General features: G+C 35.8%; 3 protein-coding genes across 10 annotated transcripts; 1 reads left to right on the top strand and 2 right to left on the bottom strand.

Moving 5' to 3' along the window:
* Positions 1 to 1,033: 1,033 nt before the first annotated feature.
* Positions 1,034 to 92,878, bottom strand: TNFSF13B (TNF superfamily member 13b). 2 transcript variants are annotated; one of them, XM_005586224.5, is made up of 8 exons: positions 92,620 to 92,878; positions 62,287 to 62,363; positions 37,925 to 52,860; positions 37,735 to 37,819; positions 22,417 to 22,473; positions 5,981 to 6,093; positions 5,742 to 5,892; positions 1,034 to 2,675 (listed from the first exon to the last, which is right to left on the bottom strand). In XM_005586224.5, exons 3-8 carry the CDS (start codon positions 38,261 to 38,263, stop codon positions 2,563 to 2,565), a joined length of 858 nt encoding a protein of 285 aa, XP_005586281.2. In that variant the 5' UTR covers positions 38,264 to 52,860; positions 62,287 to 62,363; positions 92,620 to 92,878; the 3' UTR covers positions 1,034 to 2,562. The 2 variants fall into 2 exon arrangements, with proteins under 2 accessions (XP_005586281.2, XP_045233351.2); XM_045377416.3 differs by lacking the exon at positions 22,417 to 22,473.
* On the bottom strand, positions 79,231 to 92,878 carry ABHD13 (abhydrolase domain containing 13). Its single transcript, XM_005586223.5, has 2 exons — positions 92,620 to 92,878; positions 79,231 to 82,016 (listed from the first exon to the last, which is right to left on the bottom strand). The coding sequence occupies exon 2, from the start codon at positions 81,994 to 81,996 to the stop codon at positions 80,983 to 80,985; it is 1,014 nt and encodes a 337-aa protein (XP_005586280.1). The 5' UTR covers positions 81,997 to 82,016; positions 92,620 to 92,878; the 3' UTR covers positions 79,231 to 80,982.
* Positions 92,879 to 92,930: 52 nt separating this feature from the next.
* LIG4 (DNA ligase 4) lies at positions 92,931 to 103,798 on the top strand. 7 transcript variants are annotated; one of them, XM_045377413.3, is made up of 3 exons: positions 92,931 to 93,068; positions 96,628 to 96,700; positions 99,945 to 103,798. In XM_045377413.3, the coding sequence occupies exon 3, from the start codon at positions 99,973 to 99,975 to the stop codon at positions 102,706 to 102,708; it is 2,736 nt and encodes a 911-aa protein (XP_045233348.2). In that variant the 5' UTR covers positions 92,931 to 93,068; positions 96,628 to 96,700; positions 99,945 to 99,972; the 3' UTR covers positions 102,709 to 103,798. The 7 variants fall into 7 exon arrangements, with proteins under 7 accessions (XP_045233348.2, XP_015294993.3, XP_045233347.2 ...); XM_015439507.4 differs by having other exon boundaries at positions 92,931 to 93,114; XM_045377412.3 differs by having other exon boundaries at positions 92,931 to 93,118.
* Positions 103,799 to 115,750: the final 11,952 nt, after the last annotated feature.

Below are 115,750 nucleotides of genomic sequence, written 5' to 3'. Positions count from 1 at the left end.
GTAAAGTGATTAGCTCAATGCTAAAGAATTTCCTCCCTTCTCTCATATCTATAATCCCACCTGTTGTCTTCCTTTCATCACCATCATCAAACCTCAAATGGTGAGGATTATGAATTCTACATTGCACCTTTGATATGGTTTAGCTGTATCCTCACCCGAATCTCATCTTGAATTGTAGCTCCCATAATTCCCATGTGTTGTGGGAGGGACTGGGTGGGAGATAATTGAATCATGGTGGCAGTTTCCCCAATACTGTCCTTGTGTTAGTGAATAAGTGTCATGAGATCTGATGGTTTTATAAGGGGTTTCCTCCTCCACTTGGCTCTGATTCACTCTTTGCCTGCCACCATGTAAGATGTGCCTTTTGCCTTCCACCATAATTGTGAGGCCTCCCCAGCTATGTGGATCTGTGAATCCATTAAACCGTTTTTCTTTATAAATTACCCAATCTTGAGTATGTCTTTATCAGCAGTGTGAAAACAGACTAATACAACCTTCTAATTACAGCAGAGCGGGGGTTGGGCCCAATATGTGATAAGAGGTTGCTGCCAATGAGATTGCCCTCAGTGATGCCTTTTGTGATCCCTACAAGATGCTTGTCCTGGTTGAATTTTACCACCTCATAGTCAGTTCCTCAGGAGAAGAATGCTTGGCCTGGTATTAGCTTTTCTCAGTTATACATCTACGTAATATTATAAGTATATATATTAATACTCAATATTATACCAATAATATATACTTAATATTGTACTAAAAATCCCACAAAATATACTGTACTGTTGGATAAATTCAACTCTAAAGGTAATAATATAACTGATGTCTCCTTCTAAATAGTTTAAAATGAAGTAGTTAGACAGATGCAGATGTGAACAGATCCTTTTTCAGATATGGAAAATATTCACATTTCCAAACTATCGTATCCTAACACAAATTAATTTATCATGTTTCACCTGATTTTAAAAATAACATTTAATTATACAGTGAGAATGCAAAAGGTGGGTGTTGCTAGACAAACTCAGTCAATGAGGCAAAAGGCAATGAAGGTTTTTATTTGTTAATCCATATTAGCAGCAACACCAGAAAAATCATTAACCACCCCTCCTAGCATTGAAACTCTGACTCCACTTATCGCTTCTTCTTTTTAAATTACAATGTAAAACAAAATGAACTGCAAAATATATTTTATTTGAACTTACTGAAGTTGAAATCATAGGAACCAGATATCTAAACAAAGTTTAAACTTAAAGTTTAGATTTTAAACATAAAATGTAAATGGTTTTCTTTGTTTTGAAAAGTATATCCTTGAAAAGTATTTTGATATAGATGGGAACATTTTCATAGACTGGCATCTACTTTTCCACCTACTGTTTAATGAAGTAAACTGTTGAATGATGTAAACTGTTAAATGAAGTAAACAGTTAAAACTAATGACATAAAAGACAAGCAAAGCAAAGGAAACATGTTATAAAATATAAGTATTACAGCATTCTTAAGTATGGTACTTTATAAAATGAAAACCGGGATGATGTCTTCTGAGATATCAACATATTTATAAGGAGTACATGGTACGTGACATACTTCAGGATGCCAAGAATTTTAATTAAAACTCAACCTCTATAAAGTGAATATAAAACTAATAAGAGGAATATTTTTAAAGGTTGGGATGTGTAAACTATAATAGCAGCAGTTTGAAACAGAAGAGGAAGAAATAAAGAGAAATTACATTACATTAGTATAAATGTATTCAGTAACTTCTGTTGGAGATTATGTTGTTATATATGAACAATTATAGTTATTTTTCAATCAATGCTTTACATGCATAAATTGAAATTACCTGATATTAAATGTTTCTGAAATTCATTATAGGAAATACACATGAGCATAAACAGATGAGGATATTCTCTCTCTCCCGTGAAAAAATGTGTGGGTAATATATTACATCATAGATAGAAATCGCATACTTGAAATAACCATAAAATACTTAAATAGTACATGGATACTATTTTCAGCCAAGTTGTTTCATATTTAAATTTAAACTTTTAGTTATTTCATGTAACTACTGCAAGATTTCTAAAATTTTTATTTTTTACTTTTTGTAATGTTGACCAAAAAGGAGGGAGTGCATTTAACATAAAAATAGAAAATGAATCCTGAGATTTCTCATAAATGTCTTAATGTCCTAGAGATGTGGGCACTGGTTCCATAGTAAATTATGGATGCCACATTTTACAAAATCCTTACTGCCCCTTTGAATTGTGTCCTTCCTCCAAGATAAGAAGCTATGACTCAATTGTTCAGCATGGAATTATAGTGAAAAGCCTTTCTAGTTCTATCTTTCCCTAAATGGGCTCTGGTTTCTTGTAATTCACATGACACTCTTTGGCTGTGGCTGTCTGTTAAATTTCCTGTTTTGGACTAGTTTCAGCAAACCAAAACAAATAGCTCACAGAAAAGCCAACGGTAACTACTTTTTTTTTTTTTTGTGGTATATCCAGTTAGATTCTTTCTTCTTAGAGGTACAGAGAAAGGGAAGAAAATAGTTACAGACATGGTATAAGTAGGTCACAGCAGTTTCAATGCACCAAAAAATGTGACATCTCCATCCAGTGATATTTGTGCATTTTCTCGTGGTATTGCAAGTTGAAGTTCATCTCCTTCTTCCAGTTTTGCAATGCCTAGGAAAAAATGATTTACAAGAACTATAAGTGGTTATACAACAGAAAAGAAAAAAACCTAAATAAAACTATTTTGTTCTGTAAAAAAAAATGTTAACATAGGCATCCACACTTCAGAATATACCAGTTGGCTTCTAAACCATTGCAATTATCTTAGCCTAAAAAAATTTAGAAGAAATAAGCAAAAGGAGTTACAACAGATATGTATGAATTTATCACCTACTCTTTAAAAAATGGAGTTCCCCAAAAGAAGCCCAATATATAACTTTTTAAAAAATTAGGTAAATCATGGCACATCCCTTGATAGAATATTAAATGATTAGTGATGATTTTTATTTAATTTTGTTGACAAGGAAAGTTTTTATAATAATGTTAAATAAAAACATGAAAAATTACACACACATATATATACTAGATATTCCTAATTATATTTTAAACATACATATGAAAAGCATAAATATTAAAAAGTGAAGAAAACACCATTTCTTAAGATACCACATTTATTAATATAGTTTTTCTTGAGAGTTCAGACTATGGGTTTAAGCATTATCTGGATTATTTTTCACAACCTCTTATATTTTGTTTTATTATATAACCACATTTGTCTTCATAATCAAAAACAACAATGAAATTAACTCTTCAAAAATGACCAATAAATCTGTGTGCGACTAATTTACAAGGACAAATGCATCTGTGAATTGGTAATACAAAATACATTCAGGGACTACACTCAATGTATCAAAAGAAAAATGTGAAGGAGAAGAAAGAGGAGGAATAAGGGGAAGAAAAAGAAATGAAGAAATGAACAAACAATAAAACTGTCAGCTGAATTGTCAATAATTGTGGCTTACTATTTTTAGAAAAGTTGCATTGTTTCATTAGCATAGTGAAAATGTACCTACATAAACACATGTATGTTCACGTCTATTCTAACCTAAAGCCCAAAGCATGCAGATTTGCTCAGGCAGCAGCCAGGGGGAGTTTATTTATTGAACATTTACTATGTACCAGGTACCCTTCTGGAAAAACCTACAGTAGTGATCAAGGATGACAAAATTTCTGTCCCCCCTGGGTATGCTTTTTTGTAATGGGCAAAGACAGACTACAAACAAAATAAAGTTTTTTAGGACTTATTACAGGTTATGTGTACACTTTCTAGAATTGACAAAACATTTGTGGACTACCTTAAGCAGTAAGAATAAAATGATTGAGATGTATTTGTTGAGCAGACTTGTCATTATCATAGAGATTGGAAATGAGCTATCATTTTGACAAAGATCATAGCTCACAAAGCATTAAGTAATATTAACTCTAAAGATTAGGTGGGTGTGAACAACTATAGAGTCTATTTAACATTTTAACACTAAGTTATTGGCTATTTCAATTCTTCCAGATTACAGCAATCAGGTATAATTTTTCTAATAAACATTTTATTAACACAATAAGTAATAAGATTCAGCTTTATGTATGTAAGTGGTTCTTTGATATTATGTTGGGTTTCTTAAGTTGGCCATTCACATCTTTTCAGGTTACTATGGAAACATTTTATGTACTTACACTCTAATGTGTAGTTTTAAATGGCTTTAAATAAATTTGCCCTAAAACAGATTAAAATTGCAAGCCTGAAACTTCCTAGGGGACAGGACTCATATACAACAGTAAGCTACTAGTAATGAAAAATATTTTTAAAGTCAGGTGAATTATTCTTAAAGTAAGACACCTTAAGAAATCTAGCAGACTCCTCTAATAGCAAGAAAGTGTAAGAGGAACAGATGATTAGAAAAATGTTTTAAAGAGTTATTTATAAAATTGTTAGTATTAATGAATATAAATAAATAACAGATTGGAGTAGTCTCACCATTTATAAATATTTTGCAACTCCAAACTACTAGTCAGCACTGGGTGAAGGGAAATATCTCTTTATGAAAATTAGGGAATTTTAATTTTATAAACTTCCTCATCTCCCCACCAATGCTATCTGTGGCTGCAGATCCAGAATGACATCATTTTCATTATTAGAAACTATTTGCCTTAGTTTCTAACTGCCTTATTGGGCATTTGTTTGTAAATGCCTTTGAAATACAGTATTTCAAAATGCATAGCCAGTCTCCGTTCCTGCGTGTCACACAGTCATTCATAGTAAACATCTGGAACTGAAGCCATTCCTCAGGGTTCTGGATTTTTACAAAATCAACAGAGAAAATAAATGTCTTTAAGGTAAATATTTTTCTTTAAAACCAGCCTGGATTAATTTTAAATCACCCTTGAAAAATAAAATGAAGGAAATGTTAGCAATTACAGCTGAAACAGACCTGAGGTTTACAAGATCTGCCCTGCTCTCTGCCTCTCACTGCACCTGGGTGCAAAGGTAGGTTTGCTTCTACACTTTCACATTCCTAAGTCACCTGTCTGGTGTCCACTGACACAAGATGTCACCTGTGTGAGAAAGAAGCCATTGTACAACTTTCCCTTACCCTCAAACCCGGCCGGGGCATTTCTTCCACAGCATGCAAGAAGAGGTTTGGTTGCTCCCAGTGTGGAATCAGACTGGCTGGTTTAAACTGAGTCTAAAAATTAGTAGCTGTGTAACCTGGGACAAGTTACGTTACCTCTCTGTGTCTAGATCCTCACTCTCTTAAATGGGAAGATTAAATAAGCATGCATATATAAAATGCAGAAAAGAGTGCCTGGCCAGTGGTAATCACTCTATCATTGTCAGATATTATTATTGTTGTTATTAAGGGTTGAAGAAAATATATTTGAATTTTTCTCAGTGTAGAAGTTACTATGTAGAAGTACTATGTACAATGCAGAAGTTGCTATGAAGTTACTACCCTTTCTAAATGTATATAAAGATGGTAAAGTTATTAGTAATAATTCCATCTTTCTCAATTAAAACAGACTAGCTTATCATTCAAGATTTAAAAAACACAATATATTGAGGAATGCCTTTCTGTCTATTCATATTTTAGGGCACCATCCTTTCATTTTCGCATTTTGCAGCTCAGATTTTTCATCAAACTCTCTTCATTTCACAGTTAGCAGGGTGTGAGAACTATTATTTACCAGCTGAATAGCAGGAATTATTGGGTAGTGTTTCAGGCATATTTTGAATACATCGAAACAAAGTCACCAGACTCAATTCATCCCCAAAGACATGGACTTTTTTCCTCTGAATTAGATGTCCCATGGCATAGGTCTTATCAGTGTATAAAACCTGAGAAACAAACCAAAAAACTTTGTCAGAAATGAACACAAAATGGGAGGCTTCAGACAGTAACATCAGAATTAGGGTTTGAACCTACCTGACCATATATAAAAAAGTAACCAGTTTCTTTGACCAATATTTTATTCTCTTTTTCTTCTAGGGCACTTCCCCTTTTAAAGCTGAGAAGCCATGGAACAAATGTGTAAGATCCTGCAATGAAGAGAATCATTTATAAGGAAAGAAACCAAGAAAGGCAGTTTTCACCTCCACCTCCATTTAGTTGTTAAGCTACCTCTGAAACTTAGAAGATAATTCCATCCTAAAAAAAAAAACAAAAAACAGAAGAAGAAGAAGAAGACAAGTCACATTACTGCATTGGATTCTTTGCCATCACTTATATATTAACCTGGGTTAATATATCAGATACAAGAACCCAAGAGCTAACCCTTTATATGAATGTCTGGGTTTTCCCTTTATTGGTCTATATTTCGGCTATTTCATAATAAAGGCTGGTCTGGATAAGAGAGTTTGAAGCAAAAAGTGGACAAAATTTCTCTGAATAACACACTAGTAGAGATTTTCCTTTGATTCTCAGAGAGGAAAGAGTATGTGAAGAGTTTGGCAAAAGGTTTCCGGAGGAAGAAATCTCTCCATTCCTTGGCCCAAATGTGGCAACAAAAGGGAGCCTATGGGAGAAAGAAGAAAGTGACTAAGACACAACCTTTACTAAGAACAGTCAAGGAACTTTGTAACAATGATCTATGATATTTGAGTTTCAATGGCTTCTGCTCAGTTCACTGATAATTCTCCTCTATTACCCATCAAAAATCACTTGGGGAGTGACAAGGAGGCTGCTGTGCTCAAGGGTGAGATGAAAGGGACAGAGGGAAGACAGTAGCCATCAGCGAATAGGCACATGGGGGACTACATTGCTGAGCCAGAATCTGTAAGTGCGTTCGGACATCAAAACCCATTAAGAGAGCAGAGACACTCCTTTCCTGTGAATTCATACTTTACATTCCCTGGATTTCTCATGGGTGTGTCATGTGACTATCTGAGTAAAGGGTGAGCCCTAAGGCTAGAGGTTGGGAAATTTGGGGAGTGTAAATTAAGTGATGTAAAATGAATAAAATGAAGATTAGATGGACTGTAATATAAGGATAAAATAGTAAAACAGAGCTGTGGAAGTTAGTCTAGAATCATACTTTAAATGTCCCTGTATAATTGGTAATGGTGGACCATACCTGTGTCCAAATTTCATCCTGATCATAGCAAAAATGAAAACAAAATTGATAATAAAATTCAGAGTCCACAACAGACAATAGGCTAGAAGCCAAAGAAGATAACAATTTTTCTAGAATTGAGATTAAAGAGCATTTTTTTCCTGTGGGTTTTCATGAGGGGCACAGGATGATGTGGTAGTTAACAACGTGCTCACATTCCGTACATACAACTGCCAAGTGTACGTGCCTTCTTCACATAGTGTTTCCAAGGCAAACCAAGTATATTTAAACTTTTTCCAAATAAAATTTTTTTGATCTTATGTTTTAATTGACAGATAAAATTGTACATATTTGTCATGTACAACATGATGTCTTGAAATATGTAGGCATTGTGCAATGACTGAGTCAAGCAAATTAAAATATATGTTACCTCGTATAGTTGGCATTTTTGTGGTGAGAACACAAGATCTACTCATTTAGCATTTTTCAAGAATACATTTCGTTAACTGTAGTCACCATGTTGTACAGGAGATCTCTTGAACGTATTCCTCCAGTCTAACTGGAATTTTGTAACCTTGACCAACATCTTTTCACCCCCACCCCCACCACCCAGCCACTAGTCAACACCATTCTACCCTCTACTTCTTTGAAGCTGACTTTTTTTAGATTCCACATATACATCAGATCATGTAGTATTTGTCTTTCTGTGCTTATTTCACTTGTTCTAATGTCCTCCAAGTTCATCCATGTTACTGAAAACAACAAGGTTTCCTTCTTTTTATGCTGAATAGTATTCCACTGTGCATATATCGCACATTTTCCTCATCCGTTCATCTGCAGATGGATACTTAGGTTGATTTAGTATCTTGGCTATTGTGAATAATTCTGCAATAAACATTGAAGTACAGATATCTCATCTATGGTCACATCACTCTGAATGTACTGTATCTTGTCTGACCTCAGGAGCTAAGCAGGGTGGGGCATGGTTAGTCCTTGGATGAGAGATATCTCTTTGACACACTGATTTCATTTTCTTTGGATATATACTTGGTAGTGGGATTGATGGATCGTATAGTATTTCACTTTTAATTTTTAAAGAAACTTTTATACTATTTTCCATAATGGCTATACTAATTTATATTCCCAGTCCAAATAAGATTCTTGAGGGAAGAATGTAAAATCAGAACCACATATTTCTGATTGTTTCTAAGGAGTAAGAATCCTAGGTGACAACAAAACAAACTACATTGTAAATTCAAGTTGAAATAAATAACATTTCCTTAGTCAGACCTTTGAGTTCCTATTACCACAGACAGAGGGAGGAAAGATGTCAGGGAGAGTGGGGAGGAAGGATGGAGGATCTATGAGTGGATCAAGAAACTTCCCAGGTCTTCTTCAGCACATGCTCTTGTCGACCTGCGCTTCTTGCTCACTCCCAGGAGCCACGTCCATCACTGTTTCTCACCAAGGGTGAATGTGCCCTGATATGGGCAGGTCTCATCACCCTAATTGGCTTTTCCCAAAGAAGGGAACATTCTCCTTAAAAGAAAAGCCCTCTTGTATAGTAATAGTTAACACAAGATCACCTCAATGACAAATTACAAATGCAAAATCATCATCGCCTCTTTTATGATATAATTTCAGTGAAAAGATTATCATAAAATAGTTTTTAACTTTGTTTAAATGACATAATGTCTGCCAAGCACTTTTTGGAGTGCTGAAAAATGAGGAAGAGTTAATACAGTTACTGTCGATATTGTAAAACACAAACTGATGACTTCACCAAGGCAGTTGCTTTCATAGCTTAATGATATTCATTTGATGCTTGGAGTGAGAGAGATGTTAAAAAACTAATACACTTGATAGATACTAAATTTTCTGAGCTAAAGGGCCCTTTGTGTTTGGTTCCGTCATTTTCCCAGGGCTTAACATCATGACTGACCCACTGTAGACATGCAGCAAATATTTATTAATTAATTCAAATTTAAACATAATATAATTCAAAATAGCAATGTACTGTAAAAATTAATCACAAGTATTCAATTGTTTTTTTAAAGCATTTTACTACCAAGTTACTGAAATTCTTGTAATGAAATGCCTTCCATCATAGAGCTAGTATATTCTCTTAAATTGAAGTAAAATACAAATTTCTAAAACCACTTGTTTACATCTGGCTAGAGATATTTGTTTACTAAAATTTTCATAATAATTTAGATTGATTTCTTAGATTTTTTTACATTCAACTAATATCTATATAATTAAAGACCCACTTCTTAGTAAATGTCACTGGTGTATTGTCAGCATAGAAAATAAAACAAGTACATAGTAGGTCTCTATTCTTAATGTCTCTTAATATTTTATTTAGGCATTTTATCATCTCTTCTGGCAATAATCTTATTAAAGTGATAGAGAACATGTTTACTTATTTTTATTTTTAGTTATTGTCTTTATTCCTCCCACATCCACACACACACATATGCACAACCACATACTTACCTGGGCTCTCTGCAAACAGGAGATAAAGACTAAGGTTAACCGCAGACAGCCTAGTGAAGGGTTGAAGAAATACCCCGGTTCAGAGGCTGTTTGTAAACACCAAGAGAGATTTTTATTTTTGTTTTTCGACTTCTAATGTTTAACAAAATCTCTGTCAGGATGAGGATTAGCAATAAAATAATCTCTATCAGGCCAAGAAAACAGATAATAGAAGAAAGACTCCTGTGTCCACACAGGACAAGGAATAGAGTCTAGGCGAAAAAAAAAAAAAAAAAGTACTTTGGAAAAATTACTAAACAAGAGAACAACTGCAGTCCACATCAATTAACAACAGAAAACCCTGAGGATGGGAGTAATTTTGAGTTCCAGATTTGCTACATTGTAACATCCAAACTGTCCAATTTTCAAGAAGAAACTTCAAAGCATACAAAGAAAGAAAATTATTAACTACTCAGTGGACCAAAAGAATAAAGTCATTATTACAAGATTAATACTCAATAGGGAATCACTTTTCTACCAGTGATCTAACACTTTTCTACCAGTAATAAACAAGTGGAATTTGAAATTAAAAATATAATGGCATTTAGATGATTACCTCAAAAAATGAAATACTTAGGAATAATCCAACAAAATATGTAAAAGATTTAAATAACTAAATAAATGGAGAGATACTCCATGTTCATAAATAGGAAGACTTAATATTGTCAAGGTGTCATCAGTTCTTCCTGTAGATTCAATGCAATGGTGGTTTTTGTTTTGTTTTGTTTTGTTTTGTTTTTTTTTTTCTGAGTCTTGCTCTGTCACCCAGGCTGGAGACAGGGGCACGATCTTGGTTTACTGCACCTTCCGCCTCCTGGGTTCAAGTGATTCTCCTGCCTCAGCCTCCGGAGTAGCTGAGACTACAGGCATGCACCACCATGCCCGGCTGGCTAATTTTTGTATTTTTAGTAGAGAGGAGGTTTCACCACATTGGCCAGGCTGGTCTCAAACTCCTGACCTCATGATCCCGCCTTGGCCTCCCAAAGTGCTGGGATTACAGGCATGAGCCACTGTGTCCGGGCGACTCAATGCAATCTTAATCAAAATCAAAGCAAGTTGAATATCAACAAACTGAGTCTAAAGAATATATGGAGAAGCAAAAGATAGAAATGCCAACATAATATTAAAAGATAAGAACAAAGTGGGAGAACTAACACTACTCTACTTCAAGACTTACTATAAACCTACAGTAATCAAGACAATGTGGTATTATTGAAAGAAGAGAAAAACAGATGATCGAAACAATATAAAGAGCCTAAAACTAGACTCACATATAATCAACAGATCATTGACAAAGGGCAAAGGCAATATGATAAAGAGAAGATAGTTTTTTTTTTTTTTTAAAATAGCACCAGCACAACTGAATATCCACATGTTAAAAATAAATAAATAAATTGAAACACACACATTGATTTTAATAAGATTTGGAATCTTTTTGCCTTTACCCCCCTTGAAGTTTACTGAACTTTTTAGATGTGTAAATTTATGACTTTCTTCAACATTGGAAAGAGTTTGGCCATTATTTCTCCAAATATTCTTTTTTCAAATTTTATCTCTCTTCTCCTTCTGTGACTCTCATAATGCTTATGTTTAATGTATCCTGGGGGGTCTCTTATAACCTGTTCACTTTTCTTTATTCTTTTTTAACTTCATTTTTAGAGCCATTTTAAATTCACAGAAAAACTGAGAGGAAGGTACAGTGATATCTCATAGACCTCACACTCCCTACAAATGTATATCCTCCTCCATTATCAAAATCCCCCACCAGAGTGGTACATTTGTTACAGTTGATAAACCTACACTGATATATCATGGAGGAAACTTAAATTTCTATTACTAAAAAAAAAAAAAAGAAGTGAAAATAAAAATGTTACATACTGTGCAATTCCAACTACATGGCACTCTGGAAAAGTTAAAACTATAGAGACATTTTAAAAATGCCACTTCCAGGGGATAAACAGCAGAAAAGGAAAGGTAGTTGGAGTGAAGCACAAAGAATTTTCAGGACAGTGAAAATACTCTAATACTACAATGGTGAATACATACCATTATACATTTGTGCTAATCTATAGAAAGTACAACACTAAGGTGAACCCTAATGTAAACCCTGGACTCTGGATGATAATGATATATTAGTGTAGGTTTATCAGTTGTAACAAATGTATCACTGTGGTGGGGGATTTGATAATGGGGGAGGATATGCACCAGTAGGGAATATGAGGTTGATGAGATATCTCTCTACCTTCCTCTCAATTTTTCTGTGAATCTAAAATGGCTCTAAAGATAAAGTTAAAATAGAAAAGAATAAAGAAAGGTGAACAGATTATAAGAGACCCCCAGGATACATTAAGCAGATGAATATATGCATTACGAGAGTTACAGAAGAAGAGAGAGAAAATACGAAAAAGGAATATTTGCAGAAATAATGGCCAAACTCTTTCCAATGTTGAAGAAAGTCATAAATGTACACATCTAAAAAAATTCAGTGAACTCCAAGAAGGGTAAACACAAAAGATTCCTACCAAGACTTATTAAAATCAAGCAATTAAAAGATAATGACAAGGAGGAGATCTTGAAAGCAGAGAGGCAATTCATCAAATATAAAATATGCTCAATAAGATTAAAAGCTGATTTGTCATCAAAAACCATGGAGGCCAGAAGGCAGGGGAATTACATATTTAAAGTACTGAATGAAAAACACTGTCTACCCTGTATTCCATATGTGGGAAAATATCCTTAAAATGTGAAGAAAAATTAAGTTATTCTCAAATAAAGAAAAACTGAGGGAGTTCATTGGTAGCAGACTTACCCTGTGAGAAACGCTAAAGTAGATAGAAATTTAAAAAAAACAAACAAACAAAAAAACCAAAACAAAACACTAAGTGAGAACTGAAAGATATATGAAGAAATAAAGAATAGAAGTAAAGGTACATACGTAGGTAAATATAAAAGCCATTGTAAGTGTATTTTTAGTTTTTAACTTCTCTTTTGTTTCCTATACTATTTAAAAGACAAATACATAAAATAATAATTATTAATTTATGTTAAGGGCTTACAGTGTTTAAGGGTATATTTTGTGACAATAACAACATAAGAGAGAAGCTAAGTTGTTATCAATTCAAACCACAGTGTTATAAATTTAGGATGTTTATTGTAATCACCAGAATAACAACCATGATAATAACTTCTTAAGATGCACAAAAAGAAATTAAGAGAAAAACAAAATGGTGTACTTATAAAGGTATATTAAAAACAAAATAAAGAAGAAATAAAGGAATTGAGGAACAAAACTTACAAAAAAACAAACAGCAACATAGTAGTTCTTTCCTTATCAGTAATCACTTTAAATATAAATGAACTGAATTTAAATTTGGCAATTAAAATACAGAGATTGGCAAAAAAAAATTTTAAAAGCCCAAACTCATGATCTAATTATATTCTGCCTACTAGAGACTCACTTCAGATTCAAAAACACCAACAGGTTTTTGTGTTTCAAGGTTTCAAGATCAAAGGATGACAAATATGCCTCCTTGCCAATAGCAGCCAAAGGGAACAGGATGGCTAATACTGATATCAGAATAAATACATGTTAAGTCAAAAATTTTTATGAGACAAAGAGAGTATTAAATATTGATAATAGAGTTAATTTATCAAGAATACCTAATAATTATAAACATCACTCAACAGAACCTCAAGATATAAGCAGATATTGGCTGAACTGAAAGGAGAAATAGACATTTCTACAGTAACAGCTGAAGATTTCAGTGTCTCACCTGAAGTAATAGCTAGACCATCTAGGGAAGAGATCAATAAGGCAACAGTGAACTTCAACAACATTGTAAACTAACTGAACCTAACAGACATATAGAAAACACTCCACCCAAAATCAGCAGAATACATATTCTCAAGTGCACATGAACATTCACCAAGATAGACCATGTTGTGCAACAGAATAATTCTCATTAGATTTTAAAATATTTAAATTCTACAAATTTAAATTTTAAAATATTTAAATTCTACAAAAGCATATCTTTTATTTTAAAAAGATATGCTTTTCATCCTTTGACCTTGAAACCTGTTTATGTTTTTCCGTCTGAAATGAATCTCTGGTAAGCATTCATTCTAGCTACCTTCAATAACATAAGGAAAATTGGAAAACTCACAAATAAGTGAAAATTGAACAAATTCTTAAACAACAAATTGATCTATGAATAAATCCTAGAAGAAAATAGAAAATACTTTGAGATGATTGAAAATAAAAACACAACATAGCAATATTCATAGGAAGCAGTGAAAGTAGCACTCAGAAAGAAACGTACAACTGTAAATGCCTATGTCAAAAAATATCTCAACTCAATATTCTAAGTTCAGCTTAAGGAAACAGAAATAGAAGAGGAAACTAAACCCAAAATTGACAGAATGAAGAAAATAATAAAGATCAGATAATATAATAAAGAAGGTAATAATAAAGAAAGTAGATGGAATAAACAATGGAAAAAGGGTTGGGTGCGGTGGCTCACACCTGTAATCCCAGCACTTTGAGAGGCCAAGGCGGGTGAATTATTTGAGGTAAGGAGTTGGAGACTAGCCTGACCAACATGGTGAAACCCTGTCTCTACTATAAATACAAAAAAAAAAAAATTAGCTAGGTGTGGTGGCACATGCCTGTAGTCCCAGCTACTTGGGAGTCTGAGGCAGGAGAATCACTTGAACCTGGGAGGCGAAAGTTGCAGTGAGCCGAGATCGCACCATTGCACTCCAACCTGGGTGATAGATACTCCATCTCAAAAAAAAAAAAAAAAAAAAAGAACAGGAAAAGACTGGAAACAGTAACACTGAACATTGGTTTTTTGAAAAATATGAACAAAGATGACAATCATATAGCTACATTGACCAATAAAAAAGACTCCAATTAATAAAATCACTAAAGAAACGGAGGCATTGTTAATGGCCTATTAGAAATAAAATGTTTATACCTTTTTATTATTTATAATAATTGTACTCCAACAAATTAGATAATGTAGATGAAAGGGACAAATTCCTGGAAACACACAAACTACCAAAATTGACTCAAAAAATAAATTTAAAAATCTAAACAGACCTATAACCAGTATAGAGTTTAAATTAATCCAAGTCTTCCCTCAAAATTCATAACTAGATGACTTTATTGGTGAATTTTACTAGACATTTAAAGAAAAATTAACATCAATCTTCTCAAACTCTTCCACAAAACAATAAAAGAGAAGGGAACAATTCCTAACTTGTTCTGTACATCTAGAATTACACTGATACCAATGCCAGACAAAGACACCACAAAAAACTACAGGCCACAATCAATCATGAATATAAATGTAATAATCCTCAAGACTACCCTAACATCAGAAACAAGACTATGCCTGCATTTACCACTGCTATTCAACATATACCGGAAATTTAAAAAAAATCCAAATGCAAGGAGAGTAGTAAAACGATCTCTATTTGCAAATATCATAATCCTATATGTAGAAAATTTTCAGCCAGGTGTGGTGGCTCACGCCTGTAATATCAACACTTACTGGTATTACTTATTGGTAACACTTATTGGGAGGCTGAGGCAGGCAGATCTCTTGAGGTCAGAAGTTTGAGATCTGCCTAGCCAACATGGTGAAACCCTGTTTCTACTGAAAATACAAAAATTAGCCAGGTGTGGTGGCGCGCCCCTGTAATCCCAGCTACTTGGGAGGCTGAGGTACAAGAATCACTTGAACCCTGGAGGCAGAGGTTGCTGTGAGCCCAGATCATGCCATTGCACTCCAGCCTAAGCAATGGAGCGAAACTCCATGTTAAAAAAAAAAAAAAAAAATCCATGAATTTACAAAAAAATCTACTAAAACTAATCAATGATTTCAGTTAAGTTGCAGGGTACAAGATCAACACTCAAAAATCTGTTGTGTTTCAATAACCAGGAATGAATAATCTAAAAATGAAATTTTAAAAAAGAATCCTATTTAGAGTAGCATCTGTTATGGACTGAATATTTCTGTCACCCAAAATTGATATGTTGAAATTTTAACTTCCAATGTGATGGTATTAGGGGATGGTGCCTTTGGGAAATAATCAGGTCATGGTGGCACAGTCTTTATGATGGGTTAGTGTACTTACACGAAAAGACATAAGAACTTGCTTTTGTCTCTGTTCTCAGCCATGTGAAAACACAATGAAAAGACCACCATTCACAAACCAAATCTGTTGGCACCTTAATCTTGAATTCTCCAGCCTCCAGAAGTGTGAGAAATACATTACTATTGTTTAAGCCACTCAGTCTACTGGAATTTGTTATAGCAAACTGAACTGACTAAACAGCATTCAAAAGAACGTAACACCTAAGAGTAAATTTACCCAAGGACATAAAACACTTTAACACTAAACACTACAAAAGATTGCTATAAGAAATGATAGGACATATAAATAAAAGAGAAGATATCTTGTGTTCATGGATTGATAGATTTAGTTTTGTTAAGATGGCAGTAATACCCAATATTATGTACAGATTCAGTCTAATCCATATACAAATTTCAGTGACCTTTTATTTTCCAAAATGAAAAAGCCAGCCTTACAATTCATTTGTTATTGCAAAAGAGTATCAAATAGCCAAAACAATCTTAAAAATAAATAACAAAATTGAAAGATTCACTATTCTAAATTTCAAAGTTTACTATAACTTTAACAGTAATCCAAATAATATGGTGGTCCAGCATAAGGCAAAGCATATAAACAAACAAAATAAAATTGAGAGTACAGAAATAAACCCATGCATCTATGTCCAACTGATTTTTAACAAGTGTGCCAAGACCATTCAATGTGGAAGAAATCATCTTCTTCAACAAATGATGTTGGGACAACTAGATATCCTCATGCTAAAAGATGATTTTGGACCTCTGCTTCACACCATATACAAAAATGAATTAAAACAGATCAATTGCCTAAAGATAAGACATAAAGCTACAAGACTCTTAGAAGAAAACATATGGGTGAATCATGATGTTGAATTTGGCATGAGTTCTTCAATGATGACACTAAAATCACAAGAAACAAAAAAAAGATAAGTTTTACTTCATTTATCTAATGCACAATACTCTTGTGCCTCAAATGACATTCTTGAGAAAGTAAAAGACAATCCACAAAATAGGAGACAATACTTGCAAATCAGATACTTGATAAGGGTCTTGTATCCATAATATATAAGGAAGTTTTACAACTCAACAACAAAAAGACAAACAACTCAATTAAAAAATGAACAATGTACTTGGATAGATATTTTTCCAAAGAAGATATACAAAAACCGAAAAGTACATGAAAAGATGCTCAACATCATCGGTCATAAGGAAAATGCAAATAAATACCAAAATGAGATATGGCTTCACACCCACTAGGAAGGCAATAATAATAAAAACATTGAAAATAAGATGTGTTGGTGAGGATGTGGAAAAATTAGAACACTTGTACATTGCTGGGGGGAATGCAAAATTGTGCAGCACTGTAGAGAACAGGCTGACATTTTCTCAGCAATTCTACTCATCGATGTATACTCCAAATAATTGAAAAGAGGCACTCAGGAAGTACTTTATGCAAATGTTCACAGGATCACTACTCACAATAGCCAAAAGGGGGTAACAAACCAAATGCCCATTCATAAAATTATGCCTTACATGTAATAGAAAAATATACATTCATACAGAGGAATGAAGTATGAATACATGTTAGAATGTGGGTGAACCTCAAAACATTATGCTAAGTGAAAGAAGTCAGGAATTAAAAGTCACGTGTTGTATGATTGCATTTATATAAACCATCTGAAATAGGTGAATCCACAGAGACGGAAAGCAGATTGCTGGTTACAGGGGCGTGGGGAGACAGCGAAATGGTGATTGACTGCTTAATGGATACATGATTTTCTCTGGGGCTGAAGAAAATATTTTGGAACCAGAGAGAGTTGATGGTTGTAAAATATTGTGAATACTACATAAGAATGAATTGTGCATTTAATTTTATGGTATATGAATTTAATTTCAATAAAAAAGATATAACTGAAAAGGTAGATACCCCGATCATTTAGCATTTAGAAGTCTACACTAACAGAAAAAGCAAAGCAAATAGCCTACGTAGTAAGCAACCTCTTCAAAACTATAAAATAGAAACTCTTTTGTTAACGTGAAAAACAATACACGGTATAGCACAATATCATGAACGAAAGCCAAATACATTTCTGAAATAAGTAAACCTAAATTGATTTATATCACCCAATAAATGAAAATTATTTTAAGATGAGATAAGAAAACAAAGAGCAACTCTGTTTTGCATACATGGGAAACACAGAAAAATTATTTCAGAGAAGTTAAAAGTAAAATTTTGGGCAAAGTCATGCTAGGGAAATGCAATCCAAAAATAAAAAGAAAACATTTTAACCTTAATATTGAAAAGACATATCATGGAATTCAAGGTTTTTATACACAAAAAGAACCAGCTGGAAAATATAAAGAAAGAAAATGTTTCTATTTATCATAGCATTTGAAAAGGTAGAATACCTTGTAATGATATTAATAAGAAATACACAAGAACTTCTTGAAGAAAATTTCAAAACATATTAAAAGAAACAAAAGGAGACTAAACAAATATAAATATATATCATGTTCTTGGATTGGATTTGATTTGTACATCATGAGAGTATTTTTCTTAATTTATAAATATGAAATCCAAAAAAAGAAAAAAAAAAAACCAGCAGGCATTTTTCTTTTTCCTTTTAACTAGGTAAATTACCTAGCTGATTTTATAGTTCCTATATTTAATTTAAAAAACGGAAAAATTCTAGAAGTGAAAAGAAAAAAATGAGCGAATTAAATTTACCAGAAAATAAAACAAAGCCTTAGGAACCAAAATGCCATTTTATTGGGGTGCATAAACAGACATTCAGTCAACATGATATAACAGAAAAGTATTTTAAAAGTGAAAAAAACATAGACTAAACACGGGAATTTAATAAAAGTTAAAGTTAATATCTTCAAGCAGTATGGAAAAGATGGACGATTAAAAAATCTTGTGATGCCCTCACGGGGGAAAATTAAGTTGGTTGCATACCTCACATCTTATACTAGGATAAATTGCAAATAGATACATTATTTAAAGGTAGAAAATAACTATAAAGGTTTCAGAAGGAACGTGAGATCTTTCCTTAACACGTTTAAATGTAAAAGGCCTTTCTAATCACAACCCCAAATCCAGAATCATTTAAAAGAACGGATAAATTTGACAGAAAAAATCTTTATGCAGAATTAAGACAAATGACAGCATGGGAGGAAATGCTTGCAATTTGTAATATAAAGAATTAATCTGCTTGAGATATAAGGAGCTCACAGAAATCAAATTAAAAATGACCAAAGTCCAATGAAAAAAATGGAAAAAAAAATGAACAGATGGCTCACAAAAAATAAAAATAGAAATGAAAAATTGGAAGAATGTAAAGACAGAAATACAAATGGTTCTTAAAACATATAAAATAATGGCTTAAAGAAAGCTAAGAGATGCTATTTTTCACCTGATGTTCTTTTGCTGCCAGCGATACAATCACATTTTATAATCCCTATAGGACCACTTAGCAATAACTGTCAAAATTCAAAGTCTGTCCCACACATAGGCTGACATATGAGAAGTTACGGATGCACACAATTATTTTTTGCAGCACCTGCATTGCAAAAGATGGACACCAAGAAGTCTATTGGTAGGAGAATGATTAAATACATTAAATTCATACAATGGAATACTATGCATTTTTTTTAATATGAGCAACTCTGTACACAGGCAACAAAATATCTGCAATATACATTGTTAAGTAAAGAATGCAGGTTATAATCTCATTTTCAAATCATACGTATTGCAAATATGGTTTTTAAGTGTTTACTATAGGAAAGGAGGAAAGCAGAACTACATTTGCATTTGTTTGTGTTAACATAGAGAGAGTCTGAAGTCTACATAGGAAACTAAAAGTGAGGTGAGTGTGGGCAGGAACAGATGGGAAAAAGAGCAATCCACACTCTTTGTGCTTTTTTATTTTTTGCAACATGTGAATGCATTACCTATTCAAAATTTAGATTAAAATTCAAAAAAACAAATGAACAGAAAAGACATGAGACTACATTCTGATAAACCCCTCTTGTCTTCTTCTGTTTTGTGAAGTTTACCTCTGCCCTCACTGTCTGGACAAAAGTATGGGGGAGAGCAAGCATAGGAACTCAAAATAACAGATGGACGTAGCCCTGCTCCTTTGAACTTCCATATCCCCGGAATACATAACATGATTTCATCTCACGACCTGATGTTATGTATAATACAATAGGATAATATATAGAATATGCTAATAATATTATAATATATAATATGCTAATAATAATACATTGTTTCCCCAGAAGATAATAATATATTAATTTTATGATACATAATTATTATAATACATTATATATTATATAATGTATAATTATATATTATATGCTAATAATACTAATAATATATTATTATCTATTCCCAGAAGACTTCTTATTTTACTGTGCAAGTAAAATGCTTCATTGAGTACAACCTTTTTTAACAAAATGCAACCTGCCTCTATCTCCCTGCTAAATGTCCATGCACACTAACATTTATATACTGGTCAAGGGTTTGCTGACATCAGAAGGGCAACCTCTTCATCCTAAAGGTTGGAGCACTGCAAGCAAGCATCCCAGGTAAGCATCCCAGTTCAGCACCCCTGGATCTGTGGGAAGAGGTCACCACTCCAGGAAGACCACAGCATACTGTCCAATTCACAAGCACATTGGAGTATAGCAGCTGCATCATTTGGTGCAATTTATAGCATTTTGGGGGGTAGGGGAAAATGTGTAAAGTAAACCTTTTCCAAGGAACTTTTTAAAACTGTAACTTTGGCCCTTAAGATCTCCTGGCTTTCTTTTCCTTCTTAGGAAACAGTGTGCTGCTTATTAAAAGTTGCAAACATGATTTGGGAAAATGTTGAGCAATAAATAATAGATTTACAAGTAGTTTAGTACTTGTGTTGTATCTAGGACAATTAAAGTCACACAGAAAAAAACACAGATGAAAAGAGCATGCCTGGGAATCATTACCAGGGCCAACTCACATTCATTATCTGTGCTTGTTTTGTTTTGCCCATTCCTCATTGCCTAGCTTAACCTCCAGATACTCCTGAACTTGTAGTTGGTTCACAACACAAAACTTCCTCCTGCCCCTGCCTGCTTTGCTGCCCTCCACAGCATTTCATCTCATCTATATTTTACTTGTTCATTTGAGGGCTGTTGGGTCTTTTGTTTGTTTTCTCCTCATCAAGAGGTAAGCTCTTTCAAAGTAGAAAACCACATATATGGACTTGCGATGGTTTGGCTTAGACTTTTCAACTTTACAAAGGTATGAAAGCCACATACATTCAGGAGAAATCATACTTCAGTCCGGTATTCAAAACATAATATGAGTTACTCAATACTTTCCTATAAAATGGGCTTCGTGTGAGACGATTTTGTCCAATTGCAGGCAAATGTAAGTGTTCTGAGCATGTTTATGATAGGCGAGACTAAGCTATGATATTTGGTAAGTTAGATGTCCTAACTGCTTTTTTCAATGTACGTTATTTTCAGCTTAGGGTGGGTTTATCAGGACATAACTCCATCGTAAGCCGAGGAGCATTTGTACATATTTTAATCACTGATACCCCCAGTGAACATAAAGTAATTAGAAATTGTATGTTCTTAATCAATAAATGTAAAATAAATGAATCAACGAATGTGTGAGTGAACAAATGGTTCTTTTTTAGAACATTTTTGTTCTTTAGTTATCTTACATAAACAAACGTTACTATAGAGCAGCAATTTCCATTTCTTTTCGGAGAGAGGTCGATACATCATAAAGTGGCATAGTCACAAAAATTTGTGAAAACTGGATGAAACAAAGTTAAACAAACATTTTTTTATTAAAGTAGGACTACTTAGATTCAATAACTTGCTAATGTGCCTTGTGACCCAAAGAAAAATATATAAGATGCTATGTTTCCAAATTTATTTGACACTGAAACTCTTATTTCAAGGACCATTTCTCTGCATTAATATTCTGGGTGATACATATTGGGAAATGACATTAAAAGTTGTTTCTTTGTGAACCTGGATTCAGGCCACTATTACAGAAAACACTTGTCTAAAATTAAAACTAAAAAAAGCTTCAAATAACTGAAAAATGTAAAACATTCTATCTCTGTGAGAAAATGGTAAATTATCAAGCAATAATTTGACACTGGAAATTTATTTTAAAAATACAGTTTTTTAATAATCTGTTCAGTTTTATTTTCCTCTTTCTATGATTTTTACAACTGAATATAACAGGAGAATTTGTGTTTGTGAAGATGTTCTTGACTCATTCTAAAAGACAAAATGCTGTCTAATAAAAATTAAATTTGATTTAGTATTGATTTTTATTTTATTGTAATGTTAATTATTTAACATTTCTAAGTATTAGTGCCTCTAAGGTCATTCTCCTTATTAGATCATTACTTAAGCCTTAATTATTATTTATTCCCAAGTCATTTTGAATAAATGTAAGTTTATTATTTTTTATTTGGTTATAAGAAGTTTTGAGAGGGATGATTGACTTTAGATGCAATTCAAATATAGTCTTTAGACTTGAAACTTACAAATATTTGGAGTGGACTGAATTCTAAGTAGAAAAAGTACTGGGGATATTTTATTACCTTTTTGTATAGTTGGTGTTTCACTGTCTGCAATCAGTTGCAAGCAGTCTTGAATGACTAAAAAGCAAAAATTTATCATTTTAGTTACTTGAGTAGAAATAATAAAGAAATGAACTGAGAACACAAAGCTACAAACCCATTCTTCCAGAAACACTAAATCAATTACACTTTTTACATTGATTGCATAATATTATTCTTAAAGTTACTTTATGATATTTGCCCATTGATTTATATATATATATTTATATATATCATATATCTATGAAATTCATGACATTTCAGAAAAGCTCTATGTGCTGTTAAAATATAATAGGTATATCACCTGTACAGTTTAACCTAATTTGCTTTGAAAAGTGGCTGAAGAGAAAGCAAGTTTAATCATTTGTTTAGCACATCTACCAAATACATGAAACAGTTAACCTTATAAGATCATTCTAGTCTTTTGCTTTAAAAAATCTAACATGAAATCGTGACTTATTACCACAGAAAATACTATTTCTGACACTTCTGAAAGTTAAAAAATGCTAATATTTATTGAACAGATTTAAGTGCAGACAGTGTACCAAGACTTAGTATATATCACTTCCATTTATCCTCACAGGAATCCTAAAAATTAGAGATTGGAAACTAAGGCTTGGAAAGTGTAAACAGCTTGTTCAGGAACTCAGAGACAGAAAGTGATGGGACCAGAATTTAAACCCCACCTGTTTCACTCTGGATCCAAAGTCAAGCTTTTGGTAAAATATACTGGACCAAAGAGAAAAAGAGAGATAGAACATCTTTTACAAATAAAATGCAAGACTTCCATGAGACTGCATATAATCAGTAAAGCTTCCTGAAAACATCAATTAACATCATATATTACATATTGAGTATTTCAGTCAATATTTAAGAAACTAACATTGCGTTAAATAAGGAGAAATGCCTTTAGGCAAAAGCAAATTAAGGACACCTGCTGGAAGGTGTAGGGAAGATACAATAAAGTAGTAAACATCTGTGAAAAATATGAAACATAAATCTAAGCTTGCATGTTTTAGATTAAGAAAATATTAGTTTAGTTTTTTATCTAGCAAATATTTTACTCAGAGTTAAAATAATACTTTATGAAGATGATTCTCAATGCATACAGCCTCCGGAGTAGCTGGGACTACAGGCGCCCGCCACCACACCCGGCTAGTTTTTTGTATTTTTAGTGGAGACGGGGTTTCACCATGTTAGCCAGGATGGTCTCCATCTCCTGACTTGGTGATTCGCCCGCCTCGGCCTCCCAAAGTGCTGGGATTACAGGCGTGAGCCACCGCGCCCAGCCATGACTTCCTATGTCAAGTCATCCTTTCCCTGTTTCCCAAAAGCTTCAGTAGGAGATGGCTATGGTCTGAATGTCTGTGTTGCCCCCAGATTCCTATGTTTAAACCTAACTGCTGAGGTGATGGTATTAGGAAGTAAAGCTTTGGGTAGGTGATTATGCCTTGAGGGCAGAGCACTCATGAATGGAATTAGTATCCTTATAAAAGAGATCCCAGAGAGCCAGCTTGCCCTTTTTTCCCACATGAGAACCCAGTGAGGAGGCATCATCTACAAGCCCAGGAAGCAAGTCCTCATCAGATACCAAAATCTTCAGCCATCTTGGTCTTGGACTTCCGGCCCCCTGAACTAGAAGAAATAAATCTCTACTGTTTATAAGCCACCCAGTCTATGGTAGTTTGTTACAACAGCCTTGAATGAACTAAAGCAGATTTAGATACTCTGTGTAGCCAGAGAGAAGTTTACCTAATAAGTAATGCCTTGACACTATGAAAATGTCTCCATTTTAGTCTCCACAGCCCAGTTAAAACTTGGCCACAACCTACACGTTGAAAAACAGTGTTCTATTCTCTCATGTAGTAGCAGAAATCTAACATTTAGCAGAAAATGTGCTTTAAAGAGAAAAGTTTATTTCAAGAACTGTTCTTCAGAAGAGAAAATAAGATATAAAATTGACGTTTCAATAATGAGGTGTAAATTACAGCCACTGAAGTTGTGTAAGTATGCTCTGATGTTTGCACAATGATAAACTTGCCTAGGGTTGCAGAATGTATACAGAATGAACAATTGTCCTTGTTCCAGAGAAAGTTACTTGGCTTTTTTTCCAAGACAACTCGCTTTAGGAAATTTGATAGCTATTATCAAATTTCAACTGTTTCAGCTATTATCAACTTATCTCCTATTCAGTCTTTTAAGACTTTCTTTCTCATTCAACATAGATCTGGTCTTAGGCTGGAAATTAGCACTCAGCTAAAGATTTGTCTCACAAAGAAAGGAGCAAAAAAGGCGATATTATTTTTAATGTCTTCCAGTAGCATAGATATCTAACCACAAGAGTTTTGAAAACGCATAGTCTAACATAAGAAACACAATTTGATAACAATTGTCATATTAATTGATTATTGTTTGGTTCTCAAATGCCTTTTACACATCTCTCCCTCTACTGCAATTGAAAGGAATTACACAAGAGGTTAAGAATAGATTTTTTATGTTTGTTATTTTTTTTTTTCTTTGAACTAAGCAAGGCAATAATATACATTAAAACCTTTCTGAGCCTATGGAGATACATTTCTGAATATACGTTTCTGGGGATTATGATGTAATAATGTATAAAATACGTAATCTTATAAAATACCATTTTACAGCATAAGAAAATTTACTCATCATAATAAACTTCACATAAAATATTTCTAAAAACAAAATATTGTAATGACAAAAATGTTTACAAAATAAAATTGCGAAAATAAGAACTTTAAGGACAAAAATAATTTGCTATTGATCAATATTTGACACAATAAAATTCAATACTTCACAATTAGAGTGTAATTTAAATATTATCCATATGGGAAACATTTTTACAGTTTGAAAGGCCACCTTTTGAAGCATAATGTCTAAATACCATTTAATCAGAAAAAGTGATTTGAAAGTTTAGATAATTGTTACTATCTGTTATACTATTTTCTGTACTGGAATGAATCCATTAAAACTTGAAACTGGTTTATTATACATTATTTCAACAGAGCTAAATCTAATATGAACTACCATAAATAATGCAATTATTGCAGATTGTGTGTGGCTCCCATGAAAAACAGAAAAACATTACACACACAGCATTCCCATTACGTTTATCCCATCCGTACCACCTGCACCCACGGATTCTTCATAGTGCTTCTCATTCATCTCATTCAAGAAGCCTCCTCCAGCTTTCAGTCTGGATGAGATGTGCGTCCTGTGTCTTCCTTTACCTCTTTGTGGTTTTTTTTTTCCTGTCATCTTATTTATTACACCATACATCATTAAAGAAGGAGGATCTTGGATGGCAATGCCTCACTTTCATTTCTGCATAACTTATCATTTGGTAGATATAAGTTATGATGAATGTAGCAGTTTAATTTTTCTTGAACTAGCTTCGAATAATCAGTGGCAGAAAAATGTTAACTAGAGAAAACCACTAAAGATCTCAATATTGATCTAATATTTGACGTAGACTTATGAAGAAAATGGGGAAAGCATGATATTAAAGTAACACTTTCACTGAAATGAAAATACATGAATTTAGAGGATGAAATGAAAATACATGAATTAGTTTATAAGGTGTTATTTGACCATCGATAAGCAGTGTGCTTTGGTTGCTTACTTTAAAAAGTAATAAAATTTGAGAACTTTGAATTTTGAGAGAACTAGATTGAGAAGTATATATTGGCCTACTAGAAATCCTTGTAAGAATTCTCAGTCTTGGGAGGGGTCTGCCTGACAGACCTTGTGCTTGAGGAAAATCATGTTCGTGTGTGTGTGAAGTGAGCTCCTGTGAAGGGAGGGTGACAGCAAAGGTCTCAGTGATTGACAGGGAAAAGACATAGGGTGAGGATGGTTTGCCCTCAAATGCAGTTATGCAAATGCAGCATCTAAGATACATTGTGAAGAAAAATTGAAGTCATGACCAATAGTCATGTGTGTTTGAAGGAGAATTAAACATTTATAATAAAAATAAGTTTTTAATTTTGGAGAATTCAGAAAGATAATAGCACTATAGTGCTCCAGAGAAAGTAAGAAAGGGGTGCTGGGTATTTTTTGGAAGGGGGTGTGGGAAAGGAGTTGATAGAATAGAAATAACCACAGCTGATGGAGTAATGATAGATATTTCAAATGATAACTTTCTTTTCTTTTTTTCTTTTCCTTTTTCTTTTTTTTTTTTTTTGAGACAGGGTTCTGCCCTTGTTGCCCAGGCTGGAGTGCAATGGCACAATCTTGGCTCACTGCAAACTCCGCCTCCCAGGTTGACATGATTCTCCCGTCTCAGTCTTCTGAGTAGCTGGGATTACAGGCTTGCGCCACCACACCTGGATAATTTTGTATTTTTGGTGGAGACAGAGTTTCTCTGTGTTGGTCGGGCTGGTCTTGAACTCCTGACCTCAGGTGATCCACCCGCCTCAGCCTCCTGAAGTGCTGGGGTTACAGGTGTGAGCTACCACACCCGGCTTCAAATGATAATTTTCTATAACGTGTGTGTGTGTGTGTGTGTGTGTGTGTTTGTATAGACAGAATCTTAAGCACTAATTGATCATTGTCATGTATCCACTCATATTTTAACTATGTTTTATGCTTAAAGCAATAAAGGAGATGTAAAATTGCAGGCCTTTTGCATTGCCTCATAGGCACTAAGAGTAAAAAAAAAAAAAAGCATTATCATCACTTAATGTTGCTTCAGTTTACTATTTATCTAATATTTTAATTTTAAATTGATAATGTTATATCATCATCTGTGTTTCTCCACGACTTCACTGAATTATGTTAGAATATTTCAATTTATTAATAATATATTCTCAGAATGCACTGAATATCAGGATCTTGCCAGTGAAGAACAGTAGCTTCATGATATCACATGTAAACAACCTGATGTCAAGTAAGATAAAGCCAAAAATATAAACACAGATGAACACCTGTATAAAGTTACTAATGAATTGCACAATCAGCAATTAAGTCTTCACCTTCCCCTTGGACATTTCCATTTGGATGCCTTAGTGATGCTTCAAATTCAACGTCTCAAATATAATGCTTTACCTTTCTCATGCATACTTATTTTCTCTCTGAGTGGATATATAACTATACTCTGAGTTGTCCAAGTTACCAACTTTATAAACATGCCTGATTTCTCCCTTCTCAGTCTTGGAGTTCAACTAATAATGAAGTTTGAATGGTTTAAATTTTTAACTTTTGTTCAATTTAGATTCCATCTCTTATCCACTTCATTTTAACAAATTTACTGAGGACTTAATCTACATCAGGTGTTGTGCTGAGAATAGAAAAAAAAAAAAGCGGATGCCATCCCTGCCCCCAGGGAGTTTACAATCCAGTGGAAGAAATGGGTATTACTCATCATCACACGGACAGAATTAAAGTTTCAACTTTAATTCCTGGTGCCCGGGCCGGGCATTTGATCCAATCAGGAAGGCTTCTCTGGGAGGTGACACTTCAACTAAAACCAGAAAAAAAGAGGAGCAATAGGAGCATCACGGACAAAATTAACAGTTCATAAATCTATGCAGAGGGTGATGTTAGGAGGGACACAGAGAGAGAAGGAGGAAGATGAGGAGCATAGCAGCCCAAATTCGGATCCCTACCTCACCATTCCTGACAACTCCATTAGCCTACCAAGTTGTGGCTCTCTTTTCCACAATTCCTAGTCCATCATTTGCATTTCCTCCTGAATTATCTTTCTAAGTGCAAATTTGTTCTTCTCATTCGAATGCTTACAATTCACTCACTGCATCTCCCTGGAATACAAATCAGTTCCTCCATGCCCTGGCCCAGTCAACATTCAGTCTCATGCATGTCACCCACCCACACCCAGTTGTACTTAAACACACCTCAGAATGACAGGTCATCTTCCGTGCTTCCACGACTGTATGTCTGCTGTTCCCTCCTACTAAATATACTTTACCTTCTATCCAGTGGAACTCCATTCATCCTTCAGTACTCAAATCAAATACAAACTTTTTCTACAATCCTTTAAGCTACATATTTGATCCCACTATACTTTACATATCATCTATTGAAATACATGTTACTATACACACGATCGTTTCTGTAACTGTTTCTCTCCCTAGACTGTGAATCACTTGATATTAAGGACAATCATTCACAAATTTTCAGTGTCTGATTTACAGCAGACTTTAAAAAAAAATCCGTGGAATAATATACGAAACAATATTTACATGAAAAATAGTACTCAATTTTTCCAAACAATTCTTAAAAACCAGTCACTAAATCCAGCTTTATAAAACATGTTAAATCAAATTAAGTCAATGCTTGAGGGAAAAGGGGTTCCATAAAACAAAACAATTTCCATGAATTGTGGACCCTCTCATAATAGACTTTGAACCCTCAGTTATGTAGCAAACACTTTCCGAAGAGAAAATCTTAGTAATACATTTTTGAATCTCTATCCACAGAAGTGTAGCACTCTATAATATTTTTAAAGTAAGTGGTTGTGCACCATTTTCCTAAAATGTCTTAATTTGTAATTTCCAGAGGCTTCAGTGGGGCAGACAGAAGAGAAAAAGGCCTGAAAGTGAGACTTCATAGCTGCTGTCAGGAGCTGTCACAGCACAGTTATTCCCCTTTCTCTTACCCTTCCCTGTGTCAAACAGCCTGATGAGGAGGAGGTGGAAGAGGAAGAGAAGGGGAGGAGGAGGAGGAAGAGGAGGGGAGGAGGAGGAACGGGAAGAGGAGAGGAGGAGAGAAGGAGGACAAAGAGAAAGGGAGGAGGAGGAAGGGGAAGAGGAGGAAGAGAAGGGGAGGAGGAGGAAGAGAAGGGGAGGAGGAGGAAAAGGAGAAGGAAGAGAAGGGGAGGAGGAAGAAGAGAAGGGGAGGAGGAGGAAGAAAAGGGGAGGAGGAGGAGGAAGAGAGGGGAGGAGGAAGGGGAGGAGGAGGAAGGGAAGGGGAGGAGGAAGAGAACGGGAGGAGGAGGAAGAGGAGAAGGAAGAGAAAGGTAGGAGGAAGAGAAGGGGAGGAGGAGGGAGAGGAGGGGAGGAAAACAGAGAGGAGGTAGAGGAGGAAGAAGAGAAGGGGAGGAGGAGGAGGAAAAGAAGGGGAGGAGGAGGAAAAGAAGGGGAGGAGGAGGAAGAAGAGGAAGAGAGGAGCAGAGGTGGAGGAGAGGAGAGGAGCAGAGGTGGAGGAGAGGAGTGGGGAGGAAGAAAGCTCGAATTTGCAAAAACCTCTTAAACAGATCAGCACTTGCAAAAATTTACAAATTTAGAAGAGGAAAGGGATAATATAAAGATGTTTGCATGCCTACTAAATTTAGTATGCCTACTAAAACAAGACCTTTTCTTGAATTATTTCTGTTTCCTATTTCTATCTTGTCCTCATAACCTCAGATATTCTGTCCTCTTACCCAAGTTTGCTCCATCTTCAAACCCACTTCAGCTCTCTTGACCACAGTCTAGATAATCTCGCAGTTTGTGATCTCTACCACTAACAGCATTCTCTGATTCCTCAACTTGATGTCTCTCTCACTAGCAATAATAGTAATACCCTGGAGCTTGTCAGACCCAATACTTTTTCTCAAATCTGGTGTCACATTTGAAAATTAAGCATGTACAGCTCTTAACATTGAAAAAAATCAGAATTTACAGTCAATAGATAATGAATTCAAATCTTACCTCTCCAATCAATTAGTGACACTTAATTTTGAAGCATTTTAAATCTGTATAGTGACGTCAGAGACATGTGAACCAGAGCAACTCCATCTTGAATAGGAGCTGGGTAAAATAACTGAGACCTAGTGGGCTGCATTGCCAGATGGTTGAGGCATTCTAAGTCACAGAATGAGATAGGAGGTCAGCACAAAATACAGGTCATAAAGACGTTGCTGACAAAACAGATTGCAGTAAAGAAGCCAGTCAAAACCCACCAAAACCAAGATGGTGAGGAGTGACCTCTGGTGGTTCTCACTGCCACACTCCCACCAGCGTCATGATTGTTTACAGATGCCATGGCAACGTCAGGAAGTTACCCTATATGGTCTAAAAAGGGGAGGCATGAATAATCCACCCCTTGTTTAGCATATCATCAAGAAATAGCCATAAAAATGGGCAACTAGCAGCCCTCGGGGCTGCTCTGTCTATGGAGTAGGCATTCTTTTAGTCCTTTACTTTCCTAATAAACTTGCTTTCACTCTGTGGATTTGCCCTGAATTCTTTCTTGCATGAGATCCAAGAACCCTCTCTGGGAGTCCGGATCGGGACTCCTTTCCTGTAACATTTCTCTGGTAACCACAGAAGGGACCATAGTACAGAAACCCTCGACCCAAAGATTAACTTTGGGTAAGTTTTGGGTCCTGTAACAATGGGAATAGCAATATCCATTTCATACTGTTGCAAAAATAGACTGAAGTCATAATTTAGATGTGTTTTATGAATTGTAAGTAACATCTATTTTATTGTTCTTTTAAATTTTGCATCAATTTGGCTTAACTTCTCCAACTATTAATTAGCTTGCTGAGAGAGGCAATTTATTTTCTGGGTTGCAGTTTTCTCATCTAAAACGAAAACAATAATGCCCAGCTAACAGAGTTGTTCAGAAGTTAAATGATATACATTCCCAGAGCCCAACACAGTGTTTGCACCTGAAACATGCTTAATAATTGTTACATTGCTCTCCTCTTCTCTGTATATTATGGAGTGCCTACCTCAGATATTTGCAGAAACAGTGGGTGACAAATCTATTCGAAGAGAAACCTTCTCTTTCTCTAACTCTTCAGAAACGTTAGTGTCTTTTAAAAAAATATATCGCCACGACAAAAATGCAGCTGCTCAATGCAGTTCTTTTAAGTAGGAGTTGATCTATAAAAAGAATAAGCATTAAAACTAACATTTTCCATTCACATGGAAGTATTGATAAAAACAACACAGGCATAAACATTTTGAATTTATTTAGAAAATCACCTACCCATGTCTGCAATGTTAAAAAAAAATAAGTCAAAAGTATAAAGAATTATTGAGCTTTCAAGAAGAGACAGAAGGGCTTAATTAACCTGGCCTCTCCATTCAAAATGGAGCCACACTTCTTTCCCTTCCTCACCCTTCACATTCCTGATACCCATTACCTGGCCCTAACCATTTAACGTTTTCAACATATTTACCATGTTTTGGTATTTTAATTTGCTAATTAACTATATGTACTATCATTTTTCTGTTTCTCTTCAACTCGCGATAATGTAAGATTGTGTAAAAGAGACATAATATCACATGTGGCTGTGTGGAATGATTTGTTTCCTAGCTCTTCCGTTTCCCAAAATCTCAAGCTTAACAAGAACAGGTCAAAGATTTGGTTGGAAGGTCAGTGTTTTCAATTTTAAATACTTTTCCAGAAATTGAGCAGAAGACAGTTCTTGCAACATTGAAAAAAAGTCTCAGTATTGAAGCAGGGGAAAAGAAAACTCTCAGGGAAAGCTCTGGTCAAAGATCGCCTAAGCAGCAGCCAGCTGGTTCTGTTCCATGAAGGAACACACCCTTGCTGGGTAAGAGGCTCAAGTTAGACTAATTTTGATAAGGGCTGGATGGTCAAGTTCTACACTGCATGCTTCCAACACTCATGTCACAGCCTGGAACTCACAGCTAAGCCAGAAATGCCAACCGGGCAAAGACTGGACATTACAGACTGGTCAGACATCTCATCTTTCCTTGCAAAGGAGTTGGACTTTGGATTTCAAAAAAGAAGACTCAAAAATAGTATTGATATCTTTACTTTTAGCAACTAGAAAGGTTTATCCTATAGAAAACTTAAGTTATAATATTAGGTGTTTGTTTATATATGCTACATTCAAAATTTTAATTTAAAACATGGTAAATACAGTGTGATATCCTGATGGATCCTAAAACATAAAATCATTAGTGGAAACACTCGTGAAATTCAAATTAAGTGTAGAATTTAGCTAATAGTTAAGTCTCAATGTTGGTTTCCTTTTTGTAATGAAATACCACAGTCATATAAGATGTTAGGATTAGGGAAGCTGGATGGGGTACATGCCAACACTCTGTACTCTTCGCAAGCTGTGTGTAATTCTTACACAATCCCAAGCTCACTTAAAAATGAAGAAAAATATAACTTAAAGTAGATTGACCAAAATCTCACAATAATTATTTGGAAGGTAAACTATGGACAATTTTTTCTATTCTTGCTTTACATTACTTTGAATTGTTCATGTTTTTACCATTATTTTATTATTATAATTGAGACAATTATAATAAACATTATCAATAAAAATAATTTTGTCTTTCTGTAACCTAAAACACATAAATTTCCAATAGTTATTAATTAACAGGAAAGAAAATACAAAGGTTACCTAATTTTAACAATAAACCTTTTTAGGTCAGTGATAACCCATTCGAAACAATTCACTTTCTTGACAGACTCTAAAGACGTTTATCTTTAGGTTCTTAAAATTAATAAAATTATAGTTAAGTGATGTTCAAAATGTGGATCTTCATGATTCCATTTGTAAATAAATTTTATTATGTAATATTTTCAAAGCCATATTGTTTTAGTTATTTTTTAAATTGGGAATATCTCCAAACAGAGTTATGGGCTTAAAAGTGAATTTTTGGCTAATATGAGCTATTTGGCAATTTTTTAATCCTGGATTTCCCCACATTTCTGTTTATTATACTACAATCAAAAATGGTATTATGAAATGCATTAAGCTTAATGAGATTTTGGTTTGAAACACAAAGTAATTAAGAAAAACAAAACTAAAGCCAAAGTACTAAATTCTAAAATTAAGAAATTAAGTAAAATCACTGTTTACCCATGGGATGCCTGGAAGAGAGTATCACTGGGACATGTTGGCTGATGGTAATTCCCCTCCCTTCATCTACAGTTTGTGTGAAGTTCCAATAAAAATACTTGGTTCTAAAACATGTAGACAATTAATAAACATGAACATAAATAAACACTTTAAAAGTAAAAAGGACAACTTATGGTTTTGAGTCCTATTGAAAATAAATCAGAACTTGAATGAAAACAAAAATCAAAGAAAGTTGCATAGAATTTTCTCAATGCCAAAAAATTTCTACTAAAAAAAGTCCTTGTGTTACAACTTTTTTGGGAATATAAACATTAATTTTGGAGTATGCTAAACAAAATAAATTTTCCCTCCACCAAAGAATAGTATCTAGAGCAACATTCAAATGAATTTCATAATTTTATTAACAAGGAATAGTAGACATCACCTGTCATTAAGATTCTTATCTTCAAACCTTCCACCTTGGATTTATGAATGTTATGAGTGTCCATACTATGTCCTATTTGAGTATATACACATAACACACACACTATATATATACACACACACATATATATTTGTGTATATATGTATGAATATATATTTATGTATATATATTTGTGTGAATATATATTTATGTAAATATATTTGTATAAATATATATATTTGTTCATATATATATATGAACAAATACAGTTGATCCTTGAACAACACAGGAGTTAGGGTCACTGATCCCATGCAGTCAAAAATTTGTGCTTAACTTTTGACTCCCAAAATCTTAACTACGAACAGCCCACTGTTGACCAGAAGCCTTTCTGATAACAAAAACTCAATCAATACGTATTTCATAAATTGTATGTATTATGTAGTGTATTCTTACAATAAAGTAAGCTAGAGAAAAGAAAATGTTACTTAAAAAATCAGAAGGAAGAGAAAAGGCATTTACCATTCATTAAGTGGAAGTGGATCATTAGAGAGTTCTTCATTCTTCACATTGAGTGAGCTAAGGGGGAGGAGGGAAAGGAGGGGGTAGTCTTGTTGTCTCAAGGGTGAAAAGTGGAAGAATATCCACATATAAGTGGATCCTCGCAGTTCAAACCTGTGTTGTTCAAGGGTCAGCTATAATGTCATGACCCTTCTTTGCTTCTTGGGAGCATTTCCAGCATCATTAGTCACACTTTCCATAGGTCTCATGGTGTTATTCAAGGTTTATGATATTGCATTAAGCAAGATGAAAAATACACACAAATAATGAGAAATCATTCTTACTGCAATTCCCAATTTATTGGAGATACAACTGGCTCATGCAGAGATGATGAGCATCACATGGTGTTTTAAGCAGATACACCACTTGAGCTCACTGCAGTAGCAACAGGAGGTGGCTATGAAATTATTACAGTAGTACAATATGTACCACAGTTAATTTTATGCAGTTATGACTTAATACTGCATGTTTATGTTTGTTTCCATTTCTCTAGACTACAAATGGCGCCATGTACAGTCTGTTTGTATGCATATGTTTTGAGAATTTTTAACTGTTGTGTATATTTTATGATAGTAATAAGAAAATACACTAGTATCTACATATATTTTATCCATTCATGACATGGCTAATTAATCTTAATATTTTCAACATTTCAAGGATACGCAGTTCTTCCATGAGTTTTTTCAAGTTATTGCAAATCTACAAACAATTTTCCAATAGGTTTATTGAAAAAAAAATCCACCTGTAAGTGTACCCATGCTGTTAAAACTTGCGTTGTTCAAGTCTCAACTGCGTGCAATATATACCTATATGCACACTGTATCAAGCTTTATTAAAAAGTCTAGGACAAACCATGAAATAATTATAGTAACTACTTCTGGGCTGTAGAAAACTGGGTACATGTTTTTTCACTTTGTTTGAATCTACAAATTGCAAATCATTTGGTGAGAGATTCTCATCAGTATACTATTCCTGGATACCATTAAAACACAAATACATGAAAGTATTAATAGGAGAATTTTGGGACAATGTGACCCAAGAAGATATTTCTTTCCTACTCTATTATTTTTTTCCTTCTTCAATCTGCTGAAATGAGTCTACACCTTTTTTTAAACTGTAAAGTTAAAGTTTATTTTTAAAACTAGTATTTAGAAACAGGAGGATACTAGCAGTGAAGGTTAAGGAGATTGAAGAATCCTGACCCTACTAGTTATTGAAGCCTCTTATAATACAAATGACCTTAAAAAGATTATTTAAAGCATATAAATAGAATAATTAATCAATGAAAAAAAAGAGTCTCACATAGATTCAACTCTTATGAGGAACTGAATGAAACACAGTAAGCTTTTCAACACCAAGGAGTTACAAAGAACTATTTAATACATTTGGTTGCGATAGCAGTTTGGAAGGAAGAAAGAGAGAGGGGGAAGTTAAAGCCAATGCAAGATGATTCATCAAAATAAACAACAGATGGACTAATGAGTTCAAACAAAACACTCAACTATCAAAAAGTCAAAGTGGCGGGGAGTCAACTACTTAACAAATCATGAACAAATGTATTTTTAGCTTTAATATTAGGGAAAAATTTTTAAAGATTATCGCTTTACTATAAAGAAATGCAAAATGTTCAAGTAAAAAAAGCAGCAAAACCGTTTAAATATTTACATCAAAATTTTGATCAATAATCAATATATCTAATTAGGAAGAGCTTATCCAAAATTATAAAAACATTGGACAGACAACTGGAGACAGTTATAAATAAAAATTTGCAAAAGATAAAACTATAAATAATCACAATATGCAGAAAGTTTATTCATATTAGTAAACAAGCAACACATCAAAATAAATGTGAGATACTGTTTTACAACTACTAAACTAGTCAAAATACATTTTAAAAATAACATGCTAGCAAGAATGTGGAGAACTGGTACACCACATTTTTGATTGCATGTGTAACTCATTTGGAAAACAATATGGCAGCTGGAAACAAGGGAGATGAAGATGTTTCTTCTCCCTAGCTCAGCTATTTCACTATATGGATTTTATGTGGAATATATAATTTCACAGAAATAAAAGAATTCTGTACAAAACTTTTGCACATTTTATTATAACGAAGAGAATAGAAATAACTAAAACAATTGTTAGATAAATTTATACAGATATATGAAAAATACTTAGAAATAGGAAAAATCCTTATTGTATAAGTCAAAACAAAAAATGCCATAGTATATATTTCATATTATTTTCAATTATGTCAGAAATATAGATTATAAAGTGCAAACAATAAAAATAATTGATGTGTTAAAATAATAAAAATGTGCATGTTTCCTAGTTTAAGCCCAGTTATTCCTGATCACTGGTACAAAGATATAATAACCAGATACCAAAAATTACGGTTTTATAAAATAAGAAATAATTTTTTTATGAATAAAGCATATAGTCAAAAAATAAATTTATAGTCAGGGTACCTCACACGTGTGTGTGTGTGTGAGAGAGAGAGAGAGAGAGAGACAGAGATGGAAGGGTTCCTGGTCTATCTCTCACTACGTTTCTTATGTAATTCTCTCCAGAAGTGAAAATACACATAAATTATTGCAAGTATTCTGTGGACTTCATAGAGCCACTGTGAAGGTTAAACAAAATAGTATGTTTGAAAATGCCTATTCTGGTCTATAGCTGTATGATACGTTCCAGGTGTTCAAAAATATTCTTTCAATATATTTAATAGAAGGACAATAATATCAAGAAGTTGTTACATTATAATTTAATAAATGTAATACAAAGACTCTTTTCTTCACCTTCAAATGAAAGAACTAGAGCTGATAATTTTGGTAGGCCCTACCAACTCTGTAGAGTTCTGGGGAATGAGCAGAACATGAAGAAAGTCAGAAATCACTAAAGGATGATGATAAGAAGATGATAAATGCGTGGAAAAGCATACCTTAAAGAAAAGCTTTAAAATCTGTGTGTGTGTGTGTGTGCGCGCGTATGTGTGTGTAAAATAACCTTTTTAACAAATAAACAAAATTAAAGCACAACATACAGGGCCTTTCATTACAACCTTTATCTGGTTTCACAACATGTAATGCACATTCAGAAAATAGATGTCTATCACTTTCTATGACCGAGATAAGCAAAGTCTAAATCTAACACGTAGGGCTTTTTTTGATTTTTCTGGAACGATGAATAATGCTTCTCACATGGGAGGGCATTATCTACTTGAGGAAACACATATGGCCCTTTTACCTCCTCTGTGCTTAATGCACAGATAAATACTTACACATGCATAGAGAAATGCTTCCACTCACACCATCTGCTCATTGGAGGAAAAAGCACACCCATGTAGCCTATTACATTTGCCAGTGCTGGGGCTTTGCTCTAAAGCAATGTCTGCTTTGGATGGCAAATTTTATAGTCTCTATTTAATAGGTTCATAGAGGGGATACTCACCTCTAGCTCCCCCACACTAGATGCTTTTCTCTAATCCCTGACTCCTAAGGGAGTGTCTGCGCCCAAAACATACCTGTTTCTTCTGCACCCTGAATAGCACGCTTATTTCTGCTGCTCTGACTGGAGTTGCCTTCTCCTGGAGCTGGTGGTTCAAAGATCTATGAACAGAAAAATTCCACATTATTGGAAAGACAGCTGAGGCGAGGGAGAGGCAGCAGTGTAGGCAGGATCTTGCCTGAGGCTTGCAGCTGCTGCAAACTCACTTTCAGTCCCGCGGTGACAGCTGGAGCTTCCCCCAGACCGGCCTTGGGGGCTCTTGCTCTTGCTGGCAGCTTCTCCGCGTGGTGGCTCTGCAGCTCTGCCCGGAGGCTGGCCAGGTCCCCTTGCAGGGCGGCCACCTGGTAGAAAGACACCACCATGAGGCAGCAAGACAGCAGTGCCAGCAGCAAGGCTGCAGCCAGCAGCTTTCTGTCTTTGGAGGATCGAACAGAGGGGCTTTCCTTCTGTGGGAGGATGGAAACACACTCCTTCAGTTTCATTTCTTCTCTTTTCTTAAGGCAAGAAGTAAGGCGTGACTGCTCCCTTTCTGTGGAGTCATCCATATCACTACTTGAACTTTGAAGGTTGGGGCCTTTAGAATAAGTGACCACAGGGAATGGATCATTTCCTGTTATCTGTGTTTGTTGATGTCCTGTGTGCACTACATGGCAGGGCTTGGCTCACCCCTCAGGAGAGTTCTCCTGAATTTTCTTCTTTCTGCCTTGCTGCATCTCTACCCCTGCTGTACAGTAGGTTTGCTGGCATTTACCCTCCAACTGGATTGCTCAATCTGTCTTCCTCATTTCACTTTCAGTTTTTGTAAGAATTTCAAAGTCATCTCACAACACTCACGCTCAAGTAGATTTAAAGCCCCTTAAATCTGCTGGGGAAACTTGGAGTTTGGATTGGCACCTTCAAGGGAAAGCTTTTAAGATATGCACAGGTCTAAGAAGCCCACCATTAAGCATAGTAAGGGAACTGTGTCTGCTTGGGGCCACGTGGCTTCATAAGGAAGGGGGAAAAGCAGCTGAACGTTCCTGCTGCTGTCATAAAAATAATTAATGTGAAGGTCACATAAGCTAAGTGCTTTAGCATTGACTTGTTCTTAGCTAGAGAGTGATTTATTAACAGTCTTCAAGTATGAAATAAAACGGAGAATCCTTGAAGGAAGTGTGGAAGTAAGTCCACTGGGAAATATTCATATTATTATACTAATAATGTCATAAAAAGAATGAGACTAAATTTTACAGACATATTTAGATTAGCTATCTGAAGGATTCCCTAAATATAAGTGAACATATTTTTAAGGAAAACATGCATAAACTTTTTTCTTCTGAGACTCATCACTGAAACTCTATCATGCATATGAATGGCCTGTCCCGAGGAGCCTGGTCTCAGCTTTGCTGCTCAGACTTCTGAAGCTTTAAGTCCCTACTCAGTCTGATACTAGTTGAGGAGAATCAGCCTTCTCTCCAGCTCCAAATGCCTGACTGCTACCATCAACCACTCTCAAGTAGCTTTTCTACAACTCCCATGTTGACTGTGCGGCAGCCTAACAGGTCGGTATACAAGAGGTCCTTGATCAAACAAGAGCCACCTTAGCTTTTGATTTTTCTGTTGTTGACTTGGGGACCTGTGAGGACTATTGCATTAATTCTAGTCCTGCCTTATCCTGATAGCTGGTTCCTGGACATTCCCCAGTTTCTCACTCTTTGCCCCAGCATTGAAATATTGATTCATCTTTCAATTAACATTACTGAGCACTTAGCAAGCCCTGGGTAGTCACTACTCCCCTATGGACTAAGACTGGTGAGCTTTAGTTCTGTCTCACTCTACATTTCCATACAGTCTTCAGTAAGAAATTTACAGAAATAACATAGTGCAGAGTGGAGAACTCTAGACCCAGGCTTCTAGACTGCAAATCCTGCCTCACCCCTCACTCTCCTTAGGCAAAGTACTTAAACTCTCTGTGATTCCATTTCCTCACCTCTGAATTCGTATGACGGTATTAACTGTCCCTGAGATACGTAATGAGGCTTACAAGAATGTGGAAACAAATTACACTTTGGATGCTTCCATTTAAAAAAAAATTATTTCCACAGTTTTGGGGGAATAGGTGATATTTGATTACATGATTAAGTTATTTAGTGGTGATTTGTGAAATTTTGGTGCACCCATCACCCGAGCAGTGTAGACTTTGAGCCCAATTTTTAGTCATTTATTCCTCACACCCCTCCCACCCTTTCCCCTGAGTCCCTAAAGTCCATTATATCATTCTTATGCCTTTGCATCCTTGCAACTGAGCTCCCACTATGAGTTAGAACATGCAATGTTTGGTTTTCCATTCCTGAGTTACTTCACTTAGAATAATAGTCTCCAATCCCATCCAGGCTGATGTGAACGCCATTAATTCATTCCTTTTTATGGGTGAGTAGTATTCCATCATATATATGTACCACAGTTTCTTTATCCACTCATTGACTGACGGGCTCTTGGGCTGGTTCTACATTTTTGCAATTGTGAATTGTGCTGCCATATATATGTGTGTGCAAGTATGTTTTTCATATAATGACTTATTTTCTTCTGGGTAGATACCCAGTAGTGGGACTGCTGGATCAAATGGTAGTTCTACTTTTAGTTATTTAAGGAATCTCCACACTGTTTTTCACGGTGGTTGTACTAAATGATTGGGGAAATGCAAATCAAAAGCACGGTGTGATGCTTCCAGTTTTTCATTCACTTTTATTCTTTACATTCAAAGTATGAATGAAACATTTTTCAGTTACAAACAGTGCTCTAATAGACATTTTCTACAAGTGTGCTTGTAACATCTGCAAGGGTTTCCCAGCAAATGTCTGCTGAGGGATAAGCACATCTTCACTTTTACAGGCGCCACCCAGTTACCCTCTGATGAGTTCCCATTTCCTCATTGTCTCACTACAAAATGACGCAGTCAGACTTACTTGTTTTTACCATTAGGACTGTTCTTTTTTTTCCTTTGCATCTGCAAGTTTCCAAGATCTTTTTAAAATAACTCGTTATTATCATTATCCTGGCCTCAAAAATAGGCTGCTCTCTAATTTCTCTTACCTATAACTCCCACAATAAGGTGACTGTGCCCCAGTCTAACAGGTACATAGACAAGAGGTCCTTCCATCTTCCAGGTGGAAGTCTTCTTTTATAAGGATGTTTGTAAACGCTTTTGCATCAGGCATGACACAGTACAATTCTTTTCTGTCAGTTCTTGTTCCAGATCAATTAGGGTAAGTCATACGGAGCAACCTTGCCATAAAAAATGGAATTCGTATGAAGATTGTATGAAGGCCTTCTTACTGAAAGTAATTGAGATCCTTCAGATTATGTGTTTGTGTATTCTTATGACCTAAATACATGCAGAAATGAAAGGATGCAAGGCAGTGCTAGAAAGCAACTTCTCTCTGCGTTTCGCTCAGGGTTTCCTGTAGCCACTGCTTCTCTCCGTCCGGTTGACATTCTCCCACTTCTGGCGAGTCATTCCCCTCCATATCCCTCAGAGAAAATTTTGAAGACAGGGAATGATTTGACTGCTTTAGGGAATTCTCTCTGCCTTCGTCACTCTGTTGGGCAGAGACTTTCATGCCTGACCATCTCAAAAGAAAGTCACTGGACAGCCTACACTCAGCCATTTTTAAACCAGTGGCCAATGTTTGTTGCGGCAACAAGCAGTACCATGCATAAAATGGGCGAGTGCTTCTTCCACGAAGGGCAGCCGTGGTGTCCCTCTGGCCAGAGGGACAGCAAGCAGGGATGGCAATGTGCACGTCCTCCACAGGGATCTGACAGTTGCATTTTCTCTAAAGACAGGTAGAAAACGAAGTGACATTCATGACTCTTCAATCTCTTATTCGATGAACAAAAGGAAGTTATTACTCCATAAATCGAGAATCTGTTTCCTGAAGAGGAAATGGTTTGGCAATAATTTAACAGAAATTCTGTTAAACAAGAAGTATATTCACGTTCATTGAATAATACACCACATCACAAGTTTATTCAGGGACAAAAGACCACGGTATCTGAGCCAGATTGTGCAGCGATCTTCTTATACTATATTCAGTGTTTACTGACAGTGTTTAGCTGCTTTTTACACACATCTTTTTCTCAATGTAAGTGTAAAGCATTCTTCTGTCATTCAATCAACAAACTGAGATACTAGTGCTTTGTGATTGATGAAATTGTTCTATCCACTCAGAAATAGGCAGATGGGGTTGAAAAGAATATAACTTGTGAGTTTGTCCGGGAGTCAGAAACAGCAGAAAATAAACATTCACTCTCTGACTACGTTCTTACACTGACAACCTCAAAAATATTTTTAAAAATGAATTATAAATTTCTGGCTAAATAGTGCTATAAAGAATTACAGGTTTGAGGAATCTCTCCTATGCCCCTTTTCTTTGAGGAAAAGGGTGTTTTTAACAAGGATTTAGACCAGTCAAGCATGGCGACAACAGCTCTTTTAGATCTGTAAATGTACCTAAAAGTATATCTAGATAAAATTGGCATCCTAAAGCACTCAGAATATGGAAAATAGCATGATATAGGTTAAGTATTGCATTTCAGGAAAATATGCTGTTTTCTGGTAGAAATATTATACATATATACATAAAATAATATATATAAAAATGTACAGATATACACACTATATATAATGGAGAGAGAGTATGTGCAGTAAGTTATTATATAGTTAAACTTGATTTAAAAGGCAAATGTTAATCACTGTATACAATTTTTAATTTAAAAAAATTTAATTCACATATTACATATGAGATACAGTGTTATGTTTTGATATATGTATACAATGTGTAACGATCAAATTAGGAAAATTAACATATCCATCACCTTAGACATTTATCATTTCTATCTGGTGAGAACATTGAAAATCCTGTCTTCTAGCTCTATTGAAATATGTAATATATTATTGTTAACAATAGCCGCCCTACTGTACAACGGAATACTGAAAATCGTTCTTCCTATCTAACCCTGACTTTGTACCAGGTGACAAACCTCCACCGCAATACCTCTGGTAACCACTCTCCTACTCTCTACTTCTATAAAATCAACTTTTTAAGATTGTACATGTAAGTGAGATTACACACTATTTGTCTCTCTGTGCCTAGCTTATTTCACTTAATATAATGCCCTCCAGGTTCATCCGGGTGGCTACAAATGAGAGGATTTTATTTTTTATGGCTGAATAGTAGTCCACTGTGTTATACCACATTTAAAAAATTCATTCATCTACTGATGGGCACTTAGGTTGATTCCATATTTTGGCTATTGTGAATAGTGCTGAATCAACATGGGGATATTTCTTTGATACACTGATTGCTTTCTTTATAGACCTAGTGATGGAATTGCCCAAGTATGGTAGTTCTATTTTTAGTTTTTTGAGGAACCTCCATACTGTTTTCCATAGTGGCTGTACTAAATTTATATTCCCATTAACAGTGCACCAGCGTTCCCTTTCTCCACATTCTCACCAGGTAGAGGTCATCATCAGTGAAATAAGCCAAGCATAAAAAGACATATATCACATGTTCTCATTCATATGTGGGAGCTAAAAAGGTAGTTCTTATGAATATAGAGAGTTGATACGTGCTTACCAGTGGCCAGGAAGAGTAGGGAGAAGGGTGGAGGGATGAAGAGAGATTGATTAACGTTAGAAAAAATAAAACCTAATGCTTGATAGATTAGTAGGGCAACTATAGTTAGCATTAACCTGTTGTACATTTCAAAATAGCTAGAAGAGAATCATTTTAATGTTCCCACAAAACAAAAAGATAAATATTCAAGGTGATTAATATCCCAGTTACCCTGAATTGTTCTTTACATATTATATGATGTATCAAATTTTCACATATATCCTGAAAATATGTGCATCTGTTTTGTATCAATAAAACAAATAAATTTAAATTTAAATTTAATAAATGGACTGTAAATATTTTAATGATTTATTTTAAATTTTGCTTATTAACTTTTGAGAAGAGGATGGGGTTAAGAGTGTAGGCTCTGAAGCCAGAAGAAGCGTCTGTATGCCCACTTTTGCTTCACCATCTTAACAGAATCTTTCTTGCCCTAAATCTAGAAGCCGACTTTGTTTAGATCTCTATCTCTGTGGGATGCTGACATAATCTCACACTTTAGGGAAGTCCTAATCATGAAATCTACTCACGATGACTCCATCCACATCACCACTGATTGCTAAGGGTGGACAAATGAGACAGGCTTTTTACAGTTGGTTGTGAGGTGGTCTCCTGGGGGGAACTGCTAGGAGACAGTTCCTCATTCTTAAAGAGATTGACAAGAAAGAGATGCTGTTCTCCCAGTAGACATTACAAGCCTGCCCGTGATCACCGCGAACTGGCATCTTGCAACTGCCGTCAGGCCCAGACTGAAACACTGTTGACGAGAACATGATTCTGGAGGGAAGCTGGCTCTGTTAGGACATAATTGTCCTGCTGGATTACTCAACTCTTCACACTTGTTATTTGGATCATACTATTTCCTAACTGTTTATGCCAATGTGAGACAAGATTAGGTGTTAATTCATCCAAAGACATCCTAAATCTGCTAGTTAGATTAGCAGTTTGATTAGGATCCAAAGACATCCTAATTCTGCTAGTTTTAAGAATTGTAATCTTATACAACCAAAGAACTTTGTATAAGAGAGTTTTAAATGTTCTTTCAGAATTTTTCCAAATGTCCACTTTTTGAAACTGTGGTGTAAAGAGAAAAGGTCAACACCCACAAGCTAGAAAAACTAATTCATTTATTAAGAAGAGTCTTATATCCAGTTTTAATATAAAGTTATTTTTAAATAATTTAAGCTCTTTAATATGTTAGGAATCTTAAGAAAAAGTACTATTATGTGAAGATGTATTTAATGAATCTGTCTTTTCCATGTGGAACCAAAATAAATGTAGTCACCTCTTTCAGAAAAAAAAATGCAAAATCAGAATTTGTGCATCTCCATGTAAGAAGGGAATAATTTCAAACTAAGAAAAAAATAAGAGAGATATAGTGTATTCTGAGAAAACTGCAACATGAATGCATCTTTCTTCTCCTTTACTGACAGTTGTAAATTATCTTTCTTCTCTGAGCCATATTGCAGTAGAACTTAGAGGTAATTGGGTGTTAGTGAGGGACTTTTTGCTCTAATTGGCCCTAGATAGAGAAAAATAATGTTTTGAGGTTTATTTCTCAAGAGTATTTGTAGTACTATATCTGAGACCCAAGTCTCAATGGGTCTTAGATAGAATGATTGAGCAGAAATCTGTGGGCCCCAGGCAGTGACTACATCAGCCTCACAGGAATATGCCAAGTTTCCTAGGCCTCTGAGCACCCACAAAGGAAGTAAGTGTTTAGGGTTAGTCCTCCATGTCCCTAAAGCTGAGAGACTATCAGAGGATCACAAGAAACAAAAGTCTCCCCCAAATGCCTCAGAGTAGACTAGAAGGTTCCCTGCTAGTCCAGTCCTGACTCATGGGTTAGACAGGACTTGATTTCTCACCTCCTGAGGCTAGACTGCCCCAGCTGAGCCATCAAATCAAACACAGGAGGTGTTTAAGAGAGATAAGCCATCAAAGAAGGAGAGCACAGAACATCCCAGCCTGCACACAACACAAAGGGATGGAGACAACTTGAATTTTAAAAACTAATAGAGGATTTAAGATTAAACTGAATAAATTTTTTAGGAACTAAAAAATCTCTCTATAGTTTTCAATTAAACAATTTAATATATGCATTGAAGAAAAGGATGGTCACTTTTGAGCACTGAGTTACTGGCCTGTAGGCTCAAACAGAATTAAAATCTCAAAACTCAGAGTGTTTTGCAACTCACATGCAAGAAAAATGGGTACATAAAAGGAGGGAGAGGATATAGATTAAACAGAGGCAATGACATAAAAACTTACAGGAGAAAATAATAATGCTTCTTAATCTATGAAAGACCTGAAACTACAGTTTGAAAGTGCTTATCAAGTCATAGGTTAAAATGCTGAGAAAATCTGTATGGGTAGCCTTTTGGAAAGAAAAAGGAAGGGAGGGAAGGAAGGAAGGAAGGAAGGAAGGAAGGAAGGAAGGGAGGGAGGGAGGGAGGGAGGGAGGGAGGGAAAAGTGCTGAGAAAAATCGACCCAGGTAATGTCTGATGGTATTACTGAATATAGAAAGAGTTGTTGGGATATGATGAAAATAAAGTATATAAAATCTTATAAAATGCATTTAAAGCTATTTTTATGAGGAAAAAATGGTATCTTTAATGGCATGGTTTAAAAAGAAGAACAGAAAGAAATAATCTGAGCATACAGTTCACAAAGCCCTAACAAGTTATAAGGTGAAAACAAATTAAGCTAAAAGATAGGAGTAAAAAATATAAAAGAGATTAGTGAAATAAATAATAACTATACAATAAAGAGAATTAAAAATTGGTTATTTGAAATAACAAAGAAAATGAATAATTTGTTATAAGACAAAGTAAAAAGAGAAAGTATGAAATTTAATAACAGAAATTTTAAAAGAGGGACATTTTAGAGCTATTACATCCTAAACAGGTAAGAGGATATTATGTATAAATTTGTGCAGTAAAATTAAGGGGAAATTGAAGTATACATGCATTTCTCTTGAGTACAAAAAAAAATGAAATAACAAAGTAGGTAAACCAATTGCAGAGGAAGGATATTCACCATTCACTCTTTCAGTATTGTTCTAGGTACTAGGCATACAAAAATTAAAACAGGGAGAAAAAAAGTCAGAAAGAAAAAAGAAAACTCCTGTGTCATGGAGTTAAATTCTATTGTATAAGATCATTTTAAACGATTTCAGTTTTTACTTGATAAATTTATACAAAATAGTTTCTCATCTGGTTTTTCATTTCTTTTGTATCTGTGGTTACACATTTAAAAAAATTGTATGCATATGATTTCTCCTTTTATTCTTGAAAGAATAGCTAAAACTTATCTGCTTTGTTACTGTCATGTAAGTAATCAGCAGATGGTTCTATTATCATTATGATTTGTCTCATTCTACTTAAGTTTGTTTTGTTGTTTTCTTTAGTCTGACTTCTTCAGTTGAGTGTTCAAACATTCATTTCCTTTCTTATTTGTTGATAGGCTATTAAAATTCCTAAGAGCATTGCTTAGTAAAATTTAATGATATCAGGTATGTATTGTGTTTTATTGTTTTTTATATATTGTGCTTATTATTTTCTAGAAAATATTAATAATATAAATTAATCTAAAAATTTTCTTTGGATTTCCAATTTGACTTAAAAGTTATTTAAGAGATATTTGTTAATTTGTTTTAATTTCCAGAATTTTTTTTCATTTTTCTCACTAACTTCTATTTTATTGTATTGCATTCAGATTATTTTCTCTCACTATTTCTATTTACAAAGCTTAATCAGAGTTTCTTTAGGGATTAATAGTATTGTCATTTGTGTGAATACAACATAGCTACTTGAAAAGAAGGGATACCCTTAATAATTTTATTATTTTAGTCTACAATATCTCCATTTTTGTTTATATGATGTCATAGAATAATACAGATGAGTAAAATTTCCCATATCTACTGTTTTTTCCTGTGTATTTCCAATTGTTTTTCTTGTAGTTTTAGTTTTATGGTTAATGAAACTATATTATTTAGCATTATAACATTCAGTGCAAAGATAATCAAAAATGAGAGGGAGATAATAAATTCTGTTTATCAAAAAGATAACTTTTCCCCAAATGTACAAGGAATACTTAAATTTTTTTTATTTTTTATTTATTTATTTTTTTTTGAGACGGAGTCTCGCTGTGTCGCCCAGGCTAGAGTGCAGTGGCGCGATCTCCGCTCACTGCAAGCTCCGCCTCCCGGGTTCACGCCATTCTCCTGCCTCAGCCTCCTGAGTAGCTGGGACCACAGGCACCCGCCACCGCGCCCAGCTAATTTTTTGTATTTTTAGTAGAGACGGGGTTTCACCGTGGTCTCGATCTCCTGACCTTGTGATCCGCCCGCCTCAGCCTCCCAAAGTGCTGGGATTACAGGCGTGAGCCACCGCGCCTGGCCTGATACTTAAAATTTTAATCAAAATGGACAACCTCCAGCCAGCCTGGCTGTCACAGGCATGCTGCCACACACATGAACTCAGGCGGAGCTGGCCCAAGAGCCACCTGAAAAACTCACAGAATTACAGAAATAATAAAGGGGAGCTGTTACAGGACACTAAAGTAGAGTGGTTTATTACTTAGTAATACCTAAGTGATATATCCCATTTATTGAAATAATCTCATAAAAATAGAAATCATTACAAAAAGATGATCAAAGAGTTGCTTACTTGAAAATGTAAAACTACATTCACAGGTCAAGTTTGTATCAAAGAAGTATGCAAAACTGCGGTTAGAAATTACCTAGAAAGTCACAAAAGGGAAAACAACTTATACCAAACATATGAGCCAAAGTAGTACTCATTAAAAAGTTACAGCATTGAAAACAAAGCTATAATATAAACACAATGATGTTCAAAAGAATTAATAATCATCCAAAGAAATTTAAAAAGGAATAAGCCAAAATAATCCAGGTAATGAAATTAAATAAAGATAGTTAACACTGATGATTAATTAGATATTGTTAGTTAAAATGTGAGCAAAGATTATTTTTTATATGTATATATATATACATACATACATTTACATACTTTAAGTTCTGGTTTACATGTACAGAACGTGCAGTTTTGTTACACAGGTATACACATGCCATGGTGGTTTGCTTGAAAATGTAAAATAATAAGGTTGTTTTGGAAGCCAATCTAATGATACTAGAAATATTAAAAACATATCTACACTTCAACTCAACAGTCTTACTACTGAGCATTTATCCATGGTATCCATGGTGAAAAAAAAAACACAATAGAAAAAGTGTGTGTGTGTATGTGTGTTTGTATGTGTGTGTGTACATGATGTCAAGTAAAATTAAATTCTATTTTGTTTAGTACTCTATGAGGGTTCAAAGATTTCTCTTGTGTTTTTCTGCTACTCAAATATAAATACTCTTGTCCTCAAATTGTTTTATTACCATGACTGATTGCTAAAACAGAAACATAATTTATATGAAAACTCCCAAAATCTGTTTTAGATAGTTTCAGACAGTCATAAAACATGTCTAGTAGTGGAGACAGTATGAGTTCATAATTGTACTTGTCGTTGGTTACTTCTAAATTTACTAAATTTAAAATGCACTTGCTAATTTTTTGTCTATTTTAAATATAAGCCTCTGGTTATTAAAAAGTAAACAAAAACTGGTGGGTGATTCCCAGAATTTTAACCAAAAGCATAATCTGTTATCTCATGGCAACAGCTGTTTACATACTTTAAATTGAATAATGAGCTTTCAACAGTTTCAAAATTTAAACACAATCCAGACCAATGTTGATATTTCCACACTCAGGACAAGTGGCGCAGTGTAAAATTCATGTGAAAATCTCATTATCACTATCAACCACCAACACTAGCAACAATTAACCAAGGATAACAAGTCAAAACAAATAAGTATAAACTGTACTCTACTAGTGACTATTAAAAATTCAGCACTTCAGAACACTAATCTTCAATCCTTTATCAAAAGCATGTTTTGACTTTTAAAAATGTGGTAAAACACACATATATTATACAATTTACCATCTTCATTATTTTTAAAGTCACTCTGCAATTTCTCTTTAATATCATTGACTTGTGAATTTATAATTCTCACTCTGTCCCAAACAAGGGAACCTATTACATTTTGTAAACTTCTGTAGGTCATGAATTTTGCACCTCAAAGAGGATCTGTGTATTATTGAAGGCTTAAGAGGACAGCAGTGTGTGAAACAAAGTCCTGGACTAGCACTCAGAAAAAAATGGGTTCTGGTTCAGTTGTTCAACTACATTTAGTCTTTTGACTCTTGAGTCTTATCTATTTATTCTTTGTGAAAAGATGTTATCTTTTCTGTAAGGTCTTTTCCACTCTAACTGGTGGCAGAGAAAGGTGTTTGGATTCCCAGGACTGTCTTCTTTGCTTACAATGTCTCTTCCAGCCCTGGATTTTTAAAATGTGATTTAAAAAAACAAAACTTTAAAAGATACCATCTTAACCATTTTTAAGTGTACAGTTCAGTAGTTTAAAGTATATTTACATTGCTGTGCAATCAATCTCCAGAACCTTTTTAGCTTTCAAGAATGAAACTCTATGCCCACTGAACGAGCAACTCCCCATACATACATATATACACGTGTGTATATATATACGTGTGTGTGTGTATATATATACGTGTGTGTGTGTGTGTGTATATATATCTCCAGCTTTTTCTTTTTCTCTGGAAAATTCTATCTTATTTCGTTCATCCATTCATCAATGTTCACTTGGGTGACCTCCACCTTTTGGCTATTGTGAATAATGCTGTTATGAACATGAGTATGCAAATATCTCTTTGAGGCTCTGCTTTCAATTCTTTTGGATATATACCCAGAGGTATAATTGCTGAAACATATGGTAATTCTATTTTTAATATTTTGAGAAACTGCTATACTGTCTTTCACAGTGGCTACATCATTTAGCACTCCCATCAAAAATTCACAAGAGTTTTAATTTCTTCCACATTCTTACTAACATTTGTTTTTTTTTTTTTTTTATGTTTGCCATCCTAATGGTTTTGAGGTGATAGTGCATTGTGGTTTTGATTTGTATTTTCCCTAATAATCAGTGAGTAATCATGACATTTAAAGAAACAATGTTTAAATTTTTTCTTTAAGTACAATACAAATGCTACTTTATCTATTTTAATGTAAAATAAAGCTGTAGACTTTATATACAAAAACAAGTTCTTGTTCACTGATCAGCAAATTTTCTCAAATATGCTGATTCATGGGCAAATATACTAGTGGGGGTAAAATTAGAAGTACAAGCTTGCTGAGTTGACCAGGGGATTTAGTTGGATTAATTTCCTAGTTATCATCAACCAAGCTATCCTGATAAACCTAATTCCTCCACAAGGACATGGTAAAATATTCTGTCAATCTGATTTTTGTTTACTAAGCCGCTTTTACTGACCAATTCGCACTCTAATTAATACATGATCTTTTCTTTGGATTTGTTATTCTTGTTTCATGAACTATTCTACTTTTTAAGGTGATTTTGCATAGATATAATCTATTATAACTAGTATTATAAAATAAAATATAAAACTGAAATGCAATGTACAAACCAGATGAATATCCTGTTTCCAAAAAATGCATATTAAAACTACATGGATTTCAAATTTCTTTTGTATCAAAATAAACTTATGCTAACTTGTTATAATATGTCTAAACAAGATCCAGTTTGAGGCACTGGGAAGAATATGACATCAGTTTGAAAAGAGCTCAATCAGAGCAACAAGAATTCTATAAACTGAAGCAAGAACAAACATCAAATTTCTGGTGAAGCTTGGGTGGAAGAATGGTGAAATCACTGATGTTTTGGAAAAATGGTGAAATCACTGATGACGTTTTATGAAAAGTTTATGGGGACAATGCCTGATATGATTTGGGCTGTGTCCCCAGCCGAATCTCATCTCGAACTGCAGTTCCCATGATCCCCACATGTCATGGGAGGGACCCTGTGAGAGGTAATTGAATCATGGGGGCAGTTACTTCCACATTGTTCTTATGATAGTGAGTTCTCATGAGATCTGATAGTTTTATAAGGGGTGTTGACCCCGCTTTGTTCTGCACTTCTCATTGCTGCTGCCATGTGAAGAAGGATGTGTTTGCTTCCCCTTCCACCATGATTGTAAGTTTCCTGAGGTCTCCTAAGCCCTGCTGAACTGTGAGTCACTTAAACCTCTTTCCTTTATAAATTACTCAGTCCTGGTTATGTCTTTATTAGCAGCATGAGAACACTCAATTGGTGCCATAAAGAGGGGGCACTGCTGTAAAGATACCCAAAAATGCAGAAGTGACTTTAGGACTGGGTAACAGGCAGAGGTTGGAATAGGTTGGAGGGCTCAGAAGAAGACAGGAAGATGTGGGGAAGTGTGGAACTTCCTAGAGACTTGTTGAATGGCTTTCAACAACATACTGATTGTGATATGGACAAAGAAGTCCAGGATGATGTGGTCTCAGATGGAGATGAGGAAATTGCTGGAAAACAGAATAAAGGTGACTCTTGCTGTGTTTTAGCAAAGAGAGTGGTGGTATTTTTTCCCCCTGCCCTAGAGATCTGTGGAAATTTGAACTTGAGAGAGATAATTTAGTGTATCTGGTGGAAGAAATTTCTAAGCAGCAAAGCATTCAAGAGGTAACTTGAGTGCACTGAAAGCATATAGTTTTATCTATTTACAAAGATATGGTTTGGAATTTGAACTTATCTTTAAAAGGGAAGTAAAACATAAAAGTTCAGAAAATGTGCAGCCTGATGATTCAATAAAAAAGAAAAAAAAATTTTTTCTGAGAAGAAATTCAAGCCTGCTACAGATATTTGCATAAGTAACAAGGAGATGAATGTTAATCACCAAGACAATGGGGAAAATGTCTCCAGGGCATGTCAGAGACCTTCATGGCAGCCTCTCCCATCATAGGCCCAGAAGCCTAGGAGGAAAAAATGGTTTTCTGGGCTGGGCCTAGGACCCCTATGCTGTGTGCAGCCTAGGGACTTGGTGCCCTGCATCTCAGCTGCTCCAGCATGGGTAAAAGGAGCTAAAGTACAGTTCAGACCATGGCTTCGGAGGGTGCAAGCCCCAAGCCCTGGCACCTTCCATGTGGTGTTGAGCCTAAAGGTACACGAAAGTCAAGAAATGAAGTTTGGAAACCTCTGCCTAGATTTCAGAGAATGTATGGAAATGCCTGGATGACCAGGCAGGGTCTTCATGGAGAACCTCTCCTAGGGCAGTGCAGAAGAGAAATGTGGGGTTGGGGCCTCCCTACATAGTCCCCACTATGGCACTGCCTAGTGGAACTGTGAAAAGAGCTCCAAACCCCAGAACAGTAGATCTACCAGCAGCTTGTGCCATGTACCTGGAAAAGCAGCAGACACTCAACTCTAGTCATGAAGGCAGCCGGGGGTGCTATATGCTACAGAGTCACAGGGGTGGAGCTGTCCAAGGCCATGGGAGCCCACTTCTTGCATCAGCATGACCTGGATGTGAGACACAGAATCAAAGGAGATCATTCTGGAACATTAAGGTTTAATGACTGCCCTATTTGATTCTGGACTTGCATGGGGCCTGTAGCCCCTTTGTTTTGGTCGATTTCCCCATTTTGAATGGGTGTATTTAACCCATACCTGTATCCTCACTGTATCTAGGAAGTAACTAACTTGCTTTTGAGTTTACAGGCTTATAGGTACAAGGGACTTGCCTTATCTCAGATGAGACTTTGGACTTGGACTTTTGAGTTAATGCTGAAATGAGTTAAGAGTTTGGGGAACTGTTGGGAAGGCATGTTTGTGTTTTGAAATGTGAGGACATGAGATTTGAGAGGGGCCAGGGGTAGGATTATATGGTTTGGCTGTGTCCCCACCCAAATGTCATCTTGAATTGTAGTTCCCATAATCTCCATGTGTCATGGGAGGGACCCAGTTGGAGGTAATTGAATAATGGGGGTGGTAAACTCCATGCTCTTCTTGTGATAGTGAGTGAGTTCTCATGAGATCTGATGGTTTTTTTAAGGGCCTTTCTTCCACTTCAGTCTGCACTTCTCCTTGCTGCTGCCATGTGAAGAAGGGCATGTTGGCTTCCCCTTCCACCATGATTCTAAATTTCCTGAGGCCCTCCAAGCCCTGCTGAAATGTGAGTCAATTAAACCTCTTTCCAGCTGGGAGAAGTGGCTCACACCTGTAATCCCAGCACGTTAAGAGGCTGAGGCAAACAGATCACCTGAGGTCAGGAGTTCAAGACCAGCCTGGCCAAAATGGTAAAAACCCCATCTCTACTAAAAATACCAAAATTAGCCAGGTTTGGTGCAGACACCTATAATCCCAGCTACTCAGGAGGCTGAGGCAGGAGAATCACTTGAAACCAGGAGATGGGGATTGCAGTGAGCCAAGATCACACCACTGCACTCCAGCCTGGCCAACAGAGCAAGACTCCATCTCAAAACAAAACAACAACAACAACAACAACAAAGAAAGAAAACACCTCTTTCCTTTATAAATTTATCCAGTCTTGGGTGTGTCTTCATTAGCAGTGTGAGAATGGACTAATACAATGCCCCAAAGAAATCAGTGGTTTACAAATAGATAACTCACTTTAACAAGGGACAAGATAATGTTGAAGATGAAGCCTGCTATGGCAGACTATTTACATGAATTTGTGAGTATTAAAAAAAAAGTTTATGCTCTAATTGAAGAGAACTGATGATTACAGCAGAAATCATAGACATTTTAAAGCGTTCAGCTTACAAAATTATAAGTAAAAAATAAAAGTTGAGCAAACTTTCCACTCGACGGGTACTCAAACTGTTATTCCCAGATCAGCTGCAGACAACAGCAGAGCTTACAATGAAAATTTTAGGCAAGCAGGATCAAGATCCTAAAGCACTCCTCTGAGGAACTGTAAAAGCAGTAAAATCCTGAAGACAAAACACAATCAAAGCAATGGTTACTAAGAGGTAGAAGTGGTCCACTCAGAGCAAAAGGACACCAATAAAGAGCAAAAGTCATGGCAACAGTTTTGATGGGTACTCAAGACATTTTGCTCGTTTACTTTCTGAAGGATAAAAAAACAATAGCATCTGGTTATTAGGACAGTTTTTGAAAAAGTTAGCCAAAGCTTTAGCATAAAAACACCAGAGTCTTCCTCCAACACAGCAATGCTCCTGTTCGTTCCTCTCATCAAACAAGGGCTATTTTGCAAGAGTTTCAGTGAAAAATCATTAGGCATTAATTTTACAGTCCTGATTTGGCACTTTTTGGCTTCCTTTTTGTTTTCTAATCTAAAAAATTCTGGAAAGAGCACCGATTTTTCTTCTTAATACTGGAAAGAGCACCGATTTTTCTTCTTAATAATGTAAAAAAGATTCTATTGAAATGGTTAAATTCCAAGGACCCTCAGCTTTTTAGGAATGGATTAAATGACTGGTAATCATAGCTTACAAAAATGTTCTTGATGGAATTTGTGTTTAAAAATATAGTTTACATTTTTAAAATTTTATCTCTAAATTCCATTTTCCACGAACTTCTTGAAGTTCACTCATGTTTTTGTCTGTGTGTGTATGTGTATAATATATGCATACACACACTATGTATTCTATATCCTATATTATATATAATGTATATAATATATAATGTACATATACACTATGTAATATATAATTGTATATGTTCTATATATACTATATAGTCTATATATAGTATGTATACACTATAGAGTGTATGTATGTATAGTATATACACTATAGCATATGTAATATATATGGTATATAACTAACACATGCCGTAGTATATATATGTATACATATATATGTGTTGCATATGTATTATATATAATATATTAGTACTATTGGATATATAGTGTCTATATAATATATAGTATATTGTATTATACTGTATATATACTATACTATATATTACATATAAAATATTAATATATAGTATATATACTATATATTATATATAAACTATATATAACAGTATACATAGTATATATATATGACTCTATGTATATGACATTTTAGACTATTCTGTCACAATTAGTGATTATAATTCCAAGTCTAAAAAAATTAAAAGTAACAGAAAGTCTAACTGTAAATGCCATAATCCCTCTCTAGCTTAATCTTTATCTTTATCATAAATATGTTCACCTCTGACACTTCTAAGGATCAAGCAAAGGTAATGAAAAAAACATAAAGATCAAGTCTGTTGCTATTTTTATTTTTAACCTAGCGGAGTTGACATTATTAAGTAAATAAAGGTGAAGAAATCCAATAGTACTAAAGGTTGTTGATAATACCTGTCAATAAACATGACCAAAATCCATCATCCAAAATAACAAATCTTACTTGAAAGAAAAAAAATTGAATTAAATTGTATGTTAACAGATGTATGTTAACGGAAGTGTTTCAGAAAGTAGTCAATTGCTTTTGGTGGCATGTAAAGTAAATATGTAGTTTACTTGATCCAAACTATCAAGTGCCAATTACTGTGTGAAGAGTTGAATATAATGTGTTATTTTCATTCCCCTTTAGGAACATCTTCTTCTGTTCTTTTACCCTTTAAGGCTCAAATGTTTAGGTTATTTCTTATATTATCCTTTCCTTTCATACTGTTGCCTTCAACTTTCCTATGCATTCTTTTCCCTATGATTGTGGAAATACACACAGACATGTGCACACACACACACACACACTATAGTACTTACCATTTTAACCACTTTTCAAAATATAATTCAGTAGTATTAAGAATATTCATATTGTTGTGTACCCATCCATTCTTGTGGTGTCATTGATAACTACTGAAAACCAATCTTCAGCCTAGGTCTCTCTCCCAAAATCTATTAGTCTATTCAGCATCTCTTATTGGATATTGTATCATTCAGCTTTCTCATGGGTGAAAGCAACATAAACTATATCTCCCTAATTTAAATAGAAAAATATTTTATTCAAGGGATTTGGGGTGATGCTCAGAATCTCTTGAAAGGACTGGAGATGCATGCTCCAAGATGACACAATTATTACAAAGAAGTCTTTCCCAATCACAGTGCAAAGGTGAGCCTATAAAAATACCACAGCTGTTATCACTAGGCACAGATCCTTCAGTTTGTACCACCATTTGCATTCATACCTCTGGAGACCTATTGCTGAACCTTCAGGAGTCAGAGGCTCTGTAATCCAGATCCAACTTCTGCTGTTGCTCATGGCTACTGCTTGCCTCAACATAGACTTCATGTAGCCTTCCTTCTGCATGTCACCAGTTTCCTTCTCAAATTCCAGAGCAAGTGTCTCTGACTGCTAAAATCTAGGTCATGCACCAATGGCCCACCCCCTGGCCCCACACCACCACCACTGCCAGTGTGAATGCATGCACAGAGGCCTCCAGCCCCACACTGGTCAGCTCCCCAATGCTGCACCAACACTGCCACCAGTGCAAACATGCACATGGACACTGGGTGCCTGCCCTCAACAGCGCCCTGATGGACTACAACTGCTGGTGCTGTGAAAAACCTCACAGCCACCAGAAGCCCTGTGCCTGCCAGCAGCCCAGACCCAGCCTATGAGCATGCACCACACTGTGCTGCTGCAACTGCTGGCACAAGTGAACAAGCATAAGTCCCGCTACCACCACCCAACAAAGCACTTTGTCTGGCAACACCCATTGTCATGGTTTGGACAGTGGTCCAGAAACACCTCAATCCCTCCAGCGTAGCAGGTTTCTAACCTCAAGGGGCCAGAGAACAAAGCTGGGGGCCTGATACCAGCCCCCAAGATTTAGAGGACCCTTCCAAGCAGTGTTGAGCTTAGACTTGGCCCCCTGAAATCTTCAAGAAATGAAGCCAGGCTCCTGAACCCACCTTATATCACAATCAAATCCCCAAGGATGTCAAAGAAGATAAAAGAAAAAAAATACATCCAAAGGCCAGCAACTTCAAGAACTGAAGGAACATCTACTCATGGATGAGAAAGAGCCAGTGCAATAACTTTGGCAACTCAAAAAGTCAGAGTGTCTTCTTATTTTCAATTAACCACACTAGTTCCCAGACATAGTTCTTAACCAGGCTGAAATGGCTGAAATGACAGAAATATAATTTAGGATATTAATAAGCATGAAGATCATGGAGATTCAGAAGAAAGTTGAAATCCAATCCAATGATTCTAAGAAATACAATAAAACAATACAGGAGACGAAAGACGAAATGGCCATTGTAAGAAAACCAAACTGATCTTATAGAGCTGAAAAATTCACTGCAAGAATTTCAGAATACCATCACAAGTATTGAGAGCAAAATTAACCAAGCTGAGGAAAGAATCTCAAAGCTAAGAAGTCAGTTCTCTGAAATAATTCACTCAAACAAAAATTAAAAAATAAAGAATGAACAAAATCTCTGAGAAATATGAGATTGTATAAAGAGATAAAATCTATAACTCATTGGAATTCCTGAAAGACAGGGAGAAAGCAAGCAACTTGGAACAAGTATTTCAGGCTATAGTCTGTGAAAATTTCCACAACCTCACTAGAGAGGCCAACATTTAAATTGAGGAAATGCACAGAACCTCTGTAAAATACTTAACAAGAATGCCATGCCCAAGACAAACAGTCATCAGATTCTCTAAGGTCGAAATGAAAGAAAAAGGTTAAAGACAGTTAGAAAGAAGAGGCAGGCAACCTACAAAAGGAACTCCATTAGGCTAACAGTGGACTTTTTAGCAGATACTCTACAAGCCAGAAGAGATTAGGGATCTATATTCAGCATTGTTAAAGAAAGAATTTCCCAAAGAGAATTTCATATCCAGCCAAACTAAGTTTCATAATGAAGGAGAAATAAGATCCTTTAAAGACAAGCAAATGCTAAGGGAATGTGTTAATACCAGACCTGCCTTACAAATGATCCTAAATGGAGTGCTAAATATGGAAAGGAAGGACAACTACCAGCTACTTGAAAACACAGTTAAGTACATAGACTAGTGACACTACAAAGCAAACACACAAACAAGTCTGCATAGTAGTCAGCTAACAATATGACAGGATCAAATCCTCACTTACCAATACTAACCTTGAATGTAAACAGGCTAAATGCCCCAATTAAAAAACATAGGGTGGCAAGTTGGATAAAGACATATGCTGTCTTTAAGAGACCCATCTCACCTGTATGACACTCTTAGACTCAAGTAAAAGGATAGAGAAAATCCTACCAAGCAAATGGAACACAGAAAAAAGTAGGGGTTGCTATTCTAATTTTAGACAAAACAGACTCTAAACAAAGATCAAAAAAGAAAAAGAAGGGTATGATTTAATTGTAAAGAGCTTAATTTAACAAGACCTAACTATCCTAAATGTATATGCACCCAGGACTGATGCACTCAGATTTATAAAACAAGTTCTTAGAGACCTACAAAGAAACTTAGATAACCATATAACAGTAGTGGAAGACTTCAACACCCCACTGACATTATTAACAGATCATGGAGGCAGAAAACTAACACATTCAGAACCTGAGCTCGACACTTGACCTAATGGACCTAATAAATACCTACAGAACTCTCCACCCCAAAACAACAGAATATACGTTATTCTCATCTGCACATCCGCATACTTTAAAACTCACCACATGACTGGACATAAAATACTTCTTAGCAAAGTTTTTAAAAAACTAAAACCACACCATGCACACTCTCAGACCACAGTACAATACTACTAACAATATTGATTTTTATACCATACAATTATATTTGCATTTAAACAAATGCAAAACCATACAATTACATGGAAATTAAACAACCTGCTTATGAATGACTTCTGGGTAAATAATAAAATTAAGGCATAAATCAAGAAATTCTTTGAAACTAGTGAGAACAGATATACAACATACTAGAAAATCTGGGACACAGCTAACACATTGTAGGAGGGAAGTTTATAATACTAAATGTCTACATCAAAAAGTTAGAAAGATCTCAATTTAATAACCTAACATCACAACTAGAGGAACTAGAGAAACAAGAGGAAGCCAACCCCGAAGCTAGCAGAAGATAAGAAATAAACAAAATCAGAGAAGAACTGAAGGAAATTGAGATGTGAAAAAAAAAAAAGACCAATGAATCCAGGAATTTGTTCTTTGAAAGAAGTAATGAGAAAGATAGACCATTAGCTAGAATAATAAAGAAAAAAGAGAGAAAAACCAAATAAACACAATCAGAAATGACAAAGCACATGTTACCACTGACCACAAAGACATACAAAAACCCCTCGGGGTGTACTATGATATCTCTATGCACACAAACTAGAAAACCTAGAAGAAATCAATAAACTTCTGGAAATATACACCTCCCAAGGTTCAACCAAGAGGGATGAAACCCTGAACATATCAATAACAAGTTCTGAAATTGAATCAGTAATAAGTCTGCCAATCAGGAAAGCCCTGGACTAGGCAGGTTCAGAGCCAAATACTATCAGATGTATAAAGAAGAGTTGGAACCATACCTACTCAAAGTATTCCAAAAATTTGAGGAGAAGAGACTCCTCTCTAATTCATTCTGTGAGGCCAGAATCATGCTGTCATCAAATCTGGCAGAGACACAATGAAAAACAGACAACTGCAGACAATAGAAATTTAATAGAAAAGAGAAAACTCAATGAACATAAATGAAACAATCTTCAACAAAATACTAGCAATCCATATCCAGCAGCACATCAAAAAGTTAATTCATGACAATCAAGTAGGCTTTATCCCTGGGATGCAATGTTGGTTCAGCATATGCAAATCAGTAAATGTGATTAATGACATAAAAAGAACTAAAAACAAAAATTACATAATTATCTCAATAGGTGCAGAAAAGATTTTTGATAAAATTCAACATCTCTTCATGTTAAAAATTCTTAATAAATTAGGTACTGAAGGACTATACCTCAAATAATAAGGGCCATCTATGACAACCCCACAGCCAACATTATGCTGAATGAAAAAAACCTAGAAGCATTCTCCTTAAAAATCAGAATAAGACAAAGATACTTTCTGTCACCACTCCTATTTGATACAGTGCTGAAAGTCCTGGCCAGAACAATCAGGCAAGAGAAAAAAAATAAATAAAAGGCATCCAAATAAGAAGAGAGGAAATCAAACTATCCCTGTTTTCAGACAATATGATTCTATACCTAGAAAAACCCACAGTCTCTGTGTGAAAGCTCTGAGATCTGATAAACCACTTCCATGAAGTTTCAGGACACAAAACCAACATACAAAAATCAATTGCATTCCTATACACCAACAACATCTAAGCTGAGAGCTAAATCAAGAATGTAATCTGACTCACTTTACCCACAAAAAGAATAAAATACCTAGGAATACAGCTAACCAGGGAGGAAAAAAAAAATCTCTACAATGAGAAATGCAAAACACTGCACAAAAAATCGAAGATGACACAAACAAATAAAAAAACTTCCCATGCTCATGGATAGGAAGAATCAATATTTTTTAAATGGCCATACTGCTCAAAGCAATTGCAGATTCAGTGATATTCCTATCAAATTACCAATGAAATTATTCACGGAATTAGAAAAAAAATTGTTTTAAAATTCATATGGTACCAAAAGAAAGCCTGAATAGCCAAGGCAATCCTAAGCAAAAAGAACAAAGCAGGAGGCATCACATTACCTGGCTTCAAACTACAGTACAAGGCTACAGTAACCAAAACAGCATGGTACTGTTGCAAAACAGACATATAGACTAATGGAACACAATGGAGAGGCCAGAAAAAATGCCCCACACTTAAAACCATCTGATTTTTGACAGTCAACAAAACAATCAATGGGAAAAAGGCCTCTCTAGTCAATGAATGGTGCTGGGATAATTGACTAGACATATGCAGAATATTGAAACTGGACCCCTTCCTTACACTATAACCCAAAATTAATTCAAGATGGATTAAAGGCTTAAATGAACAACCTAAAATTATAAAAACCCTGGAAGAGAAGAGATACATAGCCAACAAGCGTATGAAAAAAATGCTCCACATTAGTAATCATTAGCAAAATGCAAGTCAAAACCACAATGAGATACTCTCTCATGCTAGTCAGAATGGCTATCATTAAAAAGTCAAAAAATAACAGATGCTAGTGAGGTTGTGGGAAAAAAGGGAACACTTATACACTGCTAGTGGGAATTCAAATTAGTTCAGCAAATGTGGAAAACAGTTTGGCAATTTCTCAAAGAACTCAAAGCAGAATTACCATTCTACCTAGCAATTCCATTATTCAGTATATACCCAAAGAAATATAAATCATTCTACCATAAAGAGATATGCACATGCATGTTCATCACAGCAGTATTCACAATAGCAAAGACATGGAATCAACCTAAATGTCCATCAACTATAGACTGGATAAAGAAAATGTGGTACATATACACTATGAAATACTATGCAGCCATAAAGAAGAATGAGATGATATCCTTTGTAGCAACATGGATAGAGCTGGAGGCCATTATCCTAAGCCAACTAGAACAGAAACAGAAAGCCAAATACCACATGTTCTTACTTATAAATGGGAGCTAAAAACTGAGTACATGTGCACACAAAGAAGGGAACAACAGGTGCTTGGGCCTGCTTGATGGTAAAGGGAGGGAGATGGGTGAGGATCAAAAAACTACTTATTGGGCACTACACTTATTATTTGGGTAGCAAAATAATCTGTAAATCAAACCCTTGTGACATGCAATTTGCCTATATAACAAACCTGCACATTTATCCCTGAACCTGAAATGAAAGTTAATAAAAAATCTAGGTCATGTATGAAACTTGGGCCTTATCTGTGAGAGGGGCATCCCACAGTGGGAGATGGGCTCTGGCCCATTATGTGGAATAATTGCCAAAGCAGAGGACAAGAATTGACCATTCAAATAACAAAAAAGTTCAATACCTTGTTTTATAGGCACTTCAAAATCATCATAAACCTGACTTGAACTTCTCATCTTTCTCCCAAATCCTTGTGTTCTCCTAGGCAGAAATATAGAAGCATTAATTTTATACTTTCCTGCACCACTCCCAATCAGTTACATTCCAAGTATATCTTGAATCTTTCTACGCCTCTCCAGATCCACTACTATCATTTGAATTCAACTTTTTTTTAACCTAGAATATCCCTAAATGCTCTCATTCATTATAACACCTTTATTGAAATACAGTTTACATGCAATACATTTAATCTTTTCAAGGTACAATTCAATATTTGGTATTTTCAGAGAGTTGTGCAACCATCACAACAGTTCATTTTAGAACATTCTCATCACCCCAGAAAGAAACTTTTTGTCCATTAACAGTCATTCCTCATTTCTCCTGATGCCCCTAGTTCTAAGTAACCAGTGATCTACTTTCTGTCTCAGTAGAGTCACCTATTATGGACATTTTGAATCATTGGTATCATACAGTATGGGTCTTTTGGGACTGGCTTCTTTCACTTGGCATAATGTTTTAAACGTTCATGCATGTTGCAGCCTCTATCATTACTCCATTTTCACTGCTAAATAACATTACATCATATGAATCTACCATATTTAATTTATCCAATTATCAGTTAGTGGGCATTTGGGTTGTTTCTACTTTTTGCTCTTACAAATAATGCTGCTATGAATATTCAGGTATAAGTTTTTGTGTGGACATATGTTGCAGTTCTGGAGTATAAATCCTGGGTCACACGTTAACTGCATTTTTAATATTTTATGAACGGCTAAACTGTTTTCCAAAGTGGCTGCTCCATTTTACACTTTTACCAGCAGTGCATGAGTGTTCAAAATGTGTCCACTTCTTCACTGACAGTTGCTTTTTGCTGGTCATTTTTTTATTATGGCCATCCCAATAGGTATAAAAACAGCATCTCATTGTTTTGATTCTCATTTCCTTATGACTGATGACATTGTACATCTTCTGTGTGTTTACTGGCCAACTGTAGATCTTGTTTGGATAATGTGTATTCAAATCCTTGGCCCATTTTTAAATTGGTGTGTTTGTCTTTATATTATTGAGTTGTAGGTGCTCTTTATATATTCTACAAACAAGTCTCTTATCAGATATATAATTTGCACACATTTTCTCCTAAACTGTAGGTTGTCTTTTCACACTTTTGATACTGTCCTTTGAAGCATAATTTTTAAATCAAGTCCAATTTATGTTTTTCTTTGTTTTGTTTTCATCACTTATGTTTTTGTCATGATATCAAAGAAACCATTGTCTAACCTAAGGTCACAAAGTGATGCCTATGTTATCCTCAAAGAGTTTCATCGTTTTAGCTTTAAATTTAGGTCTTTGCTCCATTTTGATTCACTTTTTTGGATGGCATGACGTAGAAGTATAGATTCATTCTTTTGCATGAATGTTAACATTACCACTATTTATTGCAAAGACTTCCCTTTCCCCATTGAATTGTCCTGGAACTCTTGCCAGAACATCAGCTGAATGTAAATATAGGTTTGTTTGTAGGATTTCAACCCTAGTCCATTGATTTATGTCTATTCTTATGCCTGCATGTCTTGATTATTGTAGCTTTGCAGTAGGTTTCAAAATAAGCATAGATAAAATCTCTAATTTTGTTATTATTTTTTAAGATCATTCTGGCTATTCTGGGTCCCTTGCATTTGTGTATAAATTTGAGGATCAGCTTGTCCATTTCTAGAAAAATAACAAAGCACCAGCTTAGATTTTGATAGGGGAACATGTTGATCTATCTTTGGAGAGTACAGTAGTCTTCCCTTATCTGTATTAGGGCTGCCATAATAAACAACCAAAACTGAGAGACTTAAAACCACAGAAATTTATTCTCTCACAGTCCTAAATAAGAGAAGTCTGAAATCAAGGTGTAAACAGGGTCATACTTTCGCTGGTAGTTTCTAAATGATTCATGGGAATGTTTGGAGTTCCTGGGTGTGAAGCTGCACAACTCCAATCTCTGCCTCCATTGTCATATGGCAATCGTGTGTGTGTGTGTGTGCACGTGTCTATGTGTCTTCATGTGGTGTTTCACTGTTTATGTGTGTATATATCCATGTCTCTTCTACTCTTATTTATAAGGACACCAGTTATATTGAATTAAGGGCTCATCCTTCTTCAGCAGGATCTCAACTTACATTTTAATTATATTTTTATATTTTCAAAGACCCCAGTTCCATATATGGTCACATGCATAGGTTCCAGAAATTAGAATTTCAGTATATCATTTTTGTCATACACAAATCAACTCTCAATAATTCCAATCATATTGGATTTTATTAATAATATATAGAAATAAAATTAATTTTCCATCTTGATCTTCAATCCTGCATCCTTATTGAATATGCATGATAGCTCCAGTGTTTTTTAGTGGATTTCTTTATGATCTTCTATGAACAAGATCATGTGATCTGCTAATATAGTTTTACTTCCTCCTTTCTTATCTATATGCTTTGTTATTTTATTTTCTTTCCTAATTGTCCAGAATAGAACCTCAAGTAAAATGTGGAATAGAAGTGACAAGAGTATATATTCTTGTCTTGCTCCTGATCTTAGGGGGAAGATTTCAGTCTTTCATCATTGGGTCTGATGTTGGCTGTATTTTGTAAATGCTTATTATGATATTGAGTCAGTTCCTGTCTATTCCTAGTTTTTTTAAACTGTTTTTTTTTTTCTTTCTTTTTTAAGGAGATAGAGCCTTTAAGGAGGTAATTAAGGTTAATGAAGGCATAAGGGTAGGGTTGTAAACCCACAGTACTGGTGTCCTTCTAAGAGGAAGAGACAGTAGAAATCTCTCTCTCTCTCTCTCTCTCTGTGCATACACAGAGGAAAAGTCATGTGAGAATACAGTGAGAAGGTGATCAACTACAAGTCAGGAGGAAAGCCCTCATCAGAAACTGAATTTGTTGGCACCTTGATCATGGACTTTTAGCTTTCAGAACTGTGAGAAAATAAATGTCTGTTTTTTAAGTGAATCAGTCTGTGGTATTTTGTCATGTCAGCCAGAGTGGACTAAAACATATGGTGTATTGCATTAGTTAATACTTAGAGTTTAAACCATCTTTGCATTCCTGTAATAAATGCCACTTGGTCATGGCAATTGATTCTTTTATATATTGCTGGATTCAGTTGGCTGATATGTTATGAGGATTTTGTACCTATATTTATATGGGTAGCTTGATCTTTAGTTTTCTGTCTTGTAATTTCTTTGTCTGGGTTTGGTATCAGAGTAACACTAACCTCATAGAACAACTTGGAATATGTTCACTTATCTTTTATTTTTTGGAACAGTTTGCGTAGGATTGCTGTTAATTCTTCTTTAAAGGTTTGGAACAATTCACTAATGAAGGATCTGGAATTAGAATTTTCTTTGTTGGATGGATTTTGATTATTCAGTCTCTTTACTTGTTGGATGAATTTTGATTATTCAGTCTCTTTACTTGTTTCAGGTCTATTCTGATTTTTTATTTCTTCTTCCGTCAGTTTTGAGAGCTTGTATCTTTCTATACATTTTGTCCCACTTGATCTAAATTATCTAATTTGTTGTTTGTTCATGGTACAGCAGTCCTGCCCTTACTTGTCATTTCACTTTCCATAGTTCCAGTTACCTGCAGTAAACTGCAGAAATATTAAATGCCAGAAATAAACAATTCATAAGTTTTAAATTGCACACCATTCTAAGTAGTGTGATAAAATCTCATGTCATCCTGCCTCACTTTTTTTTTTAATAGAGACAGGGTCTCACTGGAGTGCAGTGGTGCAATCGTAACTCACTGCAGCCTTGAACTATTGGACTCAAGTGATTCTACCACCTGAGCCTCCCCAGTGGCTGGGACTACAAATGTGCGTCACACCTAGTTGATCCTAGGGCATAAATCATCCCCTGTGCTGCATATTATACCCACACATTAGTCAATTAGTAGTTGTCTTGCTTATCAGATCATCCTAACATCCAACCATTGATATTATCACGGCTCAATGATCTGAGATCACCCAAAACACATGGTCCTTCGAACATTACCAGAGGATCAGTAGTAGCCTAACACTGTGCCACACCACAACACACAAGTCATTCACCTCATTTTCTCTCAGTGGGTAGGCAGCTCATCATCTTGCATTATCACAAGAAGAATAAAGGCAAGTACAGTACAATAAGATATTTCGAGAGAGAGAGAAACAGACTATATTTGCATATTTTTGTTACAGTGTATTTCTATAATTATTCTGTTTTTATTAGTTATTGTTAATCTCGTGCTGAGCCAAATTGATAAATCACAGGTATGCATAAGGAAAAAATATAGTACATAAAGAGTTCAATATTATCTGTGGTTTCAAGCATCCACTTGGGATTTTGGAACATATCTCCCACAGATAAGTCGTTACTACTACATTTCTTTAAATCTTTTAATTTCAGCAGTAATGTCTCCTCCATTCTTGATGTTATTAACATAATTCTTCTCTCTCTCTCTCTCTCTCTCTCTTTGTTTCATCAGTCTAGTAAAAGTTTCTTCAATCTTATTGGTCTTTTTCAAAGAACCAACTTTCTGTTTCACTGATTTTTATCTATTGTTTTACTATTCTTTATTTCATTAATTTGAACACTAATATTTATTATTTTTAATCTGCTTGCTTTGTGTTCAATTTGCTCTTCTTTTAGTGTCTCAAGATGGAATATTGGTCTATCAAGTAAAGAATTTTAAAAAAATACAGTATTTTACACTTACGAATTTCCCACTAAGCTGTATGCCTGTTTTTAGCTGCATACTAAGTTTTGGTGTGTTTTATATTTATTTTCATTTATCTTAAAGCATTTTGTAAGTCTCCTTGTGATTTCTTCTTTTACCCACTGGTTATTTAGCAGTGTGTTCTTGAATTTCAACATATTTGCGAGTTTCTCAAATTTCTTTCTGTCATTGAATTCTAGTTTCACCCTATTCTGTTTGGTGAATGTGCTTTGTTATTTCTATCCTTTTAAATTTTCTAAGATTGATTTTATAACCTAGCCTATGGAATCCTGAAAGATCTTCCATGTGCACTTGAAAAGAATATGTATTCTGCTGCTTTTGTGTAGAGTATTCTATCTGTGTATGTGAAGTCTATTCAGTTTATAGTTTGTATAAGTTTTATGTTTTCTTGTTGGTCTTCTGCTGATTTGTTCTATCCATTATTGAATGTGTAGTACTGAAGTCTATGACACGTTGAATTGTCTATTTTTTTCTTTCACTTTTGTCAGTTTTTCTTTTGTGTATTATAGGGCTCTATGGTTAGGTGTACATGTTTACAATTGTTATATCTTTCTGATGGATTGACCCTTTATCAATATAAAATAATCCTCTTTATCTTTGGTAAGATTTTATTTTTACAATCTAAACTGCCTGTCTTAATTTTATATTGGTATTATGACACATTTTTAAAGATTTGTGGCTTAAAATATCAATTCATTCTCTTACTTCTCTTACTTGTCTGCAGTCGGAAATCAAAAATCAGTTTCATGAGCTAAATTCAAGATGTTGGTAGGCTGGTTCCCCTGCAAACTCTGAGAGAATTAGTTTACTTGCCTTTTTTAAACTTCTAGTAACTGCCTGCATTTCTTGGTTTGTAATTTCTTCCTCATATCTCTACAATCTCTTGCTTCTGTTGTCATATCTCCAACTTATCACTTTGACATCCTGGTACCCTCATAATGACTTGTTACTACATGAAACTCACTTGATAATCCAGCAAAATCTCCCCATCTCATCTGGGGAATATTCAGTCATCCTACCACAGTGTCTGATAGAAATATAGCCACTTAAGTTTTCTTATAGTTACTGTTTGCATTTGTTATATCATTTACCATTATTCTACTTTAAACTTATTTGTATCTTTCAATATAAAGTATGTCCTCTAGAGAGTACATTGCTGAATCCTATTTCCCACCCCAATTGATTGTCAGCAATCTCTGACTTTAAATTGGACTATTTAATCCATTTGCATTTAATGTTATCATTTGGTATAGTTACATTTATATCTGCCATTTTAGTTGCTTTACTTTGCATTAATGTTTTTGAGTGTAGCATTATTTAATTCAATTCCTTTAATATTTTTTTCACTATGTATATATTTTTTCACTATATTTACTATATTAATATACATATATATTTAAACAGGGTTGCCCAAGCTGGAGGACAGTGGCACAATCATTGCTCACTGCAGCCTCAAATTCCTGAGCTCAAGCCATCCTCTTGCTTCAGCCTCCTGAGTAGGTTGGATTACAGGAGTAGCTTGGACTACCACCACGCCTAGCAAATTTTAATTTTTTTTTTTTGTAGAAAATGGGGACTTGCTATTGCCCAAGTTTTTCTCAAACTCCTGGCCTCAATTCACCATCTTGCCTTAGCCTCTCAAAGGGTTAGAGGAGCTACCACACCTGACCTCACAATATATTTTTAAGTGATTTCCTTATTGGTTTCTCTAAGACTTACTATACTTATCATAGTTTATCACAATCTACTTCAAATTTATACTAACTTAATTTCAGTGAGATACAGAAATGTAACTTCTACATAGCTCTCTACCCTCTTTCCTCTTTTGATACTGTTATACATATAAACATCTACGCATGTTATAAAACCAAAACCAAAATAAATTCTTATAATTTTACTTTATAAAATTTTATATTTACTAAGGAGACTTAGGAATAAAAGCAAAGCAAGTATATTTATAGAGTTTGTTATAATAGTCTTCTTACTTACCATTTTAGGTCCACTTTTTTCCCCTGAGGATTCAAGTTACTATCTGACATCATTTCATTATTCCATGGCAGCTTTGCTCCTACCCACTTCCTTTGTTTTTATTATCAAATTACATATTTATTTGTTGTAGACTGAATAATACAATTATGCATATATATTTTATGCAAGTTATTTCCATAATTTAAGAAAAGGAGAAGAAATATGCATGTATACTGTCTTTTCTAATTACATAATTATCTTTACCAGTGCTTTTTGTTTTTTTTGTGAGTGGATTCAAATTACCATGTATGATTACTTACTTTCAGTGTGAATGACTTCCTTTAGTATTTCTCACATGGTGGGTCTGCTCACAAAAATTATGTTTTTGTTTCTAGGAATATTTTGCTTCATGTTCATTTCTGAAAGTTTTGTTGAATATAAGATCTTGTTTGACAGCTCTCTTTCAGCACTTGGAATATTTAATACCATTACTTTCTGTCTTCCACTAATCAATTCTGAAGATTAGTCAGCTGTTAATCTTATCGGGGATTTCCTTATACATGATGAGTTGTTCTACTCTTGCTGCATTCAATGTTTTCTCTCTTGTTTTTCAGCACTTTTCCTATGCTGTTTCTAGGTATGGATCACTTTGTGCTCATCCTGCTTGGAGTTCCTTGATCTTGGGTGTATAGATTGATGCTTTTTATCAAATTGGGGGAATTTTTGGTCATTATTTCTTTGGATATTTTCTCTGCTCTTTTCTCTCCTCTCTTTCTGGCACTACCATTATGCATATGTTGGTGCAGTTCTCTGAGGCTCTGCTTATTTTTCTTCATTCTTCTTTGCCCTCTGTGTTTCAGATTGCCTAGTCTTGATCAAGTTTACATAAACTTTATGAAGTCGATATTCAAGTTTGCTGATTACTTCTGCCAGTTTGATTCTGCTGTTAAGCCTGTCTAGTGAATTTTTCATTTCAGTGACTGTGCATTTCGACATCAGAATTTCCAGTTAGTTCATTATTTAAAATAATTTCTATCTCTTTTGATACTTCTCTGATGAGACGGAGACAGTTTGATGTAAAACAGTTTGATGTAAAAACTGGTTTTACAAAAAGGGAATTATCCCATGCCATAGCCATCTTCCAAGTGTTTACTTTGCTCTAGAATATGACTGTAAAACCAGAGTATCTATAGCATTTAAATTGATCGAAGACACATACATTTAAACATTGCTGACAAATTGTCTTTTTTTCCTTATGACTGGATAAAGAACCAGGTAAACAAATGTAGAATTTGCATTTATCCATAATTTACTACAATGAGCATTCTTTTTCAAAGTAAATTCATATATTTTAAAGAAAACATCCTTTGGTTTTGATCAACCTTATGGAAATCTAAAATAGCTTTTGATTTCTATATACTCAGAATCACAGAAAGCCCTTGCTAGGCTGGGCGCGGTGGCTCACGCCTGTAATCCCAGCACTTTGGGAGGCCGAGGCAGGCAAATCATGAAGTCAGGAGATGGAGACCATCCTGGCTAACATGGTGAAACCCCATCTCTACTAAAAATACAAGAAATTAGCCAGGCATGGTGACGGGTGCCTGTAGTCCCAGCTACTTGGGAGGCTGAGACAGGAGAATGGCATGAACCTGGGAGGCAGAGCTTGCAATGAGCCGAGATCGTGCCACTGACCTCCAGCCTGGGGGACAGAGGGAGACTTCGTCTCAAAAAAAAAAAAAAAGAAAGCCCTTGCTAGATGCGGCCACTGGAACCAACTGAGCCAAACAGCCACTTTTCACAAGGCCCTGAAAGGTGATATATCATCCCAAGGTCACACAACTTTTTATATAGAAGAATCTCTTTCAATAGCAGTTCAATCATATTTACAAGCTCATTAAATAAAATGATACTTTTTATGAGAAAACTGTGACATTTGATAGAAATATAAACCACATTTGTAGGCAAAAAATAAAACATTTTATATAGCTTGACATTAAATTGTTAACTGCATCACTATTTTGACAATCCGAAAGGAAGGAGGAAAATATAAGGCTGATTCACCACATATTCTATTTAAATTTCTCATTTTATATGTGGAACAGTGAAGATTAGACTGCAGGCTCTTTAATTTCAGGGCTCCTCTGATGTGTAAAGTATACTTGTTGACATCTTATAATAAGGTAATTCTAATCTAATATTCAGCTCGTCTTCCTCTTATTGGACCTAAGAAGCACAGCACCTTTCCTGAAAGAGTCCAGTGATATTAAAAAGGAACCATGTAATGTTACCGGACGGACTACAGGCCTCAGCTTTCTCCAAAATGCTGATGATCGAGGTGCTCTTACCATGCCCCTCACTTCTTTCTGAATCCTCACCAGAAGCCCAGTTAATGTCCACATTGCTACCAACAGTCTTTTTAAGGCAATCTACACTTTTTGTAGTACATTTCTCAAAATTCTTCTAGCCTTATTCACTATCTAACTCCAAAGCTATTTCCCCATTTCCTCTACCAAAATCTGTATTATCTCCCTATGAAAGCCATAATAAATTACCAAAATCTTGGAAGATTAAAACAATGGGAATTCATTCTCTGATCATTCTGGAGGCCACCAGTCTGAAATTAAGCACCAGCAGGACCACCCCCTCCAAAGGCTTCTGGGGAGGAGTCTTCCCTTGCTTCTAGTTTCTGTGGCTGCTAGTGTTCCTAGGCCTCCTTGTCTCATGGTCTTGTCACTGCAGTCTCCACCCCCATCTTCACATATCCTTCTCTCTTTGTGTGTCAAATCTCCCTCTGCCTCTCTTTTATGGCAGTTATGATTGGATTAAGAGCCTACGCAGATAGTCCAGGATAATCTTCCCAAGTCAAGAACCTTAATTTAATCACATCTGCAAAAACTCTTTTTCCTTACAAGGTAACATGTACAGATTCCAGGGATTAGAACCAGCTAACTTTGGAGCCGTTATCCAGCCAATACAGAAACTAAAGAGATTTCATAACTAAATGCAACTTGTGGTTTGAAACTCAATTCTGTTAATATAAAGGACATTATTGAGATAATTAGCCAGACTTGAAAGGGATCTGAGAATTCAGTGGTAGTAAATTATTGGTTAATTTCTTGACTGTAATGGTTGCATTGTGAATGTGTAGAATATTTTAAATAAATACACATGGAAATATTCACAGGTGATGGTGCATTAGTTCAGGGACTTATTTTCAATGATTTAAAAATAATTATTTTACTGTACTTCCAACCTTCTGTAAGTTTGTGATTGAAAACAATAATACCAATAAAAATGTGAATGGAGAAAAAAGAAAGAAAAGGGACCGGATTGAGGGACTACTAATACCTCCACAGGAAGAAGTGAGAGGTTCAAGCAGAAAGGGAAATTCAACAAAATGATATAGGACTGTTTAATCTCAAGGCAGATCAAAAAGTGTGCTCTTTTCTGAGCTACATTGTAATCTAAGCATATATTTTTCTCACATTCCAGTATTCCTACTCCCTTGCATTTTTTTTCCATCTCTTACTAGGAGATAGTACATTTTGCTAAACTGACCTTCTTCTGAAAAATTCCCCATGATTTGCCTTTTATCTCTTCCAGCTTTACTCACATAAATAAGAATTAGAAGTCAATGAATTATTCATTAATATGTTTTCTTGAATTTGAGGCTCTAAGTATCAATTATTCTAATAAGGGAAATAAACTGCACTATTAGAACAAAAATGGTTTATATTTTAGATTAGCTACTCCCCTTATAAAATGGAACACAAATAATTGTTATAAACATATATATTCCAAATATGAGGTAAAATTTGCACATGGAAAAATTTACATTCTCCTTCCCTTCAAAAAAGCCTTCTATTGTTTTTAAGTGCAAAACAGCATAAAACATTATTTTGGCCACCTACCCCAACTACCTTGTATTCCAGTAAACAAAATGTCACGTAAACCAACCTCTAAGGATTGCATTTTAATTAACATGATTTTAATTACATGATTGTGTTTTAATGATAAGTGTAACCATCACCTTGTACTCCATTACCACCTTTATGATTACCTTGAGTTTAATGCCCAGATTAATCCAACTGCATATTGCAGCCTTTACAAGCTTGTGGGGTGCACAGTGATGCAAATGGAGACTACTGAAAGTTCTAGAGCTTTCCACTCTCGCAAAAAGTGACTCTGCCTGCAAATGTATTTAAATGTTAATATATTTTCCATCAATATCATTAGGTAGTGGAAGATTTTCTGTATGGCAGGAATGTTTTCATTCATTAAATGTTTATTGAATGTCAGCTATGTGTCAAAGGCATTGGTCTCTCCATTGAGGAGTGAGTGTTGTGCCCACCTTCACAAAATTTATAATCTATTGGGTGAAACTCTATACTTGGTGTCTGTGTGTCTATAACTCAAGGTGTTAATGACTAGTTAATGACTAATGGCAGGATATTCAAATACAGGTAATGGTGAAATACAGTAATAGACTAGGAGGGATGGCAGCCTTGAAAAATTATTAAATCAGCTCTCATTCATCTCCAGGGCCACTTTTAAGAAAGAATTAGAACTGTTTATTGTCTTACTCACTTTGGGCTGCTGTAACAAGTATCATAGACTAAATGGCTTAAACAGAAATGTATTTCTCACATTTCTGGAAGCTAGAAAGTCCAAGGTCAAGGTGCTGGCAGACCCTATGTCTGGTAAGGGCACTCTTCCTGGTTGGCAGACAGCTATCTCCTTGTATCCTCACATGGCAGAGAGAGGTAGGAGTAGCTCTCTTCATGAGGGCCCTCATTTCTCCACATTCATAAGGTCACTGCCTCGCAAATCCCCACCTCCTAATACCATCACTTTGGGGATTAGGGTCTCACACATGAATTTTGGGAGAGCACAAATAGTCCATAATATTTACTGTCTCCAGAGATTCTGCCCTTCCCACATCCTCCCTTATGCAGTCTGTCCTGTGTTTTGAGGAGTGCATGCTCTTTGCAAAGAGGAGCCTGGAACTCACTTATACCTCAAGAAATATGCTCTAGAACAAAAGACTAAGAAAAATGCCAGTGTCACATTAATTCAAGTGTCTGTGTCATTTCATTTGTTTTAAAAGTAATCGTGATGATGAATTTTTAATAAGGGAACCATGGCTACAGGGTTAAAAAACGACGGAAAAAAATCAAAACTGGCACAGTGACTATCACCCAAACTGGATGTCCCATGACAAGGGCTTCTTTGGCCTTCCACTAATGTGCCCACCTGACTTTCTGGTTCTTCCTGTCTTATCCAACACCAGATCTACTTGATACTGCCACACTTGTTGATCTCCACTGATCTCTGTTCCACATCCACTACCTGTACTCTTTGCTCCTCTCTTTCCTGAGCTTAGTTACCAGTCTCTTCTGCTCTCCTTAAGATGGAGCCCTCAAGGAACACACAACCTGCACAATTATTGCCCCTCTTATTTTCTGTAGACTGCTGTAATTACACGGGTAACTTCCAATGTTTCTACTTTATTACTTTGGGGTGCGTGTGTAACTTCCAGGTTTGTTGCTATTTTAAGTCTAAACCTTTAAGAAATGTGAAGTATTAAAGTAATGGCCTTCGTGTTTTTCTTCTTAAAGATGGAAAAGTTTGGACAAACTTTATAATCAGTGTGCACATTCTATACAGAAAATGTATTTAGTACTACAACATGCTCAGCACTGTGCCAGGTGCTATGTAAGACAGGAATCACATGACACTCCTGTCAGATCAAAAGACAATATATTATAAAGAAATGAATTGAATATAATCAAGTATCAAAATACAAAATGCTTTGAGTGCAATGGGTGTTCAGAAAAAGAAAAAAAAAAATATTGGTAGAGCTACCATAAATTCGGTCAGGGACTCAGGGACATAGAGAGGTGGGAGGGAGGTACTGGATCTAGAGGTTAAAGCACCAGATATAAATAAACAAACAGAAGAAGAGTAAGTTTGATTCAAGAAAGAGAAAGAACAGATACCTTTTACAAGGTTTAGTTTGTAAAGGACCCTACAGAATGAAAGCTCTGACTTTGATCTACTGAGAAATGCAGCCACTGAAAACCACTGGATAGGGAATGATAAGAGAGTTTTTCTGGTAAGTTAGAAAGAATAGGGCAATGATCCAGTTCATATTCAGTTATTAAGAATAAATGACAAAAAGGACTCAGAACAATACTTGGAACACAAAAAGCACCCAATAAAAATGTTGACTACTATGAAATAATTTGAGGGACTGGTATGGTAGTAGTGGAAATGTTGGGAAAATAAATCTTATTGGAAAAACAGCAAGATGTGTTTCAAAATATCAGGAATAAAAAGACAACTTCAAGATTTTTTTTTTTTTTTTTTTTTGAGGCGGAGTCTCGCTCTGTCGCCCAGGCTGGAGTGCAGTGGCCGGATCTCGGCTCACTGCAAGCTCCGCCTCCCGGATTTATGCCATTCTCCTGCCTCAGCCTCTTGAGTAGCTGGGACTACAGGCGCCCGCCACCTCGCCCGGCTAGTTTTTTTGTATTTTTTAGTAGAGACGGGGTTTCACTGTGTTAGCCAGGATGGTCTCGATCTCCTGACCTCGTGATCCGCCCGTCTCGGCCTCCCAAGTGCTGGGATTACAGGCTTGAGCCACCGCGCCCGGCACAACTTCAAGATTTTTTGAGAGGATAACTCTTACGAGACTAACATCTAGATTTTCCTACAGAAACACCCATTTAATGACTTTGAAAACATGTACGTTACTGTATAATACTTATTTCAATTCACAGTCAATTCTTTCGGATTCCTGAATAACTGATCAACTTGTAACCCATTTCAACATTTCTAATCTATTCTAACATGAACAAAATTTTCAAATTGTTTGGGTAAATTAGCAAATGAATAGCTGTCCTCGATTTAGAATCAGAGACCTGGACTGACATCTTGGTTCACTCTAGGTAACCTTGTGCATGTTACTGAACCACTCTGAGTCTATTTCTTATAAAATGGGACTACAAATCACTCTAAGGTTTGTTGTGAAGATTCAATTAACACATTCAACACCTGGGCCTTATATTTGAAGATCCTCAAAAAATTTCTTTACCTTCCTCTCCCCTTAGTGAAATAGGAGCTATAGTCTCTAGCCAGATCTAATTGTTCATGCTTTTTAGTTATGTAATGGAATGTAAGGAAAGAGCTGGAGAGTGAAATGGCAATGTGAAAAAGCTTATCTTGCAAAATTAAGAAATAGTAATCTAAAAACGACTTCACCCTGGGATTCAAGTTGGTGATCTTTCAGGGTAGTACATGAGAGACCCTAGCTCCCACCAAATCTACCCATACAAAGATGGGCTCCAATATGTGAATTCTTCATCTTCCCTTTCAGGGGACCATTTAAGATTCATCATACACATCCTATTATCCAACTCATTCTGATATATTCAAGCGTGCACATTTCTTGTTAGGAAAAGCAAGGTATAGGCCCCTAAAGGCTTAGTATCAGGCCACTTTTTGATCATTAAAAACCATTAACTAAAATACAAACAAGAGGGGAAAAAAAGCAGAATATTTTTAAAAAGCATTTTATGAAATCTGAAGGTAACATAATAATTATGAAGTTAAAATGTATTCATTCCTAGATTCAATTAACTAAAGAAATGCATTAGGGATTAGTCATTCACCAGTGGTTCATGTATAGTTTTAATATGAGCCTAAATTAAATGTAAGAGGATAATACTCTCTGGGGAATGAAATATAAATCTAACTTCTATTTTTTATCCATACCATTACTAGAATAAAATTCATTAATTTCAGTACAAATTAAGGAATTTTACATAACCATTGAGAAAACTTTAATGTCCTACCATAAAATTCTAGATTAACAATTTTTAAAAAAAGACTGAATACAAACTATCTGAAGACATTAGTCAAATTTTTAATGTACCAATTTATTGCATATGTCAGTACAGAAAAATAGAAAGTATATTTTAAAAGAAATTTATTGTAAAAAACAAATGTAAATGTTTGCTTGCCATGGTTAGCACACAATGTACTATGACATTCAAATTTGAGTTATAAAATTTTATTACTTCAAATAAAATATGGCAAATAACAAAAATGATTTACATTATGAAATGGGATTAACTTATTTTATACTGAACATACTTGAATATGTTAAAAACAACTTGAATTTTCCATATACGCTGTACTGACAGAAATCATTATAAATTATGGTAAACACACACTCACCTGTTACATATGTATATACGGCACTTTTTGTAAAAAAGTGTCTCATACATAGTCCTGTGTTTAACCTACATTTTAAGATACAAAATATAAATGGAGGTATATTTGCGCCATTTGGCAAAAATGTGTAGACTAGTATTAAGATGACTGCATTTGTCTTGCCATACAAATGAATATATTATTTCCAATTTGCTAAAACGATGTGTGTATATATATATAGTATTAAGAATAAACAGATGTACATTTCATTTTCTACCCTATCAATTTAAAAAATAAATGTCTGTGCTCTGTCATTTCCATCTTTACCTGAGTAATATGAAAATACATAAATTTAAGTGGATAATCCAAAAGGGTTACTTATGACTAATTTTTCCTCTCACAGTTTTAAAAAATATATATAATTATCAAACATAATAGGAAAAAGGGAAAGGAGAAGAATCAGTGGAAGATTTCAGTATCTCAATCGTGACTTAAATTAAAAAGTGACTTCTGTGACATTCTTTTTACAGTTTACCTTACCTATCCCTATCCTCAAGGAGAAAAGGGTCTCCTTAATCTAAACTGCTCTTAAGCTATCTGAGCTTGAAAGATAATTTACAAAAAATGAAATATGGCCTTCACTCTTTAATTCCCCCAAACCTATTCCCACCAAGCCGAATCTTACAAATGTAAGAAATACGTAAGCATCAGATGGTATGAATTCTCAACAGATATTATAGCATAATTACTCCAGTGACATATTACCAAAGCTGTAATCTATGTAATTATCAAGTGTCTACAGGTAATCATAAATTTCAGCAGCCCTGTAGCAAAATTCAGAACACCATTTTTATGAAAATATCAATTTTAACAGTCAAAAACATTGCAGTAACAGGGTAGTTGCAATGTCAAGTGCCACAGCCACTTTTTGTTAGAAATGCTTTGCGTCCAAATGTTTTGCACTATTTCCTTTCACCAATCTCATTATTTTCCCTATCTAAATGTAAAAATTGTGTCACACTTTTCTTTCTAGTTGTTTCTATCCTACTAGTATTCTATTACGTGTCACAAATTATTTTTTCTCTTATTTTGCAGAATTCTTTTTAGGGTCCTTTTTAATATTTTTTTCACCAGTTTTTCCCCCCCAATCGTTCCCTTTAAAATAATGGATGTGAGATTTTATTCTAAATGAGCTGTATCTTGCCATATTTAAGATCACTCTAGGATCCCCAAATTTATAGTAACTTAATAACTTAGAGTTCTTTTGTAAACTCCTATAGCTGCTCTTGCATAAATAAGTCAGAAGTTAATAAACAAGATAGGTACATATACTTCCATTCACTAAGCTATGGGTCCAAAGTGAGGGAGTGACTCCTGAAGAAGTCTCATTTTACCAGGACCAATTGCTTTGGCTACAAAACTAGAAATATTTTCAAAAATGATGCCATGGGCTTCATGGACCCTGATACTAAGTTTGTTTTCCACCTCTTACTCATCTAAGGAAACAGTCTCAAATACAGATGCTAATGGAGAAAGATGTGGTACAGCCCCAGGCACAGCCTCTGCCCTTAGCTGTAGAAAGAAAGGCTCCTTAACCCTACGAAGAGAATGAAGGTAGGGGACGGCAAACAAGTACTCTACAATTTTTGAAGTCCTGGCTTAAAATTTAAAAAGATAGTTTATAAACCTGGAATATCAAAAAGAAAAAGCAGCATAAAAGCAAAATACTGATGAAGAAACAGCTTTTATACCTCATCAGCATATTTAGAACTAAAGCTGATAAATTTCTCCATAGTGTAATGACTGATTACATAAAAACATAAGGTGTTTTTTTGTAAACTTTAAAGAATGATACAAATATAAGGTATGCCATGTAAGCTCGTGTCTAAATATACATTTTGTTGTATTTTCTTTTTAATACATTTATATTTAGAATAGTCATTCTACATAGCAAGGACCGACAAGAAAAGTAGCCTTTAATTGTGGTGAATTTATACATACAAAATATGCCTTCCATGATATGCATTACCAACTTGTTTTAAAAAGCAAGACTTTTTACAATTAATAATTTATAGAAAAACATTATTCTTAGAAATCATACTTGCTATAATTTATTTTTTCTAAACACTGGCATAAAGTGAGTAAGAATGCTATTTGGCAAAAGTATTTCTAGCCCTATCTCCATTGAAAGTTTTAAATTGAGGTCAACATTATTGACCCATTATTTCTCTGTTCTAGTTGCTTGCAGAAAGCCACTAAATACAGCTAAAATATTCAAAATATTATATGTTAAAGCTGACATAATATTACACAAAGCTCAATTACATCTAATTTTTGAGGACTGCATGAAATAACTTGGCACAATTATGACTCAGAGCGTGTATTTTTATTAAGGTATATCCTGCAAGTTTTAAGGGACTTTTTCCTAAGATTTTCTTACTTTTCTATGCATCTAAATCCTACTTCCCACCTATAGCTATTTAACTGCTAAATGTGGTAATAGGTTTTGTGTCAAAAAGCTCCAGAATTCCTTCATTCCCACACTCCTACATGTAAAACTTTTAAAATAAATAAATAAGACTTCCTAAAACTGTCTTTTGATTGTAGGAGTTCTATTTCACAACATTAAACCAAGAACATTGTTTTTTATTGTTGTTGTTGTTGGATTGTGTAACTTTTATTTTCAAGAAGTTCAATAAATGATATCTTGCCTTTGATAGGATAGATATAACTAGGTACTGGGACTTAAAATCAAATGTGAGAATTTTTTAAAAGTAGTATGTACAATCCTGTAAAGATAAAAGACTTCCTCATTTAATTCTAACTAGTGCTAATCTTCATTATGACTGCTATGAGTGGTTCAGCTGAAGACTTACAAAATCGATAGAAGCTAAAATTCTCTTTGCCACCAAAGTTACAAATGTTAAAAAGTTGAAATATGCACATCAAAGCTGCAGTAAAATTCTAAATTTCTATTTCTACATGCCATGATCCAGACTGTACCTAACAAAAACACGGTACATTTATATTGGAAAACAGGGTCCCATTTATTTGTAAGAAAAAGCTGGATCTCAGCATTCACCAGAGCAAAATTCAGTGGCGACCTGCACACAGGTCTCAATTTCACTTCTTGCCAAAAACAAAATAGAGTTTACATAAAAATAGATATAACCCAGATAACCATATACATCAGTATATGACCAGTGCTATTTACATGTAAAATGCTGCATTGCATAATTCAAGGAATAAAATACCATCATGCATTTCATTTAACTTTTAAGGTGAAAAATGCAGTTACAGAACTAAGTTTGCTTACCATGATTGTCCCAATATTTACTTAAGAAATAATACCCAAAGGTTTCTTGTTTACATATCTCTTTCCACATCTAGCTATTCATCTGTGTAACAGATTACACCACTTTAGCAACAAGAAACTTTTGAACAATATCTAATATACTGACATATTAAACTAAAGATATGAATACATAACCACATTGAAAGTTTTGATGAAAATGTATGAAATAATCCCAAGAATTATAGTTTTTCAAATGTAAAAAACTATTTGGAATATCATAAAGGAGCAGTGAAGTCCTTTCAAAGTTTAATGTCACTCTTCAGACAGTACAGACATAACACACTTCTAAAAGGAACATTCTTTATCATTCTGCACAAATCAAAATACAATGCAATAATCAAAAAGGGAAACATTATATAATTGTTACATTTGATGAAGTTTTTGCCATTTCTTCAGGAGAATGGCTCTTTACGACTTCTTTGATGAACTGTTCCAGTGCAGTGAAATAGCCTTGGCACTGCCATGTATCATTGTGAGTCCCATCTGGAAAAATGGCTAATCTCTTAGTCCGAGATGGGGAGAGTTCATAAAGTTGTTTCATCATTACTGGAGGAATTAATTGATCTGAGAGTCCAGAGATGAAAAGAGAAGGCATTCTACACTGAGAGATTTTTCTGTAGGACAAAAATTTATTTTTGTAGCACCATAAAGGAAGGTAACGCATTGGAAAGAATGAAAATAAAGTGCTGGCCATATGTGGTATGCTTAAAAATGTGTTCTCCACCATAATGGCTGAAATCCTATGTGAATTTTCAGAAGCCAAATGAATAGCCACTGCTCCACCCAAGGAACGACCAAAAAGAAAAATTTTTGTTTTATCAAGGTCAGGTCTAGTCATCACATAGTCTAACACAGCTTCAGAATCTAAGTAGAGTCCTTCTTCACTTGCTTCTCCTTCACTTTTTCCATATCCTCGATAATCAACCAGCAAAAGGTTAACTTTGAGGTTAACCAACATAAGTAATGCATTTGGCAACCTGTGACCTATGTTGCCTGCATTCCCATGAAAATAAATTATAGTTGGGGAATAGGGTGAATTGTCTCCAGTGTATCGTATCAAAATAAGATTCAGACGTATTCCATCTTTGGTTCTGATGAAAATATTTTCATGTGGAATGCCAGTGGGCATGGGAACATAAAGACGTGAAGAGGATGGCTGTTCTGGAAAATAAAGCAATACATCCTGGAATTTATACAGAATACCTGCGATTGATATGAATATTAACAAAAGTAAGATAATGCCTCCATACAGATGAAAAGTCACTATTAAAGGTAAAAGAGAAATACGGCAGAGAGCCCAAGACCATGAAGCCAAGGCTATTAGCCATCTTTCAACAAAGTTCCACAGCATCCAGGACTTTTCCATTGTAGCTCTCTGTAAGTATCCTAGAGAGAGAGAGGGAGAATATTAATAATTCAACATGTATCTATTATTTTTTAAAAATCAATAATATAATAAACTATGGTACTAGGCCACATGTAATTGTTAAATATGGTAATAGGTATAGTCCATCCACAAAAGTAGTTGCTGTAATTTCCCTTGTCCTTTCTGTTCTCATATGTTTTACCATATCCCTCCACTGTCCTATTTATGAAACACTAGTATTCTTCAAATTAATTTATTTTTAAAAAGTGCTTATTTACGGCCAGCTACCTTCATTTATATGTTTTCACTGATTTGACCCCCAAAAAAGTTGATGCAATAGTGTCATTTTTTTTTTTTAAATGAGAAAACAAGCTCAGGGGCATAAGTAGACTGGCCATCATCTGGCTCTCAATGTAGATGAGCTGGGAGGCAAACAAGTGGTACATTTACTGTTAGGTTAGGTATGTCCAGGGCAAATTGAACTGAAGAGGCAGTTCAGAAATTCTAACATAGCAAGACCAATCTAATATACTTTGTCAATTTTTTTCATATACTGTAGCAAAAACTAAAGAAACTAGGATAAGGCGTTGGGCAAAACAAAACAAAATTTAAAAAAACAACTAGGGAAAGAAAGAATAAAAGTATCCCCCCTTTACCTCGAAGTTTTAATACTAAAATAATTTACTTAAACACTAGATTCTAATGTTGTATTATTTTTAAGAAAATGATTAATGATTTATCTTTCATATCTAATTAAAAATAAGTATCATATTCCTAGTGTCATGAGATTGGCAGTATCTTTTATATACTCTTTATTGAAGTTTCACATCCTGGGGTCAATAGATTGCTAAAATGTATTGATAAGGCAATAAATACTTGAGGGTTCAGTGTGAAACAAATACACAGAAATCCTCTGAGAACCAGAGATAAATAAAGTAAAATGACTCATTGGAGAACAATTTTTAAAAAGATTACTAAAATATGTAACTGATACAAAGAAAGTAAAGAAAAACTATTAAAAGAGAATTTTTGTTTTCAAAAGGTTTATACATGTTGTCTTAAAAAGGCAAAAGAATTGAGGTATGTTACAAATTTTCTTATATACTATTCATCTACTTATGCTTATTTACTGAATTTTTTAAAATACATTTCTTTCTTTCCCACTAACCGAACTGCTATAAAGAAGTTATAGACTGATTATACAAATAATGAGTTGGATGATTTAACAAATTTGATTTTTTACTATTATTTCACTAAACATAGACTTTTACATTTGAATTATTATTATTATTTTAAAATTTATTTATTATTATCATTATACTTTAAGTTCTAGGGTACATGTGCATAACGTGCAGGTTTGTTACATATTACATTTGAAATATTATTCAAATGAACTGAACCTTTTTGAACATAAACCATTTTTCTCTGATTTCCCAGAAATCAACACTGCCACCCAGTGGTAGCAAGTTTTATTACAGTATCATATCCTCCCTGAATAACTACTTATCACCTATCTCGTCTCAACTGCCTTTTCAGTAGAATGAGAGTTTTTTAAATGCTTACCTATAAGGCTGGTCATTAGTATCAAGTAAGATTAATAATAAGATCATTCATAAATGTTATAGACACGTTAACTGTATTTGCTTTTGTGACTACTATTTCTGGCTCTACTTTCTTAATGTGTTCTGCTCAAATTAGTTCTTACTTAAAAAATTATTATAAAACCAGATAAAATAGCTCCAAATATATGAATAAAGCATAATTTAAAATGTGAATTTTACATTTACATTTGTATCAATTTACATAAATGTTCAACTTATGAACTTTGAAAAGTTATTTGCGTTTTAGTAGCCTCTAACATCTAATTTTAGCAAACAATACTGAATTAAAATTTATAATGCTAGGAAGTGTATTTCTCTTTTTTCACTATTGTATCTCTAATGTCTAGTAGAGCACTTTACATATACTTATGACTAAAACATTTTTTAAATAATCTAATTACATATACAAATTATTAAATTTATTTTAAAAAATAAAAGTATTCTTAGCAGTGGGCATATATGTTTAAAACAACATCAGAAAAAGGGGCATATTTGTTTGGGTCTTTTACTGGCTAGGAATAATAAGGGATAAACTTACAGTTTGCCACAAAACATTCCTGAAAAGTCACATTAACTAAACTGTTTTGTGATAAACAATCATAATCTTACAATGAATTCTTGGACTACAGAAGTCAGAATAAAAGTCAATTCATCTTGAGTAATATCAAATGGAAGTCATTGTTAAGAACAGGTTAATAAAAATTGCTCTGGGGTGGTGGAGTGCGTGGGTATGGGTGTGTTTTCTCTTTAAGATATTCTTACATTGGTGGTTTAGAGTAAGAACTCCACTCACAGATTGCCTTATTTTTACCTAACCCCGCTTGCTAATAATCTCTGTTCCCTAGTCTGTATGATATTTCCATCTCAAAGATGATCTTAAAGGAATCAGGACAAGTGAACAATATCAGGAAGGATTTTTAATTTACTGAATTTGCTGAAAAGTATCAGCAAAGCACAATTACCATGCACCATCTGCTGAGATGTAAAAACAACTTCATACCCAGATGTTATGACAGTCACTAAAAACAAACACTGCCTCTAATAATTAAAGTTGACTGCATGGATCCTACAGCCAGCATTATGTTTTCTATTTATTTTGTCAATAAATTAGTGTGAGTAAAGGGTTAACAAAACCTTTCTCCCTCTTCAGATAAAAAATGACCTCTCCTTAACCTTCCTGCACTGTTTCCCTGGAAACCTGATAAAGGTAGGATATCAGTTGTGTTTCTAAGCAACAGTGTAGTAAAAATGGCTCCTACTGATGAGCTACATCTGGATTGAGAGGACAGTGAGCAGGGCTAAACATGCCCAGTGGGAAGTATAAACAGGGGCTTTTCTGAATCGAATATGACTTGTAATTGGCTTGCCATTTGCTTAGTCCTGGATGCTATACTCATATGCTGTTACAAAAAGACACTGTTTCCTGTGGAGCATGAAGCAGCTAAGCCGGGGTGGCGTTCACTCCCACCCTTGTGTCATTTTCCACTAGACCTGAGCTATCATCTGGGAACAATATACCTAACACTGACATGTTGGGTTTTCAAAAAAGCAGAGAGGCTGATGCATAGTACGGTTCACTACGGTCTACTGGGTCTTGTAAGCATCAATGTCCAGCTGACCCCAAGACCACTGCTACTAGTCATGAAGAATGAGTGAGGCAATCAAGTATGTCCTATGTGGTAAAACACTTATAAAATGTGTCTTCAGAAGAGACGTATTATTTGTCAGGTTCTTCTGCATGTGAAATCCATTTGCTGAGATCTTAGCATCATAAAAATCAGAAAAAAGGATGCATGTAATACACTCAAACTTAAATCAATTAGAACGGCTGCTGAGTGGGAGAGCCCATCAGATCTGTTCTACGTAGAATACAGAAATGTAGATAATCAATAACTTCTCATCTTCCAGTCTTCTTTTACATCATTATTGTATGTATTTTTAACCTTGTGTCTACATCTTAAATGAATACATGACAGTCCCATTACTCAATTTTCTGTTTGCTGTGTTATCAGATCTGGTATTACATGTCAAACATTTCTAAAACCCACCAATCTGTGGTTTTAATCACCCCCAGTAACTCCTTAACCATTCACTATCTGAGAACTTGCTGAGTTCTCATAATGATCTCTCATAAAATGCAAACTTCACTTTAAAATAAATCTAGTGGATTTTTCTCAATCCACACTGCAACACCAGACCCCCAAAGTGTCATCTGCTGTTGGCTTCTCCTCTATACCCAAATTGCTGTTTCTCTCTGCCCTACACCCCGAAAAGCAGACATTTTCCAAGGTCTTCTCCACTCTTTTATGTTATTATGTTCTTTCCCTCACTGATTTCATTCCTTTTCATGGCTCCAATTATCACACCTGTGTATGAATTATTCCCAATCTACAAGTCTACTCTTCATCTACAATCTTAATTTACCTGTTCCTCATGTACCTGATGCTTCACTGATATTTCAAACGTATCCAAAACTAAACGTATCCTGCTCCCTTCCCAACGTTTTGCAGGCTTTATGCTAATTATGCACACAAAAAAGCATGATGTGTAAACAAATGTATTTTTAAAAAACCCAGGATATGTAGCTAAGATTTAAGTGTTACAGTTTATTATAACCTGTACCAGTCTTGTATTTGAATGAAAAAAAAAATCAACCTTAGAAATAACTTTTGTGCTTTCTAAATGAAGTGGTTTGAAGTGTCACATTGACATTAGTGAGTGTGTCTCAAAAAATAATCTACTGAAAGCATGACTAATCTTTATTATCATGTACGGTATAAATTAGATATGATTGTTTTCCTTTTAAAAGAATGGTTTTGTTGTATTAGTGACATCCTGCTATACTACATAAGTAGTTTGATCATCTGAGGCAGTTTAAGATATGGTGCTCACCTTGAGGATTTACGGTCCTAACTGGCTTGTTGTAGTCACCTCTAGTGCTCCCTACTTACTGTCTCTAAATTTAAGTCCATTATGGGTATATAATAAACAATTTGAGACTAAAAATAAGAGCAGTCTAGAACTGTAACGCTCTCACACCACCTTGCTGGCTAACAGTGTTAGCTGAATGGTAAGTCAGCTAATGGCATGAGTGATGGCCACGCTTATCTGATGTCTACTAATCATCTCCTGTGTTCATACAGGTACCTGGAGGATCACAAACGGTTCCATTTTTAAGGAAAATTATTTAATTTAAATAATTATTTTATAAACTGATGCTTAAAAAAAAGAGATCAATATTGAAGTCATGCCCACCATGAATGGAATGAGTCCTCAGAATATCACTGCAGGCTCCCAGGGAAGCTATAAAATCCAGCATGCACCACTGAAGCAGGCCTATAGTTGATTTCCCAGCCTCTTCCAGAAGAGATGGTCATCAGATTCCAATGCATCCTAGTATACTATACAGCCCTTGCTCTCAAGTAGCTTGTGATCTACTCAGTAATGTTCAAGCAACTCTTGAGCTACTCAGGAGACAGATAGGGATATAGATAACTACATACATCTAACATAAGTTCATTTAATTATAGAGCAGACAAAGAAAAATCAAAGAAAAATGACAATTGTCCTTACAAACAGCAAAGGAAAATCAAAACCTTAGCTATATCTTTCCTTCACAACATAATTTTAGTAGTCTCTGGATTTCATCAAGGTTGATTACTTAGAGAAACCAAGTGAAACTTACGCAATGTTTTAAAAGCAGGACAAAGCATAACTCCAGAACTAAGAATCTCTTTTACTTTCCATCAAACAGCTGTCTGTGGCACTTATTTTTATTCATTTAGCACAATTATTCACAGAAACTGCAAGTATTCAGCATAATCTAAATAAATACTTGGCAAGGATAGCATAGAGGAATTTAGAGCTGTTAAACTGGATGAACTTTGAGGGTTCTATTAAATCTGAGATCTTTCTATGCCAGTGGTTCTCAAAAGGTGGTCAGAAACCTGAGAGTCCCCAAGACCCTCTAATGGGGTCCACAAGATCAATATTATGCTCATAATACTACTAAAATGTCATTTACCTTTCTCACTGTTTGACGTGTGCACTACTGGTGCATAAGCAATGATGGGGAAAATTGCTGGTGACTTTACAAGAATCAAGGTAGTGGCCTCACATGTTGGAGTCACTGTATTCTTTACCACCATGAGCTCACAGTAAATGAGGGAATAATCCAGTTCACTTAAGAATGTCAAAGAAGTAGTAAAAATTATTTTATCTCAACTAACAAGTACACATCTTTTTAACACATTGTGTGATAAATGGGTGACAAAATTGGAAGTGCACATAAAGCATTTTGTGCTATGTATTGAAATACATTTGAATTGTGAGCTGAACTAGCTGCTTTGTTCAGGTGACAACATTTTTATTTAAAAAGACAACTGACAAACTATGGCTGTTCAGACTTAGAGGTTTGGCAGATATTTACTAGAAAATGAATGAGGTTGCCAATAGCTCCGCGACACTTAAAAGACCTTTTTGCTGGCACTGTGGTAATCTATTAATATTGGGAAGAATCTGCATAACTCAATAAACCAATATATTCCAAATGACCAGTGAATGGTGTCACAAAATCAAGCAAACATGAGTAAAAAATTCACTACAAATCAATAGATTTTGATGTAACAAGGGACAAAAATTTCTCTGATGTAGGTTTCAGATGGCATGATGTAACTGACCTCTAAGGAAGTGCCTCCTGTTGAGTGATGGAGTCAGTCACACCAAAGAGTATCCACAGTTCTCTATTACAACACTCTTCCCTTTACAACGACAAATTTGTGTGAGCCTCACTTCCTTCATGTTTCACTTAAAGAGCCCAATAATCCGCCTGCCTTCTATGAGGCAGAAATTAAATTACAAAAATATAATCCCACACCTCTACTTTTTGTAATTAAAATTGTTTTATATAAAATTTTATTTATGTGAGTATGTAATGAACTTACTATTGCTATTTTTAAATGAATTAAAACTTCCAGTTTTAATGTATACACTTTATAAATTTCCAGGTTTAATTTCTAACACAATAAATATCTATATAATCCACATACATACAAAAAAAAATCTTTGGGATCTTTACATTTCTAAAATGTGAAGGGGTCTGAGACCAAAAAGCTTGAGAACCACTGTTCCACACTATTTAACCATATAACTTTATTGCCTTATGCCCCAAGACTTGCCCTCTTCAAATTAAGAAAGATATATTACATTTATCTAAACCCTTTCTGCATTATAACATACGTAAATATATTTAAGGTTTTTACCCAGTAATATTTTCTCCAAAAATTAAAAGTAAATAAAAACTTAAATATATCAAGAACTGAATTCAAAAGTATAGTAATACATTTTAATTATTGCCGTAAGGTTAGTAGGAGAGTAAACTAGACAAAATCTACTATATCATAGATAACATTTTACAATAAAAATTATATTTTAATGAAGGTCAGAACTGCTCTACAAATTAAATTCTAGTTATTTTAATTACTTTTAATTAAAAAGTGTACATTGGGCCAGGCGTGTGGCTCATGCGTGTAATCCTAGCGCTTTAGGAAGCCAAGGCAGGTGGACCGACTAAGCCCAGCAGTTTGAGACTAGTACGGGCAACATGGTAAAACACTGTCTTTACTAAAAATTACAAAAAATTAGCCGGGCATGGTGGCACGTGCCTGTAATCCCAGCTACTAGGGAGACTGAGGCACAAGAATCACTTGACCCCAGGAGTCGGGGTTGCAGCAAGCTGAGATTGTGCCACTACACTCCAACCTGGGTGACGCAGTGAGACTCCGTCTCAAAAAAAAAAAGTGTACATTGTATTGCATGTTGTATATCGAGTTACAGATTCTGCCACTAGCAAATGGTCTTTTAAAAATACAAAAAAATGCATTACCCATAGGTGAATTACAATGAATTTCCCAAAAACAATTTGGCAAAAGGCTAAACGCTTTCAAATACAATTAAAAAGTCCTAAGTCATAAATGTACTATTACTTCTTTAAAGGTCTTTAAGTCCATCCTAAATTGATAATTTTGGGAACAGCGTGTTTAAAAATAAAAAGTTTATACATTAAAAAAAAAAAAAGATGCCTACAAGTGGAAAGAACAATGTGCAGGTTCAAGTGAAAACTGTAAAAAGTGGAAAGCGAGTTCATGTGTCAATGCCAACATCCACATCCCAGCAGAGAATGAGGACCCCACACCCCATGGTGCTCATTAATGACTCTGGGTGAATCACAGCTTCCAATCACATGTGAAGTAATGTGGAACTCAGATTCAGTATTGTTACATCAATCTCTCTCCTCTTCTGTTAAGCATTGGGAAGTTAAGAAACCATGCCAGCTGCACAGCTAAAATGGAAACACAAATAGCTGCTATCAAGGTGTTGGAGACACCACAGAATGAATTATCTATTTCCCTAATGGTTACCCACATGCCATCAATAATGAAAAAGTGTGTATTGATAGTCCTACGGGACAAATGAACAGTAACTGCCTATGGAGATGCTGGATAATATCTGGATAGTTCAGACAGCATTTTTAACTAGGATTTAAATCTGTATGAGCAAATAGCTCAAAAATTATACCAGGCAGCAACTTAGTAGCTTTTTCGTGCTTGAAAATCTTGGCAAATAGAGTCAACTCTGGCAGAAGTAAAATGAGAGATTATTGTTACTATGGAAGCCAACCACAATTTGTTCTGAGATTATAAATATCTGAAATGTTTAAAAAAAATCCACAAGCCTAAAACTGTAGTGATGTTAGACTGATAATGAAATTCACAAAGTTTCCAATTTATAAATGGGCAATGTTCTAAAACTTTACCTATAAACTAGATGGATGAAACTCAGAATATTTGTTTTGTATAAAACCAGTGTTATGCAACATTAAGTATGTGAAAGTAAGTACAACTAGAAGCCTTACTAGAAGTATCGAGATTCTCAGGCTAGCTCATCAATGCCTGTAGTCCATGTACTGGAAATACTACATCTTTGCAAGGGATTTCAGCAGAATGCACTGTTGTAGGAGTTAACACCGTGTGAAACAGAAACATAAAATGTAATAATGGATTACAAAATCTGTCATTTGAGGAAAACTATCTTCATTAGAAGAACTGGAGCGTTTTTTAAGTCTACACACACACAAAAAAAGGCTGTTTAAAGGTCTTAAGACTTTCCTGACGCAACTAAACAAGGATTAGAAAGATTTCAAAATCTGAGTAATACATTAAACAGAGAAACAGAAATAGATTCCCCTGAGATAAGTTATGAGGACAGATCATGGGAAAATGTTAGTCCAACAGCTTCCTGCACCTATCACTAAGTTATATTGTTAGCCCAAGGCAATTTGGTTAGTAAACCCTCTTATTCACATGCCAAGAGGCCTCTGATGTGCCCAAGAAGAGGGCAGTGTGCCAAGAGCTACCTGTAGGTACCTGGCTTGCTTTCATCATTCCAAGTTAACTATCAATCGGAGGCAGTGCAGTGTGGTGCAATGGAAAGGAGACAGTGTTTTGGGTCATGGTCTGTTAATAGATAGGTAGGTTTTGCCAACTCACTTAGCCTCTCTAAATATATATTTCCTCATATGTAAAAGGAGGATGAAAGATTAAATTGAAATACTGTTGAGATAAAATGTAACAGTGTGTTAAGTGCAGCTACTTCTATGAGACAAAATTTAAATTAATTATCTACTATAGCAGAGTATGTGAAAGTAAGGACAACTAGAAGTCCTATTAGTCCTGGATTAAATAATGGATATGATTCCCTAGAGGCTACCGTATCCGAACACAGGAAGTAATCAGAGCAATGCACTCTTTTTCTGTTAAAACCAAACTCAGGTAGTAGATCCTTCAAAAAGCTTTCCTTGGACCCCTACTCCCTCCTGCCATCCATTCCATATTCTGTAGTTTGTGCAAACTTACGTGGCAGAAGTTACTATTACAGCGTAATTAACCTGCTTACACAGGCTGTGAGTTCCTTGATGACAGAGACCTCATCCTATCCAACTCTACATTTTTAATATGCAGCAGTGCCTGATGCATAGTGGGCCTCTATTAACAACTATTTAATTGAGCAGCTGATGTCTTAGGTAGGATATCATGGCGTTAACACTAAATGGGCAATCACGAAATCTTACACAGTAAAATAAAATTTGATATTTTAGTCAAAGACGAGTGATTTCCCTAAGCATGCATACCAATAAGTATTGATCCACGAACCCTCTCCCGTCAAAAGAGATCAGTGAAAATCCAATACCAACACACAAAGCCAATATACTCATCTCTCTCTATCCAGTTACTATCACATAGTAAACATAAATAAGAGTTGTTAAATGGGGATGGACTTTTTTTTGGTTTTGATACCTTGGGCAGTAATACTAGTAATTCATTTTACTGAAATGTTGACTAAAATCTACAGCAAAATTGACTTCGATTGCATGGGGTGCTTTTTTGATGTTTCCTGAATACCCCAGAACTTCCTGCCCTGATATTCACAGGTCTAAACCTGTTACTGGCGTGATTAGATCGGGACTCTCCCTTTCTCCAACCTAGTAGCTGGAATTATTCTATTTTACTTTTCATGTCTGTGGGGGAGACGAGGGTTGGATTTTAAAGATCGCAGGTTTGTACACATTACTGGAAATGCAATTGACACAGAACACTAAGATACGTTTTCGGTTCCAATTACAAAACGACACCCGGCGAGCCTCTGGCAATGCGCGCACCTTAGTTTCCAAAACAGGTATGTGGCTTCAGTTTGCTGCCCCTGGTGAGGGGTGAGCGGAGTAGGGGCGGCCGGCAGGGCTGCAGCCCGGACCGGCACGGCGCCCCGGGCTGGTCCTCCACAGCCCCCGGCGCTCGGCCCCCTCACGACCCCCCCGGGAAGCTGCACTGGCCCCGGGGCTCCCCCCACGGCCTCCCGGGAGGGTTTCGCGCCTGCCTTGAGGAGCCGGCGGCTCCCCACGACCCTCCTAGAAGGCGCGGACCGGCGCTCGGGCCCCGCGGGCTCGGGGTCCCCAAGCCGCACTTACTCAGACTCGCGGACAGGCTGCGCAGTCGGCCGCGGGCACGAAACCGGGCGCCGCGCAGCAGCGTACCCCCGCGTCGCTTCCGTCGCTCCTCATCATCCTCCTCCAGCCCAGGGGCCGCTGCCGTCGCCACGGTCTAGCCCGGAGCTCCTGCGGTGCGCTGTAGCCCCACTTCCGGCCCCCGCTCGGGTGTCGCCGGCAAACGCCCCCGCCGGCTCCCACATAACCTGTCCTCCGTCTCTGCTCCCGGAGTGGGAACCCTGCCCGCTCTCCCGAGCATGCGCAGAAGCCGCTGCCCGGGGAGCCCCCGCGACGGTGGCCGGGACGGAAAAGATACCTCGGCGGCGTGGGCCCGGCTCCCTGTTCCACGACCTGGGGATCTTGGCCTTCAACCCTCCTCCGAGCACCAGGAGTCCCTCCAGTTACGTACCAGAGGCCTCCGCGGTGAAGAGGTGCCTGACCCGATGAGCTCGGGAGTCCACCATCGCTCTGCAAACCGTAGGTTTGCGGAGGAATTTGTTCTGCCTAATAGGGTTGTTAAGGGTGTCGCAATGAGGTCCAGGATTTAAAGCGCTTCTGTTTTTCTCCTTTTACCCCTACCAGAGTGGAGACTGTCAAGGGCGAATGCAGGTTTTGTGAGGCCTGAAACTTGTGCCGTTTGGAGAGCCCTTTTAAAGAAAAATAATGTAAAATTATCTTATTTTTGCAAATTTTACTGAGGTACACGACCATGGGAACACCTCGTTAGGGCCCCTCTCAAGGCCTTGGAAGTGTTCACCACAAAAATGGGCCCTTGAAACTTCGGCTTCATTAGCTTCACTGTCAACCCCCCTGTGCACTGAAGTGTACACACTTGTTTGTTTACAGATGTGTGCCTCCCCCTCCCTTGGGCTTTCCTTATTCTGTGTCCCCTATTTTGTATATACAGAGGATATTTCATAAATTTGTGGGTTTCTTTTTTTTTCCCCCTTTTGAGACGGAGCCTCGCTCTTGTCGCCCAGGCTGGAGTGCAATGGTGTGATCTCGGCTCACGGCAACCTCCGCCTCCCAGGTTCAAGCGATTCTCTCGCCTCAGCCCCTCAAGTAGCTGGGATTACAGGAGCCCGCCACCACGCCCGGCTAATTTTTGTTTTTGTTTTGTTATTGTTGTTTTGAGACGGAGTTTCGCTCTTGTTGCCCAGGCTGGAGTGCAATGGCAAGATCTCGGCTCACCGCAACCTCCGCCTCCCGAGTTCAAGCGATTCTCCTGCCTCAGCCCCTGAGTAGCTGGGATGATAGGCATGTGCACCACGCCTGGCTAATTTTGTATTTTTCTTTAGTAGAGACGGGGGTTCACCATGTTGGCCAGGCTGATCTGGAACTCCCGACCTCAGGTGATCCGCCCTCCTCGGCCTCCCAAAGTGCTGGGATTACAGGCGTGAGCCACCGCGCCCGGCCTAATATTGTGTTTTTAGTAGAGACGGGGGTTCACCATGTTGGCCAGGCTAGTGTCGAACTCCTGACCTCAAGTGATCCGCTCACCTCAGCCTCTTAAAGTGCTGGGATTACAGGCATGAGCCACCGACCCGGCCTGTGGTGGTGTTTTGTTGAACATATGTGTCTTGCTACCAGATCGAGAGCTCCAGGTCAAAGCTGGGTTCTTGATTCATAGCTTCCTAATGTCAATTACCGAGTAAGTGCCAAGCACTAAAGTATACCATCTACATAAGTAAATTAATAATCATGGCAACTCTAGAAGATACTTAGTGAAAAAAACCCTTGATTGTCTTTGAACCAAGCAACTAAAATAACATGATAAAATGGAGACTGGGCTTTGAATCAATTTGGAGTTTGCCTGGTTTCATAATTCATGGTTCCTCTCATGTAACTAATACAGAGTCCAGCTTCTGACATTGTAGGAACTCAGTAGAGGTTGAACAAGGTACAGATGTACACGAATAGGTACCCTCTCATAAGATGGGCAAATGGAGGCTCCTCTACCTTAACACCATTCATTTTTCCTCCAAAATAAATTGATAACTAAATTGAAGAGTAGATACTCACAAAACAGTATCATGAGACTTTACAACATCACAGATGAGTTTATATATTCAGGCTACTTAGGTCAATTAGACATACAAAGTAAATAACTGAACCCTAAGTTCTAGCTCCACTACAAACTAGCACTGAATTAAGTGTGTCAGTTTTGAAAAACGAGGTTTTTATACATTACACCACCTCTAAGGCACTTAACTGCTCTGATATGTTTTATCAGGGCCCATTGCAGCAAAATTTGTTTTATCGTAAAGCAGTATTTTATGCTAAAATAAAATAGTTCTAAAAGTTGTTCCCACCACTCTTTATGAATAACTTCTCACTTCTCCATGGCGAAAGAGGACGGACCACAGCAAAAATTTGGTGGAAACTAACAGCTCCTGGAACATAAAAACTGGGATTGTTTTTAATCTCTCCACCCTGAATATCTAGCACCATTACTATATAATAATAGGTGCTTAATAAAGGTTTGTAAATAACTTTATTTTTACTCCTTAAACAGATTCTAGAAGAGTCCGTAGTTAATTTCTGGTCATGCAACGGTTTAATTCTGTATTGTAAATTATGTATTGTTATGTATTATTGCTCTATTAAGAGAACTCAGACCACAGTAGCAAACATCATGAAAAAAAAAAAAGCTCTATATAGTTTGCAAAAGCCTATTTTTTAAAAGTTTAAATGAAACAACCGACTTTTTGAGGTGGGATGCCCTGTTCTCTCTTGGGAGCTTTCACGAGCAGTGAAATAGTATAGTTACCACTGTTTTACGTACAGAGAACAAGAATTAGAGGCTATCACTAGCCAGGGCACAAAGTGATCTTAGGTCTCCCTCAAGACAAAATTCACTGGCGTGCGGATCAACTGCTTGCAAAGAGCATCTGCTACTGAGGTCAATAGGAGCCGTGTGTACTCAAGACCCTAACCAGGATGCTCCAGGTCCCGCCTCCCCTGCCCGGTGAGGCTGCCGGCCCTCCCACCTCCCATCGCGAGCCTGGCTGCGCCGGCGTCCTAGAGCCCAGTGACGGCACGGCCTCGGGTCTGCCCTGCGCCTGCGCGGCCAGCAGCTGCCGGAACCGGCATCTTCTGGCGCCAGCTTCCGGCTTAACAGCTGAGGCTCAGGCTTGACGTTAGGTGGGAAGTGTGTGGGGTGGCAGGTGGGGCTTGGGGGGGGGTTTGGCATGGGGGTGGGGGGATGAGGTGTGGCAGGTTGGGGGTGGGGGGGAGTCAAGCGGGGGGTGTGGTCCAGCAGGCGGCGGAAAGGCTGTGGGGCAGCAGACCGGGGGCAAGTCTGTGGGGCGTCAGGTTGGGGTCTGTAGGGTGTCAGGTTGTGGGTCTGTGGTGCGTCAGGCGGGAGATCTGTGGGGCGGCAGGTGGGGGGTGTTCGGGGCGGGGTTTGGGGTGTGTGTGGCGGCAGGAGGAGGGGGAGGTCTGTGGGGAGTCAGGCAGGGGGTCTGTGGGGCGTCAGTTTGTGGTCTGTGGCGCGTCACGCGGGGGTTGTGTGGGGTGGCAGGTGTGGGGTGTGTGGGGAGTCAAGTGGGGTGTATAGGGCGTCAGGTTGGGGGTCTGGGGGACCAGGTGGGGGGTGTCAGGCGGGGCTTCTGGGGAGCGTCAGGCGGGGGTTGTGTGGGGAGTCAAGTGAAGGGGATGTGGGGCGTCAGATTGGGGGTCAGGTGGGGGGTGTCTGGGAAATCAGGCGGGGTGTCTGGGGGTCGTCAGGCAGGAGGTCTAGGGGCTTGAGGCGGGGGTCGGTCTATGGAGCGGCAAACAGGGCGTTTGTGCAGCGGCAGGTGATGGGGGTTGCCGAGTTCACGGCGCTATAGACTGCTCCGCATTAGAAGCCTGGCCTCTTGATGCTGTGCTCTTATCTAGACCCAAGCCCCAGGTCGTGGGACGATTTCTCCCATTTTTGACTCCCTGAAACTGTGTTGCCTGCTTTACCTGCTTACATGCTGATGCTTTCTCATGGCAATCCCGCAGGAAACCATCCAGATCTCATTTTACAGCTGGGATTCCCTGGTTCACAGAGGTAACGGAGCTTGCCGGAGACCAGGTATTCACTGGGAATCCATTGAAGTGTTGGGGGAGAGTAGGGGAAACTGGCACAGGAATGATGTAGATTCCCTTGGGATTTTCCATTTTCCGAGGGGGTACAGGGGGCATTGGAGCGGGAGAGACTTTAGGCTTGGAGGGAATTACTTTATTTCTCTTCTTACACTTGGTTTTTCTTTAACTTTTGGGATCCCAGAGCCCTTCTAGCCTCTTTGTCCACTCATTTCTTTCTGCTGAGATTATCCCAAATTGTCACTAAGTGCTGTGGAAGATAGACAACTGTAAACCCTTTGTTTCCTAGGGAGACACAGCTTGTCAAGGGTTGCGTGAAGGATACTTCAGTTGTATTAGTCACTTTCTCCTTTTTTTCCTCTGCCTTTTTTAAGTGCAATAACATAGCACTTAATCACCTTCCATAGTCTCTTACTTCTGAGTAAAACCTGCCGGTTTGTTTTCATGTGTCACTTCAGGACAATGTAGTCAGCAACTGAATGAATGATGAATCATTATTGTGTACTAATTGCTTGCATTCATTCTCCTGAAAGCTTTGCTTATTGTTAAAGAGTGAAGCTTCTTCCCACCTTTTTATCTCCTTACTATTTTACAATATTTATATTTTAAATGTTGCTTGGATCAGCAAGCATTATAGTATTAAAATTATCAAGACTTACTACTTTTTAAAGCACATTTTGTAGGTTATCTGATTGTATCTTCATTCTAATTTCTACATAGTCTTTAACCCCATTTTATACTTTAGGAAACAGAAGCTTAGAGAAATTAAGTAATTGCCCAGTATCACACAGCTGTTAAATGTTACTATCCACATTTGAACTCAGATTTATTAGAGTCCAAAACCTGAGCCCTAACCAGGAACCTCCTCATTTGTCTTATTGCAAATGGAATGAATCAGCTAAAATCCTCAGAATCCAAAAAATAAAATTAGCATGTAAAAATGAATGCAAGGCCTAATCTTTGACTGTGTATGCCATTGTAATGAGCAAAAATACTTATGCTAGTTTATAGCATTTTTGGAATCCTTGTTATCTGTGTAGCCATTTTAGGATACATGTGTATCCACACCATTACCTACATTTTGTCATTATAAAGTAATTTAAGTCCTTGCCTGGGATTTGTTGAGCGAAACTTCAACTTTGAGACCATATAGAATCTATAGATATATCTGTAGAAACTAAATACCAATATTTGAACATTAAAGAAATATTAACCTACTTCATTTTACATAGTTTATAAAGAAATTGTAAATCTAGCATTGGGTACCATGATGTACTCCCTTGAGGGAGCATATTTTGAGAGACAGGGCAGTGAACATACATAACCAGGTGTTACAGTCAGTTATGCAAACCAGATTCAGAGAGAGGAAACAACAGTATATTCAAAGATAAAAGTTTCAGAAAAGTGGTCTCTCACAGGTTTATCCCTTGATCTAACCCACTCAGTAGAAGTTGGGTTTCTTTTGTCAGAAATTAGACTGAGAAGTGCAGCTTTTTTCTCTATAGGCCACCAAATGGCTGTTGTGAACCATTGCCAGGGCAGTCAGAGGTACTGAATATTTTTAACCAAACTGAATCTCACCCACTGTGCATCTGCGTGTGTGTGTGAGTGTGTGGTATGTAACCAGACCATAGCTTTCCCTAGTGTGCTTATCCAGGAGTCAACTCTAGGTGTTCAGTAATTCATTCAGCAAACCTCCTACATGTCTGCCACTAGTAGCACAAATTACAGCACAATTTCCAGCCTCTAGAGACTGACAGTATAGTAAATGTAGTATTGTAATTAGCCATTTGATTTATTTTACTGGATACTAGATAATGTAGCCTTGTGCATGTGTGTGTGGCTTATTTGTTTGCTGTGATGGAGAATTGGAAGATGGGGAGTCACATGTTCTCTGCGCTGTAATAGATCTCCCCACTCCCAGTAAAACTCTGACTCCACTGCCTGAGATACATGGTGTGCCAGGAGGTGTCTGAAACCACAGGATAAAACATAGTTTCTATTTATGGAGCATACATTTTACTTGAAATCTTTTTTTGGAAAAGTTATTTTAACATTACATAGTTTAAACCATATTAAAATTAATATATTTATCTTCCAGTAGAACTTGTATGAATATTTAAAACTAAAGAAATTTACACTTGTGAAATTTTAGGAAATATTCTTGCCCTAGTTCAGCAAGGTGCCCATTATTTCTTCTCCGACTTTAGCAGACACTTTAGGGAAAAGCTCTCCCCTCAGGACATTTTACGTTTGTTTTATTTTGTTAAAGCACTTGAGCACTTGGCATTTTATTATACTCAGTTTCCATTGCACTCCCTCCAACCTTTTTTTTCTTTCTTTTTTTTTTTTTTTTTTTACAGAATATATGTTCTTTTAAAACAGAAACATGCGGTATTTTCCCCTGGCACGGTGTACGTAGCACATCTCACATGTAGTCATTAAATACTTAGGGAATAACTGGCCTGGAAATATGAAAAAAATAAGCATACTAATAAATTTATACTTATAAGACAGTAACTATGGTAAAATAGATAAAGTGAGGATTTTGTGGGTAGGGCATTTTGATTTGGGATTGAATGCTGGTGTGATTTGGCATAGCTAGCAGTGAAGAAGTGAAAGGAAACATAGACATAGGCTTTGCTTGGCTGGAAGAAGAGGGTACCTGTGTTTCCCTTTGTTTTGTGTTTTGGTCAAGGGCCCTGCCTATGATTAGGATTTCTAGGAAGTCAAATTTCAATTCAGCAAACGAGTGATTTGTTATAAACATCTGTTTGAAGAAGTTCATTTCTGGTGCTATGTGGTAGTCTGACAGGTAAAGAAAAGAGAAATACGTGAGGGGCCTTCCCTCAGAAGCTCAGAAGTGAAGTGAATTAAGCCTGATGAGGTTTTTTGTCACCATTATTAGCAATATTTGTTTGTATTATGTGCTAAATAATTAATATATAGAATAATTGGAATTTAAGGAGAAAATTGAAGTGATTTCTGTATTATAAATACAGGAAATAGCTATACAGCTGATGATACTTTTCATAGTAATTTCAAATTAGGGTTGAAACAAAATAGTTGTTATTAAATGTAGAGGTTGAAAAGATACATCATTTAGAGCATTGATCTATTTAGCAAACAATAAACATTTATTGTGATCTCGGTGATCATTGTAAGGTCTTTACATTAAATATTTAGTTGAATCTTATCTTTTACTTAAAGTTATTCTCTTTTTGCTTTACTAGTTAAACGAGAAGATTCATCACCGCTTTGATGGCTGCCTCACCAACTTCACAAACTGTTGCATCTCACGTTCCTTTTGCAGATTTGTGTTCAACTTTAGAACGAATACAGAAAAGTAGAGGACGTGCAGAAAAAATCAGACACTTCAGGGAATTTTTAGATTCTTGGAGAAAATTTCATGATGCTCTTCATAAGAACCAAAAAGATGTCACAGACTCTTTTTATCCAGCAATGAGACTAATTCTTCCTCAGCTAGAAAGAGAGAGAATGGCCTATGGAATTAAAGAAACTATGCTTGCTAAGCTTTATATTGAGTTGCTTAATTTACCTAGAGATGGAAAAGATGCCCTCAAACTTTTAAACTACAGAACACCCACTGGAACTCATGGAGATGCTGGAGACTTTGCATTGATTGCATATTTTGTGTTGAAGCCAAGATGTTTACAGAAAGGAAGTTTAACTATACAGCAAGTAAACGACCTTTTAGACTCAGTTGCCAGCAATAATTCTGCTAAAAGAAAAGACCTGATAAAAAAGAGCCTACTTCAACTTATAACTCAGAGTTCAGCACTTGAGCAAAAGTGGCTTATACGGATGATCATAAAGGATTTAAAGCTTGGTGTTAGTCAGCAAACTATCTTTTCTGTTTTTCATAATGATGCTGTTGAGTTGCATAATGTCACTACAGATCTGGAAAAAGTCTGTAGGCAACTGCATGATCCTTCTGTAGGACTCAGTGATATTTCTATCACTTTATTTTCTGCCTTTAAACCAATGCTAGCTGCTATTGCAGATATTGAGCACATTGAGAAGGATATGAAACATCAGAGTTTCTACATAGAAACCAAGCTAGATGGTGAACGTATGCAAATGCACAAAGATGGAGATGTATATAAATACTTCTCCCGAAATGGATATAACTATACTGATCAGTTTGGTGCTTCTCCTACTGAAGGTTCTCTTACCCCATTCATTCATAATGCATTCAAAACAGATATACAAATCTGTATTCTTGATGGTGAGATGATGGCCTATAATCCTAATACACAAACTTTCATGCAAAAGGGAATTAAGTTTGATATTAAAAGAATGGTAGAAGATTCTGATCTGCAAACTTGTTATTGTGTTTTTGATGTATTGATGGTTAATAATAAAAAACTAGGGCATGAGACTCTGAGAAAGAGGTATGAAATTCTTAGTAGTATTTTTACACCAATTCCAGGTAGAATAGAAGTAGTGCAGAAAACACAAGCTCATACTAAGAATGAAGTAATTGATGCACTGAATGAAGCAATAGATAAAAGAGAAGAGGGAATCATGATAAAACAACCTCTATCCATCTACAAGCCAGACAAAAGAGGTGAAGGGTGGTTAAAAATTAAACCAGAGTATGTCACTGGACTAATGGATGAATTGGACATTTTAATTGTTGGAGGATATTGGGGTAAAGGATCACGGGGTGGAATGATGTCTCATTTTTTGTGTGCAGTAGCAGAGAAGCCCCCTCCTGGTGAGAAGCCATCTGTGTTTCATACTCTCTCTCGTGTTGGCTCTGGCTGCACCATGAAAGAACTGTATGATCTGGGTTTGAAATTGGCCAAGTATTGGAAGCCTTTTCATAAAAAAGCTCCACCAAGTAGCATTTTATGTGGAACAGAGAAGCCAGAAGTGTACATTGAACCTTGTAATTCTGTCATTGTTCAGATTAAGGCAGCAGAGATCGTACCCAGTGATATGTATAAAACTGGCTGCACCTTGCGTTTTCCACGAATTGAGAAGATAAGAGAAGACAAAGAGTGGCATGAGTGCATGACCCTGGACGACCTAGAACAACTTAGGGGGAAAGCATCTGGTAAGCTCGCATCTAAACACCTTTATGTAGGTGGTGATGATGGACCACAAGAAAAAAAGCGAAAAGCTGCTCCAAAGATGAAGAAAGTTATTGGAATTATTGAGCACTTAAAAGCACCTAACCTTACTAACGTTAACAAAATTTCTAATATATTTGAAGATGTGGAGTTTTGTGTTATGAGTGGAACAGATAGCCAGCCAAAGCCTGACCTGGAGAACAGAATTGCAGAACTTGGTGGTTATATAGTGCAAAATCCAGGCCCAGACACATACTGTGTAATTGCAGGGTCTAAGAACATCAGAGTGAAAAACATAATTTTGTCAAATAAACATGATGTTGTCAAGCCTGCATGGCTTTTAGAATGTTTTAAGACCAAAAGCTTTGTGCCATGGCAGCCTCGCTTTATGATTCATATGTGCCCATCAACCAAAGAACATTTTGCCCGTGAATATGATTGCTATGGTGATAGTTATTTCGTTGATACAGACTTGAACCAACTGAAGGAAGTATTCTCAGGAATTAAAAATTCTTACGAGCAGACTTCTGAAGAAATGGCTTCTTTGATTGCTGATTTAGAATATCGATATTCCTGGGATTGCTCTCCTCTCAGTATGTTTCGACGCCACACCGTTTATTTGGACTTGTATGTTGTTATTAATGACCTGAGTACCAAAACTGAGGGGACAAGGTTAGCTATTAAAGCCTTGGAGCTTCGGTTTCATGGAGCAAAGGTAGTTTCTTGTTTAGCTGAGGGAGTATCTCATGTAATCATTGGGGAAGATCATAGTCGTGTTGCAGATTTTAAAGCTTTTAGAAGAACTTTTAAGAGAAAGTTTAAAATCCTAAAAGAAAGTTGGGTAACTGATTCAATAGATAGGTGTGAATTACAAGAAGAAAACCAGTATTTGATTTAAAGCTAGGTTTCCTAGTGAGGAAAGCCTCTGATCTGGCAGACTCATTGCAGAAGGTGGTAATGATAAAATACTAAACTACATTGCATTTTTGTATCTTAAAAATCTATGCCTAAAAAGTATCATTAGATATAGGAAAACAATAATTTTAACTTTTAAGATTGAAAAGCCCAAAGCCAAGAAAGAAAAATTATCTTAAGAGTGTAGTAGTTGATCATTTTTTATGATTAAGGTGAAATAATTAAACAGTCTAAAGAAGAGGTGTTTTATAATATCCATATAGAAATAAGAATTTTTACTTCAAGATACTAATAAGATACATTTAGAAACTTTTAAAGTCATGAAAAGCATTAACCTTCTAAACAGTATTTTCTAAAAAATCAAAACTTTAATAATAGTTTTTATCTAATAAAAGCATTGCAAGAAAATAGGGTAGAATTGTTATAATTGGACTTGTAAAAATATGTCTTTTTAGGGTTTAAAATGTCCCTTTTAAATGTGAAATGTAAACAAAATTGTTTTTTAAGGTTAAGGCCAAGTGTAATAATAAAACCCTGTGAATGATGGTTTTAGGTAAATTAGAGGAAGTTGTATGAGACTTAATGATCTAAAAACTTAAAATTGAATTGGTTTGATTAAAAATAAAGCTTGCAATTTTAAAAGTAGCTTACATTTAATTTCTTGCGTTAAAAAGAACATGCTTTAAAGGAAGTATTTTTATGTGAATTTGCATTCCAGTATAAATAGTATTCACAAAAAAGAGATTTTTGTAGATTTTATCTATTGAATAGGTGTCAATATGGTATGCACATTGTAACTTTCATTAGAAATAAATTGCTTTGACTTTTAAAAATGACTTTTATAGTTAGATTATTTAAAGTCAATATATATAGTATAATGTATGGATTTATATACTGAATTTTAGAATACAATCTATCTCATGACCATATTGAAATGTATGAAATTTGATCCGTGAGATACTATGTGTGCATTATTTGAAAGTAATTGGAAATTTTATCCAAACCGTGGAACAAATGTGTGTGATTTTGTTATACTTCTTAATTTAAATAAAATGTTCAATGTACTATTAAAATAATTTCTTATGTTCTATTCTTTTTAAAACAATTCATAATAGTTGTATCACACAGAGTTTCTGGTGTCAGGAAAAATTTTTTTTTTTTTTTTTTGAGGCAGAGTCTTGCTCTGTTGCCCAGGCTGGAGTGCAGTGGTCCAATCCCGGCTCACTGCAACTTCCGCCTCCCAGGTTCACACCATTCTCCTGCCTCAGCCTCCCAAGTAGCTGGGACTACAGGCGCCTGCCACCATGCCCGGCTAATTTTTTGTATTTAGTAGAGACGGGATTTCACTCTATTAGCCAGGATGGTCTCGATCTCCAGACCTCGTGATCCGCCCGCCTCAGCCTCCCAAGGTGCTGGGATTACAGTTGTGAGCCACCGCGCCTGACCCAGTGTCAGTAAAATTTTTGACTGGTGCCAATCTATTTCCTCTTTAAAAGCCTTTGTATTTCACATTACCAATGAGCTGTATTAAAAATTTTAAACTTAACGTACAAAATAAATATTTAGTGTAACACATGTATAAAGCAAAGTGTATGCTTCATTTAATCAGCTTTCCTCAATGAATTTTGAAAATATTTACAATTCACTAAAATATAGCTCCATCATTTTAAATTGTTGTGCAATAGTTCATTGCCCTGTAATGTAGCCCATTATTGTTCAAATTTTACACTTTTTCACCGTGTCACCCACACCTTTTTTTTCCTTTACTTTTTTTTTTTTTTTTTTTCCCCGACAGAGTCTCACTCTGTTGCCCAGGCTGGAGTGCAGTGGTGTGATCTTGGCTCACTGCAGCCTCCACCTCCTAAGTTCAAGCTATTCTCCCACCTCAGCCTCCCAAATAGCTGGGATTACAGGCGCCACTAGAATAAAGTACATGAATAAAGGCACTAGGTCAACTATTTGCAGGATAAATATTCTGAAGCCAACTGAAAAACACACTTGGCTCTTAATTCTCCAAGGCTATGGTTTCTTGCCAGAAAACAAGACAGCAGATTTACCAAGAACTCCACCCTATTCTATATCTGTGATGACTTAGAAGTAACCTCAAGGAGTTCATTTCAGGCTGATGGCAACTTCTTTGAAAGTCAGCCTTATACTCATGTGTTTGATCTGGGATCTATGTGAACAGGGTGGCTTTGGCCCCTTGGAATTCCCACTTTTGGGAAAATATATTGTGTTTAAAATGTTTAGCATGGAATTCTTTGAGCCCTAGAATCTATCCTATAAACAACACTACAATTCACTTTAATTCAATAAAATAAGTTCTTACTCTCATTAGTAGCCCTTTGGGTAAAAAGAGGCATAAAGTAATCCCTGCCCTCAAAGAATTCACAGTGTATTGACAGATAAAGATAATTTGAATACAAAAGGTGAGTGTACTCCTAGTTAAAGGAATGATGGATTGTCCTGGAAAGTCATATGGTGTAGGGGAAAGAGCACAAGCTTTAGAATCAAGTCATTCGGGGCTCAATTACAGTTCAGCCACCAATTATCTGTTATTTTGAGCAATCACAACTTCTTTGAAACTTAGTTTCTCAAGTTTCAAATGCAAATGACACCTGTCTTACCAGAATGTTTGAGGACAGAAACATAGCTCCCAGCACATACTAAGGACTCTAGATTTTACCTGCTATTCTTACCCACACCCAGGTTAGTAAGTGAGTAACTGGGGGAAAATGAGTTTTCATCGGGCATAGTGGTATGGAAGGTTTTTCCTGGCGGAGGAGAGATTATAAATAGAGCCATAGGGGATACAAAGTGTGTGGAGATATTTGTAAAGCATTGAGATTTCGGGGTGAGGGAGAGAGAGGTTAAAGTAGGCTAGGGTAGATTTTGAAAGGTCTGAAATGCCACACTACAGAATATGGACTGTATCCTGTGCTCAAGATAAATGCATAAAGAATTGTAAGCAAGATATTTTAGCCTCTCGTGTAGGGCTTTTTTTTTTTTTTAAATTTCTTTTTTTTTGTTGTTTATTAGACCATTTTCTTAAAGTATGATAAACATACAAGAGGCAGTACATATTTGAAGTATACAACTGGATGAGTTTGGAGTTAAGTATACACCTTGTGAGACCACCACATTCAGGCCATAAAGTTATCCGTTAGCTTCAAAAGTTATCTTCTTCCCCAGTATTTATTGACCGAGTCCCCACCGTGCCTTCTGTTACTTAATGATACACAAATATGAGTGCCTCTTGAATTCTAGGCTTTGTCCTAGTCCCGGACAAACAACAGTAATCAAAGTGGGCAGAAATTCCTGCCTTCGTTGAGTTTACATTTTAGTGGAAAAGAGAGGAAAGAGAAAAATTCATGTTTCCTTCTCTCTCTGACTCTCCCTCTTTGGAGGCTATTGCCCTCAGCATTTCAAAACCACGTATTTTTTGGCTGATGCTTCTTTTCACACATGAGCATTTCTAAGAATTGTCTAAACTTCTAGTTTCACTTTCTGGCTTTTCACTCTTAAAATTACATATATAATGTTCTAACAAAGTCTTTGACCTCTTCACTGATACACCCCATAAATGTTAAGAGCTTGTTGGGTGTTCCATTAAAGGAACACAGGCACTTACATAGCGTTCACCAGGAAGAAACGATAATCATGTTCTGAAGTTATGTATTTGGAGTGAACATTGAAGGAAGAAGATAATCCACCCAACTAGTCAGCTAGATGAACCAAATAAGCATTAGTGATTCTGACTGATAGACATCATGGAGAGGTTGTCTTAGATGGAACACATGCTTCCTTTGATATTTGAAAAATTTTGGAGCATAGAAAAAACATGGAAGCCTTCCAAAATCATTTATTAGGGCTTAGTAATCTTTATATCTCCCTCTATCAAAAATAGCATAGAATGTGGAACGACCAGAACTTTCATATGTTGCTAGTGGGAACATGCAATGGTGCCACTTTGGAAAACTGGCAATTTTTAAAGTGATATACCTACTTTGAGACTCTTAAACATGTGATTTGCTCATCTTACTCTGAGTTAATTGTACTTCAAAAAATTATTTAAATATTTGAAACAACTATTGATTGTATAGTTACATATATAAAACATCCCAATAATGCATTTTTAATTAATATTGCAGTTAGAAGAACAAGAAAATATTTCCAGTATTTTAAGAAATGTGAGGATAATACAATATTAAATATATATTATGGCATGTGGCTGTATTAATAGATTAAATGCGGCAATAAAAAATTGGTATATGAAATTCAAAAGCTTTTAAGCAATAAAAACAAAAATAATTTAAATAAAAAAGGGAGTATTTAAGGACAAAAATATCATTCAGCACTATGAATTCCTGAAATTCATACTCTATATAATTTAAGGCAGTAAGGTACATTCTTTTCTTTATGACTCTAACAGGGGTTTCTACAATTATTGGAGCAAGACTTTTGGGGTTTCTGAAACTAAATTACCAAAAGAAGTGTACTGATTTTTTTTCCATTTCATTCTGTTAATTATTTCCTTTCTGCTGGAAAGTTGGCATTGTTAATAGCTGTAGAGGATGCTGGGAGTTATGTAATTTAGTCGTAAGTAACAACAAGCTATTTATAGTGTGTCTGGCTTTGGGGTAGAGCATCATTTTTCAACAGATAGTTTGGGAATCTCAAGGTGTACAAAGATGTTTCCATATAAAGTTAGTAATGATTTTAATATATTTGGCTTTTTATATAAATTGATAAATAACTAAAGTTTCCTTTAAAATTGAGTAAGTTGAAAGCCTCTGAGTAGGAATTCAGTAAGCACTTGTAATAGTTGAGGATGACAAGTGGCGAATGACTCATTTACTGAATCATTTCATCATTCAGCAGAACATCCCATGCTGACAAAGAGGTTATGGCCATTATTCAGTTTTGAATTGTTTTTATTCCTAATCATATACAACTTAATTTGTCTCATAATGTATCTTTAATAAAAGAAGGAAAAATAAGGTACATTAAGATAACACAAGTTAATGAAGAGCAGGAACATAAGAATATTACAAAAACATATCGAGATAATTGTAACCAGATTAATAAATTTTATTCACCTGATCAAAATTCCTATATATCATATCAAATTTTTCCTAGCAGTTCCAAAAGCAATGTTACACAAAGGAGAAACTAGGTTGGTAATCATATCCAGTTTACCTTTTACTTGTTAATAATAGAACACTATTCATAACCTCAATGTATTTATTTGTACAGTTGTGTTTGCAAAGAACTCCAAACATTCTCTTTTTCTAGCCACTTAGAGAAAATCCATGACCATTTTCAAAAATCTAATCCACTTGACTTTTTGGAAGTCCAATTTGCAAAAATTAAAAATCAGAAAATTAAAGTATTTTAATATATTCTTGGCGCTGAAACATATAGTTAATTTTTAGCATATATTTAAATATGCAAGGGGATATAGTATGCTATTTTATAATTTTTCCAACAAATCATGGCTACTTTAATAATTTATTTAAAGAGAATTCAACTGAATTTACTTATTAAAGAAACAAAAATTGGACTTACGAATATTGTTCCAGTTACTATTATTACACAGCAAGTGGATTGAAAATTTAGTGGTATAAAAAGACATTTTAATTATGGTCAGGTATTAAGTTTGTTCACAGTAGGTATGTCTTACATGGTTCTATTATGTCTGGGGACTTAGCTGGGTGTAACTTTCTTCTCATCTCTTGCTGGCTTTGAAGACGTGACACAACATGGATCTCACGGCCTCTAAGAATTGTTTAAGCAACAGTCATGAGAGTAGGGAAGTGATAGTCCCCTAGTTTATCCTTCAGAAGAGAAAGCAACAGTAGAAAACTAATGTAGATTTTTAGTCCAAGAAGTGGGGTGCTGCTTAACAAATACCTAAAAAGTGACTTGGGAAAAGAGTAAACGGTAGAGTCAGAAGAAAAATTGAGGTGAATAACACAAGAAGTGTAAGTTACTGAGCAGATTGTTATTAGAAGCCTGGATTTCAAGGTCACTGGCAGTAAAGTCTCAAAAGGAAGCAAGGAACATATTATTGGAAAGTGGGGGAAGAGGGATCATTGTTATATAGTGCTAAAATCCTTAGGCAAATTGTCTCCTGTAATTATGTAAAAATCAGAACTTGTAGGTGACAAACTCAGTTATAGAGCCAAAGAGATTTTCAAGCAAGGTGCTGGTTTCTTGTTGCTTATAAAATACGGTAAGATTTAAACAAATCTGTTTTTGTCTTTTAAACAAAAAAGAACTAGAAGTTGATGATTTTGAAAATTCTCAGCATCTCCAGAAAGCAAAAACTGCTGAAATTAAGAAATTGCTCCAAAAATATGGTATGCAGAAAATTCCAAAGGTATGATTATGCAAACTTTGCTCAAAGCTCAGATATACCTAAAGATCAGATAATTCAATTTCACAGAGTCCTTTCAAGAGATCCTTTTAGATCTTCACGAGCAAGCTATGGTGCCCATAGGAAGGTTAAGCATGTTGTCTTTTAGCCATCTGATATGGTTTGGCTGTGTCCCCACCCAAATTTCAACTTGTAGTTCTCATAATCCCAGTATGTTGTGGGAGGGATCCGGTGGGAGGTAATTTAATCATGGAGGCGGGTACACTCGTGCTGTTTTCATGATAGTGAGTGAGTTCTCACAAGATCTGATGGTTTTATAAGGGACTTTTCCCCTTTTGCTTGGCACTTCTCCTTCCTGCTGCCATGTGAAGAAGGACGTGTTTGCTTCCCTTTCCTCCGTGATTGTGAGTTTCCTGATGCCTCCCCAGCCCTGCGGAACTGTGAGTCAATTAACCCTCTTAAAAATAAATACCCAGTTTTGGGTATGTCTTTATTAGCAGCATGATAACAGATTAATACACCATCTCTGCAGGAAGATGAAGTGGAGGAAGACTTACATTGCACTGATCTGTTGTGTAGCTTTTGTTTAGTGGAATAAACTCAATTAAAATCTTCAGGGGTCAATACTGTTGAGAAAATTATTTTAGCATAAACTCTACCAGCTTGGAATACAAGAAACAGAGACATTATAAAATAAAAGAAGTCTGAGGGACCATAAAAATTCTACCGGTGGGAAGCAGTCTCAGAAAACTACTCAGCTGCAAACATATGCTTTCCTTCACGAAAAGAAAAGAACCAAAAATGGCATATGATCTGTGACTTTAGAGATAATAGATTATAGAAGTTTGAGGACTGCCATGGCATGTACTCAAAGAAGGCATTTCAATAGAGGAAACAGGATAAATAAATAGAGGAAAGGGTAAAACATAGCAAGTCAAGAAAGGACAAATGCATTTTTTTATCTAACGCACCTCCTTTTATTACTATGTATCGCATCATGTCTGGATCTATTATTTTTCCTTCTCACATCATGTACAAAATTTAATTATACAGTACAGCATTCTAAACATCATCCTAATACACACACATGTGTATTTAGTCCTAAAAACAACTCTATAAAATAGATACCATTATTTTACTACTTTATAGAAGAGGAAACTAAACCATAGGAAATTGTATAACTTGCCCAAGTAGAGTAACCAGATTTCAAATCCAGGTTCGTTATTTCTAGGGTCTGTACTCTTTATCACAGAGCTACACATGTGTTTTCTTTTTCAAGCAGAGAAGTTTTCAGCAGTGGACATCATTTCACACATGTCAGTATTAATCTCTGAGAAACAACAGTGATACTATGGATAACAAAAGAAGAAAAGTTTCAAAAAGAAATGGGGTGAGAAAAAACTGTGTAGACATACTCCAAATATATTTATGAAACATTCAGTAAACAAAAAGAGGCACTGAAGCATAAAAGATTCATTCACATAGAATTATTCATAGCCTCAAAGATCTAAACCCCTTCTTTCTTCTAGACAATGGTTCACAACTGGAGCTGACAATCAAAAAGTATCCAGATATTGCCACCTGGAGGGGTGTCAAGACTGGATGGTGCTACTAGCGTCTAGTAAGCAGAGACCAGGAATGCTATTAAATATCTTACAATGAACAGAACAACCCCCATGAATAGTAATTATCCAGACTAAAATGCCAATATTACTAAAGTGGAGAAAACTTATTCTAGAATCTTCTGCAATGCATGAGAAAAGACATTATATTACTTGTTAGTAATACTTTTAGACCATGCATATTTACAGCTGTATTGCAAATCAGTGTTCCATTCATAAAACAAATGCTAATTCCTACTTATTTCCTTCAAAGGAGTTAGGATGTAGGTTAATTAGTGTTTGCAAACTTCTTTGAAGATGTAAAGTCCTACGTAAATACTGCTTATTATTAATTACCATCTGGAAGAACTGCACTGTGACCCTACTTGTTCACTAGTAGAGCCAAGTCTCAAAGACCTGAGCAATGCTGAATTATTTTTGATAAGTTAGAATATTTATAATGAGAAAGGTAGACATCAGGGACCTAAGCCAATTTTAGATAGCTGGGATATGACTGTATATAAATTGGCTCATTAAGGTCAAGAAAACTATAGGTTTTGATTTGGGATGTTTGCCATACTGGAGTAGATTTCTTTCAATTTTGCAATAGTATATGTCAGAGAGGGTGGTAACAAGAATCTAAAATACAAAATTAAATAATTATAAACAAGCAAAAATAATTTATAGAAATACATTTATATTATTTATATTACAAACTGATTTTCTCTGGCCAATGAGTCACTATGTTATTTGGAGTGTATCTGTCTGTTAAGACAATAAAATGATTTTAAAAAACCTTAAAAGAAGATACTAGGTATGATAACATTTCTTTCTAGATATGAAGTATAAATCATATCATGTAAATATAATACTATACTTTGTATAAATATCTTTACATTTTAAGATGGCTCTTGGTCTTCATGATCATGACATATTCCTGTTAGGGCAGAGTTTAATCCTATAGATTCATATGGCAATTACATTGTGATCTGCTAAAATGCCTGCAGCCCTATTTTTAACTCAGTATCAATCTGGACAAAGGACTTGTTGGTGACAATGTAAACCAAAACTAACATTTCAGTCCCCAGTTGACTGAATGGACCTCTCCTCTCAGTTAAGGGCATTCCAAATTTAATTTGAAAAAGTAGTTCAAGCCATGATGAGAAGTGGGGTTCAGACATGCCTCATTATTCTCTCCTCCCTTTGGAATTCAGGCAGAATTGACCAGCATTAACATTAAAACAGAGATCTTAAGACTGACAAAACATATTATACATAGCAATAAGATACCAAATTGCATCCTGACACTAGTATAGCATTACATGACAGATAGCAAACCATGAAAGAAATTTTACCCAAAATATATTTCTTTGATGTATTTTGAAATGGCCCTGCAAAACTCTCTTGTGGAGGAAATTTACATTCTATAGTGAATCCCCTTCCCTTTCCAGTCCTTTACTTTCTCATTCTGAAGAGATTAGCTGAGAGTCTAGCACCTTTTAAAGGTCTGAATAGGAAACATTTGCCATCCATTGCCTCTAAGGGCAGACATCTATGGGACTTCATCTATGTAATAAGAACACTGGTCTCTACAACTGTTTGTCTTAACCCAGATACCCCTTTCTATTGATTGTGTCACATGATCCTTTGGGTGTCACTTTGCCAGCTGGAAACCTCTGTGGCTGGTGGCACCTCTGTTTGGGTGTTGCTTGTGCCCACTGGGCTCATTCTACCCACTCAGCTTGGCAGGCTGGGCTCAGCATGCACGACAGGCCTGGATCACACACCTGCCAAGGGCAAGCCAGGTGTGCAGTGGCAAGGGGTGTGTGGGTAAGTGAGCACAGGGTCTGGCCACTGTGCACAGCCAGTCATTTCAGCTGCAGAGGGGCAGGCAGCTCTAGACACTGGCACAAGCAACCTGGCTCCACGTAAGGCTGCAGCTGAACCAGTCATACTGCAAGTGCCTTCTGCTGCAGGCACTGGTGAATAAAGTGGCGCCTGAAAGCTTGGAGATATCAGGAACCACATAGCCCCAAAGAGGATGTTATAGCATGTTACAGCCCAGGCTCCGGGAGTCCTGTGGTTTGGGCCCCCAGAAAGGCTGCAGCTCTTCTCTCCTTCTTGCTGACCACAGTGCGGCAATTGGTAGGGGCGTGTTTCAGTGGGGGTTCAACCTGTTTCTGTTGCAGCTCTTTCATTCCCACTGCCCCACCCAAGCCCATAGCTCCTGGGCTGGCCCAGACCTGCCGCTGCTTCCCATCGTGTGGGGTGGCTGCCTGGAGCCAATGGAGTGTGGGAGGCCTATAGTGCTACAACAATTCTGGCTTGGGGAACCGTGAGGTCTGGGACCCCAGAAAGGTCCTCACTCTTTACTCCTGCAGTCCAGGAGCATGTTAATATCAGCAGCTTGGTGAGCTGACCAGCCAGGAATGAGTTACAGCACCTTTCACTCCCACCATTTGGCAGGTTTCAAGTTCTTGTCCTGCATCCAGGAAGAATGAGGTAACATGGACGATTGGAGGGTGAGCAAGGCAGAGAGGAGATTTATTGAGCAACAAAACAGCTCTCAGGAGACCTAAAATTGGTAGCTCCTTTCCACAGGCAGGTCATCCCAATGAGTTTCTAAGTTTGGCTGAGTCTGGGGTTTTTATATGCTCAAAATGGAGAAAGTGTGTGCTGACTGATCTATGGGCAACCACAGGTGGGTCTGGAAAAAGCACCATCTGATTGGCCAAAAGCCATCAGTGAAATTCTCACTCTGGGTCAGACTCAACCTGGAACTGGCAGCTTTTGATCTTCTAAATTCTATGGCCAGTCACTGAAAAGTTCTACATCTATCAGCTTAGCTTATTTACACTGTTTCAGTGTTGTGATGTAATCCCACTTTCATTTACAGATTAACTCAGAATAGGTTCATTATATACCTTCTATGTGCAAAGGCATGATGCTTGGCACAGTGTGGGTTCAGATACTAGAAAATGTTTATCCATGAAGAGTTTTTAATTTAGAAGGAGAAATATGATTGCAATATTTGATCATATATGAAACTAAGCAGAGTGATATTAAATGTGATGCGTCCATATTTGGAAGATTCTTTTTTCTGAGATGATCCGGGAAAGAAAGTGGCACTTGAGTTGGTACTTTAAGGATAGAGAGGAATTGATAAGGATGGATCAGAGGGGCCTCCTGCTGCATTGTTGGATTTTAATATTTTGTCTAAGGTGGTTTGAACCTTTCAAAGAATGATTTATTTTGTTTTTGCATGTTTTAACTGCCTCTCGACAATTATTTTTGGCAATTGGAAATATTTGTTTTGGTTTCAATGAGTGAACTTTACAAATAAATGTAATAACACCTTTAATGTTTTATTTTTCTCTTATATTTTTAAAATGTACTAGCTATTTAGTTCTCTATTAGGGCTATATTGTAATTAAATACAGCCCTGACTTTTTTTTTTTTTTTTGGTCTCCTCTGGCTTGTATTTTGATTCAATATTCTTTACTTTCAGTTAGCCCCTAAAATGAAGGACCTTCTACTTTCTATACATTCTTTCCCTTCTCTTTCCATTTTTATAATTGTATGTATCTAGTATTATATGTATTGTCATTCTTACGTCCATGTTTTAAAATGTTTCAATGAATATTTTTGTGTCAAAACTTCTATAATTATTTCTTGGTGGACTGACACTTGTTTTCTACAGATTCATCAGGTAATACTTATGGAAACAATTTCCCAAATTATTTCATTTTTATAATAGCTTTACTATGACTTTTATATCTAAAGTTTAGTTAAGAGGAAATGGAATCCAAGGCTCACATTTTCTTCATTTAAATATCTTAACTCACTATTTCATTGCATCTGGCATAATGCATTGCTATCAAAAGTCTTTGTATCTTTTTCTTTTAAGGAAGGGATTTTCCCTAGATGCCAAAATAATTTATTTTTCAAATGTTTCAGTTATTTTCTTAGAATGGTTTTTGGTGTTGAGCATTCAGAATTAGTTCTTCCAGGTACACTGTATGCCTCTTTAAAATATAAGTTCAAGTCGTTTATTATCCAAAATACTTTCTTGGATTATATTCTTAAGTACTTTTTCCAATATTGCTTTAGTTTTCTTCTTTGAGACTCCCATTATATGTATGTTGACTACTCTTTATTTTTCATTTCTCTCACTTTCTCTAGAATACCTTTTATCTCTTACTTCATTGCTTTATGGTTCATTTTCTTCAAATTTTGATTTCCTATTTTCATTTCTCCTACAATAATTTCTATGCTCTTATGTTACTTTCAGTTTAGGTTTAATTTCTGAAATAACATTTTCTTTTATTTCAAAATATTTTCTGGGCATACTCAACTCTCTCTTAATGTTCTCCTATTGTTCAGATATCTCAGTACTGATGTTTTCTAATTTTGATGTATATTGCTTTTTCTGCATATATTTAATTATTTTCTTAATTTACTATGGCATTCTTTGAGATAATGGATTATAGGTTTTTCTTTCTTTCTTGGTTATATTCTTTAGCTGTGTCTTCATTTTTTATGTCACTGATACGGTTTGACTATGCCCCCACCCAAATCTCATCTTGAATTGTAGCTCCCATAATTCCCATGTGTTGTGGGAGGTGCCTGGTAGGAGATAACTGAATCATGAGGGTGGTCCCCCCATACTGTGTTTGTGGTAGTGAATAAGTCTCACGAGATCTGATGGTTTTATAAGGGGAAATCCCTTTCACTTGGTTCTCATTTTCGCTTGTCTGCTGCCATGTAAGACATCCGTTTTGCATTCTGCTGTGATTGTGAGGCCTCCCTAACCATGTGGAACTGTGAGTCCATTAAACCTCTTTTTGTTTATAAATTACTCAGCCTTGGGTATGCCTTTATCAGCAGCATTAAAACAGACTAATATAGTTACTCATATTTTTTACCTCATCTTTCTTCCAACATCTTTGTATGGATTTGGGCTGCAGACCTTGTATGGTGCTATTATAGTAAAGTAAGATCGATTTTCCTGTATGTTTAGAAGGAATTTTCTGTTGTTCAAGATT

This window comes from Macaca fascicularis, chromosome 17, assembly GCF_037993035.2.
Source record: "Macaca fascicularis isolate 582-1 chromosome 17, T2T-MFA8v1.1".
NCBI lineage: Eukaryota > Metazoa > Chordata > Mammalia > Primates > Cercopithecidae > Macaca > Macaca fascicularis.
The sequence above is the reverse complement of the archived record's forward strand: the minus strand, read 5'-3'. Positions and strand labels throughout refer to the sequence as shown.

Bases quoted from the DNA above. Each gene is read 5' to 3' on its own strand.
- ABHD13 (XM_005586223.5), bottom strand. From the start codon at position 81,996: ATGGAAAAGTCCTGGATGCTGTGGAACTTTGTTGAAAGATGGCTAATA.
- LIG4 (XM_045377414.3), top strand. From the start codon at position 96,613: ATGGCAATCCCGCAGGAAACCATCCAGATCTCATTTTACAGCTGGGAT. The intron at 96,701-100,024 runs GTATTCACTGGG...TTCCTTTTGCAG, and splicing joins CGGAGCTTGCCGGAGACCAG to ATTTGTGTTCAACTTTAGAA.
- TNFSF13B (XM_005586224.5), bottom strand. From the start codon at position 38,263: ATGGATGACTCCACAGAAAGGGAGCAGTCACGCCTTACTTCTTGCCTT. The intron at 37,820-37,924 runs GTGAGTTTGCAG...TTCTGTTCATAG, and splicing joins CTGTCACCGCGGGACTGAAA to ATCTTTGAACCACCAGCTCC. The intron at 2,676-5,741 runs GTAAATAATAGT...ATTTTTTCCTAG, and splicing joins TAATTCCTGCTATTCAGCTG to GCATTGCAAAACTGGAAGAA.